Source organism: Peromyscus californicus, unplaced genomic scaffold (genome assembly GCF_007827085.1).
Source record: "Peromyscus californicus insignis strain IS unplaced genomic scaffold, ASM782708v3 Scaffold_14__1_contigs__length_90479793_seg_2, whole genome shotgun sequence".
NCBI lineage: Eukaryota > Metazoa > Chordata > Mammalia > Rodentia > Cricetidae > Peromyscus > Peromyscus californicus.
In genome coordinates, this window is record NW_026294436.1 from 26,513,048 (window position 1) to 26,634,943 (window position 121,896).

At 37.5% G+C, this 121,896-nt stretch overlaps 1 protein-coding gene across 2 annotated transcripts; it reads right to left on the minus strand.

Moving 5' to 3' along the window:
- Positions 1 to 37,748: 37,748 nt before the first annotated feature.
- On the minus strand, positions 37,749 to 118,879 carry Cfh (complement factor H). Of its 2 annotated transcripts, none has more exons than XM_052737108.1 (22): positions 118,689 to 118,879; positions 108,324 to 108,509; positions 107,911 to 108,016; positions 105,267 to 105,343; positions 96,904 to 97,095; positions 93,785 to 93,955; positions 90,228 to 90,401; positions 80,132 to 80,326; positions 79,572 to 79,748; positions 68,740 to 68,922; positions 67,434 to 67,610; positions 63,870 to 64,043; positions 62,955 to 63,137; positions 62,686 to 62,865; positions 58,031 to 58,207; positions 55,288 to 55,464; positions 54,892 to 55,101; positions 54,102 to 54,275; positions 53,188 to 53,364; positions 49,676 to 49,852; positions 43,879 to 44,061; positions 37,749 to 38,440 (listed from the first exon to the last, which is right to left on the minus strand). In XM_052737108.1, exons 1-22 carry the CDS (start codon positions 118,744 to 118,746, stop codon positions 38,220 to 38,222), a joined length of 3,729 nt encoding a protein of 1,242 aa, XP_052593068.1. In that variant the 5' UTR covers positions 118,747 to 118,879; the 3' UTR covers positions 37,749 to 38,219. The 2 variants fall into 2 exon arrangements, with proteins under 2 accessions (XP_052593068.1, XP_052593066.1); XM_052737106.1 differs by having other exon boundaries at positions 62,955 to 63,140; positions 118,689 to 118,878.
- Positions 118,880 to 121,896: the final 3,017 nt, after the last annotated feature.

Below are 121,896 nucleotides of genomic sequence, written 5' to 3' on the forward strand. Positions count from 1 at the left end.
AAATCTTATATGAAGTCACAGAGACTGAAACATCAAACACAGGCCCTGCAGGGGTCTGCACCAGATCTTCTTTGTACGTTTTATAGTTTTCAGTTTTGTTTTTTGGGGACTCCTAAGTATGTGAATGAGTGGTTCTCTGATTCTTGTGGCTTCTCTTGGGCTCTTATTCTTCTGTCACTTTACCTTGTCCTAATTTAATGTGTGGTTTTGTTTTACTGTATTATATTTTATTTGCTTATGTTTTGTTGTTATCTCTTAGAATCCTGCTCTTTTTTAATGAGAGAAAGGGAGTGGATTTGGAGGGGAGAGGAGGTGGGGAGGAACTCTGAGTAGTAGAGGCAGAGGAAATTTGTAATCGGGATATATTGCATGAGAGAAGAATCTCTTTTCCATGAAAGGGAAAAAAGAATCAACTGCAAGATTAGATAGATAGTTGATAGATTAGATACATTGATAGATGATGATGATGATGATGATGAAGAAGATGAAAATAGATAGATGATAGATAGATAGATGATAGATGGATGGATAGATAGATAGAGAGAGAGAGATAGATGATAGATAGATAGATAGACAGATGGGCAGATGAGAAGACTGACAACAAAACATCATCAAACTGGCTGCAGAGAATAACCTGAACAAATAGATGAGGCAACCTGCTATTGCAGACAACTGGAATTCCAAAGGGCAGAGCAGTGTTCCATTGCATGAGGCTTCTAAGTAAAAAACAAACATAACAGAAGGGTAACATCATCAAATTTGCTTGCAGATATCCAGCAGAAATTGACAAAATATGTCTAAGGCGTCAGCTGAAGTTCCCCATCTGGATTCCCAGGAAGAGCTGAAAAAATGAAAGATTGGCCAAAGCAAATTTATCTGGGGGTAGGGGTCAGGCCTTTTGGAAACTCCAGCTTACTGTGTCAACTTTTCCAGTCAGTTTCTGCTGAAAGCTGTGAGTACCTCATTTGATCATGTGATCTCTTTGTTGCTATTTATTTTGTTACTTCTAAGCCTCATTCAAGGGGACTCTCTTTATATATGCATCTATCTATCTATCTATCTATCTATCTATCTATCTATATGAAGATAAATATATGTATGTATATAAGCATACATACATGCATATAGTAACAGTGAAAAAAGAGGCTAAGACTGAGAAAGCAAGGAGGAGAATATGGGATGGTTTGGAAGGAAGAAGGGACAGGAGAGACGTAATTATATTATAATCTCAAAAATTAAAAAGTACAAAAAAATTGAAAGCAAACTTTTTTTGTTATTTGACAGGATGGATTTTTCTCTTTAGGTGACTGCTTTCCCATGGTTACAACTCAAAGTAAAAAGTCATAGCACAACAAAATGAGTTTAAATCTCTGAAATAATGTTACAAAATTTGAAAGGGTGGACTTTAAAACAAATGTAATGTGAGGACTGAAGAGTTACATGAATCACCCCTAATTATATGTAAACATTATCAAACAACAAATAACAAAATAAAGAATTCCTGAAAACACAGTCAAGCATAATGACTAAATTCCAGAAAACTACACCTTTTTTAAATCATTATTTGTGATTCCTTGGGTATAGTAGCTTCATGTGGTGACTTTATGAAACATTGAGGGACAGCAATTAAATCCGCTTTAGACTTATTGTTAATACAGAGGTGTTATGAACTCCTACTTTCTACACACATACATTGGAGAGATCAGAAAAAAGCAAAGTGTTGGCATTTGGGTGGTTTACAACAAAAATAAGTGTTCTTCATTGTCTTATTAAAGACATTTCCATTTGATGAATGATGATTTGATGACATGGAAAAGGTTACTCATGTAGTGCTATGAAGTTAAAACTTACCCAATCTGTGAAGATGAAATCAACCTCACAGAGACCCAGAGATGTTCAGAGTCTGTCTGAAACTATGTCTTGGTCAGTGACTTTTTTTAAGTTGAATTTCATTTTGAAAATTCCTCTTGTAACATTTATAAATTACACATTCATTTAAAAATGAATTCTTTTTTCTCTCTAAATTATATTTAGAGGTTCTTCACACTTTGCAGCTTACAGAACAGGGAAAACTCCTTTTCACTCAATTTTTCTCTTATTGATTATCAGAAATTATTTCTATAAACAGGTTGTATTTTATCATTCAGAAAGTTTTCTGTCTTCACTTAAAGCATTCTTTATAGTTTATTTTATATTGGTAATGTTTTATTAAGAATTAAAATGAATTGAAAATATTCTCATGTACATACAGCAGATAAATACATTTGACTAAGGACTACAGGAATCAAATTTCATTCTATTTACCTTCTCCTTTGGCAGTAGGAAGCCATAGGGTTAGAACATTGACTAAGAGCAACATGCTAGGCCAGCCCATCTTCTAAAATCTAAAACTCTCTAGCAGTGGTAGTGTTTCTGGGAATCTTGTCATTAGCAGTACTGTGCATGACTTTGAATTTCAGTATATACTGGCAGCTAGTTTGGTAAATATCAAAGGTCACAGAAGGAGGGACAAAATAAACAATGTTCGATTTGTGTTTTCACATTAATACTCTAAGTTAATCATTTTACATTTATTGAACAATAAAATACCATTCAATATTTTTTATCAGTCTCTTACTCAATCATATTGGGTATTCAGAAAGGAAGATGAAAGACTAAAATTATTTTTTAGCCTCTTATAGACATCATAGCTGGGTAGGACTGTTGGTTGATTCTTTTCTTTGAGACTTGAATGGTGACTTCTGGTACTATGAATGCTAGTCTTCAAGGAGGAGGCTTTCAGGACAGTTCCAGCTCAGGGTCCTTTGGGTCCTATGATGAAGTACATTGCATCTTCAGCAATATGTACTTAACTTCCACCTCTTGCGGACAACTAACTGCAATAGCAATAGTCTATAATATTTTGAATTCAGTAAGACAAGCCTGACCAAAAACTCAAAAGAGTGTGCTTTTCTTTCCTCTTATTGGTGTGTTTGTTAGATGATTTTAGTTCTTGGGGGAAACATTGTCAGTCTAGAAGAAAAATTCTATGTACCACATATATTTACATTCACTCATAGAAGATATATATAAATTATAGTTTATTTTGTACGGGGTGAAAATACTATGATTCCTTATGACTTGCTCATGTATCCTTACTGTTATTCTAATCTCTGTCTTGTATTTATCACCTTCCACTTTCCCTAAATAAGGCCCCCTCCATTTTTTCCAATTCCCCTGTCAAACCATTTGTACCCTGCTATTCACCTTTCCATTCCTCACCTACTCTACTACTCTGGCAGTGGTCTCTGTTTACTTTTCTGGTTCCTTCAGTTGTTCTAGTATATGGTCTCACCTAAAACCAAGATCAGCAATTACATGCTAATTAATACTGGTCAATATAGGTGGAATTTTTCTGTGTCCTGGGAGCTGCTCCCAAATAACCACACAAAGCCTTATTAACTATAAATGCTCGGTCAATAGCTCAGGCTTGTTTCTAGATAATTCTTAAATTTTAAATTAACCCATATTTTTTATCTACCCTCTGCCACATGGCAGTACTTTCTTTCAACATGCATGTTCATCTTGCTTCTATCGTTGTCTCTTGTAACTCCTAAGACTCTGTCCTCTTCCTCCCAGCATCCTTTGTGTCTGGCTGTCTCATCTATACCTTCTGCCTAGCTACCAGCTAGTCAGCTCTTTTATTAAGTCAATCATGCGGTGCCTTGGCAAAGACACACCTTCACCATGTACAAAAAGATTCCATAACATTTCCCCATTTTTGTTTAATTAAAAAAGGTTTAGCTTTAACATAGTAAACAATACATAACAAAACAGTTATCAAGTAAGAATTACAGTCACAATATCCAGTCTATTTGTATTTAGCTAAAAAAGATAAAATATTCTATTATCTATCTTATCTTTGTGAGTCTAAAGTTTTATGCCTAACTTAATTTTTATCACAACTAAAGAAAACTATCAGTTTAATTATTTAGTCTTTAACTCCCTAAGAGATCCCCAGAAGGGTATATGTAATGTTACCTAATAAAAGAGACATCTGGTTGTCTGGACAGTCACCCAAAAGTCTTCTGTAATGTTAGGGCATCCAACTTTAGCCTACATGCTTAGAATATCTGACAGACATTTTTGAGAAGCAAGGAATTTTGAAGGGCTGTCCTAACTTGTCTTGGCAAAGACTACCTGTCTCTTTTTTTTTTTTTTTTTAGTCCTGCTGTTCCAATTTGGACAGTATACTGTCAGCAATTGAGGCAAGGGCAATCTCTTTGCCCATATGACTAGCTTATGCCGTAAAGAAAGCAAGCTCCATATAGAGGTTCTTTGATGCCTATCATCTTCTTTTCAAGCAAATCAGTGCTGTCAGGAGAAGATGTATCTCATTGTCATAAAAAAAGCCTTAGATTATTAAATATACTAAATGTTATATTCTGTCAGTCTATGAAGTGTTTGAAGACCATCTATATGTCTTAATATATCTGTGTATCATCTTGAAAACATACCTAACATGACTATAAATTTGACTATTACAGATTACTATTATTCTGTATTTTTTAATTATACATTACATTTTTAAATGAGATGCATAAGCACAATACTCCAAATAAGAGTAGAAACACATATAGAGTATAAAAAATAACTTTAAATTTGTATCAATAAACCAAAATCCATAACAATGTAAAATATTCGGGGATTAATGTTTGAGTTTTATTTTGGATTAAAGTAGATTCAATAATCTACCCTTTTATCTCATTATTTCTATATCATAACCTCATTTCTTCCATTAGAAAGAGATCTTTGAATTTAACTCTTTTGTTTAGCTTTTTTTTAACTATGACTAATAACAACTTGTAATCATCCCCCTAAACAATGACAAACATCTATATTCCGTTGGATAACTAAAACCCAAGCATGCACCTTCTTTTGGGAATGTGGGCATCATTCTCTAGACTACTTTTTGTTGTTTGTTTTTGCTAGTATCTTTGGGGAAACCTTGAGAAAGTCAGGATAATTGTTATGTCTTGACTGGATTATTTTGTGAAGCTGAATCTTCTTAGCCAGCAGACTTGAAGCTGTTTTGGATGCTAGATTACCTGGGCCATTTGAAGTATGAGGGCTGTCCTGTATATTTGAATAGACAAACTTTGTTTTTAGTTACTTGTTTCAAGCTCAACCCTGAAAACATATGCAAGGGACTGAGTAAACTTATTCCTGTAATATTACATCAGTACTTACCCCGACTACAATTTTAAAAAAAACTTATTTATGACTCACTATTTATGTTCTCTAACAGTCTACAATAAGTAACCTTAAAACAATAATTTTAAATTGAAGCTCTTCTAGCATCAAATACTGGTTCAGTAAAGAAACCAAAACAAAACATCAATATAAAACATATATATGTATCAACTTATCCAAATAGCTTACACTTAACAAACTTAGGAAATACAAGGAGGCTAGACAACATTTTTAAGCCTGAATGTACCTTGGGTAAGGAGAAACAGTCTCCAAGTCATTGGTTCTCGACTTTCTCAATGTTATTTCATTACTGCAGTTTTGCCATCGTTGAATCTCAATGTAAACATCTGTCATCTTAGGCCACTCCTATAAAAAGATTTTTTTTAACTCCAATGGGTGAAGACTCATGCAGTCAGAATCTATTTTAAGCCCTTTGTTAGGTCATGGTCTTGCTGTATCACAAGAAATGAACATCCCAGTTTCTGGTTAGTATTTAGTGCTTATGGCTGTGACCCTAATTTTTAACCTTTTATTCTAAGTCCAAATACTAACAATAGAAAGCATTTTATAAGCTGAAAATGTTTTAAAAACTGTTCTTAAAAAGATTAAGATCTCTCAAATGTCTTCTGCAATATCAACAATTTTAATGTTTGTTTTGTTTTGTTTTTACTTTAATGGGGAGAAAATACGGCATCACCACAATCTGTATAAAGTAAAACCAAGCTCCAAAGTGCAAACAATCCCAAAGTTCAATATCTGGGATTCATTCATAATCCTTGTGGTTCTTTTTTTTTTTTAACATCCTTTATTATTTTAATTTTCCCATTTTACAATTTTGGTTGTTTGTTAGATTTTGAGTTACATGAACACACCAACGCAGTGGATTAGTTTGTATATTGGTGTAGTTTTTCAATGAAGATTAAATATGTTTTATTCTTTGTTTCTGCAATCAGTGAAGTAGGTGAACTTCAACGTGTTGGCGTCATTTAAGTTTTCACAGTTGCCGTCCATAGCATACCATAATATGCACAATGTTGTTTTCTAAACAGAGTAGCTCTGCTCATGTTCTCCACTTTCCTGCCTCATATGCAAGCCTCAAATTCCAAACTAGTTTTTTGCTTCTGATAAATTCAGTTATTCTTGCCACTCACTATCACCAACATCCCCCTGTATTTAAACTAGTAGTTACTTCTCAGTTCACATTCATCCTAACTCTTTGTAAAACACAGGTTCATTTGAACATCAGGCAGTGCAGAATGCCATAGTCTACATTGAGTTTCTTCCTAAACCTACTTGATATTTAGATGTTATTTCATTACATCCTAACCACACCATTCATTTTTTCCAAACAAAATAAATTATTGCTATTTTAGCTTTTTTCTTGATTACTTTTTATATTGTCATGGTCTCCTGACTAAATCACATATTTCACAATGCAAGAAGTTTGTTTGTCTATGGTGTTTGCTTTCATAGCCTCAATACTCATTCATTCCCTGGCCTCCAGTGACAGTTCCTTTAAGTAAGTTTTAAACAAAATCTGAAACACTTATCTGTTGTCTGTTTTTTATATGAAACATATGAGAATTTCCATTCATACTGTTGTGGTAATGAAAGTAATAGAGCCATGCAGTAAAATTGAGACTGATGCTGGTACTTCCGGGCCCAGTGTGGGGTGTGAAAAAGTACTTGGATAGCAGGCTGTAGCTTCAAAATGGTTACCTTTGTATGAACTCATTTGAATCCAATGTTCACGTGGTAAAAGGTCCAAAGTGGTCTTGACTTCTCTGATGAAAAGCAGGAAGAAAACAAGGATGGAGACTACCATTGTCAGGAGAAGTCCATCGTGTAGACTTGAAATTTATGATATTTGCAGAATAGTATAAAGAAAATCAAACCATTTGGGTCCTCAATGCCTTTTTGGTGTTAAACCAGCAATGTGATATGGACAAATGAAGACCATCTGATGTTTAGAGTACAGTTGTAGCTCAACAAATGGTGCTGGCATAACTGGATATCAACATGTAGAAGGCTGCAAATAGATCCATATCTGTCACCGTGCACAAAACTTAAGTCCAAGTGGATCAGAGAGACCTCAACATAAATCCATCTACTCTGAACCTGATAGAAGAGAAAGTAGGAAGTAGTCTTGAACGCATTGGCATAGGAGATCACTTCCTAAATACAACACCAGTAGCACAGAAACTGAAAGAAACAATCAATGGGACCTCTTGAAACTGAGAAGCTTTTGTAGAGCAAAGGATACGGTCAACAAGGCAAAACAACAGCCTACAGAATAGGAAAAGTCTTCACCAACCCTACATCTGACAGAGGACTGATATCTAGAATATATAAAGAACTCAAGAAATTAGATATCAAAATGCCCAACAGTCCAATTAAGAAATGGGCTATAGAACTAAACAGAGAATTCTCAACAGAGGAAACTCAAATGGCTGAAAGACATTTAAGGAATTGCTAAACATCCCTAATTATCAGGGAAATGCAAATCAAAACAAACTGGTGGTTCTTTTACTTAGAGGCTTGGATGATTTTTTTTTTTTTTGACCCTACCCATGGCAGCACATACATAGCCTGCCTGATCCATTGTGGCTGGTGCTTCCAGTGATCATCACCTGGCAATGGCATTTCCAAAACTGCTAAGGTCCACCATTGCAACTAGACTCTTTTTGGGACTCTAGTCTTGCCATACATTTGCAAACCTCAGCTGTTTCCTATGATTCTTTCATGTCTTTAAAACTATTATCATTTTATTACATGGGTAAACCTTAAATTACAAAGTTTAGCTACCAGAGCAAGGTATATTCCTGTGTATAAAAGCATTGAGGTGCAGCTTTAATGTAGTAGGTAGCCATTCCAGCTTTGATCTGGAAGTTCCAGCCCCCATTGAGACTTTGGCAACTGTCACGCCTACAAGGCAGGGCCAAGGGAGGCACCTGGAGACCCGAGATCTGGATCGGCCAGCACTCTTTCTGTTCCGGGCCCATGGACAGTGGAGGTGGGCCATGCTGGACTGTGATACACCTTCCCCAGACCCTGCAACCTACCTATCCCTTAATTGGTAAGTTACGCCATTAAATAAATCTCCTTTTAACTATGTGGAGTGGCCTTAATAATTTCACCAATATCTGGAGCCCAACATGAGGCAAATTCCAAAGGCCTGGGTGGCTCCCGCCCTCAGCCTCCGCTCCGGCTAGCGGGGTACCTAAACCCGCCTGCAAAGTTCCATATAACCAGGGAACACCTACAGGGTTCCATTCCCGAAAAAGGGAGCAGCTAGTCCGGTCTCAGTTCCCTAGCTTAACCCCGAGACCAGCGAAAGAGGCACTCCCCCGCTTCCTGAGTGCAGGCGCCGGCTCTGGCTCCTGCCATCTTGACTCCAGGGAGCTTCAGCCAGCCAAGATCATCAGCAGGCCCTGCTTTGGAGCTGTACCAACACCACCTGCTGGCTGAAAAGTGCTACTACACCCCCCAAAACCACGAAAGGTAAGCATATTGTTTCAAGTAAAAGTACTTGATAATTTTACACCTTAAAATTGACTAACAAATTTTTAGTAATTCTTGTAATATGGCTGACAACATTACCTCACAAGAATTTGAAAACCTTTTTGCCTGTATGATGAATGACATCTTCCTGGAAATATACGACCTTCCTAAGGCATATCTGGCCTGTACCATTTTGGCATTCATTGTAATAATTCACACAGCGTTCAAACACTGGTTTAATAACAAGAACAAAGATGAGTCATTATTGGAACTGATACAGGCTTTAAGAGAGAGTAATGAAAGCTTACAGAAAAAGATTCTCTCTCTGGAATCTGCTTTAAAGGATAGCAATGAAACCCTACCGAAAAAGATTCTTTCTCTGGAATCTGATGATCAGGATTTACAAAACAGGCTTGTACTGAAAATTGATCTTATTGATAATAAATGTGAATATTTAATGGACAAAACACTAACTCTCCAGACACTATATAAGGAAAAAAGATTATCATTAATTGATAAGATAAGGTCCATGGAATCATGTGTTTCTGAAGAACATAAAAACTTCTATGATTCCATGAGAAATCTGGAGTCCCTTGCCAGAGAGGAGGTTCACTCCATAGAACAGACCCTAGGTGCTCGTTTGCAGGCCTTAGAAGAAACTCTCAGTAAACATGACAAGGGACCTAATAAGCAGAAGGGCAAGACCATAGAGGTTGTAACATCTCCAAATGGCTCTCACACAATGGTTTATCCTGTTATCATCCATGAGAAGCCAGCGGATGACACACACCCCAAGCCATATAATACATATACATTACAATCAATTTCAACAAGGGACTTTTAAAATATAAAGGAAGCAGTAGTTACATATGAGATACACTCCACATACATAAAACAGATGTTAAATTCGTGGTCTATCTCACATAGAACCATCCCAGATGACTGGCATCAGTTAATTTCAGCTGTTCTAGAATATAGCCAGCAGCTACAATGGAATGAATAGGTATAAGATATTATGGTAGATTATTGTGTATACTAGTAAACAAATTTAGTAAAATAGCAGCCTTAGATAATTTGCACTGTAATTTGCACTGTTGATTCTTACATGTTGATACAAATGTAAACTATTTTTATATTCCTGTTTAAGATAATTTGTATATTGATACAAATACAGAACTATATCTGTTAATAATGTACATATATTTCTACTCTTATTTGAAATATTTGTATATTGATACAAATGTAAATTTATATCTGTCATACTTTATGTATGTTCTACTTCTGTTTAGGATATTCGGTATATTGATATATATTTAAGATTATTGTCATATTGCATATCACACTATATATTCCTACCTCTGTTATAAATATCTTGTGTATTGTCACAGTTTTGAAGTCATCATTCTTTACCATACATTTGCTTATAGACTGTTTACCTTGTTTACGTGAAGCCTTAGTCCTTAGGTTATTTCGGTAGATAAGACTTATAGATTTATAGTCACCTATGCTTGTCATCTCTATAGTTACGTTAGTTAGGTTATCCAGATTTACGGATGCATAGGTCAGATGGACAGGTAATCTTCAAACACTTCATAGACCTAGAGAATATGGCATTTAAATAACTTAGAATTCTGTTGATGTGAGACACAATTGCTCCTGGCTGTACCAATTTGATCCCGAGAGAATGTTGGGCTTCTAAAACATTTCCATTTGGAAGTTTGTCTTCTTGGCACAAAATGGCCTACTGGGCAAAGAACTGCCCTTGCCTCAACGGCTGACAGTACAAATGCAATGCTGTCCTTTCTGGACAAGTGGGACACAAGGAAAGCGACCACTGTACTCTGCCAAGACAGGGTAAGATGGTCTTTCAGAATTCCTGCTTCTGAAAATGGTCTGTCAGATACTTTAGGCCTGTAGCCAATTTGAATGCACCAACAATGCTGAGAAACATTAGGTGACTGTCCAGGCTGCCAGCTGTCTTGGTCTACTCTTGCAAGATTCCCGAAAGTTGCTTGCATCCATCTACCATTTCTCAGGTACCATTATATTCCTTCTCAGGTCTTTGATGGGATTGAAGACTAGCAGTTGTAGTTACAACTTAGTAGATAGAACATATTAAGTATTAGATTCAGGTTCTTTAGGATAGGACACCTTTTGGAATGATCTTTGTAACCTGCCATTTACCTATGCTCTATACTTCTCTAGATTTTAGTATGTGTTTCTTGCTTGATATTGTTTGCATTGGTTGCAGTTCCATCTTATCTAGGTCATTATCCCTCATTATTCCTGGACAATATTTGATAACCATTCCTTTGTATATAGTCTTGTATTAGGTTAGAACTTTCTTATTTAGACAAAAAGGGGGAGATGTAGTAGGTAGCCATTCCAGCTTTGATCTGGAAGTTCCAACCCCCATTGAGACTTTGGCAACTGTCACGCCTACAAGGCGGGGCCAAGGGAGGCACCTGGAGACCCGAGATCTGGATCGGCCAGCACTCTCTCTTTTCCGAGATCCTGGACGGTGGAGGTGGGCCAAGCAGAGCTCCAGAGAACACCGCTGGACTGTGATACACCTTTCCCAGACCCCGCAACATACCTATCCCTTAATTTGTAAGTTACACCATTAAATAAATCTCCTTTTAACTACATGGAGTGGCCTTAATAATTTCACCAATACTTTAATATTTATCCAGTACTTTATTTATTAAACATATGATGCTATCTATTTAAATTCTCTAGAGGCTTGCTGTTGAACACTTGGTAAAGATATAAGTACCTAGGTGTTAACCTGAGTAGATCTTTATAACCTAAGTAAAAGATGGTTGTCAGCCACATAGCTGTCCATGACATCACCAGCCAAGATGGAGAGAAGCCATGTGGTTGCTGTTTAAAGCATGTTTTTCTAAACAATAATTACTTGCACACATACACACAGTTGGATCTAAGTTACATTCACATACATATAGTTAAAGCTTGTTTACATTTACATACATAGTTAAATCCAAGTCACATACATGTTCACACACACACACACACACACACACACACACACACACACACACACACATAAGCAGTTTGCAGAATCATCAGCTATTTTTAAAATGAAAACCAACCAGAATTAACTTTTAAATTCAGTATTTGCAGGTATAAGAAACCATAACAAACATAGTTCACATCACATCCCCTCTGACTTTCTAAAACCTTTCATGTACCTTCAGTCCATTCCTTTGATCCCTCATTTACTCCAGACAAATCTTGCTTTTTTTCTTTTAAATTAAAAACTCTTATCAAGTCTTTCTTGTGATTTCCCTCGGTAGTCTAGAATATATTGTAAAGTTACAATATTTTAAACAAGAACAGAAATACATGTATATACCATAACAAGAATAACTCTAAATTTGCATCAGCACTGCACCACAGACAAGAAACTGTTGGTTAGCCTTATAATGTAGCTGCTGTAGCTTAGCAACCATAGGCAGTTGCATTCTATTCCACTCTTGGAGCTAAACATCCATCAAGTTTAGCCCCAGGGCGGGTCTTGGGAGCCCTACCCATCAGCATGGAGACAAAAGATTGAGCCGGGCGGTGGTGGCGCACGCCTTTAATCCCAGCACTCGGGAGGCAGAGCCAGGCGGATCTCTGTGAGTTCGAGGCCAGCCTGGTCTCCAAAGCGAGTTCCAGGAAAGGCGCAAAGCTACACAGAGAAACCCTGTCTCGAAAAACCAAAAAAAAAAAAAAAAAAAAAAAAAAAAAGATTGTTATTAACCCCAGATTCTCAAGTACATGAGAACAGCAGACTGAAAGTGACTCCATGCTCTGGCTGGGCCCACAGACCTGTCGGCCACTTCAGCTGTGACCCTGGAGGGGCAATTAGTTCTCCACCAGCCCCTACCAGTTCAGGCACACTTTGAGCTCGTTGGGGCCCCTGCTGGCTCCTGCCAGCTCTGCCCCATGACTTTCCACATGAGAGCCCAGCCAGAACCTGCTGGCCATGTCAGGGCCCCATGGTGCTCACAACCCACCCTAGCACCCAGCCATGCCTAATCCCCACACAGCCTCTGGGCCAACCTGGCCACCCCCTGTGTCATGCTATAAAGCCTCCACTGGGTTGTGGGGGTACCTTGCCATGCACTATATGTTGCACTCTTTTCACAAAACCCCCAGAGACCGCCAAGGAGCCGGTTTCTGATGCAAGCACATAAGGGTCCTTTTATTCAGGTTCAACCTGGGCCACTGCATGGCAGATGGAAGGAAATGTGGCGGCGGCCATGAGCCCAGGTGTAGAGGGTTTTTATGGGGAAAAACCAAAAGCTGGGAATTAGCAACTTGGGATTGGGTAGAAGGGACAATTCATTCATTTTTTGAAACTATTGGTCTAGACTTTGGGCACGAAACCATTGGGTTAGACTTTTGGCGGGGAACTACAATCTGCTGAACAGGATTATCTGGACTGCTCAGCAGGATAATCTTTTAGGGCCTAAACTGCAGACAGGATGTCTACAGGAGGATACTGCTCTGTATCTATTCCATTTGTCATGGAATATTCCTGAGGTCCTTCCTGGAACTGAGTACAGCAGGTGGTCTGAGACGGTGGCCCTACCCTAAGGTAGAGCCTGTAAAGTCAAGTCTAGGCCTTCATACTAGCAACAAAAAGTGATTGGCACTTTTAAGAGGCCCTGCTACCAAACATTTAAATGGGGTTTATGAGCAGTAGGCAACATGCTACTCAATGGCTACAAGGACCCAGAAGCTCCCCAGAGTTGAGGAGGCTCTCCTGAATGCCTCCACCATGTAGCTGCCTCTTAGGGAACCAGGCATGGCAGAAGCAGAAGTGCTATCCATGCCGCTTTAAAGGATAATGTGGTCAGAAAAAAAAGAGATATGCAATAAAAACAGATTCAAATGGAAAAAAAAACACTAAATGGTTTACAGTATGTTTGAAAAATGTGTGTGGGCTTGAGAGAGAGAAGAGAAACAGTCATAGATTAAAAATGACTTAAAAATAATAATAAAGTCATTAAAAAGGAATAGAGTAGAGGTAGGGAATTTAGCTCAGTGGTAGAGCACTTGCCTAGCCAAAAAAAGTAAAAAAAAAAAAAAAAGGAATAGAGTAATAAAAAATATAAGCCACATAAAGATCAAAAATACACCGAGAGTCTGGACTCTATATTTTATTATGCTATCTTTGGATTTTTTTTGACAGTTAATGGGCAAATGATAATGGCTGAGAGACATTTGACTGTGAAAGCTACTACATTAAACCAACCTATATATTGAAAAAATATCTTGACTTCAGAATTTAAGTCAAAACATATGTTACTTTGGGAAAGAGTTTCTGCTAGGAAATGAGAGGCTCTTGATTCATTCTTGGTTAAGCAAAATTAGGTTTGTTCAAGGAAGACTCCCAAAAATGTCTCTGATGGGAGTAGATGGCCCAGATGATCCAACATTTTAGAGTACCTCTGTTGCAGTTTCCTCTGAGTTCTAAATCCAGAATGGCTTCAAGGTTGCTGACTGAGATGATCCAGCCTCACAGAACTTTACAGTCAGGACTTGACCATAATCCTGAATTTTCTTAGTGTCCCCAAAAGATTACCAGTGTCCTCAATAAACAGAATGTAGGCTAGAGAACTATGCCCACATTCCAAAGAGAGGGTACATGGGTATTTATTATCATTTAAGGGGGGTTGCATACAAGTTGTTATTGGTAATGGTCAACAAAAAAAGCTGAACAAAGGTGTTATGGATATCGCTCTGTTTGCTGTGAATGTGCTGCTCTGATAAGTTAATAAATAAAGTGCTGATTGGCCAGTAGTCAGGCAGGAAGTATAGGCAGGACAAAGAGAGAGGAGAATTCTGGGAACAGGAAGATTGAGTCAGGAGTTGCTAGCCAGACACCAGAGGAAGCAAGATGTGAAGGCAGAACTGGGAAAAGGTACCAGGCCACATGGCTGAACATAAATAAGAATTATGGGTTAGTTTAAATGTAAGAGCTAATCAGTGGTAGGCCTGAGCTAATGGCTGAGCAGTTTAATTAATATAAGCCTCTGTGTGTTTACTTGGGTCCAAGGGGCTGCAGGGCCATGGGAGCTGGGCAGGACCAGAAAAACTTCAGCTGCACAAAGGAGATTAATTAGATTAAGGGATTTTGTTATAAAAAGAAAAGGGATGAGATAGAAATGTGGTAATGCAAGTTAGGATAGAAAGTCAATTAGGCACAATACTTTGGACTCACCAAGACAGGAAAGATAATGGAGTGTTTTCTCTAAATTTGTCACACGCAAATGGACTAGATGTTGTTAATATAATTCTTGCCTAAAGTTATTGTACTTATTGTATTTAGACAAAAAGAGGGAAATGTATGATTTTTGTTGTTATTGCTGTTCTGACAAATAAAGTTTGCCTGGAGATCAGAAGGTAGAGTTAGCCACTAGTTAACCATAGAGCTGGGTGTTGTTGTTGCATGCCTTTAATCCCAGGACTTGGGAGGCTCATATCTTTGATCCCAGCACTTGGGAGGTGGAGACAGCAATATAAGGTGAGTGGAGACAGGATTCCCTCTGCCTTTGTTCTGAGGATCCAGAGAGGTAAGAAGTCACTAGTGGCTATTCCTTTGCTTCTCTTTCAGGTTATTACCCCAATATTTGACTCCTGGTTTTTATTGATAAGATTAATTAGGATTGTACTTCACTTTCCTTATATTACAGCTGGACAAGGCAACCCAGTAGGAGGAAAAAGGTACCAAAAGCAGGAAAAAGAATCAGAGATAGCCCTCACTCTCAGTGATAGGAGTCCCACAAGAACACCAAACTGCACAACCATAACATATATGCAGAGGGCCTAAGTCAGACCCATGCAGGCTCATGATTGTTGGTTCAGTCTCTGTGAGCACCTATGAGCCCCTATGAGCCCCTATGAGCCCAAGTTAGTTGATTCTGTTGGTTTTCTTGTGCTGTCCTTGACACCTCTGTGGCAGAGGCCATGTCAGAGGAGCTACAGTCCACAAAGGAGCTTATGGAATACAGCTCACTGGTTAGCAAAAAGTGTACCCTGGTGAGGGGTTGTCTCCAGGATGCCCCTTGCTCCTGCTGTGCCTTCTCCTGTTTGCAGCTATCCTGTGCCTACTGTGTTTGGCATGGTCTGATTGTTGAGTGAAGAATCCCACTGTATCTAGAATAGTGTGATTGTTTCATGGGAAAATTCCCCTCCTCACTGGGCAATTTTCTTTCAGATCATAATGAAGGCAATTTTTATAGAGCAGTGAAACTTAGAGATGTGAGACTTCCTGAGGATGCAAAAGGAAAACAAGGAAGTTTTACACCTTAGAGACCCATGAATCTTACCTGTGGTGAACAGGCTGATGATCAAAAAAAAGGCAATTATGTACCTATATTACCTATATTCAAGATAGGTATGAGTTCCTTGGTCATATAGTTTACAGAATTAATTACAGATTTTGTTGTGTACCTTGAGAAAACAAAGGTGAGAAAGAAATTAAATGGCCTTATTGTGTATAAATAAAAAAGAAAAGTAGATGGTTAACTAGACCACTTGAGTAAGGTTTTATAGAATAAAATAAGGATAGGAATTTGATTCAATGAAACTGCAAACTGCTATCTGCTGTGGAATAATCCTTTTGTACACTGTGAAGATGTGTCACTCTCCTTGTTAATAAAGAGCTTACTGGTCTATTGCTAGACAGGAAGAGGTTAGGTGGGAGAACCAGGCTAAGAGAACACTGGGAAGAAGAAGGACAGAGTCTCAGGAGTCACCAGCCAAATGCAGAGAGAAGCAAGATGAACATGCCATGCTGAAAAAAGGTAACATCACGTCATATTGGAAATATGGATTAATTTAAGTTGTAAGAGCTAGTTAGTAACAAATCTAAGGTATTGGCCAAACATTTATAATTAATAAATCTTTGTGTGGTTATTGAGGAGCCAGTGGTCCTGAAGAAAAACTCCACCTACAGCTGCCTGTCAGTATAAAGGAACTGGTTGAAATATACTGGGCTTGCTTAAAACATTGTTACTCAATAATAAAAGAATCATTGCTTTAGGGTGAAGATGTTATGGTGGGAAAATTAATACAAAGAAAATGTTTAACTACACGTGGGTTTCTAAGAAAAATACATAACTTGTGATCATAATGTGATTTCTTCCTGGGCAAAGATTTTAATTTGTTTTTTGGAAAATATGTAACTTGTGGTTATGAGGTAATTTCCCTTTGCGCAGAAATTTTTGTCTTAGGTTACGGTATATAAAAGGATATGAGATACATAAAGACAGAGAATCACATTTTGTTTCCTCACATAGGCTTCCTCTGTGTGTTTATCTGCTAATTCTACATCTCCTTTCCAGTTTCTCTGACCTGCTGTGGCTGTACTTCAGCACCTCTGACTCCTACAGTCCTCCCTCCCCTTCTTCCACAGGAGTTCCCACAGGAACTCCACCAAATGTTTGATGGTGAGTCTCTGCATCTGTTTCCATCAGCTGCTGGATGAAGCTTCTCTGGTGACAATTATACTAGGTTACTGTCTGTGAGTATAGCAGAACCATTTTGTTGACTTCTTTTCTGGTCATGTTTGGTTCTATCTTAGATCTTGGCTATTCAGCCTGTGGTTCCTGACACTGCCCACAGTGTCAAGGGTATGTTCCCTCTCTTGAAATGGATCTCAAGTTGGATCAGTCATTGGTTGACCACCCCCACAAGTTCTGCTCCCACTTTACTCCAGCATATCTTACAGCTAAGACAAGTTGTAGGTCAATGATTTTGTGGCTTGGTTGGTGTCTTTCCCAATCACTCTATCAGAAGTCTTGCCTGGTTACAGAAGATGGCCAGTTCAGGCTCTGTATCCCCATTACTAGAAGTCTTAGATAGCATCACCTTTGTAGATTCCTGGGAGTTTCTATTGCACTAGGTTTCTATCTCACCCTTGAAAAGCCCCCAATTCCAGTCGTCTCTCCTGGTACTATCTCCTACATCCTCCCCAACCTGATCCCTCCCATCCCTGTCCCCAGCTGCCCCCAGTCCACCCATGATATTTATTCTATTTCCCTCCGTCCAGGGAGATTCACGCATTTTCTTGGATAATTTTGATGGTCCTTGTGAGTAAAATTGTTCTCCTGGTATACTAATGGAAATAGTCATTACTTTTATGTAGAAAAATACTATTATTTGTGTGTTCATTCTGTATCATGATTCTATATAACAATTATTTATCAAATATTAGAATCTTCAGGAAGAGTCAGCAGGGGCTTTCAAGTCTAAGATCATAATACAAGCAATTTTTTGTAAGTATCTCATTCATCTTTTTCTTTGTTTTTTTTTGCTTTGACAAATATTTCAAGTACTGTATTGTTCAAGAGTGGTGACAATGGGCATCTTTGTCTTAAATGAAAAATCAGAAAAAATATTTATTTCCCCCTTTTCAATATAATCCTGGCCATTCATCATGTATAGACAATTACATTTGCTGAGATCTGAGATTCCTGCTCTTGTCTCTCTGAGGCTTCTTAGCATGAGGGATGTTGGATTCTATTAAAGGCTCTATGTTCATTGACATGTCCATGTGGTTTTTGTTTTGATTCTGTTATCTGCCTCAATGTACTGATATATTTGCACATATTGGGGCAACATTGCCTGTAAGGAAAATGTTTTGCAGCTTCCAGCCATTCTTTCTTTGCTCTGCACATTTAGTGTGCAGTGATACATTGTGTTCCCTAATAAACTTTCCTGAAGATCAGAGAACAGAACAAGCCACTAGACTAAACATAGAGGCCAGGCAGTGGTGGCACACATCTTTAATCTTAGCACTTAGGAGGCAGAGCTCTGTCTGGATCTCTGTGAGTTCAAAGCCACCCTGGACTACATGAGATTGACTCAGTCTAGGAGAGAAAACAGCCAGGCAGCAGTGGCTCACACTTTTAATCCCAGTACTTGGAAATCACATGCCTTTAGCCCCAGCAAGAAAGGTATATAAGGCATGAGGAGACAGGAACTAAAGGCTTTTCTGTTGAGGAACCCTTTTCAGGTAGAGCCCTTTCAGCTAGAAAGCCTTTTCAGGCTGAGGAGTTGGTGAGGTAAGACATGGTGGCAGTGGCTTGTTCCTTTATCTCTGATTTTTCAGCATCTACCCCAATATCTGGCACTGGGAATTTTTACTAAAAGACCGTTTAGAAATTCATGATACATTAGTGTTTTGACTTACATGAAATAGAAGATTTTGTTCTTTATGCCTCTTGCAGCTGGATATGAATGTCTTTACTTAGATTTGGCTAATTTTCTTCTGTAATTTGGCTGAAAATATTTTGTATTTTTTATTAGGATTTCTTCTTCTGTGTCTTTGTTTAAAAGATTATGTCTTTTCAGAGAGTCCCAGAGTTCCTGAAGGTTCTGTTTCTGGGGTTTTATTTAGATTTATGAATTTCTTTCTCAAAGTTGTCTAACTCCTTCACCTTGTGTTCAGGCCCAGGTAGTCTTGCTTCCAACTGGTCCAATCTACTTGTTAGGCTTTCCCTTCAGGTTTCTGTTAGACTTAGTGACAGTTATTTGAACTATATAAAAATAAGCAAATTAATTTTTATTCTTCAATGAAGTGTAACTCAAAGCAATGTGTACATTTGCAGGTTCTGCCTTGGTAACAATGAGTGTCATCACTGTTGCTAGGACATCTCATCCCCTGTTTGAGTGCATAGTGATGCTTACTGACATTATTATCTCCAGTTCTGTGTTGTTTGGATTTTTTTTTTCAGGATTTCTATCTCTTTACTGAGTTTTATTTTCTGGTCCTGCATTGTATTACTTGTCATATTCAACTGTTAGTGTTTTCTTGGTTTTCAGTTCATTGTTTAATCATATCCTCTTTCAGTTTTTCAAATATAAATATTATACTTTTACAATTGTATTCAATTTTCTCTCTCTGTGCGTGTGTGTGTGTGTGTGTGTGTGTGTGTGTGTGTGTGTGTGTGTGTGTGTTTTATGAGCACATGTGTTCCAGAGAAAAGCATCAGATCTCCTGGTGAGGAGGCACAGGTGGTTTTGAACCTCCTTATGTGAGTGCTCTGAAGAAACCTCTGATTCTCTGAAAGAAACAGTACATGCTCTTAACTGCTGACCCATCTTCCAGCCCCTATGATTACTAACTTTAACTCATTGTCATTTTGTCATCTAATTGGCTTTCTCAAGGAACATTAATAACTGAGTACTAATTATGGAGGAGACATAACTATCATCTTAGTTTTTTAAGGTTTTTTTTTGTTTGTTTTTTGGTTTTTTTGTTGTTGTTGTTTTTTTTTTTTTTTTTTTTGCAACGGGACCTGGGCATCTTGAGCTAGACTGGTAATTGTATCTTTTGGTAAGGATATCTGTCTCACATTTGTTTACTGGGCGTTTGGATCTGCATTTGCTGGTACCTCAACTTGGCAGGTATTAGAACAGCTGGATAGTGCCTCAGGTTCATTCTTGGGGTTACTCGGTGCTGATGTAAAACCTTGGAATCAGAAGTGGTCTGAGCTCAAGTGGTGCAGGGTACATAGCTTCTCTCTACATAAATGAAATCTCTGCATAGAAAGAAAGCTGTCACTGCCGCCCCCTCTGGTTTGAACCTGTGCTTGTTGCCACAGTCTTAGTAAGTTCATATGTGCTTCAATCCTTTTGTGTCTGGGAACACTGTTCCCTTGGTGTCATTCATCTCCTCCACTTCCTAAAATCTTTCCACCTCCTCTTCTGCACAGCTTCCTGATCCCCATTTGGAGTAGCTTGATGACAACATCCTATGAAGGACTAAGTGCTGTAAAATCTCTCAGACTCTGCTCACTGTCTAGTTATAGATCTCTGTTTTAGTTTTTATCTACTGCAAGAGTAAGCTTCTCTCATTATAGGTGAGAAAGGCCACGGACTATGAGTATAGCAGAATGTTCTTTGTAGTCATTTAAGTGCTGAGACAGGGAAGTGGACATGGGCTCTCTCCTAACCAAGATGCCACTTAGTTTTCTTTAATGGAGTATCATAGGGTATACTAAACACACTTAAGGTTAGGTGCTATACCTAGCAGTAAATGGCTAACACAAACCAAACTAAATTGTATTTTTTTTAGACTTTTGGTCTCATATTTCTTTGTTTAAACTTTTTTTTTTTTGCCTTTTGGTCTTTGCCTCTACAAATGGTTTCCATTTTGTATTCTTATGGATTTTATTTGTGTATGGTGTGTGTGTGTGTGTATGTGTATATGTTTCTTGTATTTTTTCTTATGTTTTGTATATTTGATTTTTCCCTCTTTTTTTTTTTTTTACTGTTTGTTTGCTTTCTAAAGAGAAAGAGATAAAAATTGCATGGAATTTAGTGGATAGAGTTGTGTGGATATCTGGTAGAAGTTGGGGTAGAGAAAATCATGATCAGGATAAATTTTATGAAAATGTATTTCAATGAAAACAAAATAAAGATGTCACTACAGTTACTGAGAAGTTAAGGTTTGAAGGTAAAAGAAAGAATGAGGTGTGAGTGAGTGGGCACACAGATTGTCAGCTAGCCCAGGACTTCATATGACACTGTTATTGTCTCAGTAGGTAAGAGCAGGGTGAGCAGAGTGCTTCCTTGTACTGTACCAGGAACTCAGATGCAAGTCCTCATCCATTCAGTGACTGAGGGCCCAGAGCTGTGAAATGCTACTATGCATGCAGATGTTCATATGGCAGGTGTTTGGGATTGTGAAAAGGTGGGAAAAAAACAATTATTTCCTTCTTCTTTTTATTATTATTATTAAGAAATTTTCTGTTCATTTCACATACCAACCACAGATGCCCCTCTCCTCCCTCCTCCTGTCCAGCCTTCCCCCCAACCTACTCCCCATTCCCACCTCCTCCAAGGCAAGGACTCCTATGAGGAGTCAGCAGAACCTGGTACGTTCAGTTGAGGCAGGTCCAAGCCCCTCCCCCTGAACCAAGGCTGTGCAAGTTGTCCCACCATAGGCAGTGGGCTCCAAAAAACCCACTCATGCACCAGGGATGGATCCTAATCCCACTGCCAGGGGCCTCTTAAACAGGTCAATCTAAACAACTGTCTTACCTATGTGGAGGGCCTAGTCCAGTCCCATGGAGGCTCCATAGCTATTGGTTCACAGTGCATGAGTTCCCACTACTTTGGTTTTGTTGTCTCTGTATGTTTCCCAATCATGATCGTGATGCCACTTGCTCATATAATCCATCTACTCTCTATTTGACTGGACTCCAGACTACAACCTATGGCTCCAGAGAAGCCAACTAACAAGGACAACCCTAAGAGGGATGCATGGATTGCCCTGGGAGGGGAAATAGATGACAGCAATTATTTTCAAAGATGAGTTTTATTGTGTAGCATATGATCTATCCTGGAGAATGTTTTATATGCCTTTGGAAAGGATGTGCATACTACTCTTGTTAGGTAGCATGCTGTGCATGTGTCTGACAGGTTCAATTACTTAAGTTCATTAGTAATGTGAAGAGTATCCGTTTGCTTTTACATGTTGGTGAAGTAATACAACTTTGATGATCAAGACAATGTGTCTAACATATCATTTATGTCTAATGTATTGTGTTTCTGTCTATCTGATCAATCCACAATTAAAATAGTTGTATGAAGACCCTAGTGATTACTATTCCTATGTTTATTTCTTCTGTCATGTCTATACATATTTTTTTATATTTAGTTAATTAAACACATATCTAATTGTTATATATATTTAGGGAATTGGTTTTTATTATTATATAACAACTTTAATTTTCCTTTATTAGATTTTTGTTTTAAGTTCAACTTTGTATGATGTGAGTTATAATCACACTGTCCTTCGCTTTCCATATCCATGGACTGTATTGTTCATTCCTCTGCTATAGTCTTAATGTGATTTCTCCACAACATTTATATTTGTCTGTCATATTACCTTCATGGTGATGAAGATAATTGGTTTTACTGGCAATTGGATTAGGAGGTTCTTTTCTCACTAATAGAATTACTTCCATTACAAAGAAACTACAAAGTGTTTTCTTGTCAAGATGCTGCCAGGCAGAAGTACTCAGGAAAGAGAAGGCAGTGCCTGACATCAAATTTTATGCCATCATCTTAGATATGTTTTCCTTTAGAGTCTAAAGTTTAGAACTTCATGAAATCAGTGCCTTTTAAGCACATGCAGTTGTGCTGATAGACAACTATCTTCACTGGTGTTAAAGTTAAAAAAAAAAACTACTTTTGTGTGGCGATATTTTATTTGTGCTGAAATGTGGTGATATTTTACTTGTGTTTTAATAAATAAAATTTGCCTAGAGATCAGAGGAAAAAGCCAGCCACAACGCAGAAGTCATGCAATGTTAGCACATGCCTTTAATCCTGTCACTTGGCAGGCAGGATCTCTGTGTGTTCAAGGCCACACTGGAAACAGAGCCAGGTGTGGTGGCACATGCCTTGAATTCCAACACTAGTTAACCATGGAGATCTGGAGGTCTGTACAGACAGACAGGAAGTGACAGAGCTGTGTAGGAAGAGAAAGTGAAGTAGATGAACAGAGAGAGCAAATCAGATGGCAGAACAGCAAGGCATATAGGCGTGGGTAGACAGGAAGTAACTAGCATTTGGAAGCTGCAGAGTTGGTGAAGTAAGGTTGGCAGGTGGCTTTCCCTATTTCCATGATCTCTCTAAGGCTTTCACACCTATACTTGGCTCCACATTTTTTATTTAATAAGACCATTTAGAAATTCATCTACAATTGTTGTTCAATGTGGTAAGAATTCATTAAAAAAAAGCCGCTTGTAGCACAGATCTTAAAAGGTCTTATTAATAAAAACAAACCCAGCACCAGTTACTGGGGTGAACACTGGAAGATCAGAGAAGCAGAACAAGCCACAGCCACCTCACCTTGCCAATTCCTCAGCTGATCCTGTTTCCTCAGAATGGAAGCCTCTGAATCCTCATTCAGAATGGATCTCAGCTGAACTGCTGCTAAAAGCCTAAACGCTTAATCTGCTCTAGTTCTTGGTCCTCATGCCTTATATACCTTATTGCTCCCTGCCATCACTTCCTGGGATTAAAGGCTTGAGTCACCATGTCTGGCTGATTCTAGTGTGGCTTTGAACTCACAGAGATCCAGATGGATCTCTGCCTCTGGAATGCTAGGATTAAAGGTGTGTGCTACCACAGCCTAACCTTTATGTTTAATATTATGGCTGTTCTGTTCTCTGACCCCCAGATAAGTTTATTGGGGTGCACAATATATCAACCACAGTCTCTTATGGGCTTACAGGGCTCCTGGCTCAGGCCTGGTTGCACAGCTGAGGCGGGAGCACATGGCTGGAATCTCTGGCTTTCTTTCTCCTGGTGGGTGGTGGGCTCTCTCTGGATTCCCATCTCAGACTGCTACCACACTAGGTAACTGCTTTGAAATTCCCTTGGACTTCTACCTTTCTATGCAGTCAACAGACTTGATAAGTCAATTAAGATATCTTAAAGGATGAAATTAGTTAAAAGAGAAATTTTTCCCACATTAAAAAATGGGAAACATTTTTACTATGGAAGGAATTTGGTCTCTATTTGATAACACATTAGGCAGGCTGAAAGTGGAACAATTAAATGAGAGGACAATTAATATTTATGGGATGTGTTAACATCAATTATGACTCTTATTTTTTTAATCATTTTTATTTTAGCATTAAAAAGGTTGGTCAATTTAAGTGCCAAGATAAAAGCTTTAGAAAAATCTGTTAAAATGAACCATAGACAAATTCAGACCCAGACAGAATTTAAAGGTGAAGTTAACTCAGGATTGACTTTAGAAAAATCTGCTGAAATGACTTATAGTGAAATTCAGACCCAGAAAGAAGAATTTAAAGGTGAAATTATTTCAGGACTGAACTATATGGTTACAGAGACAGCCTGTTTTCAAACTTAATCTACCTGGTAACCTTACAGAAACTGCAAAATGCTCATGTACAAGCTAATTGGACTCCAGTAGAAATGTTAGATTTAAGGAGATTTAAAGAAGCTAAGTATCATATGACATCCATTCATAAAGCAGATGTTAAACTCATGGTCAACTTGTAATAGAATTATCCTTCAGGACTGGAAAGAGTTAATTACAGCTGTCTTAGAGTCCATAGTTACAATGGAGAACATGGTTTAAAGAGGAGGCTAAAAATGATAGAAAAATAATGTAGGACTAGAGGTGTAGAAATTTCCTAGGATCAGTTTCTTGGAGAAGGCAAATATGCTGATATACAAAGATAATGTTTATATGATAACCAAATTTTAATTCTATGCTGCATGGCAGCCATGAATGCTTAGGACAGAATTGAGGAAGCAGGAAATAAAATTGAATCATTTACAAAAGTTATACAGACCCCAGAGAATCCGATCATGGATTTCATACAAAGGTTGTCTTCAGCAGTAAATAGAATGATACCAAATTCAGAAGCTAGACAGATAATATTTGAATCTTTGGCTTTTGAGAATTCGAACACAGCATACAAAAGAATAATCAGGCTGTTAAAGGCAAGATCAGCACCCTTAGAGGATTGGATCAGGGACACAATTAATATTGAGTCTCATGACCATGATGAGATGTGGATAGGAGAGGAGATATCAAAAGCTTTGAGGAAAAATAATAATGTCAGATGTTTTAATTGCAGTAAACAAGGTCATCTGAAAAGGGAGTGTAAATAGGGCATTCCTAGAAACAATGTTTATTTAAGGAACAATGGCAACAGAATGCCCCTCCCTTCTGGATTATGCAGAAAGTGTGGGAAGGGTAAACATTGGACCAATGAATGTAGATCAACAAGGGGCAGGCAAGGAAAGCCTTTGCCTCTGCCAATGGGAAACTCCCCAAGGGGCCCCATGCAGGCCCCAGTGGCAAATTCAGTTCAGACATTTCCTGCCATTGTGGAAGAAACCCTTTCTCAGAGCAATAAATAACCAAATGCCTATTGGAATAAACCATGCTGCTTGGGGTGACAGAACAACTGTAGCAGAGAGAACAGGAAATTCAGGAGAAACCATAAAGTGAATATTTTGGCAAACTTCTATAAATGAACAAAGACCAAAGTTAAAAATATGAATAAATGACATTCTCTTGGAAGGTTTGGTAGGCACAGATGCAGATGTTACAATAATTGCACCAGAAATTTGCCATCCAAATTGGCCTCTTCAGGAGGTAAATGTTCAGCTGTTAGGGACTGAAACATTAACTCAAGTGAAACAGAGCTCAAGACTGCTCGAATGTAAAGGGCCAGAAGGACAGAGAGGAAAATTAAAGGCATATGTGGCTAATATAGCTATGAATTTATGGGACTGTGATCTATTACAACAATGGAATACCCAGATTAACATTCCTCCAACCTCAGAAAAAAACCATAAACTAACATGTTTCTGAGAGAAATATTAGGAGATATTATAAAGAACAGTCACTGGCCATCCAGATTGTACAAGAACAGGGCACAACTGCTAATCTTTCAAAGACACCCAAAGCTCTACTGTAGATGAACTTCTAAACAGTTTTATAAAATAAGAAACACAGACCCAAATACAGAGTTAATAGCCAAAGAGATCAAAGCAAGAGCCACAACTACCTTTAGCTCACCAATAGTAGTAGCTTCCCCTGAGAGAGACCTTCTTCCTGTCTGACTTGTCTTTTTATTGCCTTTCTGTTCTGCTTTCTCATTGGATCTAAATCCAACCACATGACATCCTCATCACTGCCTGTCTATACAGACCTCCAGGTCTCTATGGTTGGTACTGTGATTAAAGGTTCGTGTCACCACACTTGGCTGTGTCCTTGACCACACAGAGACTCTGCCTGCCATGTGATCAGATTAAGGATGTGTGCTACCACCACCTGACTCCTGCTTATGGCTCACTTTGACCTCTGATCTCCAGGTAACTTTATTTATTAACATACAAATAAAATCACATTTCAGCACAAATAAAATATCACCATATTTCCCCTTTCTATTCTAATAAAAAGAAAAAAGGAAACAAAGTTGTAACTAATATAAGAAAAACTATGTACAATAAGTACAATAACTATATACAATATATACAAGCAATAAATACCTAAACATTGTCTAGTCCATTTGCATTTGACAAACTCAGAGAAAATATTCCATTATCTTTCCTATTTTGTTAAGTCCAAAATGTACATGATTTACTTTCTATCCTAACTTGTATTACTAACAGAACTGTCTTATAATGTCTTTCAAATTTACACACTTAAACCTCTTTAGTGAGTTTCTTTTCTGAAATTCTTAACAAGGAAAACTATAGCTATCTAATCTTCAACTAACTATAGCTATCTAATTTTCAACTAACTATAACTATAACTATCTAATCTTCAACTCCCTCAGAGACCCAAGAAGGAAATAATATTACCTAGTAAAACAGGAAGTGCATGCAAGTAGCTTCTAAAAAAAATGTGAGTTGACAGAAACAGCCAGCTGCCTGGACAGTCACCCAAGGTTTCTCTGCAACACTGGGGCATCATTTTCAGCCTACAGGCTTAGTGTATCTGATAGACTCATTTGTGAAATAGGATGTACACAAGGCCAACAGTTTGACCTCACATTTAGTGCAAGTGGTCCATGTACCAGAAAAACCTGAATTCCACTAGTGTCCTGTCATGATTCAGGATTTTAAATTGTTCTTTTTTTTTAATTCAGCTGTCCATTCTTCTTGGCTCGTGGGTGGCTTCATCATGGCATCCCGTTCTCCGCATCCCATTCTTGTCAACTTGTGGGTACCTTCATCTCTTTTATTAAATGCCAGTCTACCATTGAGAGGTTAGACTCTTTCAGCCTGGTTACTCTTTCAAGAATAACTGTTTCATCTACTGTTCCACTGCACATCAGAAGTCATTGGTCCACTGCCTGTTCATCTGCCTTCGAAGAAAGGGGCACTGTACCTTTTCCGGATTGCAAAGGCCACTTCAGCGAAGGTATCATATTGTCCTGGCCTCAGAGGATGCCTGTTGCTAAAGCCACAGCCACACTTGTCTTGGCAAGAATCGGTAGTCCTTTGTTTTGTGTCCTGTCTGTCCATTTTGTCCTGTTTGCCAGCAGTCAATGCGAAAGCATTTTGTTGCCCAGTGGCTAACTTTTGCCACAATGAAAGTTAACTCCATATGCAGTTTGTTCAATGCCCATATCGTCTCTGAAATAGATTGGTGCTGCCAGGTACCGACATGTCTCATAGTCATAAAAAAAATTCTAAGTTATTAAAACATTTAAATACCATATTCTGTAGATCTCTGAAAGGTTTGAAGATGATCTATTTAAAATATATCTGCTTGACCTTGATAACTTACCTAATATGACTACAAGTTTGATTGTAATGTTTAACTACTAACTTTCATTTCCTAATAGTTGGTAATAATAACATTCAAGGATTAGCAAATTGTATCACATTGTTAAATGAACTGTATAAGTACAATATCTTTAACAAGGTTAGAAATATACATATAGCATTTTCTAACAATCTCTGTCTCAATATACATAATTTGTATACAATATACAATAATCCAATCCAATGTAAAGTATTTAAAACTAGTAATTGTCTTTTAAAAGTAGATTAAATATTCTTTTTATCTATATCATATCTATATCTTCTCTTTACCTTTCAGAGTAGATTAAATAATATACCTTCTATTCTATCATTTCTATGTATCTTCTTTTTTTTTCAAACAAGAACCTTAAATCTAATCTCCTTTGCTTAGTCCTTTTCCTAACTATTAAAAACAACTTGCAACCCACCCTCCTAAACAACGAAAATGATCCCAGACCCTAAACCCATTGAAAGACCAAAAACCACCCGCCCCATACCACAATTTGGGAATGTAGGTGTCGTGTTTTTAAAATTGCTTCCTGCTGGTTGTAGGCAAAGGCAGCTTTATTCTGAAAAGAAAAATTTGGGGTTAATTGTCAAATTCTAGGAAAGGTGGCTATATCCTTTGTTGTCCAGTCTCTGCATAAAGCCAAAGTTCAGGGCTTGTCTCAAGTCCTTGTTCAAGTAGTCTGTGAAACTGGATCATCTCAGCTAGCCCTCTCAAAATTGCTCTGAGCATGTTGTAGTCCAAAGCTGATCTATAGATGATGTTTGTCAGCTTAGTGGTATTATTATTGTCCATGTGGAATTGTTGTTGTTGTGGGGCCCCATCTTCTTCCTGGAGACTTCACATTTGATGTTAGGCCTGACCATGATTTCCTGCAGAAAACTGATAAAGCCTCAAACACAAAGACATGTATAGGTAGCTAATTGAAGCCTTTTTCTAGAATTAATTAGTAGTCTATATGACCATTAATATCTTAACGAAGTTTAATATATATATAATAATCTTGAAAATTTTCATATAAAACTCATACTTTAAGAAAAGTTTAAACAATAAGAATAGAATTAAAGAATTGAGATTAGTAGTAAGAGAAGAGTCCCTTAATTAATTTGGTTTTTCTCCTGTCCCATATCAGAAGATGGCTCTTTCTTCTGGCATGATACAGAGAGTTTGCATTTTCCTTTTAACAACATGCTTGGGTTTAAAGAAGGAGAGAGCCATTCTCCAACTCCAAAGCCAGCTTTAATTTTTAATTGAACTGAGACTACAAAAGACCATTTGTGTTAAGTGTCTTTAGAGAAGAGCAGAAACAAACATTTAAGAAGACTTATGACATTTTATAGATGGCATGCCAATAGGCCAATTTACTCTTTTTCTTGGGGCATTTATTTTTCTGGATAGTTGCAGCTTTGGTAACAGGCATCCTCTGAGGCCAAGACTATATAACACCATCGCTGAAGGGGCTTTGTAATCCAGAAAAGGTACAGTGCACCTTCCTTCAAAGGCAGCTGAACAGACAGTGGGCTGATGGCTCTTGGTGTGCAGTGTAACAGTAGCTGGAACAATTATTCTTGAAGGAGTAACTAGGCTGATGGAGTCTGGCCTCTCAGAGGTAGAATGACTTTTAATGAAGGAGATGAAGCCACCCACAAGCCAAGAAAATGGGAAGCCAAATTCTAAAAATATCAGCAATTTCTAGAATTTAAAATTCTGAATCATGACAGGACACTGGCAGAATTCAAGTTTATTTAGTACATGAATACTCGGACCGAATGTGAAGTCCATCTGTAGGCCTTGCATACATTGTACTTCACAAATGGGTCTGTCAGATATGCTAATGCTGTAGGTTGGAGATGGCACCCCAGCATTGCAGAGAAACCTCAGGTGACTGTCTAGAAGCTGGCTGTGTCTGTCATAACTCATATTTTCTGGAAGTCACTTGTTTGCACTTCTTGTTTTACTAGCTAATATTATTTCCTTCTTGGGTCTCTGAGGGAGTTGAAGATTAGATAGCTGTAGTTACAGTTTTCCTTGGTAAGAAATCCAGAAAAGAAACCCACTTAAAAGGTGTAAAGTGTATAAGTTTGAAAGACATTATAAGATAGTTTTCCGCTGGTAATACAAGACAGGATAGAAAGTGAATTAGGTACATTTTGGACTCACTAAAATAGGATAGATAGTGTAATATTTTCCCTGAATTTGTCAAATGCAAATGGACTAGACATTGTTGATATATTTATGGCTTGTATATATTGTACTTATTGTATATAGTTTTTCTTATATTAGTTATAACCTTTTTTATTTTTTATTAGACAAAAAAGGGGAAATGTGGAGATATTTTATCTGTGCTGAAATGTGGTGATATTTTATTTGTTCTTTAATAAATAAAGTTTGCCTGGAGTTCAGAGGAAAAAGCCAGCCACAACACAGAAGTCATGCAATGTTAGCACATGCCTTTAATCCTGTCACTTGGCAGGCAGGATCTCTGTGTGTTCAAGGCCACACTGGAAGCAGAGCCAGGTGTGGTGGCACATGCCTTGAATTCCAACACTAGACAACCATGGAGATCTGGAGGTCTATATAGTCAGACAGGAAGTGACAGGGCTGGGTAGGAAGAGGAAATGATATAGCTGAATAAAGAGAGCAAATCAGATGGCAGAACAGCAAGGCATATAGACGTGGGTAGACAGGAAGTAATTAGCATTTGGAAGCTGCAGAGTTGGTGAAGTAAGGTTGGCAGGTGGCTTTCCCTATTTCCATGATCTCTCTAAGGCTTTCACCCCTATATTTAGCTCTGTGTTTTTATCTATTAAGACCATTTAGAAATTTGTCGATACTTTTGCATATTATTTTTGCTAGTATTAGTAAAACATTTCCTTGATGTTTAAATTACTGAGTAGTTATCCAGTTTCATATAATAGAAAGTTATGAGATATTTGTTCAATTTTGACCTTGTTATTTATACCTATATTTTCATCTTAAAGATTCCAAACATTTGAAAAGTTAAAAATATCTTTAGACTTCCTTTTCTTAAAATAACTTATTTTTATGGTTCAAAACCTGTGGTGATACATTGTGTATCCCAGTAAAGCTTACCTGAAGATCAGAGGACAGATCCAGCCACTAAATTAGACATAGAGGTCAGGCAGTGGTGGCACACACCTTTAATCCTATCACTCGGGAGACAGAGATCTGTCTGGGTCTCTGTGAGTTCAAGGTCACACTGGGCTACATGAAAGAAACAGAACCAGGCAGTGGTGAGACACACCTTTAATCCCAGGAAGTAATATGGCAGGACACAGAAAGGTATATAAGGTGTGGGGAAATAGGAACTCGCTCTCTTTAGGCTGAGGATTTCATAGCGGTAAGTTAGTGGCTGACTGTTCTGCTTCTCTGATCTTTCAGCTTTCACCCCAATATCTGGCTCTGGGTTCTTTATTATAAGACCTTTTATGATTCTTGTTTCATGTGGCACCCAACATTTGTGGCACAAATTCATGAAAAAGCCGCTTGCCTGTGGCCTTGCAGGCTCCAGCTCAGTCCTGAACTGAACGTGACTGGAGTTTCTACCCCACATGAGCTGGAGTCCCTAACCAGCTGGATCCAGATGGCTGGATCTTTCACCTCTCTCCTGGTGGGTTATAAGATCTCCTGGATCCCCATCTTGGGCTGCTACCATACTACGTAGCTGCCTTGAAACCCACTTGGGCTTCTTTTGTTCTACAAAGTGTGAAGAGTTGGTGAGTCAATTAAGATTTCTTAAAGGGAGAAATTACTTAAAAGAGAATTGTTTTCCCACATTAAAAAATGGGAAACATTTTTACAATGGAGAGTGTTTGGTCTCTATTTCATAATACAATTGACATTCTGAAAAATGGAACAATTAGATGAGAGGACAATTAATGTTGATGGGATAGAAGTAATGTCAATTATAAATATTATTTGTTTGATTAGTTCTGTTTTATCATTAAAATGATGGTTAATATGAGTGCCAAGATAAAAGTTTTAGAAAAACTTGTTAAAAACAGATCATAGAGAAATTTAGGCCCAGACAGAGGAATTTAAAAGTGAACCAATCTCAGCATTGCATTATACGGTGACAGATAAAGAGCCTAAGACTTTCAAAAGCCAAACTTAATCTATCCAGTAACCTTATAGGAACTGCCAAATGCCCAAGGCTGTGTAAGAGCTGACTAGACTCCTAGGCAAATGTTAGATTTGAAGAGATTAAAAGAAGATATAGTGTCATATGGTATGCATTCTCCATTCATGAAGCAAATGTTAAACTTGTGGTCAACTTGTAATAGAATTATCCCTCAAGACTGGAAAGATTTGGTTACAGCAGTCTTAGAAGCTGTTCCCCAGTTACAATGGAAGACCTGATAGAAAGATGAGGCTAAAACCATTGAAAAACAAAGTAGGGCTAGAGGTATGGAAATCTCCCAAGATTAACTTCTTGGAGAGGGAGATTATGCTAATGTAGAAAGGCAATCTCTACATAATGGTCACACCCTGGCTTTATGTCAAATGGCAGAATTGAATGCTTGGGACAGAATCGAAGAAGCAATAAAGAAAATTCAGTCATTTACAAAAGTTATACAGGGCCCAAAAGAAACCTTCAGATTTCTTACGAAGGCTGTCTTCAGCAGTAAATAGAATGATACCAAATTCAGAAGCTAGAAGGATAATAATTGAATCTCTGGCTTTTGAAAATGCTAATGCACAATGAAAACGGGTAATTAGGCCATTAAATGCAAGATCAGCACCATTGGAGGAATGGATCCGAGATACGATGAATATTGAATCTCATGACCACAATAATACTTGGATAGAAGACGTTATTTCCAGAGGTTTGAAGAAAAATAGTAATGTCATATGTTTCAATTGTGGTAAACAAGGTCACCTAAACAGGGACTATAAACAGGGCATTGCTAAAAACAGTGGTTTTTTTCAAGAGACAATGGCAACAGAACTCCCATCCTTTCTGGATTATGCAGAAGGTGTGGCAAAGGCAAACATTGGACTAAAGAATGTAGATCAACAAGGGACAGACAAAGTAATTCTTTGCCTTTACCTTTGGGAACTTCCTGAGGGGGTCTCTCCCAGGGCCTCATGACAAATTCAGTTCAGTCCTTTCTTACTATCATGGGAGAAAACCCTTCACAGAGCAAATAAAGAATCCAGTGCCTACTGTAAGAAAAACATACTGTTCAGGGTGATAGAACAGCCATAGAAGAAAGAACAAAAAAATTGGGAGAAACCATAAAGTGAAATTTTTGGCAAACTCCTATAAATGAACAAAGACCAAAGTTAAAATATGAGTAAATGGCATTCTCATTGAAGTTCTTGTAGACACTGGTGTGGATGTAACAATAATTGCACCAGAATCTTGTCATCCATATTGTTCTTTTCAGGAGGCAAATGTTCAGTTTTTAGAGATTGGAACATTATTTCAAGTGAAACAGCATGAGATGAGTTGAATGTCAGGGCCAAAAGGACAAAAAGGAAAATTAAAGCCATATGTGGCTAATATAGCAATGATCAATGGGGGTGTGATTTATTACAATGGAATATGCATATTAACATTCCTCCAATCTCAGAAACAAAACATAAACTAACATCTGTTTCTGAGAAAAAATATTAGAGGGTATTAAAAAGAACAGTCACCGATGACCATCCAGATTGTACAAGAACAGGGCACAACAGCTGCTAATCTTTCAAAGAAACCAACAGCCCTACCTTTAAACTGGTTAACAGACTAGCCTGTATGGGTTCAGCAATGGCCTTTAACAAAAGAGAAACTACACATCTTAGAAGAGCTGGTACAAGAGCAGATAAATGATAAGCATATTGAAGAATCAACCAGCCCTTGGAATTCTCCTATATTTGTTATTAAAAAGAAATCTGGTAAGTGGAGAATGGTAACAGATCTAAGAGCTATTAACAGGGTAATTCAGCCAATGGGCTCTCTACAATCTGGTATTCCTTTGCCTACTCTGTTAACTAAAAAAATGGCCTCTTATAATTATCAATTTAAAAGACTGTTTCTTCTTAATACCCTTACCAAAAAACAAACAACAACAACAAAAAAGACAGCAAAGGTTTGCCTTCACAGTGCCTACTTATAATAATTCTCACCCATTTAAGAAATATCAATGGAGGGTTCTCTCACAGGGAATGATAAATAGCCCAACCCTGTGCCAATATTTTGTATGACAGCCATTGGAATTAATATATAAACTATTTCCTAAATCTATAATTTATCATTACATGGATGATATTTTACTAGCTGATTCAAATGCAGATAGCTTAGAAAGAATGAAGAAGTATAGGAAATTTTACCTTGTTGGGGATTATAAATTGCCCCTGAAAAGATAAAAGAGGAGATTCTACTAATTATTTAGGATATAAAATATGTCTACCAAAAATTAGACCCCAAAAGCTGCAAATTAGGAGAGATTGATTTCAGATTCTTAATGACTTTCAAAGATTATTGGGAGACATTTCCAATCTATGGACCACTATTGGGGTGAAAAATGATGAACTGAGTGGTTTGTTCAACACCTTAGAGGGTGACAAGGACTTAAATAGTCCAAGAGAATTATCAGCTGAAGCTGAGAAAGAATTGGCTTTGGTGGAAAATAAAATACAGGAACACATGTGGATCATGTAGAACCAAAGTTTGATTGCATTTTGGTTATTTTACCCTCCAGGCATTCTCCTACAGGAAACTGTAATGCAGAGGGAAAATATTACATTGCAATGGATATTTCTATCAATTAAACAGAACATAAAATTAAAAACTTATGTGGAAATGATCTTTGAGATAATTTTAAAAGAAAAATTGAGACTTTGTCAATTAGCAGAAATAGGCCCAGCAGAAATTTTAGAACCTTTAACTAATGATGAAATTGACAAATTATGGGGAGAAAGTAAACCTTGGTAAAGAGCTTGCAGGAATTTTCTGGGAGAGATTAACAGCAAATTTCCCAAAAGTGATAGAAATTCAACTTATAAAGATAGCTAACTGGATCTTGCCTCATATTGTATGGGAAACACAAACAAAAACCCGTTATGTGTAGCTAGAGTTTTCCTGCCTGGCCCACAGTCAGGACAAATCTCTCTCACCTACCAGTCCCACAGTCACTCAGACCCAACCAAATAAACACAGAGACTTATATTGGTTACAAACTGTATGGCCATGGCAGGCTTCTTGCTAACTGTTCTTACAGCTTAAATTAATCCATTTCTATAAATCTATACCTTGCTACATGGCTCATGGCTTACTGGCATCTTTACATGCTTGGCATCTTGGCAGCTGGCAGTGTCTCTCTGACTCAACCTTCCACTTCCCAGCTTTATTTTCCTCCTTGTCCCACCTATACTTCCTGCCTAACCAATGGCCAATCAGTGATTTATTTATTGACCAATCAGCAACACATTTGCCATACAGAACATCCCACAGCACTTCCCCTCTTTTTTTTTTTTCCAGAAAGGAAGGTTTTAACCTTAACAAAGTAAAATTACATATAATTCGGGAATTTGGACATAGCTTCTCTTACCACTTCCTGCTGGATGGGGGCGCTGTATCTTATGGGGACACAAAGAAAATTTTAGGATTATGGAATAGTCTGTGAGGGTGCTTCGTCTGAGCCAGTTGCCTTCAAACCATTCTGGATATTGGATCATCTGGGGCATGGTGTCATCGGAGACCTTTCAGGGGGTCTTGGCTGGTCAAACCTGATGTATCTTAATCTGGAACAAATCCATAGCCTTTGGCTTTCTGTGGGAACAAAAGCAGAGACTCTTTTCCAAAGCAACATATCCTTATATCCAAATTTTGAAGTCAAGGTACCTTTAAAATATACATATTGGTTTAACTCAACATCTTTTACGATCAAATGTTTTTCTGCAGTTAAAAATCCCAAAGACGGGAGCTGGAGAGATGGCTCAGAGGTTAAGAGCACTGACTGCTCTTTCAGAGATCCTGAGTTCAATTCCCAGCAACCACATGGCGGCTCACAACCATCTGTAATGAGATCTGGTGCCCTCTGCTGGCCTGTAGGCATACATGCTGTATATATAATAAATAAATAAATCTTTAAAAAAAAAATCCCAAAGACAACACAATCCAGATTCTCTGTGTAATATTCATCTTCATGTGGCTTATTTTTTATATTAATTTTACTGTCTCTTTAAAGACTTCATTTTTTAAAACTATGTATTTGTTTATATAACTGTATATATCACCTTTTTTGTCTCTTTCAAGCCTACGTATATTTCACACACATTGTAAACTATTACATCTGAATTTGTCTTATTGTGAATCTATTGCTTTAAACTGCAGCAGCTGTGGCTGTGGGCTCCACCCACCTCAGCTTCCCAACATGGCGGTGATATGTTTTCCACCTGCTCTGGGAGCTATCATGGGTCTCTATGCTTTTATCCAAGCAGCGTGTAGCCCAAAAACCTCTTTTTTTGTTTTGTACTAGCAAAGGCTAAATCCATCACGAAGCTTATTGTGACACTTGCAGAGGCCTCAAACCAGCCAGTAGCTCAAACCGGCAGCTGCCACTCATTTGAGAGAGACAATTAGGAAGCTGTTTTTAACTCCATTTTAGAATCTTTTCTCAGGTTTTAGGTGGAAACTCTTGCCATCACGTTAGGCGCCATTTGTAGCTAGAGTTTTCCTGCTTGGCCCACAGTCAGGACAAATCTCTCTCACCTGCCAGTCCCACAGCCACTCAGACCCGACCAAGTAAACACAGAGACTTATATTGGTTACAAACTGTATGGCCATGGCAGGCTTCTTGCTAACTGTTCTTACAGCTTAAATTAATCCATTTCTATAAATCTATACCTTGCCACATAGCTCATGGCTTACTGGCATCTTCACATGCTTGGCATCTTGGCAGCTGGCAGTGTCTCTCTGACTCAGCCTTCCACTTCCCACCTTTATTCTCCTCCTTGTCCCACCTATACTTCCTGCCTAACCAATGGCCAATCAGTGATTTATTTATTGACCAATCAGCAACACATTTGCCATACAGAACATCCCACAGCAGTTATGTTAATGGTAGATGTATTGAAATATAAAAATAAGTGTTAATACTCTTCACTTTATACTGGAACTACATCTTGACTAGCCAAGGTACACTGAAAACACTGAGTTTAAATCCATTTTAAATACCCAATTTCTATTAATTGGTGTATACCTACATGGGACATAAGAATTGTTGCTTGGTTACCTTTGCTGAATAAGAACTATGGTGAGTTACTGCCGCCCATATTCATAGTGCCAAATTACACATAGAGAGCTCAGGAATAAAGATAAAATCATAGCAGTATGTGCGGAATAATTATTACCTTTTCACTAACAAGTCATGTCAATCCACTGTAAATTAGAAACTGTCTTTACAGATATTAAATGGCAACTCAACACTATTACCTCTAAAGATAAATACAGTGGGTTTTTAAAATAAATTTTATTATATTTATTGTTAATTTTACATTATTAATTTGGGCACAAAGTATGTATATGTTCATTGCCTGTTTATCAGTTATACAGAGTATTTATATGTTTATGTCAGTGACAGAACCCTATACCCAGTTAAATTTTAATTCCTTCATATAACTGCCTGAATATTTCATGGTGCCAAATTAACATATTCAGAAATTCACACACAAAATGTTTCTTAGATTTATTAAAACAAAAGTAGTATTTAGCAATTATTTATATTCATTGGTAATATTAAGTATGACAGTTTGATTATTACATATTTGTGAGATAAATACTAATTTGAAGATGAAATAATATGACTTCTGTCCATCAATAATCAGAGTCTTAGATCAAAATGTATTAAGGAAGATTGGAGAGATTTGAAATGTGGTGGATAGAAACAGAAACTGAAGTGATTGCATATATTTTATTAGCATTGGTTATTGTGCTAGCACAGCCCATTCTGCATTAGGAGTTTTGAGTGCACTACTTTGCATTTGAGGCAGTGTTCTCTCAGGCTCCAATTTTTTCACCATATATCAATACAAGTTTCTACTTATGAGAAGAAATGAGTTAAACAATGCTTCAAACATAAATTTTTGAAACTATATTATTAATATTCATGCACATTTCTAAACAAAGATTCATTCATCCGCTGAACCAATTACGTGATTTTGAGCAACTGGGATAATTGATGTGACCATCAATGCACTTTGTACGTAATGGAGGTGATGTTTTTGTGTGTTTATATCCATATTTACACTGGAATTCAACACTATCCCCTGATGAAGAATATAGCTTTTGACTTTCTTTCCATTTTAAAGTTATGTTATGTCTTTCCATGATTTCTTCTAATATTACACATGCATCTGAAAGAAAAATTACCAAATGTTTATTAATATATAAACCTACAGAGACTTAGCTTTCAAGTATTATTTCTCAAAGTTTTTAAAAACCTGTATTAAACCAGCACGTAGAATTAGTTCATATTGAATAGCAAATGGCATCAAAACAATATTTTTAATGTGACGGTTATATTTCAAAAAGGATTTCTAACACCAATGAAACAAGACAATTGGATTTCAGGACATTTGTGGTTGTTTGCACTGACTTAGGTATTGGGCCAAGGTAAAAAAATTGAACCTTGACATGTATATGATATTCAGATGCAATGTCCAGTGAGATAAGTATACTTACAATATTAGTAGCCAAATCATAACCACCTTCATGATGTTCATTATTAACTCACAAGATTGTAACTATGAATAGTGATTATAGTATCATAGACTTAATTTTCATAGTTTTAAAAATAAATCTATCAAATTACCACACTGGATAAGTGACTAATCTGCTTGGCAAACAGCTTCCTCAATCACCACCCTGGCCCCTGGCCTTCCTTACACTTCTAGAAAACCAAGAGGACATAATGTCCAAGTTCATGTTATCTCCAACCAATTCGTTTAGTGCTACCATCCTGCCCCACAACACATTTGATCATACACTACTGTAAAGGCTGGGACTAAGTGCTGCAGAGTGGGTGGCAAATTCCCATAAACGCATCTCCCATTGCAACATCTAGTGTCATGCCATTTGTCTAGTCAGAGGAGAATCCTACTGACCTCTCTCTGCTGAATAACCCTTGCAATTTGCCAATTACAGTTTCTGAGAAAACCTGCATCATCTTCTATGAGCTACCACACCCACTGTAGGAGTTGACACAGTGAGCACCCTGCGCCCTGAGTTGTCTCTATCACCCCATCTGGGCTGATAAGTGTCCCAGTTTCAGTACAATTCACAGAAACAGTGGTTCACATTGTGTCCAAAGGTGTTAATTACAGGCAAATAACCCATAGGTGCCACATGGAAGTCACTCCTGCACTATAGGCCAAGGTACATCTCCAGTAAAGACCTTCTTACTAAGAAAGTCACCATAAATATAGTGTATAGAAAATTGATCCAGCAGATGTGCAAAAAAACACAAGAAATATGAAAAAATGGAAGACAACAAGATTCTTCCAAAGTTGCATTGCTCCTCCAGTAACAGACTCCAAACGTACTGACACAAATCAAAGATCAGTTGGAGAGTTTTTTAAAAAATTATTTTTAAAACACAATTATTTTCAAAGGAACACAGAAAAAATAATTAAAGAAGTGAAAAATGACAATGGGGAATATGAGTGAAAAAATATGGGAAAGATACAATTTGAAACAGATTCAGATGCAAGAACTGGAAATTAACAGCTGTGTAATTTCAATAAAAATAGGTCTGAAAATGTCATTAGAAGCAAAATCCTGACCATTCCGAATGGCAATTCTAGCTCTTTAGAAGTTCATTGAGATGTATCAACTGGGAGTTAACTAACCAACCAACCAACCAACCAACCAACCAACCAACCAACCAACAACAAAAAAAGCTTAAAATATTTAAAAACTGAATGAATGCATATCTAACATAGCTAGCTAACAAAATATTCTCTGGAGAGAGCAACACTCAAAAATGAAATATAGCTACCAACATGAAAATTAAATACATACAAATCACACAAGAACAGAAGGTACAAAAATTAAGTATAGAGAAAAGTCAAATATATGTGCAAAAATTCTCTTAAAAATTTGTTTCAGAGCTGGGAAATGGTGGCTCATGCCTGTAATCCTAGCTTTCAGGAGGCAGAGACAGGAGGATCTCTGTGATTATGAGGCCAGCGTGGTCTACAGAGTGAGTACCTGGACAGCCAGACTACACAGAGAAACTTTTCTTGAATAAAAAAAAAAAAACAAAAATTTGTTTCAGATATTTCAGAATTAGTGTTTTTAAAATAGATATACTATAAAATTAATTTTCAGTTTAATGAAAATTCTAATGCTATATTCTATAGGCTTAGAAAAAAATATCAGAAATCTGACCTAACCACAAAAGAGCTAATACTGTGGGATGTTCTGTATGGCAAATGTGTTGCTGATTAGTCAATAAATAAAACACTGATTGGCTATTGGCTAGGCAGGAAGTGTAGGTGGGACAAGGAGGAGACTAAAGCTGGGAAGTGGAAGGCTGAGAGAGAGACACTGCCAGCCACCATGATGACAAACAGCATGTGAAGATGCCGGTAAGCCACGAGCCATGTGGCAAGGTATAGATTAATGGAAATGGATTAATTTAATCTGTAAGAACAGTTAGCAAGAAGCCTGCCATGGCCATACAGTTTGTAAGCAATATAAGTCTCTGTGTTTGCTTGGTTGGGTCTGAGTGGCTGTGGGACTGGCAGGTGAGAGAGATTTGTCCTGACTGTGGGCCAGGCAGGAAAACTCAAGCAATAAGCTAAAAGCAATGCTAAATAGTAAAAACACTGCTGGAGGGATCCTAATATCAGAACTCAATTTATAATCCAGCACTATAGAGATAAAGACAGACTAATACTGGTGTAAATATACACAGATAGATTAAAGGACAGGAACTGAAGACCAGTTATGACCACCCATTTGGAGAAAGGATATGAAAACATGTGCAGGAAAGAGAGCCCACTGACAAATGTTGGCTCTGGCAAAACAGGATTTCTAACCATAGAAGAATGAAATCAGACTCTTGTCTTTCACCTTGTACAAAAATCCATTCAGATCAGATCAGAGACCTTAAATAAGAGCTGAAAAACTGAAAGTTTTAGAATAAAACATAGGGCTTCCACTTCAAGATACTGGGGTAGGCAACTTTTTTAATAGAACACCAGCAGTACAGAAACTAACACCAAGTATCAACAGGTGGAACGACTTGAAAACAGAGTTTCTGCACAGCAAAGGGCACACTCAGCAGAGAAAACCCAGCCTACAGACTGGGAGAAAATCTTAACCCTCGACACCTCAGACAAGGGGCTAATACTTAGAATTTACAAAGATTTAGAAAACTTTAAACTGAGGTAAACAAGATTGCTCAACAAATGGCCAGATGAACTGAATAGGCAATTTATCTTCAAGTTTCTTAAAGTTTATTTAAGCTTTTAAAAACATTTCAGTGGGAATTCTTAGAGATGGTCCACCAGTATCAATTTTTATTGCCTCCCAGAAAAGAAAGGATAATTCAATCCATCTATATTAATAATGCACTACATTACATAATTGGATGAATGATAAGTTAAGTGATCATTTTAATAGATACAGAGAAAACATATGATAAAACTGTGTGTATCTTCAAGATTAAAAGATCGACTGAACAGCTTAAGCATATATAAGAGAGTACAGCAGAATCATCAAATGCCATAAAAGGTATGTACACCTGACATACCTACTGCCACTGCCTTGCTCTATGTAAAATGCCCTAAAAATTGACTACATGCATCATCAGAGAGCCTTCCTCCAGCACCAGATAGGAACAGATGCAGACACCCACTCTCCACATTATGTAGAAAGAGCATTTAAACCGAAGGTCTCCTCAAATCCCTCCTCTTGGAGCTCAGGGAATCCCACAGAAAAGGAGGTGGAAAGATTCTAAGAGTCAGAGGATATGGTGGACACCAGGAAAACAAGATCCCAAAAATCAACTAAGCAAGGTGCATAGGAGCTCACGGAGACTAAAGCAGCAAGCTACATGAGTCTAAACCAGGTCCTCGGCACATATATTATAGCTATCAGCTTAGTATATTTATGGGACTCCTATGAGAATGAGCAGGTCTCCAACTCTTTTGCCTGCTCCTGGGACTCCTTTGCTCCCGTTAAGTTGTCATGTCCAACGTCTGTATCATAGTTTTTGCTTCATCTTATTATATTTTATTTTGTCATGTTTGATTTTTATCTCCTAGAAGCCTTTTCTTTTCTAGTGAGAGACACAAAGGGAGTTGATCTGGAGAGGAAGGGATATGGGGAAGAACTGGGAGGAGTAGAAGTAGAGGAAACTCTAATCAGGGTATATTGTATGAAAAGGGTATAATTTTACTGCACATTGCTATTAAACAGAAACTAAGATGGCAAAACTGTCTCGGTGCCAACCAATCGATGAGTTTATAAAGACAATGTGGTATACTCTTATGTGAAATATAGTTCAGACGTTACAGATAATTTTTATTATTTTAGTTAGAAAAGGGCATTGAAGAATGTTAAGTGAAATCAGCCCAACACAGGAATACAAGTCCATTTTACACAATGGAAAAAACAACTAAAATTCCTCTTGAATGCTTGACAGTGATTAATACAACTTAGATGATTTTTCTAAGGGAAGGGGAGATTATATAAGGGACACTGAATTTAATAACTGCAAGATATATACAGGTGTAGTGATTTGAATAAGAATGGCCTCTGTACTGGGTATTTTTTTTTGTGTCAACTGGACACTTGACACAAGCTACAGTCATCAGAGAGGAAGGAGCCTCAGTTGAGAAAATGCCTCCATGAGAGCCAGCTGTAAGGCATTTTCTCAACTAGTGATCAATGGAGGAGGAACCAGGATGTGTGGTGCCATCCCTGGGCTGGCAGTCCTGGATACTATTAGAAAGCAGGCTGAGCAATCCATGAGAAGCAAGCCAGTAAGCAGCACCCTTCCATGCCTTCAGGATCCTGTCCAGTTTGAGTTCCTGTGCTGATTTCCTTTGATAATGAGCAGCAATATGGAAGTGAAAGCCAAACAAACCCTTTTCTCCCCAACTTGTTTTTGGCCATAATGTTTTATCACAGCAATAGAAACCTTAACTAAGACAGCCTCCATAGGCTTATATGTTACTTATTTATCAGGGAGTGGTTCTACTTGAAAAGGATTGGGGCTGTAGCCTTGTTGGAGTAGGTGTAGCCTTGTTAGAAGTGTGTCTCTGGGGATAGGCTTTAAGGTTTCAAAAGCCCAAGACAGGCCCAGGGTCTATAGCTTCCTACTGCCTTCGGGGCCAAGTATAGACCTCTAGGCTATTTTCCCACAACCAAGTCTGCTGTGTCCCACCATGCTCCCTGCCCCCCATGCTGATAATGGACTATACCTCTGGAATTGTAAGCAATCACCAATTAAATGCTTTATAAGAGTTGCCAGGGTTATGGCGTCTTTTTGAAGCAACAGAGCACTGTTGAGACAATGGGTATGGAAATATCATGCTGGTACCATGTTTTATGGACATAAACACGTGTTAGCAAAAACAAAATAATAAAGAATAACATGCATAATTATATTTGTCAATTATTTTTATATAAAAAAACTAATAATTTTGCTTTCTTCACAAGCTGATATTTGGCAATGAAACACTAAGCAAAAGAGTACTTTTAGTCTGTGAATGTTATTAACAGAAAAATATCCATATCATGAAACTGAATCTCCTATGATCTATAAGAATGAGGTACTTACGTAAACATTTTGGTGGCTCTGACCACTTTCCATTTCTACATGTTATTTTCCTGTTGCCCTGTAGTTGGTACAAGGACTGGCACTGATATTCAACTGATGATAATGGTGCGTATACTGGCAATGGGAAGGAGGTGATGTCTCCATTGTCAATAGGTGGAGGAGGCCCACATTTCCCTGTTGAATCTACGAATACAACATTTGAATGTTTGAGAGATCAAATCAAAGTACAGACTTAAACAGAACCAATGAAAGTATAATGTTAAGCAAGACTTTAGTGATTTCTGGCTACAGAAATGATTACTAGAAGAAATTTCAATCATTTAAACTGAGAGTTACAAGTTCTTCCTTCCTTCTTACCTAAAGCACTTACTTAACTGGAACAAGCATGTCTGCTCTGAAGTCTTAACAGCTTCTGAGCACATAGACTCCAGTGTAGACAGGTAGTGTTTCATTGTTTTAAAGACACGAGAGTATTTTTTTTTGCTCTATATATTCCTTATCTTCATTATCATTTTTTAGCAACACATATTTGTAGACAACAATTTAAAGCTTTTAAAGTTACAGGATGCAAAAGAGGCTTTCTGGATCCATGATAGGGGTGAAGTAAGTACAGGCATCTATATGTCATTCATTCTAGGTACAACTGGAATTCTTGAACATAATATGTTTAGTAAACAATATATGAACAGGGAAGATATTGATAATTCTAGTTAGATTCAGGATTCAACTAAGTGTACCATGCTGTGTGATATTTGTTTCCCTTCTGGACTGCTGATTGTGCTAGTGAGGCCACAGGAAAAGATGAAAATCAAATACTGATGATATGTTCTGTTGAGTAAGGCCTCAACAGGATCATCATGAAACTGAGCTGAACTCCAACATTGTTCAGAAGAAAAAAGAGTGTTCAAGATTCAAAGAAAATGTCTTAGCATGAAGGAAAATGAAAAAGGTTGGGCATAAGGCATGCATGTGCATATTTAAGAGCTAAGTAAACTCAAACAGCACAAGTCCCGTGAAGTTCATGCAGATACATGTATTGAAACTGCTTAAAGAAAACATCTTGAAAAAAAAAATCTTTATAAAATCACCAACTGCACTGGATCAAGATCCAAAAGAAAGTGACTTTCCATCTACTACCAGAAAAAAGGAGAAATATGACTGATAATCACAGCATATAAACACAAATTAACAAAAGAAGAGATATATCAAACTTACTAGGACTTGTTTTACATGCAAGTGATCTACATACAGAGATTTTAGTGGTAGACTAGGCACTTGGAGTTTCTTTATAGATATGATGTAAATTTATGCATCAGCAATATATAGTTCATATTCAATAGTAAGTGACTTATTGAGGTAATTTGGGAATTTTCTGTTCTTGTAAAACTAATATACTCACAGAAAATACCTCGTGTGTGTGTGGGGGGGGGTTGGTTGGTTTTTGTTTTTTTTTTTTTCCAGTCTGGGTTTCTCTGTGCAGCTCTGGAACCTTTCCTAGAAATCACTTTCTAGACCAGGATGGCCTCAGACTTACAGAGATCCCCCTGCCTCTGCCTCCCAAGTGCTGGGATTAAAGGCATGCAGACACCACTGCCTGGTGAAAACTCCCATATTTTGAATTCAACATGTAAGAATATCCCTGGTGCATGAGCTGGCTTTCTGGAGCCCATTACCTATGGTTGGAGGCTTTGCTCACCCTTGATGCAGCGGGGAGGGGCTTGCTCCTGCCTCAGCTGAATGTACCAGACTTTGCTGACTCCCTTTTCAGGGAAAGAGGAGGTGGGTTAGGGGAGGGAGCTGGGGGGGGGGGGGCGAGTGGGGGGAGGGATAAAAGGGGGATCTGTGGTTGGTATATAAAATGAACAATTTTTTTAAAAGAAAATCCTCATTGCAGCTTGCCCCTTATCACATGTGGCAGGCAGGAGAGCTGGTACCTGGGTCATTAGAGTGGAAGAGCTGGCCCTGCCCCTCACCAGCTGTCCCTGCACTTGGCCAGGGCAGTACAGAAGAGTTGACTTTGTTGGTGGGGGCTTGTATGAGCTGGCCCCTTCTTGTATAATATTAGAGGGACCAGCCTTAATAGTATACATCCCATGGGTTCAGGAGAGAGAACTACTAACAGCAAGAACTGTTTTCGGGAAATAGAATCTCAGCACACAGAGCTCTTAGTCCAGTCATTTAGTCTTCCAAATCTTCTTCTCCCTCCTCCCGTGCCCTGGGAATCCCGGTATAGATACACTTATAAGCAGTAATCCCTTGGCAGTGCAAAGCCAGGCTTCCAGGGTCAAATGGAAGGGTGATAAGAATCACATAGAGGGGCAATAATTGTTAATTATCATTTGCAACCCCAAAGGGAAGTGACTAATGGGGAAATGAATTAACTGAAGGCTAAATTCTGGTAATATCTAAAAAGAGGGATCTTATGTGCTCAACTATAGTCTTAAATGTGATTGGTAGAAAATGTTAAGAATCTATAAGTTGCTAGGTCAATGGGAGAAAATAAAACTGCCTTCCTTTTTCCTGTGGCTCCTATCTGTCCAAGCTATCTACCATTTTTCTGCAGGTTAGGGGAAAGTGTGCTCAGTCGCTAGGCAACCTGTGTACAGCTAGATGCCTCTGGTGACAGTTAAAGGGAGATCTGGAACTAGAGGTAAGGTTTGGGAAAGGAGGAAGTTAAGCTTAATTGGCACATCCGCCAGGCCTTCTCAAATGGGTAGTCTGGACACTTAAGTCTGTTCTTAGAGAGTGCAGAGGTATCTCTGATAAGGTACTTTCCTCCATGTGGGGCTGGACCTGGCCGGATGCTGCCAATGATGATAATTACAGGGAGGCTTGAACTGGGGTTCTGGCTGTGCATACCTGTTAGTGCAGGTTATCTAAATATTCCATTAGTAGAGGGGAAATGGTGCCCAATAAATGATGGAAAAGTTACAATAGCACACAAGAAACTCATAGCAGGAAATGGCTGATAATCAAAAACCAAATATCACCATGGCTCCTGGAGTCTCAGCTTGACCTCTGGAAGGCCCATGGCTACTTCCAGGTATTAGCTTTGTCATAATCAGCTGAAATCCTACTTTATATATTTTTGCGGCTTGTAGCAGCCCCGAGGGCATGAGTGTAGGAGAGCTAGCCCTCCTTCTAGCATGTGGTGGCATGGGTGAGGGAAATATACCCTCCCTACCCTCAAACCTTGCCATCTGCATCAGGAGGAAGAACTGGCTTTTGGTGTATGAGAGTGGAAGAGCTGGCCCTGCCCATCACAGGCTGCTGCACTTGGGAGAGTGGACCCTGCACCTTGCCTGGGCAACACAGTAGTCCTGGCCCTGGTGGTGTGGATACAAGTGAGCTGGAGCTGAGGGAGTGAGAGGAGAACTGGCCCCATCCTTTGATGCCTGCTGAATTGGGTGAGCTATCTGAGGCAGTGCTGGAGAGCTCTCCATGGTGGTGAGGGTGAAGGGGAGCTGGATAGCTAACAAAGCCAGCTACCACTCAGGCCCAGACCCAGGGCTACAAGTTGGCCCACCCCAACATCCACCCATCTATGAACTGCTTGAGCACATGAAGGGGCCAGTCTTGTGGATCCAAATCTGTAGGATTTCCATCACACAGGGCACAACAGGATATCCACAAAGAGTCCCAATGAGGTCCCAGTATCAACAGTGTAGCAGAAGTCAAAGACCTCATATGCTACGGAGTGGCAAGGGTAAGGGAAATATGCCCCCCGACCCCTTGCCACCTGAAACAGACAGGCAGGAGAGCCAGATCAGGGGCATGAGAAGAGAGAAGCTGGCCCTGTCCCTCTCCAAGTGCAACAATCCAAAGAGTGGGCACTGCACCTCTCTTGGGCAAAACAGTAGAGCTGATTCTGGTGGTGTGAGTGCATGTGAGCCAGAACCTAAGATGTGAGAGCAGGAAAACTGGCCCTGCTCCTTGATGTCTGCTACATTGGGTGAGATAGCCAGGACAATGCTGGAGAGCTCGCTATGGGGGTGGTGATGAGGGAAATCTGGCAGGCTGACCAACCCAGCTATCACCCAGACCCAGAACCAGGACTGCAAAGTAGCCCATCCCAACATCCACCTCACCTGTGAACTGCTGGAGTATGTGAAGGGGCCAAACCTGCAAATCCAAAGCTACAGGATCTCCATGACACAGGCAGAAATAGAATATCCAAGAGGAGTCCCAGTAAAGACCCAGTATCAATAGATTAGCAGAAGCCAGTGGCCTTGAACCAGATCAATGACTCATTGCAATAAACACAAGTAAAGATGTATGGACCAAAGGGTATACTATGTGACTCACTGGACCACACTACAGCTTCAATGCTGAGAAATTTTTGTTTGTTTTGTTTGGGTTTTGGGTTTTACTTTTAAATTTTGTTTTTTGGGGGAGGTAGACAGGGCAGAGGGCAGAAGCAAGGGGACAGTGAGAAGAGTGGGATCAATACGCACCATGTGAAATTCACAAGGAATGAATAAAAAGGTTTAAAAAAAGAAATGAGGAAATCTAACAAAGAAGACATTGTATTTTACTGTGTGAAGATATTCTATTATACTATTTATTTACATTTCAAAGTAAATATTTTGAAAATCTTTTCTCAATCCTCATATAAATGTATTTTATCCATTTAATATTCAATAAATAAGCAAGTGGTTTAATATTAAATGTGATGGATTTTTCTTTAGTGATAATTGTTCCTATAATCTGATAGAAACTTGGCTGAAAAATTGCCACCATAATTCTTCATTAAGTTCACCAAAAGAATTAAAACTTTATCAATATCATTTTATTTTCATTTTCTTATTGTTTTTTTGTTGTGAGCCTATCATTTAATGGCTGAGCCATCTCTAGACAGCTCTGAGTCACCAAGAAACAAATACTGGATAGCCCGGAGTAATAGGATCAGTGCCTTGTCGTCTAGTCATCATCAGAGAGGCTTCCTCCAGGAGTAGATGGGAGCGGGTGCAGAGACCCACAGCCAAACATTGTGAGGAGTCTAAACTGCAGGTGTTGATTGGATCCCTCTCTTGGGGATTGGGGAACCCCACAGAAGAGGGGGAGGAAATATTGTGGAGTGAAAGGGGATGGAGCACACCAGGAGGACATGAATCACCTGAATCATTATGATGGGCTCACATGGGCTCTCAGAGACTGAAGCAGCAAACACAGGCCTGCGTGGGTCTGCAGCAGGTGCTCTGCATATGTGTTATGGCTTTTAGCTTAGTGGATGTGGGTGTATCTCCAACCCCTTTGCCTGCTCTTGGGACTCTTTTCCACCTATTGAGTTAGGTGGTGCTGCCTCAATAAGAGGGGGTTTGCCTTGTCTTATTGTATCTTGTTTTGTCCTGTTTGGTTATTGTCTCTTGAAGGCCTGTTCCTTTCTGAAGGGAAATGCTGAGGGAGTGGATCTGGAGGAGAGTGGGTATATGTGTGTGTGTGGGGGGGGGGTGTGAGTTGGGAGGAGTGGAGGGAGGGGAAATTGCAGTAGAGATATATTGTATGAAAGAAGAATCTAGGGTTGGGGATTTAGCTTAGTGATAGAGTGCTTGCCTAGCAAGCACAAGGCCCTGGGTTCGATCCTCAGCTCCAAAAAATAAAAATAAAAGAGAGAGAGAGAGAGAGAGAGAGAGAGAGAGAGAGAGAGAGAGAGAGAGAGAAGAATCTATTTTCAATTTTAAAAGAAAAAAGAAAATTAGAAAAATGTTTATTATATGAATTACTTCACTTTATCTTCACTAATGTACAGTAACCAAATTACATTATTAAATAAACATTAGGAAATATGATGGCCTACCTTTGCATTTTGGTGGCTCTGTCCAAACCCCATTTTGACACATCACTTCTACTTCCCCAAATAGTTCAAAAGATTTATTACATTCATACCGTACTTTCGAATTGGGTGGATATTTATCCATGGGCCTTGTTACTATAGTAGCATTTTTCACAAGTGGTGGATCCACACAAGAATTGTCTAAGGAGCAAAAGAAAGCATCATTACCTCTTTGTTCATCTTAAGATTCCAATCAACACATAAGATTCTAAATGTATTTCTCAACAGATGAATAGATAAAGAAAATATGGTATATTTACACATACACACACAAATGAACTCATGAAATTCACAGGTAAATGGATGTAACTAGATAAAAGTCAGTCTCAGTGAGGGGATCCAGACATAGAAAAACATATATGATGTACATTTGCTTATATGGATACTAGCTGTTAAGTCAGCGATCGTCAGGCTATAATCCATAGACCAACAGAGGTTAGGTGTAGAGCAAAAGACCAGGAGAGGGAGTCTCCATAGCATAGGGAAATAGTATAGATAGTTATGGAATAGGGAAGGCAAGGCAAGGAACAGAATACATGGAAGTACAACTAAAATTAAGTATCATTTGAGGGATATTATAGAAACATAATAAAGTAGAAACTTCCTAAAACACATACATATATGAAGACAATGTAAATGAAATAACCAAAAATGTAGGAAGACAGAGCCCCAATGGACAACTCTTGTTATCAAATGAAGCTTCTAGTACCAGGATTGGGTTACATCTAATTGAATTAGTGGCCAAAGATGTCACATGAGAACTTCCAAAACACCCAGGCTTTTGGCAAGACTATAGGTTGTTTTACACAAACTGGTGGCAAGGACTCATTGTGAAAAACAATATATTTACAACTCACTGAACACAGCAAAGTCAAGCTGGTGCCTACATATAGGTTAGCATCTTTGGTAAAGGAAGGTATTTTGCATGCTACCAAAGTAGAAACATAAACACCAACCCATCCGCACACCCTTGTTCTATAATGGTGTTCTGTCTGCAACTTATGATAGGAAAATGGAGACACCAAACTGCTGTGGATGATTGATTGATAAATAAAACACTGATTGGCCAGTAGCCAGGCAGGAAGTATAGGCGGGACTAGCAGAGAGGAGAAGGCTGGGAACAGGAAGGCTGGGGCAAAGGAGATGCTGCCAGCTGCTGCCAGGAGAAGATGTTAAGATATCAGTAAACGACCACACTAGTGGAAGCCCATGAACTGTGGACTGGTGGTTGTGGAACCCCCATGGGACTGGACTAGGCCCTCTGGATATGGAAGACAGTTGTTTGGCTCCAATAGTTTGGGGGGCATCCAGGCAGGGGGATTGGGATCTGTCCCTGGTCTATGGGTAGGCTTCTGGAATCCGGTGCCTGTGGTGTGACACCTTGCACAGTTTTGGTGCAGTGGGAAGGGACTAGGATGTGCCTAGGCTCAGTGTGCTTGGCTTTTCTGACTCCCCATGAGAGACCTTGATTTGGGGGATGTGGGGATCGGGATGACTTGGGAAAGAGGGCTGGGGGGTAGGAGGAGAGAGGCAGAGGGTCTGTGGATAGCATGTGGAGTGAGTAGAAAATTTCTTAATAAAGAAAAATGAAAAAAAAAAGATACCAGTAAGCCACAGCCATGTAACAACTTATAGATTAATAGAAATGGGTTAATTTAAGATATAAGAACAGTTAGCAAGAAGCCTGCCACGGCCATACAGTTTGTAAGCAATATACGTCTCTGTGTGTTTACTTGGTTGGGTCTGAGAAGCTGTGGGACTGGCGGTGAGAGAGATTTGTCCTGACCAGCAGGTGTAGCAGGAAAACTCTAGCTACACCAAACTTCTTGGATTGACCAAAGAATATCGAATATAAATTAAGAGCTCCTCCATGAGATGTAACCCATATCTGACACTGTTTGGGTGACCAAGAACCTGAGACTAGATAGCCCAGACACTTTATACAACTGTGAAACCAAATATGACTCTAGTTAAAAAAAAAGACATAGAGATAAAAGGACTCCACATGACCTTCTTCTATACTCTTAAATCAGTGCCTTGCTCAGCTGTCATCAGAGAAGCATTTTCCTGCTGCAGATGGGAACAAATACAGAGACCCAAATAAAGACATTATGTAGAAACCTTGGAACACTGCAAGATTTGTCATAGAATGACTCAATCAAATCCCTCCCTATGTGGCTCAAGGAACCATACAGAAGAGGATGTGGAAAGAGTAAGAACCAGAAGAGATAGAGGACACCATGAAAGCAAGGCCTTCTAAACAAAAAAGATTGATGCACATATGAACTCACAGAGACTGAGTCAGTATGCAAGAACCTGGATGGGCTTGCACCAGATGGGGTTCTAAAGCTAAAAGGAGCAGGTGCCACAGGCCTACATCCCTAACCTAGAAGCAATTTCCAATTGATAACCACTGGCAAATAAAAATTTAGAGTTCTGCAAGGAAGTATCACATGAGAAACAAGCTACTCAAGGACAGGCTGCATAAAATAAACTCAAAGACATCTTTGGAGGTTCTTTGTCTCATAATGTCTTGTTAGGGCTTTCTTTTTTAAATTCCATTTTATTTTTCTGTTTTGTTTTTGGTTTCACTTTATTTTATTTATATGTTCCTTCTTTCTTTTAACCCTACACATCTTTTGCATACATATTGTGGTTTCCAATTTAGTGCTTTCATGGGACTCCTGAGTGTGGGAATGAGTGGGGCTTGTGGTCTCTATCAGTCTCTTTTCTTCATCTCTTTTCCCTCAGATTGTTTATTTTGTCCCATTCCAATATGATTGTTTTGTTTTATTATTCCTTAGAAGGCTGTTACTTTTCTGATGAAAAATTTAAAGGGAATTTGTGTAGATGAAACATGAGGTGGGGAGGAACTGGGAGGAATAGACAGAACAAAAAACATAATCAGAATATATTAAGTGAGAAAAAAATCAGTTTTCAACATAAGGAGGAAAACATTGAAGAAGAACATAGGTATAAGAAAATGATCAAACAGAATATCCTAATATTGTAACAAACAAAATATCTTAATATTGTAACTCATGAGAGAAAATGAGATATAAACAAGACCTCAGTTGAAAGGTGATTATTTAACTATGTATTTACAAATGTTTATAGCCTACAGCAAAAGTTTTCAAACTGAGTTTGCCCAGAATCCCTAAGGACATTATAGATGACTCAAGGTCTCACATCCAGATGTTTTTTCTATTTAAGATCTTTAGAATGATTTCCTCAGTATTAATTTACATTTATAATATTTGGTCAAAAGATAATGATGATGCTGGCCATGGAACCATACTCTGAAGATCATTACTCTATTAGCCATCAGGTTTTTAATTCCATGCTTTTATTTTAAAAATAAACAAATTTCATCTTGCTTTTAAAAGCTAACTTTTGCCCACTTTTAAATTTTGCTAGACCTTTTTACCAGTCCGCTAAAACTATAATAAATACATGTTGAAAGTGCATCAAACTACCTTTGCATACCACCTCTCCAATCCATTCGCGATTAACACATGTCACAGTGTTGGACCCATTCATATGATAAGAAGGTTCACATGTGAATGTCACTTGTTCACCTGACCTATATGAATATTTTTCCTCTTCTTGGGGTATGGCATTTTCAAACCTGGGCAAATTGTCACAATTTGTTACTGAAAGAAAAAAAATATACAGGGTTTTGTTTTCAGGAAATTGTAGGATACACGATGTATGAAGCAATATTTAGGTTCATAGAGACCAATAAATAGTGTAGATTTCCCATTTGACTTAGTTACATTGAAATGTGCCAACTTTATAAAAATAAATAAGGTAGGAATGACATGGGATATAGAATACTGATAGTTATAATTATTGAGATATTTTCATTTTGCTTCAAATTTCTTATCTCATAGGAAACTATGACATATTTCTACTTTTTTTTTTTTTTTTTTGGTTTTTCGAGACAGAGTTTCTCTGTGTAGCTTTGCGCCTTTCCTGGGACTCACTTGGTAGCCCAGGCTGGCCTCGAACTCACAGAGATCCGCCTGCCTCTGCCTCCTGAATGCTGGGACATATTTCTACTTTTAAGTTCACCAAATGTGAATTAATTATAGTTATTATTTAAAAACATTAGAGCATATGTAGTTGCAGTGGCATTGCTATTAAAACCAACACTGTAGTGATGAGCCTCTTGAAGAGAGCCAGTGTTTTCTAGAAGTCTGAGGATGCTGATAGCTCAGGATACATGACGTGAAAACGAAGTATAACTATGTTTTACCAGTACTGTGTTTGTCTGCCAGCATCCAGTAAAACCTTCTGATATGCTAGATTTACAGCTTACTTTCTATTTGTGCCAAATATAGCTTGAATTAGATAATCTATTACACAAAGAATGAAAAAAAAACTATACCCATGCAAGTGGGTGGCTGGGACCACTTTCCTCCTACACATTTAATCAATGCTGATCCATTAATTCCAAAGCCTTCAGCACAATTGTATGTCACCTCTTCTCCATGTTGGTAACTGTCTAGTTCATGAGACACAATACCATGATTGATAGAAGGTGGAGGTCCACAAGGGAGTCCTGAAAATAACACAATGAGAGGAACAGAGTGAAATGATTCCACATTGCACTAATTCAGAAACTCACTCGCATACGTCAATTCTGTGTGTAGTTGTACTAGAAGGAAATGTTAACAAGGAAGATGGTCCATCACAGAAGAGGTGGACAGTGCTTCCTAAGACCACCTTCTGTTGCCTTGCATCTACTAAACTGTTTACACACCAAAAAAGAACTTGGCACCAAAATATGTGAAAAATCAGGAATTAAAAAAAGCAAGAAATAATATTCTCAGGAAGCCTCCTATATATTGCAGGTGCAGCACATTGTGGGGAAAAGACACTGAGGAGTTTAACACCTGGTGACAAGTCAAACACTACAACGCACATGAGCAGGTGAGGTCAGTAGACTATGCATCATATTTAAAAAGAGAAATGCAAGAGTAAAACTAGATTTCAAGACAATCAATACAATTAACAAAAGCAGGAGAGATTGAATTGTGCAAATAGAAATTTATGGTAAAATATATAAACAATTATTTATGCCAATCTAAATCATTCTTTCTTCTGATTTTGATGAGAGTAGCTTATTGGTAAAGACTTATTCTAAAACCAGAATTAAATTTTCGTGCTGTTCTCACCGAGACAACGAGGTGGAGCACTCCACTTTCCCATGTCACAGGTTACCCCGTGTTCCTCAGCCATCCTAAATCCATCCTCACAAACATAGCTGAGTGTAGTGCCGTGTTCATGAATTCTGGACTCCACTCTGTCTCTCCTTTCTTCTGACACTCTGGGTAATTTAATAGATCCATGGTCTATCTCAGGGGGCTGGGAACATGGAATTTTCACTATATGAAGAACAGAAATGAAGTAGTGAAGCATAAATAAAAAGTTTACATTGGAAAATAAAAACAGTTTGGATTATGTCTCCACAGTTTTCATGTTAAGTCCTAGTTTTTCAATATTCCCCCTTCACCTGAGTTCTCTTCAGTATTTAAAGAAGGAATGTTGTAGAATAAGTCAGAGCTACTGACCAATGCAGCGTGGTAATGACTGCCACCTTCCATCTCTGCACACCATTTCTTCTGTGTCCTGTATTATGTAATTGTCTTGACAAAGAACAGATACTTTTTCTCCATCCTGGTATTTCACTGTGGTTTGCATCACTTGGGCATTTGGAATCTGTGGTGGAGGAGGGCAGGATTCTTCCTCTGCTCGTATAAAACATTGGAAATCAGATTTCTTGACTAACTACAGTATCTTAAATTACTAAAATAATGATTTTTATTAAACAGAAAACTAATTATGACTCACATAATAATTATGTATATTTTATATTTTTCACCTTCTATAGCAATTTAATATCTATTCTTGTCCTCCCTTGAATTGTTCTCATTCATTCTTTTCTAAAGCAGATTTGCAGTATTTTTATAAGACTCATTTCAATTACTTCTAGCCTTTATGATGTTTTAAATAATTATAAGCTGAAATATATAATTAAGGTTAAATGGAGATTTCTCTAGGGCTGTGTATGGATACCTATGAGGTAATCTGTTGGATTAGATGAAAAATCCTGAGATAGCTTTCCAATGGAAGTCATATTTTCATTTAGTTAATACACGAGTGACTTTTCTTATTGCTATGACAGAATATCTGACCAAAGCCACTTAAGAAAGGAAGAAAGTAAGGGTTTAATTTCACTCATCATGCAGGGAAGTCACGGCAGCCCATGTGAGGAGCAGCTGTTCACATTGTATCTGTAGTGGGGACACACAGAGAAACTAATGCTGGTCCTTGGCTTCCCTTTCCTTTTCATTTATTCCAAGGCCCCTACCCATAAAATGATGCCACCTACATTTACAGTGAATCTTCTCACCTAGGTTAACCCAAACTAGAAATGTTCTCACAGTCATGCTCAGAGGTGTTTTTCCTAAGTGACTGTAGATTCTTTTAAGTAAACAATAAATATTAACCATTACAGTTTGATAAATAACTTGGCATTGACTCCTGGTCAGAGTATGGATTATATTCACAACTGGTTCAAAGTATGTTATTCAAAATTTCAAATACCCTGGACATCCTATTGTCTTTAACTGGTTAGAGATGTGAAAACTTATGGTATGCATCCAGGATAACAAGTAGTTAGTACTGGCAATAACATCTTTTTGAAAAGTTTTGTCTAAGTCACTACAAAATCAAGACAGCTCAGATTCATCCCTCTGACTCAAAACACGACAGTGTGCTTTATTAGTGATTACTAATATCATTTTTTCTATTTATGCTTAAGTATAGTAGAAGAATTAGAAAGAAATGAATGTTGGTGTAGTACACATATTTTTCCACATTCTTTGAACAACTAACTAGCCATATAGAAAAGAAAAAGAATTACCACCTTTCTTTGTACTATAATGAAAATGATATCAGACATGATAAAACCAGAGTCAACTGCAGAATGACATTTGCACTCCATTACAATACATGCAATAGGTGGATTTCAAAATGGCATGGAAATACTTTCAGTGAATTTTATTCTTTAAGAAATAGTTTAAAATATTGAGTTAGGCAGGTATCCAAAATAACAGTGATAAACACAAATAGGGAAGCAAAAGTAGTGGGATGAACTCTTTGCCTAGTTGTGTAGAATTGGAGGTATCCTATGACTCAGAATTTTCTAAGTAAACAGACTGGTTGTTACAAGAATAAATAAGTTATTAGATTGGTAGTACACACAAACATACAGAAATGCATAATGACTAAACATAGGCATCGGAAGGGCACATCACATCCATTGTGATGAGTAAGAGACCATTAAGACACAGTGGTAAATTCACGTTGATGAAATTTGCTTGTGTGTTTTAAACTACAGGTCACTAACAAAGGTAATAGTAATTTCTAAATCATCTTCTCTATTAAAAAGTATTTTTCCAAGATTTGTTATGATATAGTGTTTTCATGTATGATAGGATAGTGAATCCATGAAATCTCAAAAGCATGGTCATCTAAACAAGACCTGCGTAATGGCAATACCAGTTGACATGTCAACATGGATAGGGGAAATCATACAAGGCCCTTCCCCTACACCAGAGTTTCTCAACCTGTGGGATGTGACACTTTAGGGGTCAAACGACCTCTTCATTGGGGGTCACTTAAGATCTTTAGAAAAACAGAGATATTTATATTATGATTCATAACAGTATCAACATTACAGTTATGTAGTAGCCATGAAAACAGTTTTATGATTAGTGATCATCACAACGTGAGAGACTGCATTAAAGGGTCACAGCATTAGGAAAATTGAGAACTACTGCCCTAGATGAAGAACTACAGGCAATTAATGGCTATTTAGTGTAGGAGAGTCAATCTTATGCAGGGATGAGTGAGCCAACAAATAGGTTATTCAATCTCAAGTTCTTAGTCCTAATCACATATCCATAGGAGAAACAATAAATGGACTCATCAGGCTGAATTTATATATACAAGTTTATATATATATATATATATATATGTATGTATGTATGTATGTGTATTATATGTGTGTGTGTGTGTGTGTGTGTTTGTATGTGTGTGTATGCAGAAGAGGTCATGAACTGGACAGAAGTACGAGGGGCACAAGAGGTGTTCAAGTAGAAGAGGGAGAGGTAAAAATGATAAAAATGCAGGATTCACATAAGAAATTCTGAAGAAAATTTACTGTGTTTTAATAACTCAAAGACACTACTATCACAGGTGAGAAAGGACTAGAATAACCACTACAAGAAAATGCAAACAAGAGCTTACCTCTACAGGTTGGCTCAGGATCCCACCTTCCATTGATGCAGGTTGAGTGTTTATGCTCCTTCTTTCCTCTACATTTGTAACTCATGCTAACACTGTGATGAAATTCTTTCTTATTGGGTTGAATTCTGTCCACACCAGTTAATTCTGGTGCTTTACACTTCTTCAGTTGATCTGTTGCTATGTGAAAATAATTCCAGGAAAAATAAAAACAATTACAAGAAGTGAGCTAGCTGCTGTATCAAAATAGCTATATGGTCAAATGAAACTATTATTTATGCCTATAAATTCTGTCAATTAACATGCTAAAGTGACCACACAGAGTGGCCTATGGTGTGAGAACTAGATCTCATGTCCAGTCTTGTACATCTCAGAGAGTTTGTGTTATAAAGTGATTTGTGTACTTGGCAACTGCAAATATATAGGAAATCAGTGTCTCAGATGCTCTACATAGGAAATGATTATGAAATGACCAAACTTGTTGCTCTCCCTTATCTTAATTCTAGTCCATGATGTTAAAAATATTAAAATGAAAACATGAGCAGATAGATTATAAAAAGTTTGCTAGTTTGAATATCCTTTTTGATAGATGTGTTATTAAAAAATAATATCTAGATATATTGTGTATAAAACAATTGTTTCAGAGCAAGAATTTGTAAAAGATATTATATGCTTGTAGTCACCATCTGCATCAGAAGGAAGAACTGGCTTTGATTAAGAGTCTATAAGAAGTTATTTCCTATGCTAGATCATCCTATAATATAACAATACTGTGTCATATTAATAAAACTGTTTGGTTGTGTTATGACTCAAGTAAGGGATATATTAAGGGATATATATATATATATATATATATATATATATATATATATACACCTTTTAATGTGTTATGTTTTATAATTACTAACTGAAGATCAGAATTCTTTTTGAATCTGACAAAATCTCAGTATAGGTCCTGGATAACATTTGTTAATAATTTGAAATGTAGAGTGAAATGTGAATGGATAGAGTAAATAAAAGAAAGTGATTAGTCAAAGTACTATAACTTTCATCTAAAACAATAATTAAAATATTGACCAGAGTAATTCAAGAATTCAAGACACCTGAGAATTAGTCCCTTCCTTAAGATTGGTTCACAGGAAGACAAAAGTTATAAAGGTAAGTGAAGAAAGACCAATAGTCATGGGGGCATGGTGACTGTGTGATTGATTTGTTTCATAAGACTCTCTTATTTGTCAAGAGAAAGCTAAAGATATGGAGCAGGGTAAGAATGTATAGTGTCAGGATAAAAATGTTTGAACTGTAAGTTTAAGGTTGTAGCACAGCTTATGATAACTGAAGAGGGTCATATGAAGGTCACTACAGGCAGATCAACCATCAGAACAAAACTCAGAACTCTGAACAAATAATAAAACATAACTTTGTAACAGAATGGAGAATTGTTTTCATTCCTGATATGTCTGACTTTTCACCCATATAAAATTATTTGTTAAACAGTTTTAAAACAGTCATGTGAATAGGCTTTAAAGTACTGAAGGTAGACATCTGAAGAAAAACGTGTTTGCTTAGCAAAAACGTAATGATTAATTATAGAAGCATTGATTTACATGGCAAATTGTTTTTGAATAGGTCAGTCTTCAGTGTCTGGAGAATATATCACTAAACAACACAGGTATAAGTACCCTTTCCAAAGGAGCTCCATGTTTCTCTGGCATTAACCAACACTGAAATTCCAATGAAGAGTAAATTCTGGGTATCAAGGACCATTCTGAAGTAATGACCCATGAATACTATAAGAAAAACCCCAGTTTCAAAAAAAAAGTGAATGTAGGCACCAAGATACTTTTAGCTATTTATTAAAGATTCAGTCATTCATACCTAATAGACAGACAGTCCTCAAATGCTCAGAGATCTGCAAATACGGCATTTGAAATGTTTAAAAGTTTTTTGTGATAGAGTGACATTCTAGCTCCTGGCAGCACCTTTATTTCTTCCAAAGAAGATAGATGGGCACAGAAGAACTTCTACCCAGAACTTGCTCCAGAGTGGTAGCACCAACCACTGAGCAAAAACTGCCTCTCACCTCAAGTACTGCCTTTTATCTCAACTTTTGCCAGGGCCTTCTTCAGACTAAGGAACACAGGACTCTTGGGAATCCATTGCCTTACTTTTGCCTAGACAAAGTAGGCTGGTCCTCCACACAAGCTCCTACCCCACAACTATTGGATCTTCTGAGGCCTGGCAGGCCTAGATCTGGTAGCTGAAGACTGATGTTGTCACCCTGAGACCTCTGCCCTCAACAACCATGGAGGACCCTGGAGTGACTGTCTAAGTAGCCAGCAAGTAAGTCTCTGTCACTTTAAATCACTAACTCAGGTAAAATTTATCCTTCTCAGATCTCTAATGTCGTTGGACACCTAGGCTTTGTCAGTTCAACAGCAGCAACCCAGGCTTCTGCTGGCTTTTCAGTTCTCTATGTAAAAGTCACAGGCCTCATTCTTTTAGAGCTAATACTAAGTCTAGACACAGTTCACCTTAGTGCCAGACTCAAAAAGGGATAAACTTACTTTATAATGACTGCTCTCTGGTGAATTAGATAAAAAGAAGTTGCTTTAAGCTTTGTTTATGTGAAAATAGGAAAGCCGCCTCACTTCCTCTTTTTTTTTAACTTATCCTTCTTAGATCTGATGATGTTTGATGACCAGGGTACTAATATATGTTTTGCCAACTAACAGTTCTCTTCCACAATCTCAAGTCTACAAGAACTTGGTAGCTCATTAGTAAGTTTCCTGTTAAAAATACAGACAAGTCCCTCATTCGTAGACTTCATGGTACAGGATAAACCGGTTTCAGATGTAATTTCAGAGGATCAGAGTTTTAACATTGATAAATACAGTTTTGATAAACTGATAGAGCACCGACTACAGACAGACTTGGGAGTCCATAATTTTCTCTGGACTTTACTGATCCCAGATTTTAGAGACAGGTTAGCATTACCCAACCACTTCCATTCAGTAAATTTCCTCTCATTATAGATTTAAGGATGTGTTTCATTAGGCTGAAAACAGGCCCTAGAAAATGTTCATACCTTTTAACCGAAAGCCATAGCTTTCGCTATGACACCAAGATGTAAATAGGTTCCACATGTTTTACAAACACTGGCAGGTTCCTGCACAGATCTACCCCTCCTGCCAGACTTGTGCCAAGGCCAAACCCTCAAAGGCCCTCCAGATACATCATCAGCCACTATACCAGCTGAAGAAACGAACTGGGAAAATACTCGCAGGTTAACTTCGCCCACATGCCCACTCATAAAAACTTATCTCTTAATTCATTGACATTTTTACAGTAAGGATAGAGTCATTTCCCACATCCAAAGAAACAGAAGATGTAATGGCTCCTGTACTTCTGGAACACATCATCTCCCATTTTGGCATGCCTCTTCCCATCCAAGCTCCTGGCAGAACGTCCCTGCTGGTGCCACCACTCCGGACACAAAAGCATATTTGCTCTTTCATCTGGCTCAACCACCCTTGTCTCTTCTGTACAAGCAGGACACATTTCCACCCCTTTCTTTCTGGCAGTTATCGCTCTTCCCGTGGCTAGCCCTGCTCATGAGGCCAATAATAACAGTAAATTTTTCCCGAGCAACCTGTCTTCTCAGTTCCCTCAAGGAACAGATACCTGAGCTCTCCACAATGACAGCCAACTGAATGCTTCTTCACTCACACTTTCCGCCGTGTGTGACCCGACCCCCAACTTTCCCCTCCCCACTTCACCCCCAAATCAGCAGGAAGTAGTATTGAGAATTTTGCACCCCATCCCCCACCCCCATTTGCTATCCATAACTCACCTTCTTATAATAATCAAAAAAAGGAGTAATGTTATCATTGTTAGCATTCAGACCTGCCCCTTGGGGACCTGCCCAGCATCCTGATATCATCTTATATAAAGTTCTCTTTAAGAGAAAACCCCTCCCCTTCTCTCTCTCCCTTCTTTTCCCTCTTCCTTCCTCTCTTGCCATGGGGTAGCACGGCCTCCTCCCCTCCTTTTCTTCCCTTTTCTCTTTCTCTTTTTCATGTTCTCCCTCCCTTTCCCCCTTATTAAAACTTTCCATGTGGATGCCACATCTGCATGGTGTGAGTGGTTTTCTGCCATGCCCCCTTGGTCACTGCCTGCTGTGTCCGCATGGTGTATCCCCCTTCCCTGCTGTGGAGCACCTTGGCTCCACCCACTAAGGCCTCTTTGTGGACATTTTACAACAATAACAGAGAGTGCCATATAGTAACAGCAATGGTGTTTTGTAACATTGTGATATCTTCTTGGGTATTATTATTTACGTTTAGTCACAAGAAAATTCATAACCAACAACTAGATTTAACTTAAGGTAAACAACGTTTTATAGATTATATTAATAATTTTCATTCATCTGTAGACACACATTAAATTATAAACAATAAAAGCTTGGATTTATATTATTTAAGACTAGATTTTTCCAAGAAGATTTCTAACTACAAATACACACACAGATACACACACACACATACACACACACACACACACACACACACACACACACACACACACACATATAGAAATATTCCTGCAATAAAAATATTAAACTTCATTAAGTATCAATTTGAGGCACATAATCTTACCAACACACTGAGGAAGCTGGGTCCACCTTCCTCTCATGCATGAAACTGACATATGTCCAATCATTGTGAAGTTTTCTGTGCAGTTGAACTCCACTGAATCTCCATGATGGTAAGGAGGGACAAATAACTGGACAGAGCCATGCTCAAGTTCAGGAATGTCTCCACATGTTCTCTCCTCCTCTGCAGAAAGATGTTTCACAAATGTGTATCTATGGTTAAAGCATCACATGCAATACAAAACAGTGTTTAAGTATTAACATTTTTATTACCAACACACATCGGCAATGTTGTCCACTTCCCATCAACACATTGGATCTTATTGGGTCCCTTCAGGAGAAATCCAGGCTTGCAATCATATTCCACCACTTCATCATGGCCATATTCTTCTTTCTTTGTTCCCTTAGCTTCCTCATTGAGGAGTTCAGGAGGTTGATCACATGATCCTGCTTTATCTACTGTGGAAATATTATGTAACTATAAATGAAAATGTCCATCTTGAAGTCTAAAAATCTAGTAGATGAAAAATCTTTTAAGAATTTATTTACCGTATCAATTTTATGACACTTTACTAAATCAATAGTATTTACACTAGACTCACATTTCAGTTTGTAACATATCTATTGAAACAGCTGAAAGCATATTGAAGGTGGTAAAATGTTTGGTAAACCTGAAACCTTGAAAATGTATGAAAACCAGTCAGCAATTGTAGTTGTGTCAATTATAGTGATTTTCACACTCCTTAAATATGTTTAACATACAGTTATCAATTGGTAAAAAAAATGTTGGCACTGTAGAAAACATCTCTGATTAATGTGTTTTAATTTTTTAATAGAGGCTAATGAATTCATCAAAATCTGCCTTCATACAGTTTAGACATTCTCTATGCAATGTGAGGAAATGCTTATGCTGTAAAAATGCCAGTATATGGTAATACAGACAAAATGAGAGGCGTCTTTGTACTCTCAACCATCATGTCTGCATACTTAAACACACTGATAACATATTTTAAGCTAGCCTGGGATTAACTTTGCAAATCAGTGACTGTGTATTCATGCAGCTTCATCATGGCTGTCTATATATCTGGATATGTGTAAGATTATGGACACAATGTAAGACTAGGGGATATTAGGAGAAGGAAAATAAACTTCTGATTTTCATTCACCAAATGTAAAACAGATACTGACCTTTACATGTTGGGAAACTAGGAGACCATCCAAAGTGGTAGCATTGCACTGAATCTGGTCCAACTCTTTGTCCTTGTTGGCAAGAAAATTTCATCAAATCTCCAACTTTATATTTGTCATTCCTGGGATTAACGATTAAGTGTGGTTGTAGTAAGGGGATGCTGCATTCACTTTCTTGAAAAATAAAATAATTAGAGAATACATTTAATCATTGAGAAGTAGTTTTATCTCTCTCATGTGTATTCACAGGGAGGCATCAGTAACCATCTTCCTTATGAAAAGTGTTGCATTTTACATTTGCTATAGCCCCTAAATTCATATGGAAGTCTGAGGAACGTATATTGATGTAATATGTAAGCCATAGACTTGAAAAATGAAGTTAACTTATTTTTACTGGGTCTGAATTGCTGCAGAGAGTTACTAATGTTAAATTTACAACTACCCTTTTACAATACACAATTGTTCTTTCATATTTGAAATTAATGCTATACAGTATGTGTATGATATTTTCAAAATATTATTTCAGTTTAATATACTTGAGAAAGTAAAACAGGTAAAATAATTTCTAATGTATTTGAAGTTAGGGAAATAAAGTTAATTTTAAATTAAAAAAGAACATAAAAAACGTGGACCAAACAGTAACATTGGTTGAGTGTTTGAATATTTACAATACACTAAGCTGTTTTGTTGTGTTTCCAAATCTTATTAACTGTTAATCATCTAACTCAAATTAAGAATTTGTAGCATTCCCCATTACAATTATTTTTTTAAATTGTTGGCATTGTTACAAAAAATAAACACTTTTTCTTGTTTGAAATCTCCCATTTTTCTAATTTATAAAATTAGAGATTACAATTTAAAAGCTAGGTTTATACATAAAAGAAAATTCCAACTTTCAAGAGTCAAGTGTTAATATAGAATTAACAACAAAAATGAAAGATATGCTTTAAAAGCAATATCTAAAGCAAATAACCAAAACCTCATTTGGGGCTGGTGAGAGGACACACAAGCATGGCACACATTAGAGCTTCCGGAAACAGTCCTCAATAATTCCTTTGTTTTAATATTGAGTTTTTTAGATTCCCTGGGAAAAATCAGCCTTAACAAGACTCACAACTATTAAAGGTCTGGTGTCACTCATATTCACCATAACCATGAATAAATTTTAATAAGAAGAGGGTTTTTATTTAGTTATTGGTATCAGAGGTGTGGCACCAGGTCTGCAAAACTATCAGAATTTATTATGTGACAGTTCATCCAAAGTTAAAATATTCCATCCTGCAGGAAAGCTCCTTTAGCAAGAAGGTAAAGATCTCTAAATAGCTCCAGGAAGTCCCTGAAACTGACCAGATCCAGTAGGCACCTTACTCCCAAGTAAACAAGCCAAACTGATGAATCATTCTCAGAGAAGGCAAGCTGCAAAGAAGATACTCAAACAAGCCTAGATGTAAAAATAGAAGATTTCAAGACTATATCAGCTGCCTGGAAGAAGCTAAAACCAGCCCAAGTCTCTGGAAGAGGTTTAGATCAACTGAGTCACTTGGTAAAAACACTCTCCAATCTGTTGTATAGGCTGTGTAGTGTATTCCAGTTCTATGCTTCTGTGAACTGTTACCCATGCTGGGTGGGCCTTGGCAATGCAGCTGTTTTTGAGTCATTTCTGGTCCTGTAAGCAACCCTTCACTCGTATTTCAGTAACCCCAATAAAACTCATGGGTCATCAAGTTGAGCTTTGGTGGTATCTGTATGATGACTGATCATGAACACCTTATCTGGGGCATATCATCTCCACAGGAAAGGTTTTGTCGCATTAATAAATAATTCTGTAGTATATTTTATTTTATTTTTATAATGTTAAGACTGACCCTAAAGTCATGGGGTAGACAAGCCTTGTCCTAATGAACTAATAGCCCTGTCCTTGCATTCTATTTTAGTATTATATTGTAGAAAGTCCTGATTTCATAATCTTGAACTGCTTATAATCAGAGAGAAATTAATAATCACCATTTGCCTAGTTTGATTTTTTGTTTTTAATTTGGGGTGTCATTTGATTCTCTTTGTTGTTTATGATAAATCTTTATATGTCGCCCAGAGTGGTCTCATGTTCAAGACTCTACCTCCCAAGTTCTAGGATTACAGATGTGTACCACCTTGCCAGGTGTAGACATCCTTAATGAATGACATTTGAGTGGACCATTGATGCTGCAATCAGTTTTCTAAATTTCTGCTGCTATCCTTTCTAAAGGGATTCTGGCCACCCGGGCATGGCAGACATGGCTCTGGCAGGCCTTGCCCTTCTCCTCATTGCCTCTGCCTTCCTATAAATCATTGGATTACATTCCTAAAGCTAGCCACCAAGGTCTGTTCCCTTATTTGGCCACTTCCTCCTCCTGAGGCTGACTATCAAGGTCCAGCTATCAAAATATTGAAGTCAAAAATCCATGTGGCTCACCTAATAAACATGTCCAAATAAAATTAAACACCTCACCCTGACACAGGTTTCCCCTTGTACCTTTATAAACCGCCATTTTCCTATGTGCCACATCTGTCTCCTCTTTATCTAGAGGCAGGTCTTTGTCCTGAGCCAATACTTTTCCTTTCACTTTCAATTTTTTTTTTTCTCTTGCAACTTGTCCATCTCTTTCCTTCCCACTCTTCAAATTTGCATGACCTTTTTTCATATTTCAAATCATTTTGATTATGGAGACCTAGTTTAAATAACTAAGAGCATACCTTTAAGATAATGAAACAATTATGCTTTAGCCAGAGATATTTGATATACACAGGTCATACAAAGAAATAATTAATTTAATGTATTTTGTTTGTTGTTTGTTTGTTTGTTTATGGAAACAGAGACTCACTATGTAGCCCAACATGTCCTCAAATTTAAAACCTCTTGTTCCAGGGTCGTAGTGCTAGAGTCACAAGAATGTGCTATCTACACCTCATAGGTACATTATTTTAAAAACAGATTATCAGCACTTGGGAGGCAGAGGCAGGCGAATCTTTGTGAGTTTGAGGCCAGCCTGGTCTACAAAGTGAGATGCAGGAAAGGCACCAAAACTACACAGAGAAACCCCGTCTCAAAAACCAAAAAAAAACAAAAAACAAAAAACAAAAAACAAAACAACAACAACAAAAAACAAACAAAAAAAACAAAACAAACAAACAAACAAAAAACCCAAACCCAGATTATTAGGCCACTGAGATGGTTCAGTCAGTGAGGGGGCTTCCCTCCAAGCTTGGTGACAGGAGTTCAGTCCTGGGACTCACATGATGAAAAGAGAGAGCTGACTCACAAGTACTCTGACATCTTCTTGTGTAATGTGGTGTGCACACCCCCACAGATGCACACTTGTAACCATTGTACACATATAGGGTAAATAAATGCACGCAATGCAATAATAAAAACAAATATGATCAGCTTTAGACTTCAAAACAGTCCTTTCTCCCAGTTTACACTGAATCAGAAGGAAGATCCTAGGAAGTTCATATTTTCAAGTAACACATAAATATTTATTTTTGACTTGTGAAAAGAAAAGTTTCAGAGAAAATAGTACTCACCATAGCATGAAGGTATGTCAGACCATCCATCATATGTACATGTTATGGAGCCCTTGGTATGTTTATATTTGTTTTCATATCCAATATGGCATTCGTAGTCTAATTTATCATTGAGTTTAAACCATGTGCTATTATTTTTAGTTCCAGCATTCTCAAATATAGGCCTATCACAAGACTCTAATGCAAAATAAAATAGAAGATTTCATTTAATGTGTCAATGGACAATCTGAGCAATTCCTGTGAGAACAAAGGTGGTCACAGGTTAATATATAATAACAATTAAATACTATATAAAAATATCCTTAGAAGACCAACAATAAATCATTTTCCTGAAACAGTTATTAAATAAAAACTACACTCCGATTAACATTTACTGCCTCAGTTAAGTTTTATAAAACTTTATTTTAAAAACAGTTTTTCAGCTCATTTTTTCTTATATTTATCACATACTGCAAATAAATAGACAATTTCAGATATATTTTATTTTAGAGAAGGGTCATAACCTTTGTGAACTAATGTCCCATATTTAGTAATTCATATGCAATATCGAATATTACATATCCAAAAAGACTTGTAAATTATAATTTAATATACATGAATATTACATGGGAATACTTTTAATTGCTTTTTCTTTAAATAGATCCTATAAAAGTACAATAAATGAAAAATAGAAACTAAGAAAGCAGTAAATATATTAAATCACCTTATCATTTAAGTTATGTTGAATAGTTCTTGAAAAATAGCACTGGCTAGCTTTCTGATAAGTAAGATAAGCTGAACTAATTATTCTCAGAAAACTATCATTGACTGTAGGTAATAAAACATGAAAATTTGATGATACCTGGGAACATTTCTTTCTTTCCAATATCAAAATATTTGGGAAGAATTTCTAAGAGGGAGACCTTCTGAGACAGACCTTAACTGACAGTGTCAAACACGTATTACAAGGTTATCACATATTCTGGGATTTAAAACATGGACATGTACCTTCACCTAAAACTTTGCCTTTATATCTAGGAGCAAAGGCTTTCATATGCAAGGCAGAGTATCTTTTAAAAGGCAGCTAGTCAAAGAATCCTTCATTAAATTTAAAACTATAGGGTATTTTAAAGCATTGGAAAAGGAAATGAACTGATATTCTACAGAGCAGAAATGAGTCCAAAAGGAAAAACAAATAGTGAAATATTTTTTCTTGAAGTTTAAAACTCATCTTTCAAGTGAAACAACACCAGCCACCTCAAAGGAGAATAAAGCTAAACCCTTATACATCACCAGTATAATGGCAGGAATATAATGAAGTACTCACTGATACATGAGGGTTGAGCTGACCATCCATTTTGGAGGCAGGTAATTGTTCCTGATGTTTCTCCATTTGCTGTTACATATCCCTGTTTGCACCTATACTGTGTTTTTCTATTTAGAGCATATGTATGATCAGATTCAGAAAGAAACCCATTCTCAATCTCTATATTGGCCTTTGAACATGTCTCTAAAAAAGAAAGGAGTAAAAAAAAAAGAGATGAGTGCATGCTCAGTAGCTTAAGGATTTACAATACAATAAGATATTAAAAATAGCTGTTAGTCACTTATACATGAAGACTTAAAATAATCAAAATCATTCACATTCCTGAACCAAGGAAATCAAATCATAGGTTAAAAGATACACAATATCTTGTTTGAATTTTTTAACATAGCAAGATTTAAATCACTCATAATTACTTCTAAAATTGTGTTAAAATTTTTTTCCAAGTGAATCCATAATCCTACAGAAAGTCCGAATCCTAAATAATACTTTTTTTCTTGCATTTTCTTTAAACCTGAGAATAATTGGCTGTCTAAGTCACTTAGACTTATGTACTCAATTAGGGTTCCTGTGGTTGGGTGATAATCTTGGAAAATCTATCTGCACAGTTGCTACAGACTCCAGTTTCAAGAATTTGAAATGCCATTGTAACCTCATTTCTGGGGGATGTCTTTCTGTATGCTGTGAATATATGTTATTCCCATTGGTTAACAAATAAAGTGCTTTGGCCTATGGCAAGGCAGCTTAGTGGCAAGCAGGATAGGAGAGAGACAAGAAAGGGAAAAGGTGGGGTCCGGAGAGAGACACCATCCCACCATCCAGAAAGCAGCATGTAATTTCACACAGGTAAAGCCACAGAACATGTGGTGATACATAGATTAATAGTTATGGATTAATTTAAGATATAAGAGCTAGCTAGCAAGAGGCCTTCCATAGACTAAACAGTTTGTAAATAATATAAGCCTCTGTGTGTTTACTTGAGTCTGAGCTGCTGTAGGACCAGGCAGGACACAGGAAAACTTCTGGCTACACCTCATGTCTAAAATACAATGGATGTTCAATGTTCAAAGAAGATCATGAGAAACAAAAAATATTATTTAATCTTCTCATGACAAAACAATGCCTCTTCATATCTTTAATAACTGAACTTGAAAGTTTAAACGTAAATTTTTTAATTTCACTTTTCTTATCATCTGAATAATATTTCATTGTGAAATGTACCAGATGAAAATATATTCCATGAAAAAAATTAATTAAAAAAGACAGTATAAAGGTATAATTCCAGTTATTAGATTTCTTCTCAGAACACACATTTGCTTGTTTATGGATAAGTAAGAAATCAAAGAATAAAACATTAAATATTTTATATAAATGCCAATTAAAGGATTAGATAAAATATTGGGAAGAAACACTAAGCAGTGAAGAGACAGGAATACCATCAAATGACTGGAAAAGAATAAAGAATAAAAATCATTAAGTGTTTCACTTTGTTAACTTGAAAAAGGAAGCAAATACTAATGCAAGGACAAACTGTGAAAACCTAAAATGATGAACAGAGATCAAGCAAAAACCAAATGTGGGAAAGGTAATGAATTGTGATTTTTCTAAAGGAATGTAACAAATTATAAGGAAAAGAAAAGAAAAAGAGAGTGCCAGCCACAAACAAGGAGGGGAATGAGAAGTTTGGGTGAAAATTACCAATGCCTATTATTGGAAGACAAAGAGCACCAAACTAGAATTCCAGAGTATCAAGCGACTAATGAGGTCTGTTATCAAGGAGGCTTTATGTATGGAGGAATTTTCCAGAAAATAGTACAGTGAGAAGAAACCTGACCAGAAAAAATAATAATAGGTATTTTTCTGAATTTAAGAAACAAAAATCACTGTTCTCAAAGAGATCAGAGTTACTGGATCTGTGGTATAGAAAAGCAGAGCAGAAAGAAATCCTGAAGTAGAATTCTGTAGATCTCCACCCCATCCTCTAGCTCTCTGGCCAGATGTCAGCATACTACAGCACAGTACAAGACTCTGATGCAATAGAACAGAAGAAGAAAAATGGCCCCAAATTGTAAGATCAAAGGCTCCCAGAACACCAGCAATGTGAGATATTCAAATTGAAAAGGTGGGACAGTTCCTTTTGATGACCCAAATCCTTTAGTAAGATCCCAGAAGAGGTTTATTGATGTTCTAAACACACTAGTTGGAAAGAAAAAGCTCCCAAACCAGTCTAAATAAATTTCAAAGGAAACAAAATTATCAATCAAACTTAGCTTCCATTCATGCAGATATCCAATCTCAAGCACTAACAGCAAGTGTTCTAATGAGGTACGGCTTCTTTACTCAAAAGATTGTCGTGGATGTGAAATAAAATACATTGTGGCAACATCTTATTCCCCAAGCAAAAATTCCCGGAAAACTAATTGGTAATGCTCACCCATTGCATGTAAGTATCAATGATAAACCACATAAACATATCCATGGTAAGACAACAATAGCATGGAGGAAGAGGCTGCATTCAACATACACATGAAAAAGACAGTAGCCCCATATCAGTTACCTGAGACTCTTTTAAAACACTAGAAAAAGAAGAATTTAAAGTTGGTAGATGTGTGGGGAGGAGGGCATGTCACATCCTGAACTAAAATAATGGAACAAAAATACAAGGAATAATGTTTGTAATAAATAAATGCATTCCTACATAAAATAAACTTTACACCTTGGTACTATAAAAGAGCCTTCAGTTAATAACATTTAAACAGATTTAACAGAGAAAATTAGAGACAGCATAGGTTACCAATATCAGCAATGATGGGAAATATATGCACACACACACATGTGTGTGTGTGTGCTTGTGTGTGTGTGTGTGTGTGTGTGTGTGTGTGTGTATCAGGGAATATTATGGGCATCAGGGAATATTATGGGCATCCATATCAAATTTGACAAATTAAAAATTAACGGAGTTTAAAAACCATAGACTATACAACTCACTCAAGAAAAATATTTAAGATGAATATAGTTGCTTCAGTATGAAAAACATGTACTAGCTAAACATTTACAGAATAACACAAGACCTTTCTGTTGTATACAACAGAATAGTGCTATAAGAAACCAAAGATCTAATTTACTAGTTATAATTATATTAATAATTATATCCTAATCATAATATAAAAATTAAATCATACTATATCAGATGTCTCTAATTTTATTCCAGAAAAGCATTTTATATTTATAAGCAAGCTCATTTTAAAAGTCACATGACAAGGGACCATAACAGCAAAATAATTCTTCAAAATATCCCATGATCTAGATATTTTAAGCTTAATGTAAACATTATAGGATATGTTAATTAATAGAAATATCATACTTCTCCACCAATAGGTTTCTACAATCTATACTTCTGTTTAACATTTGAATGTTATAAATTAAATTGTTCAGAAAGAAAGGAATCAAAGATCTAAAGTTACAAGGTAATAAGTCTTATATAATGGATTAGTCACTAAAGATACTTGTGATGTTGGTGAATGTAGATGTATACAGAGCAGTGGAAGAGAACAATGAGTCAGTAACCACACACACATAGGACTAGTATATATTTAATAATAATTAAGAATAATTGATACCAATTTTATAGTAGAAGATAATCTTGTATCAAATAAAACATTAATATTTAGGCATTTAAATGCAAAATAATAAGCTTAAACTTCTTCTTTCTCGCACTCATATAAAATGAACACAAATATTGATCATAAACCTAAATGTAAAATATAAACTTCTAGAAAAATATTTGCTTTTGGCTTAGGCAATGACATTTTAGATGACAGAAAAAAGAACCAATAATTGAAATTTTTTGTTATGTTGAAGAGCATCAAAACAAATGTTTACTATCATTGACCAATAGAGCCACAGTTAGGGGTGAGACTTTGTGCCTACCTCCCCTATAGATGCTGGGATTTTGTCTGACTGCAGCTTGTGCAAATCTTGTGCATGCTGTCAAAAGGAGAGGGCTGACAATGCTCCACTGGATAGACACACTCAGAAGAGCTGAGGGGCAGCATAAATAGGACTTGATTTTTTTTTTTAAGAACAAAAAATAGGTTGGGTTGGTAGGGACAGCAGGTAGATATGGAAGGAGTTTGGAGAGGGGGTGTATATGGTCAAAATATTTTGTGTGAAATTCTCAAAGAACTAATAAAAATAAGAAAGGTAAAAAGTAAACATTTGCTCTTGAAAGACAGATAGAATGTAAGTTGAGCTGTAAAAGTGAGGAAATACTTGTGAAGAACACTAGCCTACAGAAGGCTACTAGCCACAACATACTAAGTAGTCTCAAAATTCACTAGAAACAAAACAAACCACAAAGAAAAATTGGGCAACATTTTGAAGAACCATTTTCAGAAAGACGCATAGGTGGCAGATGAACAGAGGAAAGGATGTTCTTCAGCTTTGCTCCCTGAGACCTGAGATGCCACCACTAAAGTCTTATAATCCCAAGATATGTAGAAGCTTGTTTCCCAGAGCCTGCATATATGAACATGGAAGTCATAGTTGCAGAAAACTGACATACATCTACAAATGATCCAGCAAATCAATCCCGCAAAGATAGAAAAGCAACTAAAGCCCTCTCCAGGCATACAGACTACAGAAGTACAACAATGATCAGCAGAGCAAGACATTCTTAATTGTGCAATAGTGACATTTATATATCAGTGGTAACCAATAGCTGTATAATTTGACCCAAGTCCTAATCAATATGCAGGAATTCACGCCTGGTACAACAAATCTAGCCAAGTACACTAGAGTAGAACCTATTACTACCACCTCACTAGACCAGTACTATTTTTAACAGCATTGTAAATACTTGTCCCTGTATTCACAGGTATGTAGTGTGTAGCTGTTCCAGCTTTGACCTGGAAGTACTACCCCTAGTGAGGCTTTCTGTAACTGTTACGCCTACCTATGACCTGCCCCTGAGGCAGGCCAAGACAGGAGCCCTTAAGACCTGAGATCTGGATGTGTCGACTCTCTTGGTTCCTGGTGATCCTGGATGCTGGATGGTAGATCAAGAGCAGTTCTCCAGAGAACCCAGATGGACTGCATCTCACCTCTCTCGGATCCTGTAACCAACCTCTTTACTAGCTGTAAGTTACCCCCAAAATAAACCTCCCTTTGAACTACGTGGAGTTGCCTTAATAAATCCTCCAATACAGATAGGTGCTGCTCCCATCCATCATCAAAGAAGGTTCTCTTTTTGCAGCAAATGGAGATTAATTCAGAAATCCACAACAGGTCAAAATACAGAGAAGAACTGAGTGTAGGTTGCCCAATCCTAGTTAATTCATCTTCAAGAAAATCTATACACCCAAAAGGCTCCAAGTACATCATAAAAGAAGGAACAGAAAGATTGTGAAAGACAGAGAATCAAGATGTCTTCTGTGACATAGTACCTTTCTATATATGACAGGGAAACTGCACCCACAAAAATCTCAGAAATAAAGTTGTTCAGCACAATACCAGCAGACATCCCAATGCATGTAGAGAACTTCTCATAATCTCTACCACTAGATGAAGAGCTATATGTAATTAAAGTTTGCTGTGAAATAAAAATCAATCTTCTCTTGGAGTGATCCCACTCAATAAGTTATCCAATCTCAAATGACCAGGCCTAAATATATGTACAATGTACATTCAAGCAGCACTAAATGGACTCATAGGGCGTGTATGTAGGAGTATTGTGTGTGTGTATGTGTGTGTTTGAAAAATCACAGTTAAAAAGAAGAGGTCATGAATTTGATAGGGGAGGAAGACAGGAATAGGTGGGAGGAAAGAGATGAGAAAATGGTGTAAATACAGTATTCATGTATAAGAGATGAATTTTCAATAAATTAACACACCTCTCAACTCTCACCAGAGAAGATTCTATTTGCAGTTGACTTCATTTAACACAGGTACCTACAAGTGATCAACATACAGAAAATAAGGCTGAAATATTCAGACCTTTATGGGATATCTTTATCACATTCTCTCCTATAAAGTCTCAAGGATACTGGAGAGGAAAGGACAAGAAGAGTAAATGAGCCAGAAAAGGTACTTAAGAACCAAAGCACCCCCATTTCAAGCAAGCCCCTCACCCCAGCTTAAAACAGGCCTGAGTTTCAAAATTCTCAGAGCTGCTGACATAGGTCCCAGGACAAAGTCAAGATGTCTGAAGAGCCATCTGGTAACAACTGATTAACCATAGAATGCCCCAATGCCAGAGATGGTCAAAGTACAAAGTCAGGATGTTTGAAGGACTATCTGGTAACAATTGATTAACCAAAGAATGCCCCAATGCTGGAGGTAGTCTATAAAGTTTGACAAACAACCAGTTAAAATAACAAAGTAAGATAACACAGAAATTCTGGAAAGCCCCTGAAACTTGAACCAATCAGAATTGTACCCGTACTAGCACCCCTAAATGATGTAACCTTATGGTTTTTGCCTTTAAAAACTGAGCTTGCAGAGGGGCGGGCACCTCCTCCAGCCTCCACTGTGTCAGGGTGCTTGACTGGTACTCAACTGGTGCTCCACTGAGGTTCCTGCTTCAATAAACCTTGCTTTTGCATTTCAGTGAGTTCGTGTCTCTAGTGGTCTTTTCAGGGGTCTCTTGCACCCAGGGCAGAACAGTACGTGACTACCAGGAAGCAGGATTTGGGGCACAACAAGGAAGATGTACCTATGAATTCTGAGTGGTTGTGAGAGAATGCCCAAGGCCTGCACAAGTGCAAGCTAGACCAGCTCCAGCAAGGGGGTGGGTGTGGATGGGCACAGAATCCCACTCCTAGCAGCTGCTGGCAAAGGAAGAATCAATTTTTGTTATGAGTCCACTCCTGGTTATTTTTTCTTTCTTTCTTTCTTTCTTTCTTTCTTTCTTTCTTTCTTTCTTTCTTTCTTTCTTTCTTTCTTTCTTTCTTTTTTTTTTTTTCAAGAGCTGAGGACTGAACCTAGGGCCTTGTGCTTGCTAGGCAAGCGCTCTACCACTGAGCTAAATCCCCAACCCCTAGTAAATCAGCCACTCTCCAGTGTAACACCACACATGCAAGAATATGGAAACAGCACAACTTGTACTTCATAGGTTGTTAGAAGAAGGAGGAGGAGGGGAAGGAGGAGAAAAAGGAGGAGGAGGAGGAGAAGGAGGAGGAGGAGGGGAGGGGGAGGGGTAAGAGGAGGGGGTTGGGAAGGGGAGAGGGGAGAGAGAGGGGAGAGGGAGGGGAGGGGGAGGGGAGGGGGAGAAGGAGAGGGAGAGGGAGAAGAAAGAATAGGACTGGAGAGATGGCTCAGAGGTTAAGAGCACTGGCTGCTCTTCCAGAGGTCCTGAGTTCAATTCCCAGCAACCACAAGGTGACTCAGCAATCTGGAATGGGATCTAATGTCCTCTTCTGGCATGCAGGCACATGTGCAGATAGAGCACTCATACACAAAAACATAAATAAATAAATCTTGAGGAGGAGGATGAAAGAAAATAGGACACAAAGTTGAATGGGTAGTAGAAGGGACACATGCCAGAGAATAGCTGGGCATAGGTGAATATAATAAAAGATATTTTATAAAATTTTGAAGAACTATAAAAAGGAAATTCTCAAAAAAATTAAAATTGTTTTAAAATGCCCTACTTAAGGAAAAATAATTCACAAGTGTTTACTTGGGTCTCATTGAGTGTTAAATACAGTTACTAGAAATAACTACTTAGACACACATATATTCACAAATGTGGAGAACCACAAGAATGTATCATAGAGAGTCAGCTGTGTATTAAAGCTATACTTTGACTGGCCAAGGGTCTGTCAAAAGACAAGCCATTTATTATGAATATTTGGTGCCATCCAGCCTTTAATATTTCAGCTGTCTTCTACTATGAAATTCTTGCCTGCCCAAGTATTTCCAGACCTGCTGAACTTCTAGGTAACTAACTCCCCCACCCCATGAATGGCTTTGTTTCATGTGCAAATGAACCTCAGACCATGCCCCTGCCTCAAGGCCTAGTGGCTCTCCAAAGCAATTGTCTAAGAACAAAGGAGGTTTTTACATATCAAGGTGGAAGGTAAGGTAGAGGGACATTCCAGAGGAGCCAGAGAACCACGTGCCCAGGGAAAGAAAAGGCCGGCATTTTCTGTAGAGCAGACAGAATGGCAGGGCAAGAGAAAAGAGAGAAAGACAGAGGTTCTGTAGAGGGTAAGCTGATCTCGGGTAGAGTTTTCTGAGTGCCAGAAGTAGAGAGTAGTGGAAATGGAGAAAGAGGATGCAGAGGATGAAGATGAGGCTGGAAGCATAGGAGTTTAGTCATTAGCAGGGCTATGAGATAGGGAACTGGACAGAACTGAAGCTATGTAGACAGGATTTCATCCCAGAGAAATAAAGTAGACAGATAAAGAGCTTGGTGTATCTAGATTTATTCTTGTCCTGAATGCCTGATGGAGCTATAGGTTTATTGATAGAATTTTGTCTTAGAGGAATAAAGTTAACAGACATTAGAGCACAGTGTATGTAGATTTGTTTTCCCTCAGATACCCCACACCAGACATAGCATACTCCCTGGACCCTGGGTATTCCATACACAAATTTGATGAATGAATCATATCCTAGATGCATAAAGGGTTGTAAAATAAATTATACAAGAAAACATCCAATTAAAATGGGATATTCTTAGATGATTGCTATTATTAGCCCACTAGGAAGATAAAATTAAAGTAAAATAATACTCTCATATACTGATGTATATGATATGATATATATTTATATGATATATAAAATCTTACTCTCTTGATATTTAGAAGGAAATAAATCAACTGAAGCTTGCTCATTGCTGTTATGGATGCAAAATATCCAAAACATCCTGAAAGTCCACATGCCAGATTATTACAGACTGAATCATGCACATGCCATAGTAATCATAAATTTTAATTTTAGATATTATCTAAGAAATACATTATAAATTTTAATCCAATGGCTTGTCTTCAAATTTTCATAAGCAGCTCAAAAATTGCCAAGATCTAAAATAGCCAAAATGTTCCTTAAAATGATATAGATAGCTAAATTATTATATATATGTAAATGTATCTTTCCACAATAAAAGTCAGTTACTATACAAGTCATAACATAGAAAAATGACACAGATATTCTACAGAAAAGTAATGGAATTAGGTTTGAAAACATGATTCATAAATCTATTTATATGAAGTGGTAGAAATACAACATTACAGTAACAAAAATAAAAGTTATTACCTAGGGTAGTGGAGTTGAAGAGGAAGGGAACAAGAGAAATTCCTCAGTAGATTAAGACTGGTTCTAGTTTGATGGGGTTGTATTCATATAAGCATACGCATTTGTCAATGCCACTGACCTGAACTCTAAACATATTTGAACTACTCCTGAATAGAAATGATTTTTCACAGACGAGTCCTTTGAAAGTGGGTACAAAACTGTTAGTTGTTTTAAAATCTTTTTGAGTTACTTGGAGAAAGAAAGCTAAAGCAATTTACCTGGATAGGACTTAAAAAAATAAAAAGACAGAAATATGAAAAGGCAGTATGTACATATGGATCAGCACACTTAACAAATATGAACAAAACCAGCATCACGGAAAGACTTTAAAATAAGAACTCAGTACAAATTTTAAGCAGGTCACTAATATTAATCACATAAAAATTTAAATCACTGGAGATAAAAATTCTTAGAGATTAAATAAATTATGGACAATATCAAAAAATAATGCTAACAAAAATTTCTCATCAGCAAAATGATAGAACAGAAGACAATTGACAAGCATTCAAAAACAGACTAAAATTTTTAAATATACATTACATTCATAAATGACAGTATGATTATATGATTATTTCAAAATTGTTCTGAAAATTCAAGATAATATCATTCAAATCTAATCAAAAAATTTAAAAGTTGGCAATCTGAAGTAAACAAAGAATACATATAACTCAGATTGATTTTTAGAATTCTTTAATATTGCAGCAAACTAATTACAAATGTGTAAATTAAAAAATGCATTTGAAAAATTAAATTCATTGACTGCAAATTGACTTAGGATTATATTTTTTAAAACCCAAATGATAATGAAAGGAATTTTTAAATATTTATTTTTATATTACATATACAGTGTTCTGCCTGCATGTATGCCTACACACCAAAAGACAGCATCAGATCTTATTACAGGTGAGATATCACATGGTTGCTGGGAATTGAACTCAGGACCTCTGGAACAACAACCAGTGCTCTTAACCTCTGAGCCATCTCTCCAGCTCATGGAAAGGAATTTAAAACATTACTATTATGTTGGAACACTTTATAGACATTTATTTTGAAAATAAAGTGTGACATCACACAGTCATTTTCAAGAACAAAGAACAAGAAGTAATCATCAACACAAACATATTAGTACAGAGATTGGAGAAAAACATGAAAACCAAACACACAATGTCCTAGAATTTCCTTTCCAGTTACACATCACAAAGGATTCAGAGACAATTAGCAGAGCTTTAAAATGCCATATTACTACATGAATATAAGAATGATGTATGTAGCTATTATCATATTTGTTTAATTTTAAACTACATTATTATAATTATTTGAGTCAAATAACAATGTGATTTCAAAGTTTACAGTACTCTAAACAAAAGTTTAGTCAATATTTTGTTGTAATGGCTATTAGGTGTGTTTACTTTTCTATATACTTACCAAGAATCCTCAGTATTCACTTACACACACTTGAAAAGAAGCATTTTGGCACAGGTAATACAGATGGGATGGGGAGCCAAGAGCATCTTGTGACCTCAGAGCTGGTTACTTACTGACACGGATGCATTTGGGTTGAGGAGACCAGCCGTTCTCTGTACATGTAACTGTGTCTTGACCATTTGGAAGACTGTAGCCAAGGTTACACATGACTCCTACAGACTGGTTCTGTATATAGTTTCCTTTCCATTGTAAATAATTCCCGTTCTCCACATACTGGAAACCACATTGCTCTAAGGACCATAAGTATACCATAAAAGTTAAATGAAAAACAAAAATTCATTTGAAAAAAAAAAACCTAAAGTTTATCTTTATAATAGTTAAATGAATACATGTGGCATTCAAAAACAAAACCTTTACTAATGTTTTAAAAAGCAGCATTTATCTTTAGTTTTTATAAATAAAATATGCAAGCCATAAAGGCTTCTCATAGTCCCTATTTTCTGTATTCATTTCATGAAGAGCTGCTCACAAAAGACAGAAACTTGTCTTTTTTGCTCACAAACTCTTCTGTTTCTTATTTTGTCATGGGAGACTTAAATATAACTATGTATGTGCTCTTCTCTGTCCACTCTTCGATAGAATTAAACATGATTTAATGCAGACATTGACTTACTGAGGCACGGAACTGCAGGCTCCCACCCTTGTGCAGTGCAGTGAATGTAGTCCCAGTAGGACCCGGATGGAGTCTCAAAACCTCTGTGGCAGTAATAGGTGTACTTCGTTCCTATAAGTACTGGGAAGTAGGGTTTGCGGTTCTTTTCATCATAGAGACCTCCATTTTTGATTTGTGGAAAATCACAAGGTTTCACTTGCAATAAAAAAAAAATCAAACAGACAGAAAAACACTCCTATCAGAGATCAACCACTTGATCAGTGAATTACTTTCTATTAATTATAATAACATGTCTAGAGAGTGTCTGGAGAAGGAGACAAATAGGATTCAGATTGCTGAGGTATGTGAAGAAGTCTTTCCTCATGAAATCAAGTTATACCTGAGAGGCCACCAGAGAAGTGGGTCAGGGATATTTGTTAATATCAAATATGATAACTGCTTTATAATTTGAATCAGAACTGAAATCTAATGTGATTACATAACAGTGAACTATTTTTATAACTTCATATTGAAATGCTATATTGTTCATTGTATTAATAAGTTTATATGAAATGTTTCATTAAATTTTTCCTCTTCCTATTCATAATTAATAATTACTTTTAATATCAGAATAGTATTAATTTTTCTATGAAGTATAATTCTAGTTCAGGGACCCTCATGAAGTATGTTAAAAGAATTTCAATACATGCCCAAATACACAAATCTCATAGCTTCCTTATTCATGCACACACACATTTGTTACATGGTTTATAAATTTAAATTATTTTTCTCTTGAGTATTCTTCTTTAAAATTTGAGAATTTTAGTTTTCATAGGACATCAAGAAATTAAATTAGTTAGAGTCCATTCCTGGTGCATGAGTGGGCTTTTTGGAGCCCACTACCATTATGGGACACCTCTTACAGCCTTGAGGCAGACGGAGGGGCTTGGACTTGCTTCTGCTGGATGTGCCTCCTCATGGGAGGCCTTGCCTTCTTGTGGGGGGGAGTGGAGGTGGGTTCAGAGGGGGAGGCTAGGGGAGTGGGAGGAGGGAAGAGGGGGATTTTTGGTGTGTAAAATGAATGGAAAAAAAATTTCTTAATAAAAAAATTAAATTAGCACACTGAGATTTTTTTTTAAAGGGTAACAAAAGGAGACATGGTATAAATTAGGGATATTATAGCCTTATAGACACATTCCTCTGCCTCTTAGTTAATCTTCCTTCTCATGTGGACACAGATGAATTTGTCTTTGCTCTTTTATAGGTGATTCCTCAAAACAAACCTAATATTCCTTAAAGTGCATGATCAGCAGAGGTGGTCAGTACTTAAAGCAGCCCCATTTGAGTCTTATACGTTTCCAGATGTAGGTCTTGGCCAATCAGCAGTGATGGATGGTCCATCACAGTCTTGATTCAGGCTGCTTACAACATTGATTAATATATTTACTAATTTTCAAAAAGCTTTAAATAAGTAACAGCACAGTTAATTTTTTGACCTATCCCAGGATCTTCTAATTATTACCTGTAAGTTTCATCCTACTACAGATTCAATATGGCACAAAAGATCAATTTGTAGAATCTCTCCTAATCAAGATTCATGGTCATCATCCCCTGTATTGTTCCAGTTGTGAATTTATACCTATTTTCCCCAAAATAGCAAATCATTTGATGAAAGAAACGAGTAATTGAATAGGCCTGCCTGAGAAGAGAGTACTACACATTTTAAGTACAAAGGTATTTAATGAAATTAGTCATCTTTACCTTATTCAGGAAAACATCATAAATTCTGCTGTGAAAAACCTCATATTCAGATATATTCATGCCACAGATGGTCCAGATATCCTTAGGCAGATCTACAATGTAGAAACTCAACTATACATATTTCACACCTGTAATTGTAAATCTACTCAAAAATCTATTCCAGGGGTTTCATAATATCTGGGGGGGGGGAATTAATTCTGTTAGTAAGATAAATTGACATAACATTGAATAATCTTCTAGATATATATGTTCATATTTTAGATAATTAAAATTGTCAGCATTAATCAGAGATGCATCTTTTTCCAGTAAACTATGATGAATGTAGAGATTTGTTAATGCTCAAGGCAATGGGAGTAGTGAGAGTGTGCTCATCATTAAACAATACATTTACACCATTCCCCCAAAAGTTCAAGGAACATGTGGATGAAAGAGCACAAAGATTCTAAGAGCTGAAATATAGTAATCATGGCTGTGAAATATCTTCTGGCCTATTCAGAGCCATTATAATCACAAACTATCAACATCTACAGATGTCTGCACTGAGTCTATCAAGAATGGGCCATCAGCATCCAGGCATGAATCGAGTAAACTCTCAGGGAACTGTGGCCCTCATCTCTGAACCATTTCATCTGATTGATTCAGAAAAACAGTGAGAGTCAGTGATTTCAGGTGTATAGCCACGAGTGACTAAGCTAGGTTCCAAAAGACAGTACCAATCCAAGTGCTGCAATATGCCCTTTGTTAAACTACATGTAAAATTCATCAAAACTCGAACTTGAGAATCTGGGAAAAAGACAGGCAATATGTTGTTGGTAGAGTTTGGGAGTGAGAAAAAGTTATGGAGATAGAATATCCAGAACGTTTTATATACATGTAAATTCCCCTTACAATTCCAATACAGTAATAATATTTCTTACTGAAAATAGCTTTTCTTTCTTATTATGATTTGGACCTCATACATTTCCCCAAAACTCACTTTAATGGAAACTTGGTTTCTCATTGCTGGAGCTATTCGGAGAGGGGGTAAAGTTCAGAAGTTGCTAGCTTGGTTAAAATAAATCAGATCATTGGGGCTATGCATTTGAAGGGATAGTGGGACCTTGGCCATTCTTTTATAGCTTTGTTTCCTGGTGGGAAGGAGGCAAGCAGCTTTGCTTTAGCACTCACTCCTTGACATAATGCTCTGCCTCTCACAGGCTTAAAGTGATGAGACTAGTTGACAATGAAATCCAAAAACTGTAAATAAATCCTTCTTCTAAGTTATTTCTTCAGTAATACTGACACCGAGACAGAACAGTGACTAAGAAGAGATCCCTGACCACTCTTTTGTCACTGTATTTTTTTTTCTGGTTTAAGGGATACCAGGCTTAAGTATGATATACTTTTATCATGGACGTCTAGACAGGAAGAAAGGAATATGGATATAGATAGGCAAAAACCTGAAAAGTATGGGAGAAGTATATTAGAAATAAAATACTCTTGACTCAAGTGATGCTGTATGTGTGTTAAGAAGCCACTGAAGTCCTCCAAAACAACTCCCTCCAACAAAGATAACATAATTTCCCTCTTCGTGTGTGAGTTGGACTCAGAACATGAAGAACTGCCATGCCAGAAACAATTGTGTGTGAGTAGATCACAGACAGATTCTGGGCCCCCACTGTCTCTCTGATCACTAACTCTAGAGCAAGTAAGCTGTCATCAGGCAATCTACGCAGAGGCTTATCTGATAAGGAACTGAGGGCTCTTATCAAAGCCTTATGAGTATAACATTTGGGACATAGGGCCTAATGTTTAGTAAAGGCCTCTGATGACTGAGAGCCAGGGCAGTCTCTGAGAGCACCACACTGATGCTGAGAAAGTGGCCAAGTCAGCCTCAAATCTGGACCAAACTGGGAGACAATACAAGTTTGTTATGAAGCAAATATTTTTACTGATATTTGCTACAATGCAAATAAATAACTAAAATAAAATCTTATATGTCCTCCTTTCCCAATAATTTGCTAAAAATCTTTGAAAACGTTTCTTAATTTGAAAAATGTGCATATGCATATATACATAAATTTGAGTAGCAGTAAATTATGAATTTAAGTTTCCTAAAATTTATTTTTTAATATTACTTAAAACTTAAATGTTACTTAAAAGAAAATCCTGGTAGGCTGCCTACAGATCTTCTCTTTCTCTGTGTTCCCCCAGATCCAAACCCCTAACCTCATTCCCAATTCTTCAGCAGAACACCTGTCAGCCTTTTCCCCCTCCCTCCCATCTCCCGAAGACTTCACAGATTTCTCCTTCTAATCCCCCTCTCCTTGCTCACTGCTTTGTTCCAGCCCCCAACCCAAAAGGTACACCCTGCTTACCCCAGGGCTCCTGCCACTGCAAAAAGTAGTCTGAAGGCAAACCCAAACCTCTCTTGCTCCTGATATCCAGTACTCCAGTCTCATACCCAACTCTATAGCAGGAAAACTGTTAAGATCTCCCTTTCCTCTCTGACTCCATCCCCAATAGATCACTAAGCTCTTCTCTTCCTACCTTCCTTCCCCAAACTTATCTCAACATCCCAGCCTCCAATATCAGTAGGCACTCACAGGGAACACACCAGCTGAGCAGGACAAAGAAACAGGTGATAACTGAAGACCTTCACTACTCCCTCCTTATCTACAAACCAACCCTTCCAGTTTCTTCCTTAGAACACCACCTTCAGCCTTCCTTCCCCATTGCCCACATCTCCTGTAGATCCTACATACCATCCCCTCCTAACCCCACTCTCCCTACTTGTTGCTTTATCTCAACCCCCAATACAGGTAGGCACCCTCTGCTATCCCACAGGCCTTGCTTGCCAGAAAACCAGGAAGGCTGCCTGCAGACTCTTCTCCCTCTGCTTCCCAAGATGCAATCCCCCAGACTCAAGCCCAGCTCTGCAGTGGAACACCAGTGGCAGCCTTCTGTGTCCTCTCTCAGCTCTGATCTCATGTGGATCCCACAGATCTTCCCCTTCCATCCTCCATCCTACACTCTTTGCTTTGTCCCAGCCCCCAAGTCCAGAAGGCACTCCCCCTGCTAAGCCCAATTCCCTGTGAACATACCAGGAGAGCAGACCAGGAAAATAAGTAAAACACAGCCCCCACACTCTCCCAAACTCCTTTGAGGAAGCAGAAAGCAAGGAATAAAACACCCACCCAACAAAGACAAATATAGAAATCAGCACCTTGACCTATAATCACCCTAAAACCAGATGCATAGACACAAATGTATAAATACAATTAATAAGAGTCAGGGCAATAAGACTTCACTAGAGCACAGCTATCTTACCACAGGAAGCCCTGAATATTCCAGCATAGCTGAAACACAAGAAAAAGACCTTAAAAACAGGAACTATGGAGGAAAGCTTTACCACCAGAATACAAGAGATTTAAAGGAGACTTTCAGGTGTTGAAGATACAATAGCAGAAATGGACACACCGTTGAAAGAAAATGTTGAATCTAAAAATTTCCTGACATAAAACATCCAAGAAATCTGGAACACTATGAAAAGACCATACCTGCCGGTGGTGGTGGTGGCGCACGCCTTTAATCCCAGCACTCGGGAGGCAGAGGCAGGTGGATTTTGAGGCCAGCCTGGTCTACAAAGTGAGTTCCAGGAAAGGCATAAAACTATACAGAGAAACCCTGTCTCAAACAAAACAAAACAAACAAAAAAAAAAGAAAGAAAGAAAAGAAAAGACCATACCTAAGAATAACAGGAGAGGAAGGAGAAAAATCTCAGCTCAAAGGTCTAGAAAATATTTTCGAAAAATCATAGAAGAAAAATTTTCTGACAGAAAGAAGTAGAAAATTTTTCTGATAGGAAGAGGGAGATGCCTATAAATGTACAAGAAGCACACAGAACACCAAATTGACTAGACTAGAAAAGAAAGTCCTCTCACCACATAATAATCAAAACATTAAACAAAAAACAAAGAAAGAATATTAAAAGCTGCAAGAGAAAAAGACCAAGTAATATAAAAAGGCAGACCTATTAGAAATACATTTGACTTAGCAATGGAGGCTCTACAAGCCAGAAGAGCTTGGACATATGTGCTGTAGACTCTAAGAAACCACAGATGCCGGTCCAGATTACTATTCCCAGCAATACTTTCAATCACCATAGATGGAAAAAATAAGATATTCTGTGATAAAATCAAATTTAAACAATATTTACCTAGAAATCCAGCCCTATAGAAGGTGCTAGAAGAACTCTAACCCAAGAAATCAATTACACCCATGAAAACACAGAAAATAAATAATCTCACACCAGCAAAACCTAAAGAATGGAAAAATGCACATACACATGAACATATTATCAGCAACAATTACACAAAATAACAGGAATTAAAAATCACTGGTCATTGATATCTCTCAGTATCAATGGACTCAATTCCCCAATAAAATGACACAGACAAAGAGAATGGACCCCAAATCAGAATCCATTCTTTTGCTGCATACAAAAAGCACACCTCAACATCAAGGGATTGGAAAAAGATATTCCAAGCAAATGGACCTAAGAAGCAAGCCAGTGTAGCTATTTTAATATCTAACAACATAGGGTTCAAACCAAAATTAATCAAAAGAGATGGAGAAGGACACTACATACTCATCAATAAAAAAATCCACAAAAATATATCTTCTTCTCAGCACCTCATGGAACTTTCTCCAAAGCTGACTACATACTCTGAAACAAAGCAAGTCTCAATAGATAAAAGAAAATTCCAGTAACTCCCTGCATCCTATCATAGATTGAGGCTGTGCATAACAACACCAGAAACAACAGAAAGCTTACAAGCTTGTGGAACCTGTAACAACTCTCCATTGAATGGGTACTGAGCAAAGGAAGAAATAAAGAAAGAAATTAAAGACTTCCTAGAATTCCATGAAAATGAATACACAACATACCCAAAGTTATGGGACACACACAATGAATGCAATGCAAAGGGGATAGCACATAGCACTAAGTGCTCGAATAAAAAAATAGGAAGATCTCATACTGGCAATTAACAGCACACCTGAAAGCTCTAGAACAAAAAGAAGTAAACATACTCAAGAGGAGAGTAAACAGCAAAAAAAAAAAAAAAAAAAAAAATTCAAAACTAGGGCTAAAATTTAAAAAAAAAAATGGAAACAAAAAGGACATTATAAAAATTAGTAAAAAAAATGGTTCATTGAGAAAATCAACAAGATAGAGGAATCCTTATCCAAACTAACTAAAAAGTAGAGAAACGATACCCAAATTTAGAAAATCAGAAATGAAAAGGGGAACACAACAACAGACACCAAGAAAATCCACAGAATTATACAGACACATTTTTTTAAAGCCTGAACTCTACAAAATTGGGAAATATGAAAGAAATGGATAATTTTCTCAACAGGTACCACTTACTAAAAGATAAATCAAGATCAAATAAACAGTTTCAAAAGCCCAGGGCCAGGTGGGTTTAGCCCAGAATTCTACCAGACTTTCAAAGAAGAGTTAAGACCAGTACTCCTCAAATTATTCCACAAAATAGAAACAAAACGAATGTTGCTCAATTCATTTTATGAGGCCACAGTCATTCTGATACCCAAACCACATGAAGACTCATCAAAGAAAGGGAATTAAAGGGCAAATTCTCTTATGAACACAGATGCAAAAATACTGGATAAAATACTTGCGGACAGGATCCAAGAACATATCAAAAAGTCTTCCTGTATGATCAAGTAGGCTTCATCCCAGAGATGCAGGGATGGTTCAACATACTAAAAAGTCAGTAAATGTAATCCACCATATAAATAAACAGAAAGGCAAAAAACCCATATGGTCATCTTACTAGATGCTGAAAAAGCCTTTGATAAAATCAAACACCCTTCATGATAAAAGGGACATATTTATACACAACAAAGTCAATATACTGCAAGCCTATAGCCAAACTCAAATTAAACAGAGAGACACTCAAAGCAATTCCACTGAAATTAGGAACAAGACAAAGTTGTCCACTCTCTCCATATCTATTCAATATATTACTTGAAGGTTTAGCTAGAGCAATAAGACAAATGAAGGAGATCAAGGGGATACAAATTAGACAGGAAAAATTCAAAATATTTTAATTTGAAGACAATATGATAGTATAAATAAGCAGCCCCAAAAATTCCATCAGGGAACTCCTACAGCAGACAAACATTTCAGCAAAGTGGCTGAATAAAAGATAACTAAAAAAAAAATCTCAGTAGCCCTTCTATATAAAAATGACAAATAGACTGGGAAAGAAATCATGGAAACAACACCTTTCAAAATAGCCTAAATAAAATAAAATTAAATATCTTAGAGTAATACTAAACAAGCAAGTAAAATACCTGTATGATAAAAACTTCAAGTCTTTGAAGAAAGTAATTGAAGAAGGTAGCAGAAGATCTTCTATGCTCATGGATTGCTAAAATTAGCATAGTAAAAAATGGCCATTGTACCAAAGCAAGCTACAGATTCAATGCAGTCCCCATTAAGTTATAACCCAATTCTTTACAGACCTAAAAAGGACAATTCCAAATTTCATATGGAAAAACAAAAAAACCCAGGATAGCTAAAATAATGCTGAAAAATAAATGACTACTGGATATCTCACCATCCCTGATTTCAAGTTGTGCTACAGAGCTATAGTAATAAAAACCACATGGTATTGATGTATTGACATAAAAACAGATACATTGATCAATGGAATCAAATCAAAGACCCAGACATAAATCCACACACCTATGGATGCCTGATTTTTGATAGAGAAACTAGAATATGGAGGGGAAGGGGAGGTAGGGTAGAGGGAGAGAATTGGGGAGAGACAGCTGGAATTAAGGGGTATTTGAGGGATGATATGGAAACCTAGGACAGTGAAAACTTTCTAAAACATATGAATGTGATCCTAACGAGGTCTCCTAACAATGGGGGGGATACAGAGTCTCAACTGGCCATCTCTTGTTACCAAGCAAGGCTTCCAGTAGTGGAACTGGGTTGCATTCAGTTGAGTTGTTGACCAAGACAATCCCATAGAAATCCCCAAATAAACCAGACTGTTGCTACAAAATGAGTTGTTCTTACAAACTGACAGCGGGGCCCCATGGCAGAGAATAACATCCACACAACTCATTGAACATGGAGAAGTTGAGCTGGTACCTATGTAGAGCCTTCACCCCTAGATTCTAGTGCCTTTGGTGCTGGAAGGTACTTGACAGGCTATCAAAAATGTAAACACTGCCTCAGTCCTAAATCCTTTGACCTACAATCCTTCTTGCCTGTATAATATGCTAGGGCAATAGTGGCACAGAACTTGTGAGAGTAGCCAACCAATGTCTGATTTGACCTAAAGCACTCTCCACGAGAAGGAACCCATACCAAACCAAGAACTAGAGACTAGATAAACCACAGATCTAGGATAAAAACTGAATACTACTAGTAATCAATCAATCAATCAATCAATTGATTCCTAATGATATCCTGCTATACTTGAAGACTACATAAATAAATAAATAAATAAGTAAATAAATAAGTAAACAAATAAATAAATAAATAATTCCTTATATATTCTGCTATACTTGTAGACCAGTACCTTATCCAGTCATTATCAGAGAGGCTGTCTCTGTCAGTAGATGAGAACAGATGCAGAGACTTACAGCCAGACATTAGGTGAAGAGTCTAAATTGGAGGTCTCCATCAAATCCCTCTTTACAGAGCCCAGGGAATCTCACAGAAGAGGAAGACACCAGGAGAACAAGGCCCTTTCTACCAACTGAGCAAGGTACATATGAGCTTACAGAGACTGAAACAGCAAGCATGGGGCCTACACAGGTCTACATCAGATCTTCTGTGAATGTATTACAGCTTTTAGCTTTGCATTTTTGTGGGACTCCTGAATGTGACAACAAGTTGATCTCTGACTCTTGTGCCTGTTATTGGGACTCTTTTCCTCCTTTTGGGTTCCAACTTTGAGATGATAGTTTTTACTTCATCTTAATTATAATTTACTGTGTTATGTTTGGTTGTTATCTCTTAGAAGACATTTACTTTCTCATGAGAGACAGAAAAGGAGTGGATCTAGGGGTGAGGGGAGTTGGGGAGAAAATATGAGGAGCAGAGGGAGAGGAGACTATAATTAGAATATATTGTATGAGAAAAGAATCTATTTTTAAAAGGAAAATTATTATTATTATTACTTAAAATGTTACTTACTTTAAAAAGTAAAGTGTTTCTAAAAGTTGTATGCAAACAAAAAATTCAAATATTTGCTACTTATCTCCATTTGTCCATGTTTAAAAGTGCAATTTCAGGATTATGAGGATTAAAGGTGTGAATAAAGCTTACAGACACATCTTGGAGCAGGAATCCAGCCAGTACTTGTACACTTTACAACCGTTTCCCTGGTTGCAGGATAGAAGCCCTCTTTACATCCATATGTGATTTCATCATCAGCTCTGTGTTTGATCCTCTGAGGTGAGAAGTTACCATTTGGAATATAAGGAGGTTTGCATGTCATTTCTGAAAAAGAAACATATACAAATAACAAGGAATATTTTAATTCTCATTAAACTTAAGAATATGAACATTAGCCCACCCAATTCTTCCCTAGTTGCTGGCCAGCAGGGAAAACTCCTGGTGGCCAGGCTCCCCCACCAAACGCCTCCCCCCCATTGGACCCTGCAATCTACAAGACCCAAGCCTTACCCCAGTACCCATCTGTCTGTGACTCCAGTAACTTCCTGAGACAAGGAATCCACCAGCTCTCATTGGACCAAGAGTGGCTTCCTGAGACACAGAATCCACCAGCTCTGACTGGACCAAGAGCCCTGATAGGACCAAGAGTGACTCCCTGAGTCACAGAATCAGCTAGCTTAGATTGGGCTAAGTATAGCTCCCTGAGATTCAGAATCTGCCAGCTCCAATTAGACCAAGAGCTAAGATTAGACCCAAAGGAGCCCCTTGAGACACAGACACAATAAACACAGAGTTGACCAATAGCAGCTCACTCAGACACAGGCATCTCTTGTACCTATTAGAAGAAGAGATGGGCAGATGTCAATGCAAAAATACATACAACAACATAAAGAGCAATGTGGCATCACCAGAACCTAGAATTCCTGCAACAGTAAGACCTGAACATCACAATGTAGAAGAACCAGAAGAAAGTGACCTTAAAAATACCTTCATGAGGGCTGGAGAGATGGCTCAGCAGTTAAGAGTACTAACTGTTCTTCCAGAGGTCCTGAGTTCAATTCCCAGCAACCACATAGTGGCTCCCAACCATCCGTAAAGAGATCTGGTGCCCTCTTCTGGCATGCAGGCAGAACACTATCTATCTATCTATCTATCTATCTATCTATCTATCTATCTATCTATCTATATAGTGGAAATAGAAAATCTGAGTAAATGACCAAAAAACACAGATGCAAGCATAATCAACAGAATACAAGAGATGGAAGACAGAATCTCTAATGTACAGGGTACAATAAAGGAAATAGATTCATCAGTCAAAGAAAACACCACAGCCAAAAAAGTCATAACACAAAATGTCCAGAAAATCTGGGACACCATGAAAAGGCCAAACCTAAGAATAGCAGGGATAAAAGAAGGAGAAAAATACCAACTCGAAGGCACAGAAAATATATTCAACAAAATCATGGAAGAAAACTTTCCTGACTTAAAGAAGGAAATACCTACGAAGATACAAGAAGCTTATAGAACACCAAATAGACTAGACCTACCAAAAAGTCTCCTCACCACATAATAATTAAACCACTAAATATACAGAATAAAGAAAGAATATTAAGAGCAGCTAAGGAAAAAGGCCAAGTGACTTATAAAGGCAGACCCATCAGAATAACACTCGACTTCTCATTGGAGACTTTGAAAGCAGGAAGGTCCTGGACAGATGTTATGCAGACACTAAGAGGCCATGGATGCCAGCCTAGACTAATATACCCAGCAAAACTCTCAATCACCATAGACGGAGTGAACAAGACATTCCAAGACAAAACCAGATTTGAACAATACCTATCCACAAATCCAGCTCTACAGAAAGCACTAGAAGGAAAATTCCAACCTAAGGAAGTCAGATACATCCTCGAAAACACAGGCAATAGATAACCCCACAGCAGTAAATCTCAAAGAAGAGAAATACACACACACACACACACACACACACACACACACACACACACACACACACATACTACCACCAAAAGATAACAGGAACTAACAACCACTGGTCATTAATATCCCTTAATATCAATGGACTTAATTCACCTATAAAAAGACACAGGCTAACAGAATGGATATGAAAGCAGGACCCATCTTTCTGCTGCATATAAGAAACACACCTCAACTTTAAAGAGACAATACCTCAGAGTAAAAGGCTGGGAAAAGTCTTTCCCATCAAATGCACTTAAGAAGCAAGCTAGTGTAGATATCCTAATAGCTAACAAAATAGACTTCAAACTAAAATCAATCAAGAGAGATCAAGAAGGACATTATGTACTCATCACAGGAAAGATCCACCAAGATGAATTTTCAATTCTGAACATTTATGCCCCAAATACAAGGGCACCCACATGTGTAAAAGAAACATTACTAAAGCTTAAATCACACATCAAACCCTACATATTAATAGTGGGAGACTTCAACACCACACTCTCACTACTGGACAGATTTGCCAGATCAAAACTTAACAGAGAAATAAGGGACCTAACTGATGTTATGACTCAAATGGACTTAATTTTTATCTATGGAACATTACACCCTAACAAAAAAGAATATACCTTCTTCTCAACACTCCATGGAACTTTCTCTAAAATCGACCACACACTCTGTCACAAAGAAAATCTCAACAGGCACAAAAAGATTGGAATAAACATCTGTATTCTAATGGACCACCATGGCTTAAAGCTAGATTTCAACAACAACAAAAACTACAGAAAACCTACAATCTCATGGAAACTGAATAATGCTCAACTGAATCAACAATGGGTCAAGGAAGAAATAAAGGGAGAAATTAAAGACTTCCTAGAGTTTAATAAAAATGTATGTACTACATACCCAAACCTATGGGACACTATGAAAGCAGTGCTAAGAGGAAAATTCATAGCACTAAATGCCCACATAAAGAAGTTGGAGAAATCTCACACTAGTGACTTAACAGCACACCAAAAAACTATAGAACAAGAAAAAGCAAAGTCACCCAGGAGGAATAGATGCCAGGAAATAACCAAATTGAGAACTGAAATCAATAGATAGAAACAAAGAGAACAATACAAAGAACAAATGAAACAAAGATTTGGTTCTTTGAGAAAATCAACAAGATAGACACGCCCTTACCCAGACTAACCAAAAGGCAGAAAGAGAGCATCCAAACTAGCAAAATCAGAAATGAAAAGTGAGACACAACAACTAACACTGAGGAAATCCAGAGAATCATCAGGTCATACTTCAAAAACCTCTACTCCACAAAATTGGAAAATCTAAAAGAAATGGACAATTTTGTGGACAGGTATCACATACCAAAGAGCTGAATGGCCGTTAGCTAGGCAAGAAGAGGTTAGGTGGGACTTCTGGGTACAGACAGGAGTTAGAGAGGAAGAAACAAGGAGTCACCAGCAGAGGCAGAGAAAACAGATATGCAGGAGGAGAGGCAAAAGCCACAAGTCAGGTGGCAACACGTAGATTAATAGAAATGGGTTGATTTAAGTTATCAGAGCTAATGGGACAAGCCTAAGCTATAAGCTGAGCTTTCATAATTAATAAGTTCCCATGTCATTTTTTTTGTGAGCTGGCAGCTCAAAGCAAAGCATGAATACAGCCATCATTCTTTTCCACTCACTAGCCTACTTCTTAAATAAAAAAGACTTAGAAAATAACAGTAATTTTACCTTCACAGGAAGGCTGAGGATTCCATCCGGAAGCTGTGCAGACAGTATCCCCTCTTTCTTTGAAATGAAAACCTCGGTCACATTTATATTGATACCTTTCATTCACCTTGTAAACTGGTTTATTAGATATGCTATTTCCATTTTTAATTTTTGGTGGTGTGCAGGAAATTTCTAAATGCAAGAGAATAATTGTATAATGTTTACTGTGAAAGGAAATCTGCTGAGCAAGCCATCTTTTCACAAAGACAGTGTTTTGCTCCCATTAGGTCAATCGGTCAAAATCAGCCAACCAAACAATTGTTTTGACCTGACTGCTTTCTTAATTATGTGTTTGGTGTTTCAAATATTCACTTTTGAAAAAAGTTAAAAGTATACTACTTTAACATATGGTAAATTAGCCTGTTGAAATAAATAGCAGCCTGTAACAGTCCTCAGATTCTTGTGAAAATGAAAATAGACACAGGCTTGCAGGTTAATATTTGCATTGGATAATCTGCAAAATAACACATCTTCTGATTATTGATAGTAATTTTCAAGACCTCATTTTTTTTCAAGGAAATCTATTAAAGTCACTTTCCATTTGATCTTTGAAAAATCACAGGCCTCTGCTTTGCTGTCTTCACCATAGATATGAACTTTTTGTTAAAAAAAAAAATAAGAAAAGAAACCTAGAGAAGTCCTGGCTACCACTTTTAACATACTTCTCTTAAAACACTACTCTAGGACTGTGGTACTAGCAACTGGTCTCTCAAAGCCTTTCCTCCCATCTTTTTTATTTCATCTTCCCTTGTTTATAACTAAATAAACTTTTTTTTTTTTTTAAAGATTTATTTATTTATTATGTATACAGCATGTATGACTGCAGGCCAGAAGAGGGCACCAGATCTCGTTACAGATGGCTGTGAGCCACCATGTGGTTGCTGGGAATTGAACTCAGGACCTCTGGAAGAGCAGTCAGTGCTCTTAACCGCTGAGCCATCTCTCCAGCCCTAAATAAACTTTTAAATGGTCACTTTGAATATGTTTCATCCTTTCCCAAATGATGCTGAGTTAATTTGGACAAGCCTATACAGTAACTGTGCTGGCCTGTGCTCCTTCTCTTCCTGACTTATCACCTCTGTCCAGCTGTTGAGCAACAATTCTCTCTAAGATAAAACATTTCATGTCGGAGGGATGCTCCTACAAAAATAGGATGCTCTAAAGCAGTGGTTCTCAACTTAATGCCGCTGCCCTTTAAGACAGTTCATGTTGTGGTGACCCCCCCCCAACCATAAAATTATTTTCATTGCCACTTCACAACGGTAATTTTGCTACTGTTATGGATCATAATGTAAATATCTGATTTGCAGATGATCTTAGGCCAGCCCTGTGAAATGAGTCGTGACCCACAGGTTGAGAACCACTGCTCTAAAGGGAAGTAAAGCATCCCATCCTCCAAGGAAGCTCATTAAACTCAGGAAGCAAACAATTCAAATGCTTCAGGAAGTCCTTGAAATTGACCACATTGACTAGGCCCCTCCTTCTCCACGCATACATAAGCAGTAATGACTGTTGTGAAATACTTTTCAATCAGCTGAGCTTCCTAGAAGACCCTCATACCATTGTGCATTGTGCTCCAGCTTTCCGGCTTTTGTGAGGCACCACCCGTGCTGGGGCAGGCTTTAGATGATGCAGCTAGTTTTGAGTTGCATCTACCCCTGCAACAGTTGTAAACTCTTTAGTTCACCAAAGTGGACTTTGGTGGTAGATCTGTCATCAGTTCCCTATCTGAAGTGAGTAGATGTTGGTTCAATCTCCCCAGTAATGGGTTTATGCAGCAGCATCTTACAGTGGGGCTTCTGTGTACAGCTGACAAGGCTCAGGACATCATTATGCCATGGGCACCTGGTTGTCTTTCCACCTTTCTTCCCATGGCCTTCTGAGGGCTGCTATGCTTGCTCTTCTAAGGTATTTGCATCTGCATCCTTATGCTTTCTTTAAAACTAGTCTCAAGGATCAGAATTTCCTAGGTTTCATTAGCCATAGACAATGAGTTACAGGCATGTAAATAACACCCATGAAACTTCAATGTGTGGAGTATATGACACACTGAATGTACCTATCAGTATATCATTATTTTCATGAAGAATCAGTGTTGTTAGAAAGACTTTTTAAAAATAAATCGTCAGTCCTGAGGGAAGGAAATGATGTAATTATAATCTCAAAAATTAAAGAAAATTAAAAAAGAAGAAAACACTGCCTCCATTAGTGTAAGATAGACAATGTTAAAAGTGGTGAAAATATTGGAGATGTTAAATAATATTTAAAAAATAAATAAAGTATAGCTCAACACCCATGGGGCACCTTCAGGAAGATTGCTGTAAGATAGATGCTATATGGATTACATACCAAGTTCAGACTGGCCATGGCTACATTGTGAAAGGCTGTCTCAAAAACAAAGAAACAAAAGACAAAAAAGAGGAAGAAGAGAAGAAAGAAACAAAAATCAAAGAAATATTGATTAACAATTTATTACATAACTTTGTTATAAGTCAGAGATTTATTTAGTGGATACAATTCAGATAAATAAAACTGACAGTAAACTTGCAATACAAATGTGTGTGTGTGTGTGTGTGTGTGTGTGTGTGTGTGTGTATGAAATATCACTTCCTAACAATATTTATTGAAATTAGAATGTCATCATGATGCATGATTGGAAATATACCATAAACCTTTAGCTTCCAAAATCATTGTAAAATTCTCCTTTGGAAGTCAATTTTACAACAGACAGCAGAAATGCTGAGGCTAGACTCTGAAGAGCAACACCAGGTAGTAACCTTTGTTCACATCTTAACCAAGTCATTAAGCCACAGTAATGATGGACATCCTGAGTACTTCCATTAAAGAGACTATAAGAGGACGTGATGTATATAGCTGTTCGGAAGGTAAAATAAGAGGTTCATGAAAAAACAAAAAAAAACAAAACTTCAATCAATTAGAGGGAAACAGCCATGCTTAGTAAGCATGAGAGCGATACAATTACGTTTTAATTAAAAATGTACTTTAAAAAGAAATGTATATCTTTCATAAGAATGGCTAAAACCATTGAAATACCAAGCGGATGAGTACGTTCATCTTACCCACACATCTTGGCTTCTCACTGCTCCAAAGGCCGTTTTCTGAGCAGTGTATTTCCTTCTGTCCTTCAACCTTAAAGCCTGTGTTGCATTCGAAGCGCACCACCTGTCCAAAATAATATTCCTGGTCTGGTTCCGCTGTACCACTCACAATTCTTCCATTCTCGGGTTCTGTCACCGGCAAACACTTGACAACTGAAAATAGAGGCATCACTTTTACCAACAGAACTTGAAAGCTTCTATGTGAAATATGTGTATATGAATAAAAAAAAAATCAGCAAGACAGACCTGGGGGAAATCACTTAAAGGTTTCAAAACATGTACTATGATGGTTTGCAAGAGATAAAAGTTATGTAACATAAGTAGTTTGGTTATCAGTTTCTGTGGGAATGGGAAGAGAAAACTATCACTTTGAATGATAGTTTGAATTTTAATGATAGCAAGTTTCTCCTAAACTATTAAAAAAAAGTGAGTTCTGAAATAATCAAATACAAATGTTTTACTGAGCCTCAGAACAATGTGGCATTGGAAGGCCTCAGAGCATTCCAATAAGATGTAAAAGCAACCACCCCCACCCATTGCAGCCCCAGTTGTAGGGCAGCAAGCAACACTCCTGCAGACAGACCTTCCCACCACCACCCCACTTCAGACCCTGTAATCTACAAGTCCCATTACCTCCCCCAAACCCATCCATCCCCTAGACCTCAGTGGCTCCCTGAGACACAGACTCTGCCTGCTCCAATTGGACCAAGAGATGAGTGATTGTTCTCCAGACCCAAGGCACAGCCCCTGCCCCCCACCCCCACCCATTGCAGCCCCAGTTGCAGGCCAGCAGACAAGACTTCCATGGGCAGGCCTTCCCTCCACCACACCTCATCAGACCCTATAATCTACAAGCCCCACTTTGTCCCCCAAACCTACCCATCCCCCAACACCCCACTGGCTCCCCAAGATGCAAACACAGCCAGCACCAATTAGACCAAGAGCAGCTCCCTGAGACACAGACAACACTTGCATTGATGGGAGGAACAGATGGGAAGAAGCCAATGTAAGAATACATTCAACAGAAGATCGAAGCTGCTCTCTGACACAGACTCCACCCAGCCTCTAGACTTTAGGCCCAGGGGCACAACCTCCACCCCAATACCCTACCCATTGCAGCAAGAGTTGCAGGCCAGTGGGCAGGACTTCACGACCACCATCCCCCACCTGACTCTGTAACCTACAAGCCCCACTACACTCCCCAAACCTACCCATCCTCCAAGACCGCAACTGCTCTCTGAGACACAGACTCTATCAGCTCTGATCAGATCAAAAGCTCCAATTGGACCAAGAGCTCCCAACTGGACCAAAAGCTCCAATTGGACCAAAAGAGGCTCCCTCAGAAGCAGACACCATTTGCACTGATTAGAAGAATAGATGGGTATATGCCAGTGGAAAAATATATTAAACAACATAAAGAGCAATATAGCACCACCAGAACCTAGTGGTTCTATATCAGCAAGACCTGAATATCCCAATACAGAAGAAGCAGAAGAAATCAACCTTAAAATTGACTTTAAGATAAGTAAATGAACAGGAACTAGAGATGCAAGCATAACCAACAGAATACAAGAGATGGAAGAGGGAATCTCTGGTGTTGAAGATACAATAGGGAAAATAGATTCATTAGTCAAAGAAAACATTAAAGCCAACAAACTCATGACATAAAACATCCAGGAAATCTGGGACACCATGAAGAGCTCAAACCTAAGAATAATAGGGATAGAAATAACAGGAGAAAAATACCAGCTCAAAGGCACAGAAAATATATTCAATAAAATCATAGAAGAAAACTTTCCCAACTTAAAGAAGGAAATACCTATGATGATAAAAGAAGCTTACACAACACCAAATAGACTGGACCCAAAAGAAAGTCCCCTTGCCACATAATAATCAAACAACTAAACATACAGAATAAAGAAAGATTATTAAGAGCTATAAGGAAAAAGGCCAGGTAACTTATAAATGCAGACCTATCGGAATAACACCCAACTTCTCAATGGAGACTCTGAAAGCCAGAAGGTCCTGGACAGATGCTATGCAGACACTAAGGGACCATAGATGCCAGCCCAGACTATTATACCCAGGAAAACTCTCAATCACCGTAGATGGAGGAAACAAGATATTCCACAACAAAATCAGATTTAAACAATACCTATTGACAAATCTAGCCCTACAGAAAGCACTAGAAAAAAAACAAAAAACAAAAAACTCCAACCTAAGGAAGTTAGATGTACTCACAAAAACACAGGCAATAGATAATACCACAGCAGCAAATCCCAAAGAAAACACACACACACACACACACACACACACACACACACACACACACACACACACACTATCACCAAAACATAACAGGAATTAACAATCACTGGTCATTAATATTCCTTAATATCAATGGATTCAATTCACCTATAAAAAGACACAGGCTAACAGAATGGATATGAAAACAGGATCCATCGTTCTGCTGCATACAAGAAACACAACTCAACTTCAAAGACAGACACTACCTCAGAGTAAAGGGTTGGGAAAGGACTTTCCAATCAAATGGACTTAAGAGGCAAGCTGGTGTAGCTATCCTAACATCTAACAAAATAGACTTCAAACTAAAATTAATGTAAATAGATCTAAAAGGACATTTCATATGCATCACAGGAAAAATCCATCAAGTTGAAGTCTCAATTGTGAACATTTATGCCCCAAATACAAGGGCACCAAGATTTGTAAAAGAAACATTACTAAGGTTTAAATTGCACATCAAACCCCACATAATAATAGTGGGAGACTTCAACACCCCACTCTCGCCAATGGACAGGTCTGCCAGATAGAAACTTAACAGAGAAATAAGGAAACTAACGGATGTTATGACTCAAATGGACTTAACAGATATCTACAAAACATTCCACCCAAAACAAAAGAACATAACTTTTTTCTCGGCATCCCATGGAAACTTGTCTAAAATTGACCACATACTCAGTCACAAAGCAAATCTCAACAGATACAAAAAAAAATTGTAATAATCCCCTGTACTTTATTGGATCACCATGGCTTAAAGTTAGAGTTCAAAACAACACAAATTATAGAACACCTACAAACTCATGGAAACTGAATAATGCTCAACTGAATCACTACCAGGTCAAGGAAGAAATAAGAAAGAAATTAACCATTTCCTAGAATTCAATTAAAATGAGTGTACAACATACCCAAGCTAATGGGATACTATGAAAGCAGTACTAAGAGGAAAGTTCATAGCACTGAATGCCTACATAAAGAAGTTGGAGAAATCTCATACTAGCCACTTAACAGCACACCTGAAAGCTCTAGAAGAAAATGAAGCAAACTCACCCAGGAGGAATAGACACCAGGAAATAATCAAATTGAGGGTTGAAATCAATAAAATAGAAACAAATATAACAATACAAAGAATCAATGAAACAAATAGTTGGTTCTTTGGGAAGATCAACAAAATAGACAAATCTTTATCCAAACTAACCAAAAGGCAGAGAGAGAATATTCAAATTAACAAAATAAGTGACGAAAGTGAGACATAACAACAGACACTGAGGAAATCCATAGAATTATCAGGTCATACTTCAAAAACCTGTACTCCACAAAATTAGAAAAGGAAATCTAAAAGAAATTTTCTGGATAGGTACCACATATCCAAATTAAACCAAGACCAGATAAACAATTTAAATAGACCTTTAACCCCTAAGGAAATAGAAGCAGTCATTAAAAATCTCCCAAACAAAAAAGCCCAATGCCAGATGCTTTCAGCATAGAATTCTAGCAGTATTTCAAAAGGAGCTAATACCAATATTCCTCAAATTGTTCCACACAATAGAAACAGAAGGAACATTGCCAAACTCTATGAAGCTACAGATACCCTGATACCCAAACCACACAAAGATGCAACAAAGAAAGAGAATTTCAGACCAATCTACCTCATGAATGTTGATGAAAAAATACTGGCAAACTGAATCCAAGAACACATCAAAAAAATCATTCAACATGACCAAGTAGGCTTCATCCCAGAGATGGAGGGAAGGTTCAACATACAAAAATCTGTCAGTGTAATACACCATATAAACAAACTGAAAGAAAAAAAACCACATGATTATCTCATTAGATGCTGAAAAACCTTTGACAAAATCCAACACCCCTTCATGATAAAAAGTCCTGGAGAGATCAGGAATACAAGGAACATACCTAAACATAATAAAGACAATTTACAGCAAGCTAACAACCAACATCAAATTAAATGGAGAGAAACCTCAAAGCAATTCCACTAAAATCAGGAACAAGACAAGGCTGTCTACTCTCCCCTTATCTATTCATTATAGTACTCGAAGTTCTAGCTAGAGTAGTAAGACAACAAAAAGAGATCAAGGGGATACAAACTGGAAAGGAAGAAGTCAAACTTTTGCTATTTGTAGACAATATTATACTATACACAAGTGACCCCAAAAATTCTACCAGGGAACTCCTACAGCTGATAAACGCCTTCAGTAATGAGGTGGGATACAAAATTAAGTTAAAAAAATCAGTAGCCCTCCTATATACAAATAATAAATGGACTGAGAAAGAAACAACAACAACAACAATAAAATCACCCTTTACAATAGCCACAAATAATATAAAATACCTTGGGGTAACTCTAACCAAAAAGTAAAAGACCTATACGACAAGAACTTTAAGTCTCTGAAAAAAGAAATTGAAGAAGATATCAGAAAATGGAAAGATCTCCAATGCTCATGGATAGGTAGACTAAACATAATAAAAATGGCAATCTTACCAAAAGCAACCTATAGATTCAATGATATCCCCATCAAAATCCCAACACAAAACTTCACAGACCTGGAAAGAACAATACTCAACTTCATATGGAAAAAAAACCCAGGACAGATAATGCAATCCTGTACAATAACTGAACTTCTGGAGGCACCTAAATGGATCAGAGATCTCAACATAAATCCAGTTACACTGAACCTGATAGAAGAGAAAGTAGGAAGTAGTCTTGAATGTATTGACACAGGAGACTACTTCCTAAATATAACACCAGTAGCACAGACACTAAGAGCAACAATTAATAAATGGCACCTCCTGAAATTGAGAAGCTTCTGTAAGGCAAAGGGCACAGTAAATAATACAAAATGGCAGTTTATCGAATGGGAAAAGATCTTCATCAACACTACATCTGACAGAGGACTGATCTCCAAAATATATAAAGAACTCAAGAAACTAGACATCAAAATACCAAAATAATCCAATTAAAAAATGGAGTACAGATCTAAACAGAGAATTCTTAACAGAGGTATGTTCAATGGCCAACAGGCATTTAAGGAATTGCTCAACATCCTCAGTCATCAGGAAAATGCAAATCAAAACAACTCTGAAATATCATCTTACACCTGTCAAAATGGCTAAGATCAAAAACATCAAGGACAGCTTATGTTGGAGATGATGTGGAGCAAGGGGAACAATCCTTCACTGTTGATGGGAGTGAAAACTTGTACAGCCATTTTGGAAATTAGTATGGTGACTTCTCAGAAAATGGGGAATCAATCTGTCTCATGACCCAATGATACCACTCTTGGGAATATACCTAAGGAATGCTCAATCATACCACAAGAGCACTTGCTAAACTATGTTCATAGCAGCAATATTCATAGTAGCCAGAACCTAGAAATAACCTAGATGCCCCACAATGGAAAAATGGATAAAGAAAATGTGGCATATATACATAATGGAGTATTATGCAGCTGTAAAAAACAATGACATCATCGGGGGGTGGTGGCTCATGCCTTTAATCCCAGCACTCGGGAGGCAGAGCCAGGAGGATCTCTGTGAGTTCGAGTCCAGCCTGGGCTACCAAGTGAGTTCCAGGAAAGGTGCAAAGCTACTCAGAGAAACCCTACCTTGAAAAACAAAACAAAACAAAAACAACAATAACAAAACAAAACAAAACAAAACAACAACAACAAACAAAAAACTAAAACAAAACAACAACAACAAAAAAACCAATGACATCATGTAATCTGCAGGCAAATGAATGAAACTAGAAAATATCATCCTGAGTAAGGTAACCCAAACTCAGAATGACAAACATGGTATGTTATGTACTCACTCATAAGTCAATACTAGATGTAAAGCAAAGGCTAACCAGACTACAACCTAAAGCTACAGAGAAGCTAGCTAACAAAGAGGACCCTAAGAGGGACACATTCATTGCTATGGAAAGGGGAAATAGATGAGATTTCCATCAGTAAACTGGGAACTGGGGAGTGGGGCAGCAATAAAAGGGAGGTGAAGGGGGATGAGAACATGAGGGAATGGGATGGTCAAGCTGGTGAAGGGACAGAGTTGGAGAGCAATGAAAGAGACATCTTGATAAAGGGAGACATTACGGAGTTAGGAAGAAACCTGGTGCTAGGGAAGTTCCCAGGAATCTACAAGGCTAACCCCAGCTTAGACTACTGCAATAGTGGAGAGGGTGACTGAACTGGCCTACTCTGGTAATCAGATTGGTGACTACCCTCACTGTCATCATAGAGCCTTCATCCAGTAACTGAGAGAAGCAGATGCAGAGATCCACAGCCAAGCACCAGGCTGAGCTCTGGGAATCCAGTAAAAGAGAGGGAAGAGGGATTATATTAGCAATGGGGGTCAAGATCATGATGGGGAAATCTACAGAGACAACTGAACCAAGCTTGTGGGAATTCATGACCTTTATGCCAACAGCTGTGGATCCTGCATGGGATCAGACTAGGCTCTCTGCACACGGGAGACAGTTGTGTAGCTTAGTCTGTTTGAGGGGCTCCAACAGTGGGATCAGGATCTATGCCTGGTGCAGGAGCTAGCTTTTTGGAGCCCATTACCTATGGTGGGATGCCTTGCTCAACCTTGATACAGTGGGGAGGGGCTTGGTCATGCCTCAACTAAATGTACCAGGCTTTGCTGACTCTCCATGGGAGGCTTTATCCTTTTAGAGGAGGGAACTGGTGGTGGGAGTTTGGGGTTTAGAGGGTTTGGGGGGAAGGCTGGGGGTACTGGGAAGAAGGGTGATCTATGGTTGGCATGTAAAATGAATTAAAAAAAATCTTAAAGAAAAAAAAAGATTTAAACGTAATGAATTTTAAGATATTTCTTCTGATAGAGAATTTGTCCTTACTTTTCCTTTCCACCTTGGGGTTCATTTTTTTATTTTCCTTAAAATTTATCTGTCATGAAGGTGCTCAAAGTTTATGTTGCCTGAAGAAACTTTGGATGGAATAGACGTCCTCGGGGTGTGTTTCCCTGTCTTCCCAGCCAAAGATACCGATTCGACAGGCCATTTGGTAGTCCCAAAGCTCAATTTTAAACAAGCATCTCATGTAATTATGATGTCAGTGTTCCCTGGAATCACTTCTCATTTCCTTATCTGAAAAGTCTGCATTTCTCCAGGCATGAGATTGTCCAGTGTGATCACATTCTCTTTCTCTCTCTCCTTCCACCCCCGACCTGCTCCTCCTTCTCTCCCTTATTTCATACCACGGAAATAGGACATAGCGTTTGAATGGGCCTTTAATATTTCCATAGTGACTAGAGATTTGGACTGTTTTCCCCAAACTCACAAACAAGACCTCTATTCACTCATTCTTGCTGTTTGCAGAACATATGAGCAAGAGGTATAAGAATAGAGAGTTCTTTCTTAATTCTTGCCTTTTTTCTTTCTTTCTTTTCTTTTGGCTAAAGTTAAGAATGTGGAAAAACCTTCACAGCAGCATACTGTTAATAGATGTTTCAATCACATTCTCTACCACAGTGGTGGCCTACGTATATCCCTGTAACTGCATGGCTATTAGGGGAGACATTCTTCATGAATATAGCTTTCAAATTCTGACCTTTATTAAGTTGGGATGTGTGTATGTATTATTAATTTTTCAAAACCTAAAAATGAAAGAAAATTTGGCTTTGGTATTTCTAATAATCAGATTGGTCATAAAATCCTATCAATCTCTGTTTGTATTTTTTAATGTTTTTAGATAGTTTTGAGTTTTATTGATGACCTTTGTGTGCCGAGGGTCAAATCCATGATCCCCAAAGAATCTACACTAGCCCTGAGAAATTTACCACCCTCTAGACTTAGTGTACTTAGTACATAGAAATACAAAATAATACTATATCAAAACAGCTATGTTCTGTTTTATACTAGAAACTATAAAATATTATGAATAAGATATACTCAAATGTAAACTTCAAGAATATTTTTCTATAAAATGTGGAAAAATCTTATCTACTTTAGGTGTTTAGTTATTCTTGTCAAACAGCTTTTTATTTACCTTCACATAATGGAACATTATTGGTCCACCCATCTGCATCACATTCACGATAATCAATCTCACCTAAGAGTTGATACCTAAAAACACAAACAAAACAAAGTTGTGTTGAGACATCATGTATTCTTATGTACTTTTAAGCTCTTTACTGTCATGGATGTCCTCCAGTAAGAGATTTTTAAGGAAAAGAAAAATTTTCTCTTTTTTATATTATTCTCATCTTGCTCCTAATTCTTTATAGGAAAAAAAAAAAACCACTTCAGCAGAATAACTTAGTCAAGGAGCTTGGAATTAAAGGTTTACTGGATACTTGCTGTGGAGGAGATGTAATAATAGACTATAAATGTGATACTCTAGCTCCCTTATGAGGCAAAATGTGTCCTCTTCCAACAGAAAAAGCAAAGTTTCCAGTAAAGATTTTCCATCCATAGCAGAGACCAACCTGTTACGCCATGCTCCTTCAGACATTCTGTAAAATTCCACACAAAACTTTCCTGAACCTATGTTCATGGAGGGAGGGGAGAGGAGGAGAAAATTGTTTTCCATACAGAAAAAAACTTTTTGCAATGTCATCTCAAAATCACCCACATGTAGGACAAAAATAAAAAAGATAGCTCATAGGAATCATTCTGCTAAATAATATGTAACTAAACCTATACCCAGCAGAGAAAATAAAGACAGAGCTATAAGACTAAAAAAGGTGAGCAAAAAAACAGGGATGCAATAAGCCTACTCCATCCTTAGCTTTACTTCTGGGTTAAAACAAACAAACAAACAAACAAACAAACAAACATGTGTTCCTCAAGATAGATAAAACATTCTTCATTAAAATTTAAATTAACGTGAACTATTTTTACCTACTGATCCTACATGGTGTGAGGACTCTCATTGATAGGTGTCAGTAATTTCTCCAACAGATTTCTGTTGGTGATGGAAGCTCAATATACAAAGTTCCTGACATAATGGGGTTCTATCAGTGTTTACTCTTTATGTATGTATGTATGTATGTATGTGTGTGTGTGTATATATATATATATATATATATATATATATATATTGAAAGAGATAACAAAAAGTACAAGATAGCCAGAGTCAGAGGAAAATATTCAGCTCATTTCTTCACCAAATTGTAAATATTAAGTTCTGAGACTTAGGGATTCAAATGAAGAAAGCTTATGAGTTTTGATTCTCCTTTTCAGGACAAGGGTGAAACCCAAATCAGGGAGGCTAGCCTGGGATGAAATAATTCAGAGATGAACAGTGGAACAGCCTGAAAAACTCATGCCAAGGCAATCCGTGTTGGCTGTGTGCAATAAGGTGTGTGGTGATGAATGCAAATTGAGATAAAAATGAGTTTACAAACTCTTCTTTAGGTTGTGAACAAGGAGAAGCTACATGAGAAATGAGTTCCTAGTGGGTACTTGCAGGATCTCAGGATTTTTTTTGAAGGGCTTCAAATGTGGGTCATATTGATTTCCCCTGCCTATCCCACGATGCTGAGAAGTTTTCACTTTTGTCAGAGAAGGGATAGGAATGAGGTTATAGTTTATGAACATTGAGTACTTGAGTTTGGGAATGCTTTAGAGCTAATTCCAAAGCCTAAAAAGTTTAAACTGTTATAGTTCATTACCTCAAATTAGGAAATAAAGGGCAACAAAAAGATTCCCTTCACAATGTTTAATTTTATTTATACTTATTTAGAATAATATTATAAAGTTCCTAATTTTCCCAAATGAACTTTTAAAAATAACCTGTGGCAATGAGGAAAACTGATAGAAAATGAAGAGCTGAGGACTCAGTGATGACATCAACTTGAGACCCAGTAGCTGGTCAGAGTCAATGATTCTGAAAAATTAGCTTTTGAGTCCCATATAATAAAAGTAATTTGCATACTACTAAGTTTTAACAATAGCATTCAGGTGATAGAATTTTTATTCATAAGTAAAAGTCTTGCTTTCTTGGTCTATTTTTGGGCCCCAGTAGTGGGACCAGAATCTGGTGGTCAAGAGGTGGCTTTTTGGAACCTATTATCTATGGTGGGATACCTTGCTCAGCCTTGATGCAGTGGGGGAGGAGCTTGGTCCTGCCTCAGCTTGATATGCTATGCTTTGTTGACTCCCATGGGAGGCCTTACCCTTTCTGAGGAGTGGATCGGGCGAGGTGGGAACAGAGGAGAGGATGGAGGGAAAACTGTGGTTGGTATGTAAAATAAATAAATTAATTTAATTTAAAAAGTTAAAATTAAAAAAACCTCTTGCTTTCTTTAAATACTATAAAAGTCTTTTCAACAGGGCTACCATATAACATAGTTGTTTTCACAATTCCTATTGTCCCTAATATATAAAATTGTCCCATTTCACATAATATTGTGCAAATAGTAGAACGTAGTAGGATTTATCAGCTGAACACTTAACTTTTATGTGTACTGACTTAACACTCCCTTATTTCAATACTATGCCAGATTAATCCTAACTCACTTAACTTTTCAATATTGTAAAGACAGCATGGCATTCAAATAAAATTACTCACATGATAGCTTTATGTTTTTTTTTAATGTTAATAGTAAAATTCAGTCTCATTAAAGTACAAACTTGTAGACATCTTACATATAATTTCAATGATAAGCCTTTTAATATTGACAACATACCCGTCATTACAGGTATAAACAACCTTTGCACCAAACTCAAACCCAGTTCCAACTGCCAGCCTAAAGGACCCAAAGGGTGTATCTCCAGGATGCCCACATGGCTTTTCTAAAATTAAAAAAAGAAGATTCAGTATTAATCAACAGTCCATGGACCACACCTTATGTAGGAGTCCAGAGAGCAAGCACATTTGGATATCATTGATTAGAAGGAAAACTGCAAACAGCAAAGGATATTTTATAGTTGAAGCTAAGTGCCTACTTCCATTTTTAATTTTGTAGAATTACTAAATTTTAAAATGATGTTCTATTTTTTAGTTACCATAGTGATGTAACTTTATAGTGTTACAACATAAAACATGTAGTACATTCAAAAGTAAAAGTTTTCTTAAGTTTCTTAAACATGATGTACTTACTCCGACATATCCTGGATGGGTTAGAAGCCACCCATTCTCCATTCTTGCATACTCTAACAATAGTCCCAAGTGTTCGATATCCAGGGCGGCATTTGTAGGTGGCCTGAACACCTTCTTCATATGGTTCGTCAGGCCAAGAACCTGTCAGAATTTCTGTATTTTGTTTTGGAGGAGGACCTTTACAATCTACAATACAAACAAACCAATATTTGACATACCTATTTACATAGACATAATAATCGTTAAATGTAAAAACAAGTGGTATTGTCAACAAAGACAAATTTTAAAAGCTCAACATTTGGGGGAAAGTGAAAGATTAAAAACTGATCATGAAGCATGGGGGCTCACAGAGACTGAACCGCCAATTGGGGAGCCTGTATGGGTCTGACATAGGTCCTCCGGATATATGTTATGGTTGTGTAGCTTGGTGTTCTTGTGGGACCCCTAACAGCAGGAGTTGGGGATATCTCTGACACCTTTGCCTATGCTTGGGACCTTTTCCCTCTTACTGGGTCACCTTGTCCAGTCCTGATATGAGGATTTGTGCCTAGTCTTATTGTAATTTGTATTTAATTTGTTATGCCATGTGCAGTTGATATCCCTGGAAGGCCTGCTATTTTAATTTTTTTTTTTTAAGGGAAATGGAGGAGATATGGATCTAGGGGATAGGGGAGCTATAAGGAATTGGAGTGGGGGGACTGGGAGACATGGAGGTAAGGGAAATTGCAGTTGGGATGTAATGTATGTAAAGAATAAAATTTTTTTTTAAAAAAGAAAAGAACTACTAATGTGATGGAAGTTGGAGCTATCATGTCAAAAAAGGGAACAGAAAAGGGGGCAGAGGCCATAACTCACACTGAAACTGAAAATGTGTGTTTCTGTCTTAGTCAATGAGGGCTGATAGGACAAAAAGTCCACAGATTGGGAAGCTTAAACACAATGTATTCCTAACAAGGAATGTTCTTTGTTCCCAGATGAGTATATTTTCCCTTTATTCTCACATAATAGTTGGGAAGTTGAGGGTGGGATTGGGGGAGCAGAGAGTCAAATAACAATGGACAGACAGAGACAGGTTTAGATGCATAAAACCTCTTTCTCTTATTTTAAAGATGCTGATTTCTTTTTGAGGACTCCACTCTCCTGACCTCATCTAAACTTAATTACATCCCTAAGACCCATCTCAGTTTCAACATAGTGGTTTGGAGACAGAACAAATACAATGTCCACAACAATTGTCTATTGGTCAGCAATTGTATCACTGAAAGTATATCTAAGAAATGCATGTGCATGTGAATCCAATTTCATTTGTGGAAAAGATTATGACAATATGGCTAATATTCAAAGTTAGAAGGTACAACCTCAACAGTTGAATTAATAAACATTTATGATACAGGCATGTGGTAAATATTGCATCAATGCCACAAAATACATGGAAAGGTATCCTAATAATGAATGCAAAACAACAATGTTGTATCAATTCTAGGACTATTAATATCAATATAAAGTTTAAGAACAACATTGGATATATGTAGGCATACACACGCTGTGAAACAATAAGATCAAAACTATAATTATAGCATTGAAGATAACTTGTTCCATTTGGAGGAGATAAACAGGGATCTTCTGGGGTGCTGGAAATTCTCTGTTTCTTGGTGTGAATGAATAATAATTAGTAATATACTATGTTTATAGTTTATTCATTAGTATGTGTTACATGTTTTAAATATATAAAATTAACAAAATTTGCATGTGTTGTATTCTCTTTACTTTTCAATAGATTAACTAAGGGTAGTATATAAAAAGAATGGGCAGAAAATTAATAAGTAATTTGTGCCTCTTGATTGTATTTATTTATTTTTAATTATCATCATCTTATTACTTAAGGGTGTGGAAATTTAAACATCTAGTAACTTTCTCAAGGTATCTGAAAGCAGAAGAACTGAAACTGGGCTTAAGTTTTGCAGACACACTAGCTCATGTTTTTTAACCATGAAATAAATAAATAAATTAGAGGTGCTGTGTTTTCATATTGAGTTTCATAGGAGAAACATTTTATTTACATTTTTAACAGAAAATTTCAGATATATAGGAAAATTTGAATTTATAGTGAAAGCCAATACAGCAAACATCTAGTGCCCACATTTAACTTTTTACTACAATAGCTATGCCTACATCCTTCCATGTACCCATCCTTTTGCTATTTATTATTTTCCCAAGTGCTGGAATTATGGCTATGGAATATTAGTGCTATGGAATAGAATTGTTTTTAATATTGCCCGCTGCTTGCTTTTATAATAAATACCCTGATATTTAAATGATTGTATTAATAAAATCCAACATGTTGGTTCTTAAATGGCAGATTCTAGTGCTTTTTATCTACAATATCTTTAAAATTATTTTACTTGCCAGATGCCTTTTACTTCTTGATTTCATAACAATTTGCCACTCTGTTCTAAACTATATCTTTTAAGGGCAAGAGAATAACCTGAGACATATCCCACCTATAACTTGTATCTATAAGATGTCATTATACAACATGTGATGAAATAAAAGGACCAATATATTTTATAGACTTATTTAGACTTTCAGGTACACATATTTCCTTTGAGTATTTTCCTAATTTTTAGAACATTTGTCTTAGTAAACTTGTGTAATAAATTTGATTTTTCATCATTTCAGTAATTAAGTCTTTTGTACACTAGATGGTGCTAATACCCCACTACCACCATAGCAAAAAACCTGGCACTTCAAAATGTGAGCACTCTGAAAATGAATAATCTTTCTGCTTTCAGTTGCTGCTCAGATCTTCTCCCTTCAAATGCATGTGCTGTTTGTCTTTGTTTAAATTTTCAATATAATATGCACCAGTAACTCATGTTATAGCTAAAATAGTAATAATTCACTGTATTTCTACAATAAGTTAAGCATGTCTTAAGATGGTGACAAACAGGATTTCTCAAGTTCCCCTGAAATATATTCTCAAAAGTTCTAAGTAGATTGTAACAAGTTCTTTTCATTCATGTAGTCGATCGGTCAACATAAATGTACAACAGCACATTTGCTTGAAATAGATGGAAATTGTTAGCAAAACAGGGCAGGTGCTTATTAAACAGGGACCACAGTAATACTTACAAAAGGATAAAAAGATTTTCAGAGGGATAATTTAACTTAAAGCTTCGGTAAAGAAGCAAGCCTTCTGCTTCTAGCTCAAGGTAAATGAGTAAACTCACCTTTCTTGTATCTACATATTTATTCAGATTCTGACAAATAAAATCTGATTCTATGTGTTTGCAGTAACATAATTGACAGTTAATGTTGGTTTCTAAAACTTCCTGTGTTGATTTTCTGTTTATTTGGCTGTATTTGCCAATTTCAAATGATTTTCAGAAAAGGAATGACTGTGTATAGGTTTGACTATCTGAAAACAGGAGTCTTTTTACTTTAACTTGAGGGAGATAAATGTATAATTTTTTAAAGTTAAAAGCAAACATCTGATATTTTAGTAAACATGATTCTCCAGTTTTTTTCATATTCAAATTTTAAGGAGCTAGTACTAACACACAAACCAGATGCAATTCCTTATTTCTAATGCCAATATGTCTCTTAATTATTATTTGAAATGTTCTTGCAGAAGTAAAATAAATCTTAATAAATTTACTTATTTTGTGAAATGTATCACTCGTACCCACACTTTTGGTATATTAAAGACAGAGATAACCTCTTTGTTAATTTACCAGAGCTTCTAAAATGATGTTAGAAAAGAATAAGAGGTATCATTTTTAAAATATTGCCTCTTAACAGATGGTAGAATATACTATAATTAAAAACTACAAGTTCCTTAGAAAAAACAAAGCAAATGAATAAGATGGAAATATCAAAAATAGATACTTTCATTAAATTTCCTTTATGCCTTCCTCTTGATATAAATGAATATTAATTTTATGGATATATGTGAGCCACAGAGGTTTTAATTAATTAAAATATTCAGAGAATTAACAAATAGTGCAAGAATATAGAATTTGTAATTTTTTGAATCAAGAAAAATATCAGTTTCAATAAAGTACTTTAAAAAACAAACTACAAAAATTTTAAGTCCAAATGACACTTAACAACCATCTGAAAAAATTAATTTCTACTTCTAAAATATACAGGGACGATTATGTCGTTTATTTGTAAAAATGTTACCCTTGAGGAAAGCATAGAAAATTAAGGGCCCATGGTGAAACCTCGAAGAAATCAGTGTGGGGAGCAGCTGGTGTTTGTGTGATTGTGAGGAGGCAGCTTGAAATCCTCTCAATCCACACTTGTAACACGAATTGCTAACCAGTCTTATAAATGAAATAACTGGAGCCAGGTATTGGAGTGATCGCTAAAAGATCAGAGAAGCAGAACAAGCTACATCCAACCTCACCTCGCCAACCCTCAGCTGATCTTGTTTTCTCAGACTGAAAGCTACTGAGTCCTCACTCAAATGGATCTCAGCTGAACTGCTCAAAAAACCTAAAAGCTAAAAAAGACCAAAGTTCCTGGTCCTCATGCCTTATATACCTTTCTGCTTCCTGCTATCACTTCCTGGGATTAAAGGCGTGTGTCTTTCCCAAGCAAAGACATGAGATCTCGAGTCCTGGGATTAAAGGTGTGTGCCACCATGCCTGGTTCTGTTTCCAGTGTGGCCTTGAAGTCACAGAGAGTCAGATGGATCTCTGCCTCCCGAGTGAGTGATAGGATTAAAGGCATGTGTGTCTCCATTTTCTGGCCTCTATGTCTATCTAGTGGCTCTTCTGTTCTCTGACCCCAAATAAGTTTATCAGGGTGCACAATATATTGGGGGACACAATACCACCACAGGCACTGCCTGGACTGTGGTCTCCTCACACAAAATATGGTTCCAAGCACATTGTTGTCTTTTTAAAATAAACTGTTAGTATATATTGGATGGTTTTCCTTAGGCTTGAATGGCTGCCTCAAAAAGGAACTTAGCCACAGGATAGAGTAAAAACAAACAAACAAACAAACAAACAAAAAAACCCAACAACAACAACAACAACAACAAATCTGAAAGTTCAGCAGCACCAAAACTGAGGGTTATCAGTGGGATCCTGAGGATTAGGATTAAAACAAAGAGGAAAATGACTCCTTTTGAAATTCTACCCCTAATTCTTGGAGAAGTTACGGCGACTTTACTTGGATGTGTGGGGAGGAGCTCATTTTACAGAACCTCTTTATTTCTTTCTGTATAACTGTTGTTTTCCCCATCCGTTAGCCTCCTCTTTGCCATCATCTGACTAACTCCTCTGCAGAGTTCAAAACCTCCTGCCTGCAGGAGGCTGCGTGCTTGTAATCTCAGCATGCTGGGCAGGGACGACGGTGAGCTGAGGCCAGCTGGTGCTGTGTGGTCCGACTCTGTTTTAGAGAAACAGCCTAAAACTAAAACAGAAAAAAATATCTCTAGCCAAATGTCATCCTCGCTCTCTCCTGACCCATCCTAATTATTTATTTATTAATTTTGCTTTTAAATTAGTATGCAAAGGGTTATATTTTATTATGACTTCGCACCCCTCCACCCCCGCCAGACAGGGATTTTCTATGTAGACCTGGCTGTCCTGGAACTCACTTTGTAGATCAGGTTGGCCTTGACCTCACAGAGATCCACCTGCTTCTGCCTCCCTAGTACTAGGATTAAAGGTGTGCTCTTCTTAAGGCTTTTCAAAGTAGTTTTATTTTATTCTCTCTGATCCTTCTTCCCCATCTCCCTCCCCTGCTGTGCTTGCCTACCAGTGTTCTTTCAGCGTTCATGTCATGTGTTTTCATTGCCCTTTCCTCCACAGTACTTTTTCCACTTCTAGTTCCATGTTCTCTGCAAAATTCACACCCACAAATGTACATATATAATTAAACAAATAATTATTAAGTATATGCACTAAAAACTAGGATACAAATATGAAAGGGAACTGCAGTGTTCGTCTCTGAGTCTAGATTCATCCATTTTTCCTATTAATTTCCTAATTTGTTTTTTTGCAGATGAGAAAGAGAACAACTGCAATATGGCTTGTGCTGTTTGCGTGGTTATAAAGTGATGACTTTGCAAGTGGAAGGGGAATATCTAATTTGCAATTTGTGCTTTGGTTGTAGTTGTGAATTCTTTCTCTTTTGACCTAAACAAGAAGGCCAAACAAATACCAAGGATGAGTGACTTCAGAACTTTTAAGTTGTCTTCTTCCGGCTTTGAAACTATTATGATACTTGTAGTTGAGACTGCAGCAGTAAATCCAACTATCCATTATAATTTGAAATAGAAGAAATGTTTACAAGGTGCATACATGTAAGTCCTGGCTTATCCTATGATAGGTTTACAAACCTTTGATGTGATAAAGGACATAAAGGCAGGATGCTAAGATTGGTTTCATGTGTAAACTAAACCACGGCAGTTTGTGTGCAGACACATATTTTTACCATGTAAATCCAAATTATTTTTTAATTTACTACAGAAATTCCTATTTCTTTTTTACTATTATTTCTTTTAATTAGTATATAATTACATCATTTCCCCCATTTCCTTTTGCCCCTCCCAAACCTCCTACATACCCCTCCTTGCTCTTTTTCAAATTCATGGCCTCTTATTTTCATAATTGTTATTACCTGCACATATGTATATACATATATATTAGTAAATACAACCTGTTCAGTCTGTGTAATGTTACTCTCATGTAAGTTTTAAAGGCTGGTCTTTTCTCTTTTAACGAATTTTTTTTCTCTTGGAAAGGGAAATTGTTGATTGCTCATTCAGAAGGCTTTTGACCATCTGACATTTAGAAGAATTTTTTTTCCCATTCTTATAAGGAAGGACCAGCTATCCCTGTGAATTTAGTTGAGAGAGGTTAATAGAAAACCTGAGCAGGTGGCTCTTGGTGTTGAATTCCAGTGCTTGGGAGGCTGAGGCTGGAAGACCAGGAGTTCAAGGCCAGTTTGGGCCATAAGGTGAGACTCTCTCTCAAAGAATTGAAGTAAGGTGAAGTTAGAAAGCACAGCTGTGATACCAGTGACAGAACTCTGTGCATACAATACTGCATGCCATGATACCCACTCTGTGATACATGTAACACTTCTGTATTGTAACTTGTTTCGTCCTTCTTCACTGAGTCACTTGGGGCACAGGAAACTTTGGTATTCAATATGGCTAAGGCTAGTGGCAGATGTGGTTTTCAGTTAAGATGTGGTGAACCCTACACTATAAGTTGCCTTTGACTTTGGACATAGAGTGCAGGAAAAAGTAAGAGTACTTTCCATATAAATTCTTTCTCTTAAGAAAAGGCAGAAATATTTTACATCATATCATTTGACTTTTTGACATTATATCGTTGCATTTGAAATAAAAGCATAAATAACTTTTCCTTCAGCTCCCCAAAGAGTAACTGTTATTAATTCATAATTAATATATATAACATCAATTTTTCCACATCAGAGTTGAACTAAGTTTGAAAACACCTTACACTTAAAACAACATAATATAGAATTAAACGAATTCTCTATTCTATGATTAAAATCTCTAAGCCTGAAAGGACATTTTTTTTTTTGTCCTTTAAACCTCCAGGATTAAAGAACACTTATCTCCCCAGAAAGCACACAGTGGTTATTTGGTTGTGTTTCAGCACAGGTTTAATTGGTTCATTTCAGCAATTCTGGGCTGCGGCCTAATTTCATACAATATCCAATTGTGAGAGTAAAATGTGCGCTTGGAAAGCTTGGGTATAATCCATTCCCCAGAACTGAAATTACACAGCTTGATTGAGGAACTTTCACGTTACAGGTTGTCCTGTAAATCTGACCCAATTCTGAACAGTGTGTGATTTTGCAAGAAGCAGCATTTACTGTTCCTAGCAGCTAGGGGTGTGAACGCAGGCAGGCATTGCACTAAAAAGGTATTAGGAAGCCCTTGACACATGGAAAAGGGAAGACAAAAGCAAAGCTGGGCTCATAGTGCTTCCTTTTTAATTTTTTTCTTAAAGTTGTTTTTTGTTTTTTTTTTTTTAAATATGGGCACATGTAATATCCAGTTGCCATGCCTGCACGTGGAAACTGGAGCATGGTCTGAGGAGGTGTTTTTCTTCCTTTCACCAGGTGGGTCCTGTGGCTTTAACTCAAGTAGCCAGATTCTGTGGCCAGAGACTTCATTAACGTGTCCAGCTCACCTGCTAGTTAGCATTGGTTTTTGGAAGAATGTTGATCTCTATCGGAGCAGAAAAGATTTATGAAATGCTTGCATTTTTCTTCCCGGCTTAGGAAAGTCTATTACGATAGTATTTCACAACCATTTTTTAATCAGCCCACTACCCAGTGTCTGATGTGGGGAATAGAAACAGAAGCAAATATTGAAGTGCATATGTAACTATTTTTAATTGATCCAAGCTATCCTGCAGGGTGAAATTCCTGTTAAGTGGATAGTCTGTTCAAATTGTTTACATTTGAGACAGACACAGGCTACTAACCAAGCTAACAATGAGGAGGGAGCTCTGTGTCCACTGAAAATCCGTGGAACTTCTCATATCTGTTCTTGCATTACAGGCACTTTGTGGATATTATGAGGTTACCCCACATAATGCTTTAAATACTAAACTCCCGCTTCATCTCTGACTGTACAGCCCTTGAAATGGTAATGTGTATGGTGCATCTGCCCAACTCATCAGCAAGAACTGGCACCACATTTGAATATATACCAATGAAAATTCAAATCCAACAGTAACAGGAAAACCAACTGGAATCCATGATATAAGTGAGAATTTTAAATCATTAACATTAAATTATCATGTAAACTCCATGGCACTTCCTTTTAATATTGAAAATTTCACTTTGTAGTTATGTAAATAGCTTAATTTCACTTGTATCATTTAATGTTTAAAAATTAGCTAGAAATAAAATAGATCTTTCTTTCCCAATATATATCTTTAAAAATCTCTCAGCAAGCATTATGAAAGTAGAACATTAAAATAAATCAAAAGCATTGACTTATGAAAAAAGAAAAGTTTGAGTTACATTTAATAATATCAACACTGCTTTAGAACTCCTGGCTGATATAATCATATTTCATCTTAATAATACTCATATTTTCATATATAAGGAAATGACTGCCTTAGTCTACAAGGTATCTGAATATAAGACTTATAAGCTAAAATTCAAACCATAGTATTAGAAAATATAGACGAAAAAGTTCACTCTTTCAAAAAGTATATTAAACAAACATAAATATTTTTTAGGATTCTACCAAAAGATATGACTGAGAAACCATGTCTGCCTTTCTTATCTGGATTGGTAAGTATCCAGTTAGAGCTGGCTTGTTAATATTTCCCAGTGAGTAGAGGCTGCAGCGAAAGCTCAAATAGCAAAGTGTTGGCTAAGTGAAACGTCTGGGGAAATGATTAACATTATGTTATTCACTAGATAATACAGCAAATGCTAAGTCAGGTATGGCTGTCGCTCACACCTATAACCTCAGCATGACACAGGAGGACTACAGTGAGTTCAAGGACAAATTAGGCTGTAGTGACACCCTATTTAAAAAAAAAGAAAACAGAACAAAAAGAAAAGTTAATTGAGTGTTTATCACTTCACTAGTTACCTATCATGAACTAGGAAAGCAAACCCCTTCCTTGGATAAAGTGAACAATTTTGGAAGAATTGAACTGAATGATGGAGTCAGAGCTTCTGTTACTGACAAGGGGGAAGAGTGCCAATAATCACATTACTCAGTCCACAAATGCCTTCCACAAGCGATATGTTCCCTACATACTCACAGGGAAAAAAGAAACGAAATAAATCAGATCTCACAAATATTATATGCAGATTATGTGTCAAATTTTATAATCTTTTTATTCCCATACATGCAGTTCTTATGTACAAACCTTTTAAAGCCATGGCAGTATCAGTTCTAAGTGATGTTTTTAGGAAGTGTTAGAATTTATGCCTGAAATAAATCCACTCCCTAAAACACTTGTAAAAATTTTCATTGAGTATAAATATTTACATTTTTTTTTTACTAGTTTTACGTGAAGTATTTCAGGGATACTCATGCAAAGGCAGGGGTTTGTATTATGCGTTAACTACAAGTTAAATGACTCTGCCGAATTATGGATCACACAAACACGTTTTAAGTTCTGTCTGGAGTTTTACTTTAGGATGAACCATCAATTATGGCAGCCAAATGAACTGCTTGCAGTTTTTAAACTTACCACCAAAAGCCATTAAGCTACAGACCAGGAATTACTTCCCATTTTCTAGCCTTCATTTGAGTGATTGCTATGAGAAATATCTGCAAATGTTGTATAATGCGGCTCCGCCAGAAGAGAGAAAGGCTATCTGTTTTAAGCTTACCTTCTGCTACACAAACAGTCCATAATACAAGCCAAATAACTCTTGCTGATAGTCTCATGGTTTGGATCTTTCTGGGACGCAGAGAAGTACAGCACCATCCAGTTCTCCCCTGCTAAGAACTGTGGTTACTGCAGGGACAGACTTGCCTCAAAAGGAAGTTGAAAATCGGTTTAGGAAATCAGGATCACTAGATGCTCCGCCCCCCAGCAACTTCTGCAAAGTAAACTAAAAGGGTAGACCACAAGTCTAGCAGTGTGGGCGTTTGATCCCAGCGCTTACTGCGCCCTGCCTGTGACCTGCTGGATTGTTCTTGTAAATGCCAGATTGTTGTCCTTGGAAACAAGTTCAGGTTTCTCGGAATGTGAGAAGCAGGGGCTGGTAGATCGCCTCTGGATTTCATAACCACAGAACAGAAAGCTATGACAGCTCTTTTAAAAATAATTTAGGGAAGGAACTTCAGTTAGGCAGTGTTTTCAGGACCAACACCCAGGCACAGTAAAGAAACTTGCCTGATATTGTCATGTTGAGGGGTGGTAAGGAGGGGATTGCTTCTTCTAAATTCATGAAATCAGTCTTCCAAGGAATTCTTTTCATATTTGTGAGGCAACTGGCCCGTGTTTCCTTGGATATAAATGAGTAACTCAAAAATCAACACTTGAAACGCTGATTTTCTAACATTGAGGTATCGTATAGTAAGGAATATAGTTACAAAAAGTGTCTGCAGCATGCTGAATTAGTGCATAACCCAGGCAGATACTCAACGCCCAACCTGTTACACTTGGAACCTCTGTCTTCAATTTCGTGTGTGGTGCCCTCCAGGTTTCCACCCACTGCTGGTGTCTCCAAGAACATGGACTATATTTGTCTGTACGTAGTGTAAGCGGGGAAGAAGCCATTTACTCCTTTGTTTAGTTAGAACCCTTCACTAAGAACTTTATTTGGGATATCACTTTGCGGGACATGGCTCCTGATCGTTCACTCTTTTTCTTTGTCATATTCAATTTGAATATAGGACAATTTTAAGTTATCCGTGTGCATGCTACTGACAGACTCCAGCTAGGAAATAATACAAATAGGGCCACACTGTTAGATTGCGTGGGGTTTGGTAAGCTGTTGCTATCTCAATCATATAGGTGAATCAATTAAGCATAGAACATTCAAGCACGCTCTTAAAGCCATAAGAACTTTCCAGAGTGAGATACTAAACTCACTGCTCTAACACCCCAAATCATACATTGAATCTATACAGATAGGCGTTTTCAAATGGTTTTCTTCCTAATCTGTTAAATGTAATACACCAAAGCTCTCAATTCTACTAGGAATTTGGCTGCCAATAACTATTGGAATAGTTGCTTGTCTTGTGGGTGTGACAGGATACTGACCACAGCAACTTAAGGGATGAAAGGATTACTTTGACTCACACTTCTCGGAGACACAAGGTAAGGGCAGCCACAGGAGCAGGAGCAGCTGGTCACGTGGCAACCACAGTCCCATGGCAGAGAGCAATGATGAATGCTTACTCAACTCCCTCTCTTTTTATTCAGTCTGGGAGCCCTCCCCAGGAGAGCACCAACTAATGGAACAGTTTATAAAGCCTCAATTCAGAGTGCTTGATGTTAATCATGTCACAAGAGCTAGCCGAATGTCCTGAAGTGTTGTTCATTTTATCAAAGAAATTGGGCAGAAATTTTTTAAGCCTTGGCAACATGTAGACATTACGTACAAACTAAAAATGTGTAGACATTACAAATCATGGGTGGTGAGTGTCTGATGACCTCGCTAATATTTTGATAACACGTAACAAATTTTAACCAAATGTGCCAGAAGGGATGTCTTTTCTTTCTTATCTCTAGTGAAACTATTATAAAATTGAGGTTTATAACAAAATAATCAAAAGTGTAGACGATCAAAAAATATAAAAATTGAAAGTGCCATGGATTTTATTGTGTAAATAATATGCATATTGTATTACTTTTTTAATTCTTTCTTTCTCATCATTTTTTTGCAGATGCAAATCTATTTTATTTTATTATTATATTTATTTATTTATTATATAAATATAAATTATATAAATAAATATATATTTATTTATTATTATATTTAAAGTACCTTTAAAAAGATAATGGTATAAGTCATCTCTTGAAAAATGAGCTGAGAGTAAGTACCCCTGCTGGCTCTGGCCTAGAAATTATATATTTACTTGGACACTTAAAAAGGGACCCGACACTCTCTATTGAGCAAAGCCAGTGTATGGAGACAGGTAAAGGGTCCCGAGGTACTCAGTGGTCAGATCCACACAGTGCCAGGCAACAGACAGCTGTGCTGAAGGCATTCAGTGACATGCACAAGTTATTTGTATAATTGTTATTTTTTAAGATTTAAACTATAATAAGGTATGAAACTATATTCTTTTTTATTTTAAGCAAAATTCTTTATCAAGTCCTTGGAAATTTCACATCATGCACCCCAATCCCATTCACCTCCCAATCCCTCCATATCTACCCCTTACCCCTGCAGTATGCCCCCCAAATTAATTAAAAACAAAACACCCCACTCCTCCATCTTTCCAACACTTCTTCATTCATCCTAGTGGAATTGAGAGCTTTGGTGTATTAGACAATTTACCCCTTTTTCCAATCAGCCCCAAATGTTCATTCTAGTGAGTCATTAGTCTGGTTCAAGGCCTCTGGTTTCTGGTATACCACTATCATTGGGCTGGGCCCTCAACTGAAACTCCTCTTGGATATCCTCTTGTTGCCCCAAGTGGTAGAGATTCTGTGGTTACCATTCTGCAGAACCCAGTCCCTTTGTGCACTCCAGCAGGTCAAAGACAGGGCAGTTGCTAGGGTGGGCCAACCCAAGGTCCAGGATGTGGGTCTGGGTGGTAGTTGAGCTGGTCAGTCTGGACCATTGGGATCACCCCCTCAGATGAGGGACAGAGACAACTCTTCTAGGCCCATGCCATCAGGGGCCAGCTCTCCCACGCATATGGTGAGGGATGGGGCATCGGGAGTGCTGGTGTCAGCTCTCCCATGGGGGGAGGATCACCAGTTCTGCTACATCATCCAGTAAGGGGCAGGGCAAGGTATCCCAGGGCCAGTGAGGGACATGGTTGGCTCAGCACGGCCCTTGGAATTCAACAGGCATGGTTCCTGTGATGCCCCCCAACCCCGGCCATCCCCGCTCCCATGGCAACATGAGCCATGGA

Bases quoted from the DNA above. Each gene is read 5' to 3' on its own strand.
- Cfh (XM_052737106.1), bottom strand. From the start codon at position 118,746: ATGAGACTATCAGCAAGAGTTATTTGGCTTGTATTATGGACTGTTTGT. The intron at 105,344-107,910 runs GTATGTTGTCAA...TTGTGTTTTTAG, and splicing joins GTTTATACCTGTAATGACGG to GTATCAACTCTTAGGTGAGA. The intron at 62,866-62,954 runs GTAATAAAAATG...ATCTTTCTGCAG, and splicing joins AACATTGCCGATGTGTGTTG to AGGAGGAGAGAACATGTGGA.